This window comes from Gopherus evgoodei, chromosome 24, assembly GCF_007399415.2.
Source record: "Gopherus evgoodei ecotype Sinaloan lineage chromosome 24, rGopEvg1_v1.p, whole genome shotgun sequence".
NCBI classification, from domain to species: Eukaryota; Metazoa; Chordata; order Testudines; family Testudinidae; genus Gopherus; species Gopherus evgoodei.
Window position 1 is genome coordinate 7095972 of NC_044345.1, and position 141792 is coordinate 7237763.

A 141792-nucleotide genomic window follows, 5' to 3' on the forward strand; every position below is an offset into this window, starting at 1 on the left:
CTATTTCTGTCGCTCCAGCAAGCAGCTCCTTCATACAGGTCTCACCCCGGAGGTGGCAAACGAGCAGGCGGTCTGACCTTCACTGCAGTTGCATGCACTGGTGTAATTAGACTCTAACCCCTGCGTCCTCATTGCCACGTAATTCACTTTCCCCATTTGTAGCCCCAGACATGTGATGTTGATTCACAAGTGCTTTGAGATCTATAGGTGAACGAGGCCTAGGCCAATATTAAAACTTGGGTGCCTGGAGCCAGACCTCTCCATAAACAACCCACCGCTCCCACTGACAAAACGGACACCTCTGATCACCCTCATTAGGTGCCTCATTTTATGTGAATATTTTCCCAGACCTCCAGCAATTAGACCCAAACACTCAATCAACTTTGTCTCTGCCCAGTTCTCTCCCCACCAAACTGCCCCTGGATCATGGGTCTTGGAGCAAAAATGTCTCCTTCCGGCCTGGATTTGAAAGGCCATTAGCGACTCCCAGTGGCAGGCTGAGAGGTAGCAGCATGTCAGCCCTGTCTCTGCAGGCCGTTAGTTCTGCTCAGGCCTTGAGCGTGTGGGAATAAATCACAATTTAAAAAACACAGGCACAAAGTCTCAGCTGCCGTACGTCCACCAAGCAGCGCTGTCAGCCACGGAGCGGAACTCGCTGACAGCCGCTGAGGAGCTGATCTGGGGTTTTTGTGGCAATGAGACGCTGTTACTAAGTATTGAGTCAATATCAAGTGCCGAGAATTAAGCCCCCAAAGGCATATTTAAGCTCCTAAATTCAGGCGACATAACTGTAGACAACCAAGCTGGACAACCTGGGCCTAAACTCCTAAAAGAGGGAGCACAACTTACTGAGCTGGGTCTCGAGAAACAGGAGATCTAGTCCCACCTCCGCCACCAAACTGCTGGATGACCTTGGGCAAGTCATATCCCCCCTTTTGCTGCCTCAGTTTCCCCACCTGTAAAATGGAGATGATGATACTGACCTCCTTTGGGAAAGCTAACCCAAATTAATGAAAGGGGTGAATTTGAAGTGGACTAGTTAAATTGCTGTGTGTGACTACCCTCATTCCGAATTAAAGTGGCCTTAGTTCAGTTTAGATTCATCCACTTCCAAAGTGAATTAAATGAAACCAAATTCTGGCCGCTGTAATTCCGAACAACAGTGTCCACATAGGGATTTTATGTGATTTAAACTAATCCAAATTCACACCTTTAATTAATTCGGATTAATTTTCCTGGATGGTTGTGTGTAGACAACCCCCTAACTACTGTACCTGGGTACACGGCTGCTCTGACAGGGTTCTGGCAGCTCCAGCAATGGAAGACAGCAAGACCCTTTAGAGGGCTCCCAAACTGTTTAAAGGGATATTACCCAATTTTTCAATACCACAAACGCTATTTTACATGGGGGGGGCAGGAAATGAGACATGGGGCTGAACAGCCACCGTTCCTACTACGGTCAATGGGATTTGTGGGTGGCCAAGGTCAGCCCATAAACCACTAGCCCAGATCATCAGCATGAGGACTCAGATTCTGAGGTCAGAGGGGAATCTGATCATCCAGTCGGACCTCCTGTAGAACAAGTTGGAATCACTGGGTAGAACTGTCTGGCATTTGGTGCCTTTTTGGGGCAGAGACCATCATTTTGTTCTGTGTCTGTACAGCACCTTGCACGGCTGGTGCTCCTAGGTGCTCCGATAATACGAAAATAATAAATACTATTTGGTGCATTGCTGCTGTTCCTCCTTCCGGTGACATCCCAGCCTAGCACCAAAAACAGATAAAGCACAGGCAGCACTACCTTGCCTCTATAGCAAGCTTAACCTGAAGAGAAAACCAGTTCATTCTCCACAGCCAATCCTTGACCTCTCCACTAAGACTAGTTTGAAACCTATCTGGGTGTATCAGCAGCAGAATGTCAGGAACCAGGCTGAGACCCAGCAATCTCATTGCACAACATGCTACCAAACATCACCATCACCAGAGCAAGCCCCTGCTCTGTGAAAAGCGTGAAGGCCAACAGCCAGCACGACACCAAAATGTAAATGGTTTTTATTATTCAAGAGCAGTTTAATCCACAGCAGCTAAACGCTACATCGGAATTACCCCTACGAGTTCCTGGTGCTGCAAAGAAATTTGTTCATAGTCACGAAATAAAAGTGGAACAACAAAGAAGGGGTCGGGGAGAAGCATTAAACTTTGTTTTTCCCCCATAGAATGAGAGTCACTATTACTCCTTCAGAGTGAATCTACGACATACGGAATGATACAATATTGCGGCTGTGTGGGGATAGGGGTCACCCAGAACAGTCCCCAGCCAGATAGGGGGGCCCAGAAGCACCCCGGAAAGCAAGAAGGTGTGGATGTAGATGTTAAACTGAAATCAAGCCTCCTTTACAGTAGAGCAGAATCGGGAACCTACTGTTGCAATGAACCTACAGTTACCGCGTTTCGTAGATGAACGCTCAGCCAAGAGGAAAAGGTTATTTAGGGATGGGGTGTCTTTAAAACGCACAAAGTGGGTCCGATTGGCTTGCCTAATCTATATTCACAGGTTTAGGGGTTGGGATTTTTAAAGTCCCCAGAGTTAGTGTAAGAGTTCAGTCACCCCTGAAAATTTCACCTTCAGGCCCAGAACCTGCTATCAGCTCTTTGGGGGCAGGGCCCAGTTCTTCATTCCGTGTTTATACAGCCCCTAGCACACAGGGTCCTGGTCCATGCCTGCAGCCCTTACCTAGGCACGATCACAGTACAATTAACGATCCCTACCTCTTATCTAGCACTTTTCACCCTAGATCTCACAGCACTTTACAGGTGGGGAAAGTGAGGCACAGCATGTGACTCGCTCAAGGTCACCCAGCAGGCCAGTAGCAGAACGAGAAATAGAACCCCGGTTGCCCAACTCCCAATTTGGTGCTTCACCCACTAGGCCACAGACTTCAAGAGGAACAAAGCTCCATCCATATGGATCCGACTGCAGGTTGGGGGCCTTTGCAACTACACATTTTGATGAAGGCAGCCTGGACTCGACAGTCCTTCCCCTGCATTGGCCGTCCCTCACCAGCTGAAGAGACACCCCACAGCCTAAACACTAAGTTGTTTCAGATCCTTCCCCCTCCTAGTGTAAACTGGGGTTGTTTTGCAATCTCTCTGCTGTTCTGCAAAAGTTTTCTGTCTCTGCTGCGCAAGAGTCCCACATGGGGAAAACAAGGGCCCCGCTCCTGCAATTGGACCTAGGGGGATGGATCTGGGTCGAGCCACATGAGCTCCCTGCAGGATCAGGGCCTGATGGGATGTTTTTCTAACAGAAACCTGCTCTGGGAATTATTTTGGGGCCGTTCTGTGGCCTGTGCTATGCAGAAAGTCAGACTAGAGATCCCAGCAGTGCATTCTGGCTTTAGACCCTATGAATCTACCCCAGGAGAGAAACGGAGCAAGGGACCCAATTGCTGAGAGTAAAACTAACTGGAAACCTGCCCTTCCTGCAACGGCTTTCACAATAGTGATGCTGTCTCTTTTGGGGGAGGGAGGCTATTTCCCAAGGAGGTAGAGTAAGGCGGGTGAGGAGGGAGGAAGTTTCTTTTCCTCTGGGGAGGAGAGACACCATTTGGCGACTGATTCCCCAGCCTCCTGCACTTTAGATGGCGGATTAAACCCAGCAAAAAGCGAGTGCGGCTCACACAACAGCCCCAAGAATCAGAGCAGCAAACAACACAGCCCCCTCCCCCCAGGATCCTCCCTTTCCCAGGGGTGTGAAGAAACGATCACCGTCACCAAAGATCAAGTCAGTTTCCTTTAGGACTATTTACATTGTTGGCACCTGGCATGGGGCCCAGGAGGAAGACAAGCCAGGAAAATGCCCTTCTTGCATAAGGAGCAAATTCCCTCTCCCAGGACTGGCGGGGGCCCTGTAAGGTACCTTTCACCGTGTTAGAGTCACGCTGGATTTTTGCTTCTTTATGATGGCTCAGTGGAGGAATCCTTATCTAGGATCAGCGAGAGAAGGTGCACAGCTGTCTCCTCTGCTACTTGTTTTATTACCTTTGCGATATCACCCGCATCAGGTCTGGCCTTTCCAGGGGCGTACCATGGGAATGATCACTGCAGCTGGGAAGGAAACACTTCCCCCATCATGTGAAAAAGATCATATCCAAAAATCCCACTCACCCTTCCCCGCCCCATCCCAAACTGGGACAAAGAGTCAAAACATCTTAAAAAGTGTTTGCATACTCTGAAAAACATTTTGGTTGGGGTCAAAGGGTTTCGTTTCCATTTTGACCAATTTAAACATTTTTTCCAAAAATTAGAATCAACCTGCATTTCAAAATGGAAATTGGGGAGAAAAAAAAAACAAAACAATTATTTTTGTTCTGAAAATGCCAAAACATTTAGAAATCGCTGCTATGCCCCCACCAAATCTTTTCGAGTTGGAAAGGTTCCCAGGGCGAAAAAGTTGGTTGAGACAAAATTGGCATTTAAAAATAAATAAAAAGCAGTGTGGAAAAGTTTCTGACCCAGCGGCAATGCTCACACCTTCTTTGGAGAGTGTTCGTGTTCTTAACATCTCGGCGCAGTTTTTGTTAGATTTTGGTGTTAAACCGGTGTCAGCAAAAGCCAGAGTGTTTGAAAGAGATGGCCTAAAGTAAATCTTTCTGCTTGCAATTCTTCAGTCTCTTACCATGTCATAATCAGTCATTCTCTATCTGACTTTCATCACCACAGCAAAAACTTCTAAAAGAATTATTTTAATAGGATGCATTCAGGCTTTCTTCATCCATCACTAAACAGCCAAAGAGGACACAATCCCAACTCCCTCCAACTTTGCAGATCACCTTTAACTGCAGGGGCACATCTCCTGGTTGGTGTGCAGTTATCCTAAGGAATTACACCCGGATCCCCTGGGGTCACTATAAACCCAGAGGAAGATGCTCAGGTTCGCAGGGGTGTGGCTGCACGGAAAAACGCCTGGGGGTAAAATACTAAGCAGAGTTTAGGAGGCTATATCAAAAGGAGAAACAAAAATATATACATATGGATTATGCATGTGCTCTGCAAGTCTATGACCCAGCCCATGGTATGGGAGCACAGACCTGAATCTAACCTCTGAATTAGTGGTCCCCAACTTTTTCACCTGGCGATCCACGGAGGACCATGGCAGCGGATGAGCACCCGCCGAAATTCCACCAACAAGCAGCAACGTCAGCAGATGTCGCCACCGACATGCCGCTGACAAATGGTGTCATCCAGAGGCGTCGCCGTTGAAATACTGCCGAAAATCGGGGGCATTTCAGCGGTGACGCCTCTGGATGACACAGCTTGTTGGTGGCATTTCGGCGGATGCTCATCCGCTGGCCAGTACGCGGGCGCACTTAGACGCCCCGTGGGCACCATGGCACCTGCGGGCACCGTGTTGGGGACCCTGCTCTATATAAAGTGAGCTGTGGTCAATCAGGGATATAATTAGCACCTTAAGAGGACAATTACAGGCAGCCATTCTACAGAAGTTTCCGTCCAAGATAGCATAAGCCATACCCACCCAGCGTAGTGTTCTCTCTTCCCTGCTAACGGTGGACAGGACACATACAGAGTTGACGAGCCTGCTACATCGCTGGCTAATAGGGCAGGGGCTTCTAGCTCTGGGTAGGAGGCTCCTGGTTTTAGACACAGAGGTTCCATTCCTGCTGCTGCCAATCCACCCAGGGGTGTGGTTACAATAGCAAAGCACTTCACTGGCAACAGATGCAGCCTCACAGCTCCCCGACAGGGCCGGTACAGTGAGTATTATCATCCCTATATTAGAGGGGAGCGTCACAGATTCTAAGGACACAAGGAACCACTATGATCATCTAGTCTGACCTCCTGTACAACACAGGTCAGAGAACTGCCCCAAAGTCATTCCTGGAGCAGAGCCCTTGAAAAAACATCCAACTTTGATTTAAAAAATGGTCAGCGATGGAGAACCCGCCCCAGCCCTCAGAAAATTGTTCCGATGGCTCATTCTTCCCACCTTACTGCCAGTCAGAATTTGTGTGGCTTCAATCTCCCTTGAACACAATCTAATGGCTGGAAATGCCCTTCGTTAAATATTTGTTCCCTATGTAGCTGCTGAGGGAGTGTAATCAAGTCATCTCTTCCTTCCTCTTTGCTAAGATGACTAGACTGAGCTCTGGAGTCTGTCACAATGAGGCAGGTTTTCTAAACCTTTAATCATTCTCGTGGCTCTTCTCTGAACCCTTTCGAATTCATCCACTTCCTTCTTGAACTAGGCCAACAGAACAAGACTCCACAGTCCAGCGGCCGTCACACCAGTGCCAAATGCAGAAGTAAAATAACCTCTGCTCCTACTCAAGAAAACTGAATCCATGGAGGTTAAGTAGCAACTTACCAAAGTCGCAGACAGGGTTAGAACCTAGGTGTCTGAACTCCCCAGTCCTGCTCTCTAATCTAACCACTAGACCACACAGCTAGTGTCACCCAAAATCATGACCCGTGCCCTCCTCTCCCCAGTCCACATGTCAAAGTTTCTACTAATAGCAAGCTCAGGATACCTGATCCTGTCTGTGCTTTCCCCATTCCGACTTCGCTCTAGTGAATTCGCCCAGCAGAATCTCCTTGTGGGATGGAACGCCGATAGCCCACCACTAATGCAGAAACGCTCTTTGCCTTTCCGAGTCCAAAGTTCGACTCATCACATGCTTTGATGCAAACTTCATCCCCCAGGGGCACAGGCTCTGCTTTCTGTTATGCCCGTGTAAATCCAAGGGGCCAGATTCTTAGCTGGCGTCAACCACTGCTGATGTCAGTGGAGTTACGCTATGCTGAGTTGCCCCAGCTGAGAATCTGACCCATTGACACCAATGGAGACACTCCACACGTAACAGAGCAAACCAAGTCCTGGAGTCTCATACAAGTCAGCTTCACACTGTGCACCCTGCCACGTATCCCCGCAAGGGACCACAAGTTCCAATTAGTGTTATGTCATGCATGTAGGTCAGGTGCAGTTCTCCTCCCCTAGCCCCCCGTGCTGTTCACCTCAAAAGCCTGGCTTAGCTGGGGACATTCTGGCTTGGCGCAGCATGCAATGGGCTAGTAGGATACTGTCCACTCCATTAGCAGAGAACCCCTCCGTGTAAGAGGCTGATTCCTGCACGAGTGTCCTTTCGACACGCCAGTGGCATCCCACTCTGAAAACTCAGACGTCACTGGAAACTCAGCTACAAGAGTAAACACAGATGCAACAGCAGGGGATGGCAGCATAGGATGATGGGGAAGTAAGATACAGGCTAAGCAGAACACCGGTGCCTAGAAATCCTACTGCAATTATTTATTAGCTCTGGGGATGTTCGAAGGAGTCCGGCACCCAATTCCCATTGAAATTCCCAGTGCCTTGGATGACTTTGAAAGCTCCAGTCTAGATTTCTAAAATCTACCTCTCTACAGGGAAAATGTAGATCCTTCTCTTGGGCACAGCGGCTTCTCACGGCCACCTAGAATTCACGCAAGGCCATTAAAAGCTACTTATGTTCTTAAAAAAAAAAAGTCATCTCCCGCTTTTAGACTAGCTGCATTTTGTGCCTTTTCCAGATCCACTGCAAAGACTGAGTCAATTCCGCTCACTGTTAAGGCTGGCTGAAAACTTTCCAACCATGCACCATGGCCAATTGGCCAAAGCACTTCTGATCACGCACAACTTCCCCTCACCAAGGGACGAGACCGCGGTGCATCATGGGAGATGTAGTCCAACTAGGGAGCCTGTAGAAGGGCACATGAGGTGACTGAACTACAACTCCCATGAGGCACCAGACAGTTTAATTTTTGATTGTTTTGCTGGCAAGTTAAAAAAAAAAATCCATGGAAAATGAGGTTTGTTTTGATTTTCCCGAAGCAGTTTACCAGCAGTACAGGCTCCCTTCCACAGGGCGGTCTCTGAAAGCCTGACCTGAGAGCTCAGGCCTGGTCGTTTTCACTCAGAAGTGCAGACCCCCAACGGGCGCTATTCACACGAGTGAGGGCTGCAGGAGTGGCTAGTCGTGTTTACCTTTAAACGGCTCACGCACCCTATTGGCCCACTTCTCCGCTGCCCTGCCACGTGCACCAGTGCAACATTGGTGCAGAAAGACCATGCATGACGCAGGGCAGTGAGAACTGGGCTCTATGCACAGATCATTTCTGGGTCTTTTCCAACACGGCTCAGCCAGTCAAGCACTCTCCCTCCCGCACTGCACTGAAAGGTCACAGCAGGATGGTAGCCAGTTGCCCCATTCACCACAAGCTTTGCTGCAGGGTGACTGTACCAATCTCAGAGGTGTTCTGCCAGGAGTTACGCAGCCGTGGATCGGGCCCTCCCTGTCCCAGCAGAATTGAATGGGAAAGGTTCTGAAGACGTTGTCCAGGCTGCTAAAGGGGCAGCTACATACCCGTGATTCCAGAGGCTGTGATACCGATCTCTCGGACTCCGGCACGTGCCAGGAGCTGCACCCCTGCAGTCAGCAGAATTACACCAGCGCGAGTGCCAGACCAGCCTGATTCTCGGTGACACCCAGGCCCTTTCGCAGTGCTCTGACAGGCACCCCAACAATGGGGAACACTCCCTCACCTGGCTACAGTGGAGTTGGCATCAGGGCTCTGCAATGTTCTTGCCCCCTACGCTGCAGACAAGGAGCATGTCCAGAGTACCCTGCCCACTGGTCACCATGGGGAGCAGAGTATAATTTAGAGCAGTCTGGAGGCTGCTCTACCTTACACTGTAGGGGGGGCCAGGGAAGCCTCAGAACACAGGGAGCACAAAGATGGCTTCAAGCCACCCAGTTCGTCAGTCCCCCAGGTGCAGGAATGGAGCAGACCCCGTCAACTCAAGCTAACCCCGCCACCCCATAAAAATCAATGGAGAGTAAAGAAGAGCAGAATACATCCCGAAGGCAATTTCACGTCTCCGTTCTCCAAAAGGTGATGTGAAACGAGAGAGCCAACTGAGCCGCGAGCCAACCCCCCCCACCGGAGACAAAGACCTTCATTTAGCCGAGTGTTTACAAGAAGAGGACACACAACATCCAGTCGCTCGCTCTACCAGTGCAACAATCTCCAGCCAAGAGAGATAGGTTGGGGCAAGGGTGGACATCAGTCAAACCCAGGTGCCACGTAGAACAGAGTTTGCGCTGGCCTGGCCCAGGGCAGCTCCCCAAGCAAAGGTCCCGTGCTATATCCAACAAGCAAGGCAGTCTGGATTTAGGCTTTGTTAAAGACCGCCAGGACAGCCCAGATCATCTCCGTGGCACTGGCTTTGGTGGCCTCCACGTCGGGATCCAAGTCCAAGAGGTCCTTTGACCTGTTCATGGCCGTGTCATACTTGTCGTCCGCCAGCGGGGTGAAGACGTTCTCCAGAACGTCCGAGGAGTGGGCCAACACCAGCAAGGCCAAGGTCCTCCTGTCCATGCGGTGCGGGTCATTCACCCACCGGTCCAGGACACTCTCCTGCAGCTTCTTGAGCAGGCGCTGCTTCTCGGTGGTGTTGGTGACTGGATGGGTAGTCATGTCGAAGAGCAGGAAGTTCTGCTTCTCCGTGGTCAGGATGCCCTTCTCCACCAGGTTCTTGGCGATGCGCTCCCGCACGTTGCGCAGCTGGTACTGCAGCTTGAAGGGGTTCCAGGTCTCGCCTGCGGGACGGAGAGCCGAGGTTTGCTTTTTAGCGGCAAAAATCAAGGCAATAGTGGGCATCCCCCTACCCTGCCCTGTGCCACGACATCCCAGGGAGAGCTCTGATACTGCACCTCAGCCACCCCTGCAATGCTATTCCAGTCCTGGGACCCTCCACACCGCTCTGCCTATGTACCTCAATCCTCTTCCCGTCTTGCACCCCTGCCCAGTTCCCCCAGGACACCTTCAATCTGACCCATAAGCCCAGACACAACATGTGCCTGCTGACAGTGGGGGGATTGGGTGGGAGGGGAGAGCACCCTTGAACAGCACCAGTCATGCCCACCCCCAGGCAACCTCCCCCATCCCGGAAAGCAGAAGCCCCACCTTGCAGCTCTAAGCTGCTCCTCCTGCCTCTCCCTCTCTCTCTGCCTGGCGCAGCTCGCTGGCTCAGCTGCCCCACAGGGAGGGAAGGGCCTGGCTCCACCAGGTGACCGAGCAATCTGGGGGGGCCACGTGACCCTGCACCCCCACGCGCACACACGTCGCCTCCACCTAAGCCCCTTTGCTATTCCAGGACCAGGCTCCACACAGTTGAGTTGATGCTCCTCAGACCGACCCATAACCCACTGACTAATGCACTAGCTGGAGTCCTGCGAGGGCAAATCTGTCTGCCCGGGCTGGGAGGCTCAGCCCAGATGCAGTGTCTGTAGACTAACCCTTAAAGACTTAAGAGCACGTGTACACTACAGCCACAGCGTAGACGCTACCTAACTTCTGTCCATGTCGTTAATCTGTCTCCCCGAGGGGCTGGGATCCTTCCATCAACCAGGGTGACTTAACTACAGTGCTTGGGGCACAACGGTTCCTGCAGCTCGGAGCCACGGAGCTCGATCCAGCTAATTTTTACGTGTGGCCCAGGCCTAGGTGAGGTGGAGTATTTCGGAAGCGGATCCGCCCGGAAAAAAAAAAATAAATCACAAACGTTGCTCCGTCCAGGCCAGAGATGAGCACAAACCCACCCATGCAACCTGCCAGCCTGGATTCCAGCCCAAACAGGGATGAGATCAGCCCCGAGCAAGATAAGTCTGAATGTGCCGCGAGGCACTGCCCCATGCGAGGTGGAGCACTGGGCCTCTCCAGCACGCTGCACCGCCCTGACCAGTTTAGTCCTTAGGCTGGAGTGGGAAAACTTTTTGGCCTGAGGGCCACATCAGGGAACAGAAATTGTATGGCGGGCCATGAATGCTCACAAAATTGGGGTTGGGGTGTGGTGAGGGCTCCGGTTGGGGGTGCAGGCTCTGGGATGGGGATGAGGAGTTTGGGGTGTAGGAGCGTGCTCTGGGCTGGGACCAAAGGGTTCAGAGGGTGGGAGGGGAATCAGGGCTGGGGCAGGGGGTTGGGGCATGGAAAGAGGTGCAGGCTCCAGCTCGGGCTGTGGGGTGGGCGGATGAAGGGTTTGGGGTGCAGGAGGGTGCTCCGGGCTGGGATTGAGGGGTTGGGAGGGCGGGGGGGGGGGAATCAGGGCTAGGGCAGGGGGTTGGGGCATGGAGAAAGGCTCAGGGGTGCAGGCTCCAGGCAGAAGCTACCTCAAGCAGCTCCCAGAAGCAGCAGCATGTCCCTTCTCGGGCTCCTAAGCGGAAGCGTGGCCAGGTGGCCATGTGCGCTGCCCTGTCCACAGGCACCGCCCCTTCAACTCCTATTGGCTGCAGTTCCTGGCCAATGAGAGCAGCGGGGGCGGCACTTGGGGTGAGGACAGTGTGCAGAGTAGAGCCCCTTGGCTGCCCCTATGCGTAGGAGCTGGAGTGGGGGGGGACATACCACTGCTTCTGGGAGCTGCATGGAGCAGCCCCCGACCCTGCTCCCCGGCTGGCGTGCCGGAGCAGGGCAAGCCCCAGACCCCACTTTACAGCAGGAGCTCGAGGGCCAGATTAAAATGGCTGGTGGGCCAGATTTGGCCCATAGTTTGCCCGCCCCTGCCTTAGGTGATCAAACAAGAACAAGCATCAAGTGGCTCATGGAAGAGCAGGCCACCAGGAAGCAGAGGAGGCTCTGTTCAAGGCCAGGCCGTCGTACCTGTGAGCAGCTCTATCCACGACTGGACCGTCTCTGCAGGCTCTGTGGCTTTGATGTGCTTGAGGGTCTCGTCTAGCAGGACGTCACCGGTTGGGGCGTCTGACTTTAAGAGCACCTAGGAGGACAAAGACAGACACAGAGCTCGAGGCTGGATCCCGGACTGGCTGCCGTCCCTCTATCCCAGAGACGACGTGGCTTAATCCTGTTTTGGCTGGGAGCTTTGAAACTGGTTCCAACAGGAGAAGCCCAGGACGCATCTTTGCCCAAGATCAGTAAGATGCTACGGCACGTGTGACCCACTGTGCTGCACGGGGTACATGCCCCATGCTGGGCCCAATCCACAGAGGATATGGCACTGCTACAGCCCATGTGACGCTACAAGGGATTCTCAAAGCCCACTGAACAACGAGGCATTGTCCAGTGCATAACGCACAGGACGGGGCATCAGGACACCTGGGTTCTATTCTCGGCTCTGTAATGTCCTTGTACGGATTCAGTTAAATCACGTGCAACTCTGAACACAGGCATAGGCTCAAAAAGCAGACGTCAGAGTGACGCCAGAATAATGGAGTTACAGCCGTGAGAGTGAAAAGAACATCAGGCCTATACGCCGAAAGGAAGGCTGGCCCAATGGTTAGAGAACCTGTCTCTGCAAAGCTAGTACAGTTCCCTGCTGTGACATTCTATACCTTGGGGGGAGCGCTCTGTAACCCCCATATCCCTCAGGTGTATATAATTGATCGTGCATATAAAGCAGGCCATGTAAGGTATCAGGGGAAAGGTTATGATCTGGTGAAAGTCACTGTTCTATCTAAATATGTATGTCATTAGTGCATATGAAGTTACGAGATTGTGTTGTATGGTTGTCAGTAAGACGGGCTGTAAGTTGGGGAATCGGCCAGATATTAGCTCCCCAGAGACAACAGCAAGGAAAGTAACCAACACCCGGGTGAGTGTCAAACAACCATCAACAACCATTGTCCAGCAAGGGAGCTACAACGCAATGACTCCCCTGCATGCGACCACGCCAGGGGAATTGCTCAACCTTGCCTGGGGACTCAGCAATGGCCCCCCGGATATGCCTCGACTTGTATTGTCCAATCATGTGGGACTGAGGGTATAAAACAGAACACAGGGGCCCCATGCTGGGCCTCTCTCATCCCCCACCTAAGCTGCAAGCAACAAGGACACTCAGAAGACTCCAAAGGAGGAGACTGGCCCAGATTTAAGGGACAAACCTGTATATTAAGGACTGCGCAGAGAGACAGAGAGAGGTGTGTGTGCGTGCGTGTGCGTGCGGACTTTCTGTCTATCACTTAAAAATCTATCCTTTGTAGTCAATAAATTTGTTTAACTGTTATCTTTGCCAGGCTGTTTGCCTGAAGTGTTTGATAAGGGTGTTTGCTCTGGTTTACAAAGGCTGGGGTATATTCACTCTCCAGTGATGAAGTGTTGAACCACTTAATAAATTACGGCATATTCCTCAGGTACAAAGCCTAGGAGGTTTGGCTGGTGCCTTTTTCTGTGTGATTCATGCACGGTTCTGGGAGCATTCATGCAATCTAGCTGGGTGGGGGGCTCCACATGCTGTTGTGCTGAGTGATCACAGCGCCTGGAGGGGTTTGCTGCTTGTCACTAGCAAGGCATTGTGAGAGACAGCCCAGGCTGGAAAGTTAAGGGGGCACAATGGTCCCATAGTCCCAGGCTGCACCTCGGGGATCTCATCACAACTGCTTTACCACAGACTCCTTGGTCCAGTCACCTAGCCTCTCTGTGCCTCAGTTTCCCCATCTCTGTACTAGGGATGACAGCCCTGCTCCACCTCCCAGAGGCGCCTGAGGATTAAATGCATTAATAACCGAGTGCTCAGGTGTTACAGCACCAGAGGCCACAGAAGTGCCTGAGACATTCATCTGGATGTAAGCTGCCATTGTCCATGCAAACCATCATTATCCCAGAGGCATGAGAAGGAGAGAGATGCCTCCCCACCCACTCCAGACAACCACAGACCTGGCTCACTCCCCACAACTGACCCTGACCGCCTACCTTGTGGTCTCCTCGTCCTGGCCTCTCTGTCGCTTTCTTCCTCCAAGCCCGCAGACCGGATGTGGGGCCCGATCCCTGCAGCGCCCCCCCCCCCATTGTAAATCTAGAGTCACTCCATCGCTTTCCGTTGAGCGACTTTGGATTTACCCCTGCGGCGCTGACCAGAACCAGTGTAAACGGGCCTGATTCTCCATTGTGTAGAACGCTCACAGGTCGGGATGGAGTCGTTCTGTAACCAGGTCACACTGGGCTACCTGACTGCAGGGCAGCAGGGAATCAGGCCCCATGGGTCTGAAAAGGTAGCCTCGGGGGAGATCCCTTCCCCCTAAGGGCCTTGTCCTCCTTGTTGGCCCAACAGGCCCAGAGACCGACCCCTAGGGCAGGTTACCTTTCTGTCCAGAAGCCTCTTCTTCCTCATGGTGAGCGGCTCCAGCTGGATGCGTCCGCGCAGTGCCAGCTCAATGAGAATACCGCCGCGCAGGCCCGAGGAGATGCAGTCGTTCCAGAAGGACGTATAGCCCTGGGGGGGGAGGAACGCCACCAGCATTAGAGACAGAGGAACCCTCGCAGGACTGAGTCGTCAAAAGGTCACTACAGCTCCTTGGTAGCCCACCACCCCTCCGAGGACTGAAGGCAGCTCAAGGCCCTTCACTTCTAACAGCTAGGGACCATCCAGCCCCTCTCTAGCACTTTCCATCAGTAGACCTCAGAGCCCTTTAACACAGGGGTCAGGATCACCCCCCCATTTTACAGATGGGGAAACCAAGGCACAAAGCTGGGAAACGACCTGCCCACAGGTCACCCAGCAGGCCAGAGGCAGAGCCAGTCCAGCTACGGAGTCTCCAGTGGCAAAGGCCTGCCCTTTGGAGCAGTAGGGGCCACGTTCTAACCCCGCTTCCCCTACAGCATCAGACCCACTGCAACGTTCCCCAGGTTGTGCAGCTTCGAGAGCCCTCAGGAGTGCGCGGAGTCGAGAGGAAAAAGACAGAAGAGCCATAGAAGAATCAGCGGTTCTGAAACACCAGGGCCCCTCTCCCAGAAAAAGCCCATTGGCCCCACACGGGCAATTGCCTGAAAGTGGCTTTTTTCGTATGATGGCTCCAGAGCAACACTAGGCACCCCCCCAAAATGGACAACGGGGCCTGATTTTCAGAGATGCCGAGCACCCGCAAACCCAAGCGTATTCACACCCCTGAGCAACGTCACTTACACTGCCGTAAGCTGTAGTGTGTACATAGCCTAGCAAAGGGCAGATCTGCTCAGTGAGACTTGACCAGTACAGCGTTAAAGGGTTGGGCCAGCACCTGTAGTTAGCCTCACGGAGCCGATCCTTCCAATATCAACACTGAGCAGCATATCACATGCCCTTCGCCAGCTGGCTCGGGTTACAGGAGAACCTACTTCCTGCTTAGCAGAGAACGTGCCCACTGCAATGCAGGTTTCTTCAAGCATGTCCAGGTGTTTGGTGTTCGCAGAGCGGACAGGAAGTTTGTGCCAGCTCCGGCCCCTGAAACTTAGCCTAGGAGTTGAGTAAGAGTTTTGAAAACTAATCTGACTGCAGCCCACGCTGGCCTGCCAAACCAGCTGAGAGCAGAGCCCTGCAGCAGTGCTGGACTAGGACTCAGGACTGCCGGGTTCTATTCCCACTCCGCCACTGAGCTATTAGATGACCTTGGGCAAGTCACTTTGCCTCTGTTCCCGTTCCCACCTAGTCTATACATATCAAGGATGGTTTCATACTATGCATACAGGTCCTTGATCTCAGGGGAGCTACTGTAACATAAATAAGAAGTTTCACACTTCTGCAATTCTGGGACTAGTCAACATTTGAGAGAGGGGTTGGTGAGCAAACACCCCACCATGGAAAATATTTGAGAGACAGATGTTAAGGTCTGCATAGGCTCTGGATGTGACCCTATAGAGAATTTTATTCTTCATAATAGGGGTTTATTTGATTTTTTTCCCCACTACAGAGCACAAGTCTCAATGCAGTTCTATAGGTTTGAAAGAGTTCACACCCATGGGAAATTCTACAGGACCTTTTCCCATAAGGGACATTGCTTTCAGCATGGCAGGGGAAGGGGGGAGAAGACAAGAGAGAGACTGAGTATCTGACTGTAATGGTATCATTGCTTGGTCCCGTTTGCCTGCCCGCTGCCAATTCTTCCCCATCAGCATTAAACCTACGGCGAAGCAAGCCAGAAACACACCATGCACCCTTTTTACAATGAACCAGAACTGGGTCAGCGGCTGGCACGAGAACTAACCAAAGGGCAATAACCGTTTACCATCAAACCAGCTTTCTCAGAGCTTACGAGATTTCTGAATAATGAGGCCGCTCAGTTAAACATTAAAGCCCTGACAGCTTCAGACATGCAACTGAACAATTAGCTGTAATCAGAAATTGCTTGTAAGCCCTGTCGTAAGAGCGCTCCTGGCTGTCCGCAGCTTTATCTTTAAGCCCAAGGTGTACATCTTTGACTAGACTTCTATTAAGGTCTAGATAACAGCACTCTCCCCAGTGTCCTGTCCAGAGTGCACTCTGGCTAATTACATTCTGCCTGCTTAAATCCACCAAGTCAATTTCCAGCTAGCGATGGTATTACTTGCTCGCTTGGGATGGGAACCTCTGAAATTGTTGGGTAGCGTGGCTGCGTGCTGTTAAACAGCTGCCGCCTTCCACCCTAGAATTGGCTGCATTTCAAATCACGGGAGGAGAAGCGCTCAACGGCCAGATCCTCCGCTCAAGTAAATTGACGCAGCTCTGTTGAAGTCAGCAGAGCCACACTGATTTGCACCAGCTGAGGATCTGGTTCTGTAGTCTCACACTCAGTTTTCTAATGCACTCCATTACTAACCCTTCATACATTATAGCTGTGAGAGACAGTCACTCAGATCACGGGAAATTCACCCTTCTTAGCACCAGGTTCCATACACCCGCCAGAGCCCTACACAGGGCCTGTAAGTGAAGCAAAGGCCTCCACACCAGGGCACATTTCAACCATTAAGCCTAGCTCAAGGGGTGTTGAATAATGCCCCGTCCCCCCCATTTAATAGCAAACGGCCTGATCCTGAGAAGCGTCAAACATCTGCCACTCATCCTATCTTCAGCATCATAATTAGAGTAGGACCTAGAGTCGCCACCCAGATCATGGCCCTATTGCGGAAGAGTCCTTGCCTGGAACAGCTCAAAAGGGGGCAGGAAGAGGCACAGAGGGACCTTGCCTCCCTGCTCCCAGTCCAGTGTTCTACCCACTAGACGACACCATTACACCAAATCACTCCGGATCAGATCCAGACTGAAGAGTTCAGTGTCAGCTGAGCAGAGGAGTATGGGGAATGCAATACACCATATTGACACTATAACACAGGCACCGGGAAAAGGCCCATGAACAAGACATCCTGAACGCTTATCTTTTGGAAGGCAAGCGACTAAGGATTTGGACGCTGCTCGCAGAGGTCACCAAGGGAGAAGCATTTTCTTTCAGTATCTAGCTGAGCACAATGAGGGGAAATCAAATATTTTAAAACCAGCCAAATCACTGTTTGCTGGGAGACCCATTCAAAGCCCACAAAGTGTGTCAGTTGCAGTCCCCACAAAGACCCTGATCCTGCAGATGGATTCATAGGTTCAAAGGCCAGAAGACACCGCTGTGATCTCTAGTCTGAGCTCCTGCACAGCACAGGCCAGAGAACTGCCCCAAAATAATCCCCAGAGCAGAGCTTTTGGAAAAAACATCCAACCTCAATTTAAAAATTGGCAGATATTTGCGTGCGCACTTCACTTGCGTCAATGAGCCTGATCCTAACCACGGATGTCAACAGGAGCTTTGCTATAGACTTCAACAGAGATTGCACCAGTCCATAAAGCTGAACAAGCACATAAAAGTATTTGCAGAATCGGGGGCAAGGCCTGCAACAGCATCTAACCAGCTTTCAGGCCTCTGAGATCCAAAAAGGATCATTAGGGAAAGATGAATAAGCTCTGCAGATGCCCAGTTTTGAGGATTAGAAATGGAATAATAATTCTTACAAGTCTACAGATTTTTTTAAAAATGCAATATTCGGCAGCCTATAAAGGGTTAATCCATAACTCCAAACATCTATTTATATAGCAAGCTTTGACGCACGCACAGGGTGTTTAGCAGGGCAGAACAATAACACAATACAATAAAAAGCTAACCTTTATTCATTTCCTTGTGGCAAGTGATCAAGCAATGCAGGAATCAAGAGTTCAGAGGATCTGCTGGGTGCTTTCTACAAAAGAAACTCTCCTTTCAATCATTTTTTTTTGCTCTCCAGAAAAGAGTTTTAAGTTCACCCTTTCTTTTTAAAGCAGGATATGCGCAACCTTTGGAATTCTGTCCAGACTTGGCTTCAGATTATAAATGCCAGACTGATTGCCTACCCTCAGCTGGATTGATCTACAACAAAGAGATATAGTGAAGCTGGAAGAAAATGAAATGGCATCATTGGGCTTCCAGACAGAAAACAGACAACATTTTGTTTCTCCTACCACCCCTCCACCTCTTTTTGATCAAAACTTTCCCCTAAACTTTAGGCTGCATCTTTCTCGTCCATCAGTGACTCCATATGAAGCCGGAGCAGTTTACAGGCAGAGAGAAGGTTGTTCTTCCTGCTGGCACATCAGATTCAACTGGGATCTGAGAGTCAAGCTGGGTTCTTTCACTCCGGCCAAAGTGGACCCTCTATACTCTAGCCTAGCATGAGACACACACAAGATATGGTTCAGAAGTATCCTGTGTGCTGAATACACCTCAAAACAAGGGCTGTCTAGAAAACAAGAATTCCATTTCAGGAAATATTTTGTGGTTTTGACATTCGTTTCCATTCTGATGAGGAATAAAACCAAGATCTTGCAAATTTGGCTTTTTGTGTTTTTTTGGAGGGGGGAGGGGGGAGAAGAAAGAACAGAGAGAAATGACAACAGAATAGCCAACTGCCTAGTGATTATAGCACTCACTTAGGATATGAGACACCCAGCTTCAAGTCCCTAGTCCAAATCAAGCAGAGCAGGAATTTAAACCTGCGTCTTCCACATCCCCAGTGTGTCCCCCAACCTCCAGACTACTGGCCATTCTAGTTTCGGTTTTCACAAATGGGCATTTTGTGATGAAAACCATTTTGCTGAAAAGTTCCCGATGGGCTCATCTAGGAGCATTTTAACCAAAAGCGGGAAATTTTTATTCTCTACGTTGTACGAATAGGGAAACTGAGGCACACAACGGGGAAGTGACTTGTCCAATGCCACACAATAAGTTAGTGGCAGAGCATGATATAGAAAACTGGTGTCATAGAACCACAGAACTGGAAGAGGACTCAGAAGGTCATCTAGTCCCCTGCACTCAAGGCAGGGATAAGTATTATCTAGAATCACCATCCCTGACAGGTGTTTGTCCAACCTGCTCTTAAAAATTCCCCATGATGGAGATTCCACCACCTCCCTAGGCAATTTATTCCAGTGCTTAACCACCCTGACAGTTAGGAAGTTTTTCCTTATGTCCAACCTAAACTTGTGACTCTTAGTTGGGTGCCACGGCCGCTGGAGCACTGGATTTCTGCCTTTTCTTTGAGAATGAGGAAAAGAATATCGAGGAGCAACATACAAAACACAGAACATCAGGTTTCTGCTCTGTGGGTCCCCTTTTCATCACATTACAGAAAACTAGTAGCACGAGCTTATCAGCATCGGAGCTACAATACACCCCATCCCACTGGCAACTGGTTTCCAGGAATATTTGTAGGGTGGGGTGAGTGTGAGAAAAAAGTTTGAGAACCACCGGTACCAGCCAATTTAAAAACAAGATGGAGGAAGAATGTCAAAGCAAGATGGGGCCATATCCAACCCCCCCGCCACACACACACCAGGCATTGTTAGCTACCTAGACTTGGCATCTTTCCGATTCATCTTCCAGCCATTTGATAAAACATTAACTCAAGAGACAATGCCACATCCCTACAGAACAGTAGTGTTGCAAGAACCAGTTTGAACCAGCCATTAATTAGGAAAGAACAGCTACATTTTTCAGCCCTGACATCAGAGGAGAGGGTAACAGAGTTTCTTAGGGCTGATCTACATTATAAAATGAGTTCAACCCAGCAACGGGCTTGGGGCTGAGAAAAACCCACACCCTTGAGCGATGCAGCGAAGACAGCTTAGGCCCCCATGGAAGAACAATTCTGTTCACCAAGCTACGCCTCTTGGGGAGATGGATTAACAACAGCTGTGGGAAAAACCATCCTGTCGCTGGAGCGTCTACACTGAAGCGCTGCTGCTGTAGCACCAAGTGCAGACAAAGGTTCAGGCCTGCTCTGTCAGTTGGGGATGTGAAAAATCCTGTGCTCCGTAGCCATGCCAACCTAACCCCGAGTGTAGACGTAGCTAGGCTGACAGGAGACTGCCTCTGTGAATGTAACTACTGTCTTCCGTGTGTGCACGATCCTAAATGGACAGAAAACTCCTTCCGCTGGTGCAGGGTGTATCTACCCCACAGGGTTGATGCCAGCATAGCCACGGCAATGAAGCTATGCCGGTACAACAGTCTCCATAGCGTGGACAAACTCACAGCAGGAACGTGCGGCTGTAATCTCTGCAATCAGAACAGCACATCCCTTCCTGGGCAGTAATCACCGTATCCCTCCCTCGAGGCCACCCTGAGCAGCCTCAGAGATAAAAGGCCAACCCTCTCTTCAGAGAGAAATCATCATTTCGCACACCGACTGCCTAGGGAAAGTCCTCCACAGTTGCCCCTCCGTGGCCAATGCCAAATCATTGCCTACATGGGCTAACGAGCCAAGGGACACAGGCAGTGAGCATCGAGGGGTTAGAGCAGAAGTACTGGGAGTCTCAGGACTCACGAATTTTAGTCCCAGCTCTGAGAAGTGGGGTCACGTGGTAAGAGCAAGGAATAGACAGTCAGGACTCTATTTGCAAGCTCTGCGACCGTGGGTAAGTTGCGTAACCTCTGTGCCTCAGTTTCCCCATCTATTAACCCCCCTCTCAATCTCTCTCTCGCAGGGGCAGCTGTGAGGCTTAATTACATGGCTGCACTAGAGGGCCCATGGGACGCTTCAGCTAAAGCATAAGGGAGAGAAATACGACAGGAATTCTCTGCACTGGTTGATATTTTGCTTCCAGTTGCAAATCAAGATGTTGGTTGATCTCTATAGAGCTCTAACTAGTCTAGAAGCTGATTCTCTAAGAGACCCACCCCCAGATAACAAATTGCAGCTGCTGGAGGGTATTATTATTATTATTATTATTTATTTGCATTATCATAGCATTTTAGGAGCCCCAGTCAAGGCCCAAGAACCCCTGGTGCTAAGCGCTGAACAAAAAGTCAATCCTTGCCCCAAAGAGTTTGGAATTTAAGTCTAAGACAAGAGACAATGTTAGGGGTTGCTTCTCCTATCAGTCTCTAGAAGAGGGTGGCACAGAGCACTTTCATCAAGGTATGCTCAGCTCTGAAGTTCGCTTCTACTGTTGGCTCATCCAAGCCTGGAACTTGCCACTTCCAGAGCACAGCGTGAGTCATAACCCCTCCACTGCGAACACAGATTCTCCCCAAGCATCAGGGACCTGCGCTTTGATATCAGCAGGCGCCCAATTCTATCTTCGCGGTCACCACACAGTTCCAAAGTGGCCTACTGCTGCAGCTCATGCAAAAAAGTATTGCAACAAATCTGTGGGCCCTCTACACCTCCATCACATTAGCTTCTGACCTTCTGTCTCTACCCACTGCCATGGCAGAGACCTCTGTCTGCTTTCTCTATGTGCCTGGGTCCTACAATAGTTCAAAGGACACATGGTTGAAAGCAGAAGTTCTCAACCCTGGGGGGAGGGAGAAATCAAACTTTCTAGGAGGACGTCGTGACCTGGCGCCTGGGTTCAGGAATACAATGCCATTCAGGTTTGGCCTGCCTGCCCCTCCAGCATGCCAGATGGAGGGGCGGCTGGGCTGAATTTGAACAAGCGGCATTGCGACCTGATGCCCAGGATCACAACGCCCAGGAACAGTCATCAGTGCTGAAAGAGATTCTGCCCGGCAAGCGTTGGGGGTGTTAAGGTATGTGCTTTGACAACATTTCCCAGCCTAGGCACAGTTAGACAGCAAGGTCCAAAGACTGATTTATTTAACGTAGAATCCCCAGGTCCAGCTAGATTCCACTGGACAATCCCATTTTGTAAGGGGGGGGGGGAGAAAGAGCGACCCAAGTTAAAAAAAAAAAGGAGGAGGGGTTGCGAGTTCATGATTGAAAAACGGTTCAGAACCTTGGTTTAAAGCAACCTACATCGGGCTGAAGCTAAAAGGTTTGGCACCAAAAGAGTTAAAGGGAATGAAAGGTCACTGCACTGCTCCAATTACATTTGCACTAGAGCGGCTCTCAAATATTTGCTCTCCGAGGTTATCCCCAGCATCCGGCTTATTCCCCTGCTTGCCTAGGACGTCCTACTTAAATTAGCAACCCCGAGATTTTACTGGTGCTTTTGAACCAGAGGCACTGCCACCGTTTGATCGAGCAGGGCCTTATACCAGCACGGCCGGTCACGTACACAGCACAGGCAGGAGGCCCATGTCAGCGAGCCACGTGTAACCGGGATATTGCCAAACCAAGCCCTGCAGAGGCACTGGCTGCTGCTGAAGTTACTGGGAACTGCGGGTGCTCAGCACCTCTGAAGATCATCTCCCTTGTTTTACAGGGGCTCAGTTTGGAGGACCCAGGAGGCAGTATGACCTCGTGGACAGAGGACTGGAGTAGGACTCAGGAGACCTGGATTTTGTTCCTAGCTCTGCCACATCACCTCCCCTCTCTGTGCCCCAGTTTCCCCATCCATAAAATGGGGAGAATGAGCCTGACCTGGGGATGAGAAGCACTATGGAAGAGCTAGGGGTTATTATTATTTCAGTGCTGAAGGTAATGCATTACACCCAACAAACTCTGAAAATATACTCTCTTCAGGCTAGGAGAGGTGAGGATGCTAGCCTGGAATTCAGGAGACCTGGTTTCAATTTCCTGCTCTGCCACACACTCCCTGTGTGACTCTGGTCAAGTCCCTTAGCCACTCTGTACCTCAGTTTCCCCCGCTGTACAATGAGGATAACAGCCCTGCCCTGCCTTGCAGGGGGTGCGTGATGATAAATACATTAAAAACCATGAGGTGCTCAGATAGTACGGCGGTGGGGCCAGATGAGTACCTGAGACATCAAGTAGAATCGATCCAAGGGAGCAGACAACTCAGAGTAACAGAGTTTGCAACCATTCACTTCTAGGTCAGCAGCTTACTCTGGGGAGCATCAAATGGCAAAACTTTTACCAGCTGCTAAGCAGGAACCGAGCTGGCTGTGTCTCAGTCCAGTCCCCGGTTGCCCAGTTGTCCATGTCACATAAAGCCATCTCACAACTGGCCATCTCCGCAGAGGGGCCAAGAACCGACTCCCCAACAGATCAGGCTCAAGACACACGGGCAGGGAAGCTGGTTGTCCACATTGCACTTACCCTTCTAAGAGAAGGACTGTGAAATCAGCACTTTTCACCTCTTGGGGGAACCAATAATACAGGAGCCGAAAGGCCTAAGCGACGGCAGGCTGAAGACAGACGCACCAGTCCAGCAGAACAACCCGCCTGAAATGCAGCCACAACTAGCCACGTGAGAGCAGAGAGACACGTGTCCAGCAGAGGAATCCATGGCTGTTTTACTTAGGGAATGAGAAAACTATGGAAGGACAATGCAGGCACAAGGACAAATGGGAATGAAGGAGTGGCTGCAATGCAACGGTTCTGTGTGTTGAAAAGGCCAGATCATTCCAGATTATGCAAGAACGAAATCTCCGAGCAGGGAACAGGACAGTTGGCAAGCAAACAAGGTCTGTCCCACCTAGAATGGGAAGAGGCTCGGGGCTTGCCCTTCTACACGCACTGACGGCCTGGTATCTGCACAGAACTTGGACCCATCTGGAGAGTAAATGTAGAAGGTTTGTAACCATTAGGAGGAGGTGGTTCTGGAACAGCCTCCCAGAAGGAGCGGAGGGGAGCGGGGGAAAACACCAACAACCTAGCTCGTTCGAAGGCAGAGCTTAGGGTGAGCAGATGGCCCGATTTTATCGGGACTGTCCCGATATTTACTTGTTTATCTCACCTCCTGACCGATGTTGGTCGGGACGTGAATTGTCCTGATATTTTGCACTCCAGCGCACAGGCAGAGGGGGCTCATGCCCCCCACTGCCCCAACCCCGCCCTCTCCCTCCCCAGCTGGATCCCTCCAAATTCCCGCCCTGGCCCTGCCCCTCACTGCCCCATTGGATCCCACCCCAAATCCCCGCCCTGGCCCCACCTCTTCTCCAAGCACGCTGCATTCCTCCTCCTCATCCCTCCCTCCCAGGCTTGCGCTAACCAGCTGTATGGCAGCGCAAGCACTGGAGGGAGGGGGGAGAAGCAGGACGCGGCAGCCAGCTCAGGGGAGGTGGAGGCGCAACAGATGCAAGCTGTTGTGGGGGTGTGGAGCTGCCGGTGGGTGCTCAGCCCCCATCGATTTTTCCTATGCTCCGGCGGCTCTGCTTTTGTTTTTGTTTTTTCCTCTGCTGCCAGCTCTTGGGTTTTTTTTTTTCTCCACTGGCACCCCTCTCCACCGGCACCCCCCCTGCTCTCATCTGGTCACCCTCACGGAGCTTGATAGGTTTACGAGTGGGAACACAGGATGTGGCTGCCTGTGACAGAAGGGATGACAATGACCAGGAAGTCCCTTCCAGCCCTGTATCTCAAATTGAGCAAAGATGCGTGCATCTCCCTCAGCAATGATTTTATAATGAGTCTCACGTAGCTGGTGCTTTTTTTCAGCTTCCTTTCAAGTAATAGGTAAAAAAATATTTTCCAGCCCTTGGGGCTGCACAGAGATGCCTGAAAACATGCCTGCTAAAGGCTACACAGGAAGATTTTTAAGACGATCTTGATTTTGGGTGGGCCTGACTCATGATTTTTGCACACTTAGGGCCGGCAACATTGCACATACTCAACCTTGCCCGCACGAGCAATCCCACTGATTTCAAATGCAAATTTAGGCACAAGTACAGGATCTTGGCCTTGGAGTCTAAGCCCCCCGGGGCGGGGATTGATCTAACTAGAATTCTGTACAGCATGAAGCACAACGGGGACCTGATTTTGATTGGCAGAGCTGGATACGGAACCCAGGAGTCCTGACCCCCAGTCTCTTGCCCTACCCCCTGTGCAAACCGAGAGTCAACCACCGTCGCTGGTTTGAACAATCTCAGACATCTAGTTACCATGTTAGCAGCCGCAAACACAGACAGCCCTTCTCAGGAGCATTGCAGCCAGAGGTGCCAAGGCGTTCCTTTCAAAGACACTGCACCGCCCCATTCCATAGCAAGAAGCCGCTCCCGGCTGTGCTGAACAAAAAGAGTACAGTCTAATTATTTTAAATGGCACCTGACTGCAGGCAGACAGAAGAGATCTGTTGCTTCAGTGAGATGAACTAATAGCAACTACTAAAGTACTGAATGCCTCGTGCTATAATCGCTACGGATCCAGGTTAAGGAGTGCACAAGGGTCACCCTGACCAGTAGATCTCACAGCAAAGAGGAAGCTGTCTTGCAGCCGGCTTTCATTGTCATGATTTCGTTATATTTAAGGCCCTACTTAAATCGCGGGATGATTGTCAAATAATTGTGGCTGAGTTGTGGACGAGACATGGAAAAAAAAATCAGGGAAAAGTAATAATGGACCTTTATTAACTGAGGAAATTTGGATAAGCCAGAGAAGCCCTATGTATTTGAGAAAAATTTGCTGGGACAATATAAACTCTCACGTATTATGTTATGCCTGCTAACCAGACATTTTGCTGCAGCTATATTACAGTAATTAATGCGCGGGGCTGACAGCCTGAGCCCCAGCCACTATACATGGCGTTCTACTGTACTAATGGAGGAAAAAAGTATGTTGCAAACCTCAAAATGTGTGCAAAATCATGGGACTTTGCAAAGTAAGCTAATTAAAATCAAAACTGCTCTGCAAGTCTAATACTGCAGGATCTGCAATACTGCAAATTAAGTAGGACCTTGGTTATATTACAGTAGCAGCTAGAGGCCTCATTCATAGATTCTAGGACTGGAAGGGACCTCGAGAGGTCATTGAGTCCGGTTCCCTGCCTCATGGCAAGATCAAATACTGTCTAGACCATCCCATTGCACGGGCTCTGTACAGTCACACAGTGAGAGACACTCCCTGCCCCAGAAAAGCTTATAATCTAACAATATTTAATCATTTATATATGATAGCACTTAGAGGCCAGAGCCCGGTGTACAAGACAGGCAAAGGGTGGGAGAAAATGCTGTTACCTCTATTTTACAGAGGGGAAATTGCGGCACAGAGAGATTAAGTGATTTACCCAAGGTCACACAGGGAATCTGTGGCAGAGCCAGAGCTCCCGAGTCCCAGCCCAGTGGCTTAACCCCAAGACCAAATTTCCTTTCTGACTTTGGTCTGGTATTGCAAAGATTACAGACAAAATGATGGAAGGAAACTTTCAGGAAGATAGAGCTACCCAATTCCACACAAACAAACAGCACCCCTCCCCGCCCCCCACAGTTTCAAAGGTGTTGGGTTTTTTCTTCACTTATGCGCTAAAAATACACCACCAACAACCTCTGACCACGGTTGCTGTGCGCTGCTAAAGGGACTTTTCGATCAGATAATGGAAATATTTATTTCCTGCAGTTATATGGACATTTTAATCCTGCTGTAGGGCCAGAACTTGCAACCTTTTCTCCCGTCAGGGTCAGGCCTTGTTAGTGTCCTATATTTAAAGGGGTCTTTCCTGTTACATGAAAATAGCCCCCCAGCCCAAGAAAATCCTATACTGTGCAGATTTGCACATTTTCACCTGTGACATAGATTCGATTTTGCTTCTGTCACAACTGACGCGTGTGTCTGTTCTTTATAAGTACTATGGAGTGTTCAACAGCTGCTGGGATCCTGCTTGGCATAGATACAAGGCGTTATAATGCAGGTGGAAAGAAGAACTCCCGTGCACTGGGGCAATGAATTCACTTTTCAGAGACCATTAGGGGAAGCCAAGAATTCTGGGTCCAATTTCCTATTGCCCACGGGTCCCTTTGTACAAACGAGACTGGAACAGAGGGTCCGCAAAGCCAGTATTAACAAACAACCATGGTGCTGGTAGCCGCTGCACCTGGCATGGAGCTAGATGTGCCTCTGAAGCAGTCCAGAGGACAAGGCGGGTTGCTCTGCTGTAGGGTGTGGGCGGACCAGAGACAGAGGGGGCCTGGCTAGGGTGGACTGGTAGGTTGGCAAATCCATGTGCCATTTAGGGCAGCACTAGCCTTCACCAAGGCTGCACGGGCCCCTTAATAGGTGAGGTGTAAATGGCCTCTCCTCTGCCCGTGCGCAGGCATGAATCCGGCCCCTGTACTGGGAGCACGGCCCAGCCCCACTCCTCCCAAAAGGCTCACAGCTTTCTTGCCTATGGACCCTGTCCCAAGGGCCGTGTGCAAAAAAGGCGGAGAGGCACTTTGCTTCTTTATGCCACACCACATTTACTTCCTAAACATAGCACCGATCCAACAGAGTCAGGCAGGAAGCAGGCAAAGAACCAATCACAAAAGCAAAATGCCACAAAATCCTCCCACTGCCAGGCAGTACAGCAGCAGCAGCAGCAGACCTGCCCCGTGGAAGATCATCCATCCAACCTCTGGGGCAGGAGGGAAAAGCTGGGTATCCACCAGCCTCATCACCATGCCCCCTGGCACCGTGCCTTGTTGTGGCGCTGGGCTTGATGCCACTCAGAGGGTGCTTATGCACAGAGGAACTGCACTGGTTCTGCTGCAGGAGGGGCCTTTGGATCCACAAAGGGGGCAGGTATTGCCCCCTACAGCACTTTCCCACAAGCAAAGCCAGGAGCAGTTGCTTCCGTCAATGGCACTGCCCATGTAACAACAACGCTGGCAACCAAAGATCCGTTACCTCCTTATCCTTCAGTCCCAGGAGCAGCACCTCCTCCATGAGGGTCAGGCGGATATCTTTGGAGTCACCAGACTCCTTCTCGTCCAGGTTTCTGTCTTTCGAGTCATCGTCCTCGCCCTCCAGCCTCTTGTCGGCGTTCTTGCCCACGTCAGCACGCCGCCCTCTGTGAATGAGCGTCGTCATCCTCTCCCACAACTAGGAGCTAGCCAGGTTAACCAAAGGAAGTATTGATGGGTGCACCGGTTCCAGAAAGGATGTCTTAAAGGCACTACATTACAGGGAACCGAAGGCAAATATTCTTAGTCCAACACTGCTGGGCAGCATTTACAACACAGGTGTGGCTACACTGCACCGGTGCTGTATGTTGCAAAGGCCAGATCATTCCAGATTATGCAGGAACAAAGTCTCCGGGCAGGGAACAGGACATTTGGCAAGCAGACAAGGTCTGTCCCACCTAGAATGGGAACAGGTTGGGAGCTCGCCCTTCTACATCCACTGATGGCCTGGTATCTGCACAGAACTTGGACCCATCTGGAGACATAGGTTTTCATCCTTCCTAGCCTCATGGAGCCATGCTGTTGTGGCTTCGCTGCTTATGGCTTTCGCTGGAGTCCCCCACTTCTTTAGGGAAGGGATAAATTTAATGAGTAATCCCTGCAGGAGAGGGAGAAATGGAGGTACACTAGAGGGGCTGGTCACCCTGGCCTAATCCTGCAAATACCCCCAATCTCCAGCTCTCACCTCTACAGGTTCTAGGGCCAGGAGGGAAAATGCTCACTCCCTCCCCCGCCCACCTCCATTTCACATAAAAGGGGTTTTGCTTCCCGTGGCTGATGGGATTGTATGGCCTAGTTTCTTAGGCAAGTTAGGGTAGGAAGGAGCTATAGAAAACGAACTGGGTTTCTAAGAGGCAAAGGAGGAGATGTTCCCAGCAGACCCTGTCCATGCTTGGGAGGGTCTAGGGAAGAGACACAGGTACACACACACACTCACCCATACTTCCCACTACCTCTGCCAGGAAAACTTAAATTCCAGCAGGAATAAAAAATAATTTAAGAGGGGGAAAATCCTCCCCGCTGAAATTTACAAATTAAACGAGACAACTGTGAAATTTACAAGTGGATTCCCATTTATTTAGTTAGTGCCTAAGAATTTAACCCTCGTTGGAGATTTTCTCCAGCCTTACCTGTGACTCTGATCTCCTCTTCTGCGAGGCCTCGTCCACCCTCCCTTCCCCTCTGCTTTGCCTGGTATTAAACTTCTGAGCCCAGAGAAAATAGAAACTTTACTTCCTGGTTGAGCTGGAGCAAGGGGGAGGAAACACATCAGCTTCCGTATCCCTGGGTAACCTATCCTGGTGTTTGTTAATACCCAACTCAGAGGCTGTCCCTCCAATAAGGATTGCAAATGGGTGGGTCCCTGCTGGTACAGACAAGCTTGGAGGGTGGCACTGTTTTGTTTCTTTTTCTTTGTCGACAGCTGAAGAAACCAATAAGAAGATGGGGGGATAGTGGTGGGTTGTTCAGCCCCCCAACGCCACCGACCAATGGTAGATGCAGAAATCATCACCTTGAAGACTGGAGTCATAAAGGTGTATTGTTGTGAAGCTTGGTAGGATTGTGTTGTATTGTGTGTACGGCACCTGTGCTATGTTACCTGGCATTGTGTGTGGTGAAATGGTGCAGTATTGCCTCGTATTCTGTACTGTGCAACAGAAGAATTTTGCATGGTGTCTGCCGTGCAGCAGCTTTGCCTGTTGTTCAGCCATGCAACGTTACAGGGTGCAAGTTATGCAGCACCGAATTGTTATCACATAGTTTACCCAGCCATGCAGTGTAGCATTGTGCTGGACAATACAGATACCAGCGAGGCAGTCATGCATTACTTTGTAACATTGTTTTGTGCTATGGTATTGCATCATATGTCACAGCCATGTAGGGTGACCAGACACCAAGTGAAAAAATCAGGACGGGGTGGGCGGCAATAGGCACCTATATAAGAAAAAGCCCCCCAAAATCAAGACTGTCCCTATAAAATCGGGACATGTGGTCACCGTACAGCCATGCAATATTGCACAGTATCTCATGCCAGCATCTGCTAGGCAGCTGTGCAGTACTGTATCATAGTGCATGCTGTGCAATATTTAAGCATATTGTATATTGAACGAGATGTAGTATGTCATGTGGACAGCAGAAGCAGAGACAGAAAGGGGAGTCTTGGCTGTAAAAAATATTTGGGAGATAAATCTTGTTAAAGCCGTCTACAAAATTAGGCCCTGTCCTTGGGCTTTCAGGGTTGGGTTCAGCTTTACCACTGAGTCCGTGACCTGGGGGGTTGCGGGGGAGAGCTGCACAGTTGTTATGCTTATAAGAAGCACGTGGTATTGGCCTGTGTTCCCCAGTGCCATGCTGGAGCCTCCACATTTGACAAAATGTGCAGAATTTTAAAAAATTGTGCACAGAATTTTTAATTTTTTGGCACAGAATGCCCTCAGGAGTAAGTAGCGAACATCTGACTGCCCTGGGATTCAAGAGGCCATCAACACTATAGGAAATGGAACCAGTATCCACACATCTTTGCAACGTGTCAGGAGCCTGTTAGTTACATTTCAGAATTAAACAGAACAGATCTAAAAGATCGGGTTTGTTACTGTCAATGTATTTTATATCAAACAGTTTTAGAGGTGTCTGTTCTGTAGCTTAGGAGGAATTATGGTCAGCCCTTCCAGCTAACTTTATTCCCCTGTTCAAAGTTACTTAGGTTAATTAGTTTCCAGTATTGCAGGGGGATTAATTTGATACTTGCTGTGAAGTTTGAACTCTTCGTTCCTCCTGAGGATTATGGCTGGGAAGCTTTTCCCATTCCCTCTAAAGGAGCCTTGGAAAGTCTGAATTTCCTGATGTGAGCTCCAGATTTTGGCTGCTCCCATAGGGCTGTGTTAAGGTGGCAAATAATACAGAAAGCTTCCACATTTCTATGTATTACCCAGTTGTAGTGCTGGAGGACAGGGACTAGTGAACTAGCAGCAGTGAATGGTCCAGAAAAGGTGTGTCTGGCAGAGATGGGAGGGCTGCCATCCGTAACTTCTGCACAGTGGACACCACTGAGAGGCTGGGTGGAGAAGACAGCATAGAATACACCCAATGGCAACCAGGATCATGTGCAGGCTTTTCACAGACAATGCCTCCAGCCGTCACCTGCACAGATGAACCTCTCTCTCTTTATCCGGCCCACAAATGGCATGCAAAATGGCATTTTGCATTTAGGAACCTTCCTAATTCAACCCTATGCAAGGAACTCTATTGCAGCTCCTGCTATATTATGAATAGAATGTGTTCATTTGTGCATACAGATTACTCTGGTTGAAACAAGCAAGGCTTATAGCAGGTACTATTTATGCCCTAGTATTAAAGCACAAATCTAAGCTGAAGATGGGTAAGCAGGGGTTCTCCTTTAAAACTGCAGCATAGATCTGACCTCCAGAGTGGACAGCAGAATTCCTGAGGTGTGACAGGTAAAGTCTGAACCAGGAAGTATTACACGGGGGGAAATGGGAGAATAGGAAAAGAGACAGGGTGCACTTGTTTGGTTTTGTTTTTTTCAGAATGCAAATAATTGTAGGAATCATATTGCATCAGTCCACATAATTATGCAAAATCTATAAAACAATATTTTTACTAATGTTCTCCGTTAAATTGTTCTCAAATACATTCAGATCCTGTGATTTTCCCCCTTAAAATAAAACAAACAGAACTATGTAGAGAGGCAATTTTTCTTCAACAGTACATATTTTATTTGGTCTGTAAAACCGGCAGACTCTAAAACAAGCAAGACACACCAAGTGAAAGTCCTCAGCCTTTATGAACTTTTTGTTAAAAAAGTCAATCATCTACTCAAATTCAAATGTATGGGTCATTATATGTAACAAAGAGTCACAAATTATTAAACAACATTGTTTTAATTAGGAAATAGTATAAGAAGATATTCTTAGTTTAAAAATTAAAATTCAAGGACAGGAATGTTTAGCTATTCAGATCTAATCCAAATACAGCAGTAGTTGTTACCTGTATTTATAAAGAGCATTATTCCAGTGGATTTAAAGTTATAAAGAGCAAACCAAATGTATTTTTTAAAAAAACATGCAATGGCACTGTTTCTAACAACTGCAATTAATCATTTCACATACATAAAAGCTGAGCTGTCTATATTTCAGATATTTAGTTATTGCCTGTTATAACTGGTACTACTGTAGTTGGCATAGCTGCCTAGCACACACAATATAACACTTAGCTGTTATATATATCTGGCATCAGAGCTGCATATGGATTCCTACATTTCAGTTCAAAATTAGGAACTAAAGACGTGAATGCTGTTTTTTCTTTTTTTAAGCTTAGGTGAAGTACCAATGGGAGAAATGAACACAATCAGGCCACCAGAAGTTTGCTTCTTAGAGATAATAAAAAAAGAGAAGCTATAGTATTATTATAGAATGACTACACAATTTTCTTAACCAAATTTCCTGACATAATTCTACCAAAACTCAAAATTCCAGTTAAGATTTTCGTTTTCATGTTCAGTCCATAAGGCATGTTCTGAACAAAAAATTCTTAAGCTTCTGAGTATGGTCCAGGAAAAGACACCAGTGGAAACTTTGCATTGTATCACTTCCAAGAGTATACACTGTACACTAATAGGATTTCAGCAAAATCTCTAAAGAAAAGGTGTTACTGAAGGCTTCGCTAAAAACCTTCTTGCTTAAAAAGTTTTTCTCAGATCAGATGAATAGTTACGCCCTCTCTATCCTTCTAGACTGGAATACAACCCCCTTTAAAAAATAACTTTCAATTTGCAAGAATTGGGCCCTCTTGACAGAATTTTTCCTGTGTATACATTCTATGTTTGACTGCATATACAAACAAAAAAAGAACATTAAATTATCTCTAATATTAACAATATTCATATTAAAACACCAAATGAAAGCTATATTGAGAAGAATTCTATAAACAAACAGCAGGGAGGTGATATCTAAAACCGCTCCTTTGGTTCACTAAATTTTCTCCTTTTCGGCAGTGCATCTTGACTAGAGGAGAGTTCATACTGATGAACCTACCAAGAGAAAACACAGACTGTATTTCAGTTCCCTGCTTTTCATAAACCATGGCTCTTTCAGTTGTGTTAGGTATCTTAACGTGGAAAAAGAACTTCATAACAAGACTCAACTATATGAAACGTAAAGCGGTGCAAAGAATATCCAATCCTTACAATGACATTTGTGCTCACAATTGTAAAGCTTGAGATAATATTTTGATAATAATCAGTTAAAATACAAGAACTTTCTCATGCACTATTGAAAGGAGGTTAAAAATTATTTATGATCTAAGGGCAAAGGCTTCTTTGTGACGCTGCTTCAAAAGCAAGTAAAATTTTCTCAGAAGTTCCACTTTAACATCTAAAGTTAAGTAGGTAGTGCACGTCATCAACCTGTCAAGACACAGGGTTTGATTCTGATTACACTTACATTAGTTTTCACTCATTTAGCTCCACTGACCTAAGTAAACCAGAAGTAACTCCACTGAAGTATAAAATAAGACCAGAATTTGGCCCTCAGTCTTTACTTAACTTGCTGTGTTCTTTCTTATCTAAAGTTAGGGCCAGCTCCAGACCCCATAGCACCAAGCGCATGCTTGGGGCAGTATGCCATGGGAGGCGGCAAGCGGCTCCGGTGGACCTCCCGCAGGCGTGCCTGCAGATGGTCCGCTGGTCCCACGGCTCTGGTGGAGCATCCGCAGGCACGCCTGCGGGAGGTCCACTGGAGCCACGGGACCGGTGAGCGGCAGAGCGCCCCCCGTGCCATGCCACCGTGCTTGGGGCGGCGAAGTGGTTGGAGCCAGCCCTGTGTAAAGTAATTATGTTTGTATATCTTTAACCTTAAATAGTAACAATAATGAAAGGTTTATTTTTACAGACAAATACAGAAGTAGTAACTACGTTCTTATTTCCATTTATTATTCTGCATACCCCAAAACAAAAATACTGAATGAGGTTTTGGGGTGGGATTAAAGAATGCTCATTTAAAACTGGTATAATGATAAACAGCATCTTGAAAAATCACCAGGCCTTTTTGCTTTATATTATGTATTTTATTTTCCATTTAGAGATATTCAATGCTTGTCACGATTATGTACAAAATATAACAACAAATCCTTTTGCTTTCTGCATGCAGTTTTAAAACTTACAAGTTTTTCAGACTCAGACCAATTTCTCTTCTGGGTTTCTCTAGAACACTTAGCTACTAAACGATTTTTGCAATGTTCCTGAGCCTGATTTTCACCAACCTTTACAGAAAGAAATTAACTATTAGTGTTAGAAGACGATGCAGACAGCTATAAAGCAGCACACTGTGGATGCTATTGCTGTTCCCTAACCTGTGTTAAAAATTAATGAAGAGCTTTTCAGACTTGGGACAGGGAAGGCATGATTTTCCTCTCTCGACTGTGAATGATGAAAGCTATTTCTTTATCTACTGAGACTGACAGCATTTGTCCCAAAACTTTTATGAGGAAAAGTAATCCATATACAAGAGCTATACAGCGGACCAAGGGTGAAGTGGCCATGCAGGCATATGTATGTACCTCCTGTCAATTGTGGAAAGCGTTTCTATACCAGCCCCATAAGGCCCGAGCAAAAGGCTGCAAGGGACTCTGGCCAGTAAAGGGGCCAAATAATCCATGCTTACATGGATCAAGTGTCCCCCTAAACCTTACAAACTGGTGCAGGGGGCTAAGGATACTATTTCAGCCCATAGGCTCATAGCCACTGAGAGAGGAAGGGCACACGGACCACAGAGCAGGTCTGTACTGCCCCTGGGCTGAGGCTGGCTTGAGGTTTTCACCCCCAAAACTCCTCCTGTTCCATTTCTGTAAAGCCCAAATACTCAGGCGCCATGTAGGTAGAGTAGACTTTTAAAAAGTTTAGCTACCACACATAAGCATGAATAAGCAAGTAATAATGGATTTTTCAAGATATGTACAAATCACACATCTGTGATTAGAATTCTCGCCCAGTATTTTATAAGAGATATGAAACAATACACTGGATTAAGTTCTCGTCTACCATAGGTCCACTGCAGTACATGGAATTAGGCTGGCAGAGAACATGGCCAAGCAAAGAATACAAATAAATCCTCATGAATCCCTCTGAAATTATACAATTAAAAACCAAACACGGAAATAATTTTTAGAAATAGACATTAACTTTTTGCCATTAGGAATACAAAAGTGTTGTTCATATTCCTAACATAAAAAGAGCTAAATAAACCCAAACAAACTCTGAAGTGAATCCTGGTCCCAAAGAAGTCAATGGGACCAGAATTTCAATCCTGGACTGTAAATTGTATTTAAGCACGTGATTTCATTCTGTATTTGTAATAGAGAGTTGTTATTTTTCTTTTCTTTTTTTTTCTAAAAGGATACTAACTGTGTTGATCTGAAATATTTTTCCACTTCTTGTCCTGCCCTCTGACACATCAAGTTCAGATGCCTTAACTGCTAACTGATCAACCTAAAATGGAAAATTAGCATTATTTCAAAATAAGAATTCTTTTAGGATTAAGAGGCAAATTAGGACACAAAGGGCGCAATCCTGCAAGATGCCAACTGCCTGTTTGCCCCAATCCATCACAGTACTTAAGCACAAGTAGTCCTATTGAAAGCATGTGCGTAAGTAAGTACCAGTGCCTGAATTAGTGCAATTGTTTTCAGTTATAGTCAGTCACTGGCTATTACCAAGGGGTCAATTTGCATTTGAGCCTCAAGGATCTGTAATAAAAGTACTTCTGTTCTGTTTACATGTTACTACTCTCAGGGCTGGTCCGCACTAGGGGACTGGATCGATCTAAGATACGCAACTTCAGCTACGTGAATAGCGTAGCTGAAGTCGAAGTATCTTAGATCGAGTTACCTACCGTCCTCACGGCGCGGGATCAACGTCCACGGCTCCCCTTGTCGACTCCGCTACCGCCGTTTGCGTTGGAGGAGTTCCGGAGTCAACAGGAGCGCGTTCGGGGATCAATATATCGTGTCTAGATGAGACGCGATATATCGATCCCCGAGAAATCAATTGCTACTCGCCAATACAGCCAGTAGTGAAGACGTACCCTCAGTGTTGTTTTCAGAGAGTATAATAAGAATGGTCATTATACCAATAAGCAGATTTACCTTAGGCTTCCATCAAGATCTAAAAGCAGAGATTTCTACCGAAGCTAAATGACTATTATGGATGTCACAATTTTATTAAATTAAAGCCAAATAAAACAGAAATTTTGCCAGATGGTTCTAAGTGGTTGTTGATGGGAGTTCCCAGCCTGGATATTCCTTTTGGTAGTGTTTCCTTGAGTCCATCTCCTAGTATAAAGAGTTGGAGGGTGTTATATTGATAGTAGAATATCACTAGATTTGTATATGTTTTATAATTAAAATATATACCATCTTTGGAATGTTGCCAGGCTGGACCTTTTGCTTAGCAAGAGAAACTTGAAATCAGCCACAAATACTTTCATATTTAAAGATTTGACTACTGCAATTCTTTACTTGCAAATGCAACCAGTAAATAGGTTTGTCAGTGTTAAAAAAAAGACATTTCTAGAGGGAAGAGTCTTTATTAATGATGCATTATGATGATGGAACTCCATTTCTTTTCTGCTCATATCGCCCAGTGTCAGAAATGTTAAAACTGAAGAAACAGCTGTTTGCTATTGCTTTTAATTGATTTTTTAGAATTTTGAATATTTGAGTCATTTTATTGTTAAACATCTTGTTCAGGACAAAATATACATGCATTTTATTGTTAATTATAGCTATAGCATACAATAACTTTATGTATAGAGTCCCTTGTACAATAATTAATTGCTCAAGAGGCCTCAACATTCAAAATGTTAGTTTGAATAATAAAGAAATTTCACAAACCCCTAGGAAAAAGTATTTTAAGAGTAAGACTGGAAGAGAATATACCTAGCTTTTATACCTGAGAATTAGAAACGGGTTTATTCTGGCTTTCTTCAGACCTCATAAGTTCATTTTCTTCACCACTTAAATTTAATTCTGTGAAAGATTTGTTAAAACAAGTTCTAATATTAAATTAACAGCATTTTTACATTTTCGTTTTCAGACATCAGGGTGATATGCATCTAATAAATGTGACAGCCAGGATAGCCATACACTTGGAAAAGGCTCTATTCTCCCATCTGTGCATGGAAGTAACTATTAACATTAGTGGGAATTCCTGTGCCTTCTGTCTTTAGCTCACTGGGCCTCATTCTCATTTACACGAAAGCCCCTTTACACTGACAGTAAAGGGGCATTAGTATAAATGAGACTCAGGCCCACTATATCCTGTTATTGCAAACAGGAAAATAAAGAGACATTTATTTCTATGCAACACAGATTTATATAAAATGCCCTTAGAATCTGTGGGCTTGATTCTGCAGACTTGTAAGTAGTCCTTACTAACTGTCCCAAAGAATTCACTCACATTAATAAGGACTAACTGAGAGATTACACATTACACATCAGGTACTGGATCTTCTTGCAGTCATACTGTTGAAAACTGATGACCAGAGCTGACTAATTTCTGAACTGATTTTATGATTAAAATAATAGGAGTACTTGTGGCACCTTAGAGACTAACAAATTTATTTCAGCATAAGCTTTCGTGGGCTACAGCTCACTTCTTCAGATGCATAGAATGGAACACACAGACAGGAGATATTTATACATACAGAGAACATGAAAAGGTGGAAGTACGCATACCAACTGTAAGAGTCCAATCAATTGAGATGAGCTATCAGCAGGAGAAAAAAAAACTTTGACGTAGTAATCGAGATGACCCATAGAAGATGTGAGGAGAACTTAACATAGATATATGCCATCATGTGCCAGCAATGCCCCTCTGCCATGTACATTGGTCAAACCGGACAGTGGTCAAACCAATCCTGCTGGAAAGGTATAACAAGTGGGGTTCCGCAGGGGTCTGTTTTGGGACCGGTTCTGTTCAATATCTTCATCAACGATTTAGATGTTGGCATAGAAAGTACACTTATTAAGTTTGCGGACGATACCAAACTGGGAGGGATTGCAACTGCTTTGGAGGACAGGGTCAAAATTCAAAATGATCTGGACAAATTGGAGAAATGGTCTGAGGTAAACAGGATGAAGTTCAATAAAGATAAATGCAAAGTGCTCCACCTAGGAAGGAACAAACAGTTTCACACATACAGAATGGGAAGAGACTGTCTAGGAAAGAGTATGGCAGAAAGAGATCTAGGGGTCATAGTAGACCACAAGCTTAATATGAGTCAACAGTGTGATACTGTTGCAAAAAAAGCAAACATGATTCTGGGATGCATTAACAGGTGTGTTGTAAACAAGACCCGAGAAGTCATTCTTCCGCTTTACTCTGCGCTGGTTAGGCCTCAACTGGAGTATTGTGTCCAGTTCTGGGCACCGCATTTCAAGAAAGATGTGGAGAAATTGGAGAGGGTCCAGAGAAGAGCAACAAGAATGATTAAAGGTCTTGAGAACATGACCTATGAAGGAAGGCTGAAGGAATTGGGTTTGTTTAGTTTGGAAAAGAGAAGACTGAGAGGGGACCTGATAGCAGTTTTCAGTATCTAAAAGGGTGTCATCAGGAGGAGGGAGAAAACTTGTTCACCTTAGCCTCCAATGATAGAACAAGAAGCAATGGGCTTAAACTGCAGCAAGGGAGATTTAGGTTGGACATTAGGAAAAAGTTCCTAACTGTCAGGGTAGTTAAACACTGGAATAAATTGCCTAGGGAGGTTGTGGAATCTCCATCTCTGGAGATATTTAAGAGTAGGTTAGATAAAAGACGGTTACTCACCTTTGTAACTGTTGTTCTTCGAGATGTGTTGCTCATATCCATTCCAGTTAGGTGTGTGCGCCACGCGTGCACATTCGTCTGAAAACTTTTACCCTAGCAACTCAGTGGGCCGGCAGGTCGCCCCCTAGAGCGTCGTCATGGTGCTCGATATATACCCCTGCCGGCCCACCCGCTCCTCAGTTCCTTCTTGCCGGCTACTCCGACAGTGGGGAAGGAGGGCGGGTGTGGAATGGATATGAGCAACACATCTCGAAGAACAATAGTTACAAAGGTGAGTAACCGTCTTTTCTTCTTCGAGTGATTGCTCATATCCATTCCAGTTAGGTGAATCCCAAGCCTTACGTAGGTGGTGGGGTCGGAGTGAAATGTGACAGAATGAAAACTGCTGAGCCAGAGGCTACATCATCTCTTGACTGTTGAACCAGGGCATACTGCGAAGCAAAGGTATGGACCGAGGACCAATGGAGCTGCACGACAGATCTCGTGGGTAAGAACACGAGCCAGCAAGGCGGCAGATGAAGCCTGAGCCCTGGTAGAATGCATGGATGTGGCTTGGGGAAATATGAGCCAAATCATAACAAGTGCGGATGTACGCCATCACCCAAGATGAGATCCTCTGAGAGGAAAACAAGCAAGCCTTCCCTTTGGTCTGCTACCGTGACAGAGCTGGGGCACCTTACGAAATGGTTCTGTCAGCGCAAGATAAATGCGAGCACTCTACAGATGTCCAGGGAGTGCAATTGTTGCGCCCATTGCGTTGAGCTGTGGGTAACATGAAAGGCCGAAACCACCTTAGGGAGGAAAGCCGGGTGTGGTCATAACTGCACCTTGTCTTTGTGAAACCTAGTGTACGGCGGAACCACCGTAAGAGCTCTGAGCTCGGAGACTCGTCTGGCCAATGTAACAGCTACGAGGAAAGTTGTCGTCCAAGACAGGTATAGCAGAGGGCCGGACGCGAACGGCTCGAATGGGGGAGACATAAGTCTGGTTAAAACTAGGTTGAGGTCCCGGGTTGGGGCTGGGCGGCGCACCCAAGAGTGCAAGTGCTCCAAGCCCTTGAGGGACCTCGAACCCATAGAGTGTGAGAACACGGAACGTCCACCTTAGCCTGGCTGGAAGGTAGAGATGGCTGCCAAGTGTACCCGCAGCGATGAAACCGCCAGGTCCTGCCGCTGAAGGCCAGAGGCAGGTCAAATAGAGGGGATCGAGACCTCAGTAGGAGCAAGATCGAGCGTATTGCACCTGTAGAAGAAACGCGTCCACTCAGCCAGGTACGTTGACCAGGTGGAAGGCTTCCTGCCACCCCGGCTCAGTTACGCAGCAGCCACACCGTGAGGCCAAGAGGCTGCAGGTTCGGGTGACGAAGCCTGTCGTGGCCCTGAGTGATGAGGTCTGGGTGGGGTGGCAGGGTAATTGGGTTGGTTATTGACAGGCCGAGCAACGTGGTATATCAGTGCTGCCTGGACCACGCTGGAGTGATCATGATGATGCGCGCTCTGCCCCTGCGGAGTTTGAGTAGGACCTAATGAACCAGTGGGAAGGCATAAAGGAGTTGGCCTTTCCACGGCATCAGGAATGCGTCCAAGATCGATCCTGAGGAGAGACCTTGGAAGGAGCAGAACATCTGGCATTTTCTGCTCTCGCGGTGAGCGAACAGGTCTATGTGAGGAAAAATTTCCACTTCCGGAAAGCAGAACGCCTCACATGGGGCAGAGTGACCACTCGTAAGACAGGAAAGACCTGCTGAGTCAAAGCGCCAAGGCGTTCCGAACGCCTGGGAGAAAGGACGTCACCAGCTCCATCGAGAGGGCCATGCAAGAGTCCCAGAAATGGATGGCCTCCTGACAAAAGGGGGGGAGGATCATGTCCCTCCCTGGTTATTTATGAAGCACATGGCCGTTGTGTTGGCTGTAAACACCGAGATACCACGGCCTTGCAGCTGCCGCTGGAACCCCTGGCACGCCAGGAGGACTACTCTCATTTTTGGGGCACTGATGTGGAATGCCAGCTCCCGAGAAGACCAAAGGCCTTAAGCTTGGAGGTGACCATGAGCACTCGAGCAGAGAGATGATGCGTCCGTCGTCAGGGGCAGTGAGGGCTGGGGCGGATGGAACCGCATCCCTGCCCCCACCAGGGAGGGAGTTAGCCACCACTCTAGGGAGCCTAAGGTGCTCGAGGGAACGGTGACTACCATGACCATTGGTTCCCTGTCCAGGCAGTACGCCGAGGTGAGCCGGACTTGGAGAGGACGGACGCGGAGCTTGTCGTGTTTGGTTACAAACTTGCGGGCAGCCATGGAGCCAGGAGACTGAGACAAGTACGAGCCGAGGTCGTTGGGAAAGTGTGCAGACCTCGGATGATTGTTGCCATCGCCTAAAACCGCGGCTGTGGTAAGCAGCTCCGGCTAGATCGGAGACCAGGATAGCCCCTAGGAAGTCCAACCTCTCCGTGGAAACCAGAGTGGATTGCTCTATAGTAATCATCAGGCCAAGACCTGTGAATAAGACCGTGACGATGACCACGTGCTGAGTGGTTTGTGTCTCGGAGTCTCCTTGGATAAGCGAATCGTCCAGATATGGAAAACGCATATCCAACATCAGCGAAGGTAGGCGGCGACTATGGCCATACACTTCGACAATACCCGTGGGGCTGTAGAAAGGCCAAACAGCAGGACCGTAAACCAGAAGTACTGACGGTTGGCTAGAAAGCGGAGGTATCTCCTGTGCGGAGGGAAGATGGCAATGTGAAAGTATGCGTCCTTCATATCGAGGGCGGCATAGCAGTCCCCAGGAGGCAAGGATGGGATAATGGTTCCCAGGGATACCATGCGGAACTCCAACCTTATCCTAAACTGGTTGAGACTGCGCAGGACTAAGAAGGTCTGAGACCTCCGTTCGAGTGGGGGACTAGGGCATAACGGGAGTAAAACCCCTTGCCCCTTTCATCTGTCGGTGTCTGCACCTCTTGTACAAGGAAATGCTTGTGAGAGGGGTCCCTGAAGGGGGACAGGGTTGGAACAAATTAGAGGTGGTATCCATGCTCCACCGTGCGCAGGACCCAGCGATCTGAAATTAACTGGGGCCATGCCAGGAGAAAGCGGAATTGGGATCCCGGCCTGTGACTGGTACACCGCCCTCAGGTGCACCTTGGAAGGTTCGTCTTTGGTCCCAGTGGTAATTGCGAGGGACCTTGACCTTGGCTCTTTAGGGGTCCTGACGTTTGTCTGCAACCACCTTGGCCTCGCCTTTTGCCAAAGTCCTGTCTCTGGCTAGGCACAGAGTATGGCGGCTGGGGACAGAAAGGCCTGAGTTTGGTCGCTGGCATATTCATGCTGAGAGAGCGCATTAGGACCCTGTTGTCCATCAGGCTTCGCAGCCTAGGGCTGTCTTTGCCGCGAAGAGGCCTTTACCAACAAAGGGAAAGGCCTGAATGGCATACTGCAGCTCCGGCCGGAGGTTTGAAACCTGAAGCCATGAGATGCACCTCATGGCGACACCAAAGCCAGAGTCCTGGCTGCTGAGTCTGCTGCGTCCAACGAGGCCTGGAGGGACGCTCTGGGTACCTTTTTCCCCCGTCCTCCAAGACGGCAGCAAACTCTTGACGGGAGTTTTGAGGGAAAAACTCCATAAACTAAACTACCTTCACCCAGGTGCTATAATTATAGCAGCTAAGCAAGGCTTGTTGCTTTGCTACCCAGAGCTGCAGGGCCTCTGCAGAGCACACCTGGCGGCCAAGTAGGTTCATTCGCCAAGCCTCCTTCGGTTTCGGGGCTGGCGCCCGCTGGCCATACCAATACCTCTCCTTAACAGACTGAAAGACTAGTGAGCAGAGAGGAGAGCGGACAGACGAGTAGTCGTACCCCTTAGAGGGCACCATACCGGGTCCTCTACCTCTGGGACCTTCTCCACCTCAGGTTGTCGGGGGGCGTATCAGAATCGTGGTCCTGAGCATAAGATCTGCGCATGTGGGATGACACGGATGCGTGTCTGGATGGCCATGGAGGTACTAAAAAAAGGCATGGGCAGAGTCTGTGACTCTATCTGACCTTGCCCAACTTGGCACCGGGGACCGGCACCGGTACCTGGAACGAGATCCAGACCTGCAACCAGAACGGTGCTGGGAGGTCGACCAAGATCTCGAGGCTCGGGGAGAGGCTACGGGAGTCACGGTACCTGTCTCGGTGCCGGGAGTCGGAACGGTGCCGATAGTAGCGGGTCGGCGAACAGGATACCGACCGGTGCGGCGAGTGCGACCAGTACCGATGAGGAAAACAGCACCGGGACTGCAAGTGGTATCGGGCATGCCAACAGGACCTGGAGCGTCTGCGGGACCGTGATCATGAACGGTGCCGCTCTGCTGTGCTAACAGAGGACGGTTATATGAAGAGACTGTATTACCCGCACCGGCGGTGCCGGGGTCAGGCAGCATCGACTCTGTCATGGCAATGAGATCCCTCGCCGTTGGTAATGTCTCCGGCGTGGAGGGAACAGCAGGCTCAACCACGGCGCGTGCCGGGGAGCTGTCAGGCACCAGATTCGACGGCCCTTGTGGGACCGGGATCGACGGTGCCGACGTCGTCGGTGCCTCAGCAGGTGTCGGTGCCGGGCGAGCCGACTTAGACGAGCTCTCTGGCTGCGGTGCCGTTGGCACGGAAGCAGCAGGAGCAGGGGGCTCAACCACGGTGCGTGCCGGGGAGCCGTCAGGCACCAGCGGGAATTGTAGGCTTTCTCGAGCTCGGAGGAAGGGAGCGGTGCCGAGTCGACTTTGGTGCCGGCGACGGCCGGTGCCGAAAGGCCTTGGTAGTACCGGCAGGGTCCGGTGCCGAGGAGGCGTGTCTGCCAGCCGCTTGATCATCGCTCGGTGCCAAAGGTGGAGGGGTAAGTGAAAGTCCCGCTCCTTCTTGTTCTCGGCTTAAAAGCCTTGCAAATGGGGCACTTAGCTGTCAAGTGTGATTCCCTGAGGCACTTCAAACAGGAGTCATGTGGATCTCCCGTCGGCATCGGCTTCTGGCATGCCGAGCCCATTTTAAAACCCGGTGAGCCGTGCATGGGCTCCGGCACCGGGTGCAGGGAAGGGGCTACTTCCTGAACCCCGCTAACTATTACTAAACTAACTATGTTAGCAAAGAAAAAACGTATAACTATACAAATATATATATATATAAAAGGATTATAATGTAACTATATACGAGAACTACGAGTAGCTAGGGAAGTGGAGGTCAGCTAAGCCGCGCTCCACTGTTCCAACGACCGACACGGGCGGTAAGAAGGAACTGAGGAGCAGGTGGGCCGGCAGGGGTATATATCGAGCACCATGACGGCGCCACTCTAGGGGGCGACCTGCCGGCCCACTGAGTTGCTAGGGTAAAAGTTTTCCGACAAATGTGCACGCGCGGCGCACACACCTACCTGGAATGGATATGAGCAATCACTCGAAGAAGAAATGTCTATTAGGGATGGTCTAGACAGTATTTGGTCCTGCCATGAGGGCAGGGGACTGGACTCGATGACCTCTCGAGGTCCCTTCCAGTCCTAGAGTCTATGAGTCTCTACGCAAAAGAATAAATGGACACAAATCTGACATCAGGAATCATAACATTCAAAAACCAGTGGGAGAACACTTCAACCTCTCTAACCACTCAGTGACAGACTTTAAGGTGGCAATTTTGCAACAAAAAAACTTCAAAAACAGATTCCAGAGAGAGAGTGTTGAACTTGAATATGCAAATTAGATACAATTAATTTAGGTTTAAACAGAGACTGGGAATGGTTAGGTCATTACACTAATTTAATCTATTTCCCTATGTTAAGTTCTCCTCACACCTTCTATGGCTCATCTCGATTATCACTTCAAAGGTTTTTTTTTTTCTCCTGCTGATGACAGCTCATCTCAATTGATTGGACTCTTACAGTTGGTAGGCGTACTTCCACCTTTTCATGTTCTCTGTATGTATAAATATCTCCTGTCTGTGTGTTCCATTCTATGCATCCGAAGAAGTGAGATGTAGCCCACGAAAGCTTACGCTGAAATAAATGTTAGTCTCTAAACAGAAATCGATTTTAAGACCCCTTAAAATCGATTTTAAGTGCCTTGTAGTGTGGACGGGTACAGCGTTAAATCAATTTAACGCTGTTTAAATCGATTTAACGCTGTAGTGTGGACCTGGCCTAAGGTGCCACAAGTACTCCTATTCTTTTTGCGGATACAGACTAATATGGCTGCTACTCTGAAACCTATGATTAAAATGTTAGAGCTAAACCCTGCTCCTATCGACTGAAAAGGAAGCAAGATTTGGCGCTTATGCTATGTGCCAAGAATTCTGCACTACAAATTTGCAATAACAGGTAGTTGTCTGTTTTACTTCTGTAATGTTTCAGGAGAAAGTATTTTTTTAGATAAAATCTCAAGTGATGTAGTACTTTTCTATTCTAAATATTAAACCTATTTTAACTGAAAAGATATAAATAGAGCCCAGCAAAAATTCAGAACAGAAAAAATGAAAAGCGTATTTGACAAATAGCATGCAAAAACTTTGTAACATAAACCAGTGACCTAAAAGAAAGGCATAGCAAATATATTACCAGTATTGTTGTGGGTTGAGCTAAACCTTGTTATAATCAGGGCATAACCACCAACTTTAGTCCAGGTGGCTGAAACAACAGCAGTAACACCCAAAACACAGGCAAATGGAAAACAATTGAGTAGAAGCTGAATCACGTGGCCTAAGGCGTTTCAAATGTAAGGACTCAGGTTTTGATTGGTGGAACTCTTTTTCCTCGAGAGACAGACACCCAAAAGTAGCAAGAAAGTCAAGCAGACAGTACAGAAGTGCTGGTAATGTGGCCCTAAGAGAAAGCTATGAGAAAAATCTTTTGGCGCAGAGTGCTGGCTGGAAAGGCAAGCTTTGAACAGAAAGAAAAGGAATTGTCTCCTGCTGTTTAATTCCTACTGAGTTCAGAGAAACAGGACTTTATGTATAATGTTTGTAAATAAACAAGATTGTATAAAGAAAATCTGGGGCTCTATAATCAATTTCTTCTCCTAATGGAAACAACATATAGGGCTCTGAACTTTGGCTATCTTGTGGATCAAAAGGGATAACAGTGTGTGTAAAACTGAGTGTAGTACTATATGTTACATAGTCTACTTCTCATTTCAGCAACATAGGAACCAGGTGGCAAGAGCTGAGCTGTCCTGAACTGTATACTTATTACCTCCAACTTTTACAGATGTATTTGCATTTTTCTGAACTTTCATTTTATTATCTGCCACAAAATCTTCCTATATAAAAAAAGAAAAAGAAAGAAGATACAATATAAAATGTAAAAGTATTCTCAATGGAATAAAAATAATCATATAAAAACATTAAACTGAACTAATTAGATTTTGCCCTAAACTGCTAGGACGATGACCCGGGTCTTCAATCATGGCATTGTGTAATTATTAACACAAAACCTTAGCTTAGTGATCAGGACACCCACCATCCACCCAAAATCCTAAAACGTGTAAATAGGAAGTTAAGGAACATTCTCTTATATTCCTTGCCACTTTTATATTACCTACAAAACTGCCAACAACATACTCCATGAGATAGTCACTTTCATCTCCAACTGATACCAAAAACCAATCAGTACTCAGCTTAAAACTTTAACGGCAACCTCTTACACTCAAGTATCAACAGTTGGGCACAGGTGACTGTCATACATTCCATGCCTGTGGGAAGTTAATCTGCCTTGGTTTTTGCCAAGATTGTGTCAAATAAAAATTTCGCTGCAACTTTAAATATGGCACAACTGTTTTCCCACAAAAAATAGTTTAGTCTGTGCTCAGGATTACAAATAATAATTCCTCACGTTTAGGACCCAATCTTGCAAATGGTTATGCATGCAAGTAACATTATTAATGCGACTAGTCCATTAAGTTCACATATGTTAATCATATGCATAAGTGTTTGCAGGATGAATGCCCTATATAGCAAGGAAATCCAAAGTTAGACACTTAATCTCCCACCTACTACTACGATGCTGCACAAGATTTACCAATGCTAGTAACACTATATATCAGTTTAGGATATAAAATGAAGAGTAACTGTTCAATTAAAATAACTGGGGAGATGAATTATAGACATAATATAACTGAGCTGGAATTTATCCAGGATACCATGACTATCATGTACTCTCTTCCATTTTATGAAAAATTGCATAGGATTTCATACTAAAGATACTGCAGCCCATCAGCACCATCATGTCGCACTAGTTCAATGTAGGTCTCTGTTATGAAAATAAAAATGAACTGATTGCTCCAGTTTGAACAGTAAAATTAAGAAAAGAAAAGATCTACATGACTATATGTAATTTTATTTGAATATCTTTGGCACCTGAATTTTTTATTAAAACTTTGCATAGTGGACAATATAAATGGTTACTGACCCTTTACAAGAGAGTTCAAATTGTAAACATTTTGAATATAAATAGCATGTAGCAATGTCTGATCCCTTACATTTATTTGCTGGTCCTGTTCTTCTGGATCATCTTTGTCCAGTCTTATTAACTGCGTAGGCACCTTACAGTCTCCTTGCTTTAGCATGTTTTTATCAAGATTTTCCATTCGTTCTCTCTCAGTTGTCACTTTAACTTTCAGCATATGAAAAGGGGTTGGCACCTCGCCCACATTTAGGTAAATAGGCTCCCCCTCAAATATCATTGTGTCACAATCACCCTCTTTAAAACCAGGAGGCTGGTAATCAGGTGGTGTAACTGCGGAAAATAATTAACAAAATACGCTGTTATATGATGAAGTGTGTTCTTACTCTTGGGAAAAAAAGTTTTATACATATCTGAATGAAACAGATTTTTTTCCTTTGAACAAACAGTATTACTCCAGCAAAGAATCCTGTGGCACCTTATAGACTAACAGACGTTTTGGAGCATGAGCTTTCGTGGGTGAATACCCACTTCGTCGGATGCATGACGACGAAGTGGGTATTCACCCACGAAAGCTCATGCTCCAAAACGTCTGTTAGTCTATAAGGTGCCACAGGATTCTTTGCTGCTTTTACAGATCCAGACTAACACGGCTACCCCTCTGATACAGTGTTACTCCAAACCACAGTCTTTTTATTTATTTTTGTTCCATTTTTTATATTCCATATTCAGTTTGTACTAAAAAAACCTATTTTTCAGAAAAAAATCTGATTAGAACATTTAATATACACAAAAAGATAACCTTGAAAAAACAATGACTGATATAAAACTGTGATTTTTTAAAAAAAAATTAAGTTACAAAAGCCATTTAAGTGGTATACAAAACTAGGTCTAACTTTCCCATCAAGAGTTTGGTCCTTGTTTAAACCTTTTAAATACACTCCTGCGTTTTCCTTAATAAAAATGCATCGTGTTCAGAATGCTTCTGAAAATTGCATGCAGTCAAATTTCTCACAGTTTTAATTCCAAATGAACATACTGAGTTGCAGGTTTTAAATATCTAAGGTGAAATCTTGACACCACTAAAGTCATTGGCAAATCTCCCAATGATTTCAATATGACCAGGATTTTACACCAAGAACTCTGAAAATTCAGGACTATGCAGAGGTAAACACACATGAGAAAGCTAATATCTGTTTAGCTTTTACATAATTTTTATGAATGTTAAATGCTGTTTCAATCATTTTAAAGTATTTATTTATACACTAGATAAATCAAGATAATGTGGAAATAGTACCTTCATCATAATAAAAAAGCTTCATAGTCAAGCAGATATCGTTAGGTAATGGGCCCAGATTCTGCATCAGAACATAAATCTTACGAATGAGGAGGATACTTGCTTTCTTGGTGTCTGTACATGTAATGTTGGAATCATTTCCTTTATTCTTACTAGGGATGAACAAAGTATTCAGCTCTTTTATGGGAAAAAAATTGTTTCTAAATGTTATAAATATACCGTTACTTATAAATTACTACAAATATTTCAGGCAAGTGACTATCACACTATTAGCTATGTAAATCCTCGTAAAGTAAATTAGACTTGTGCATTCTCAGCACATTTTAGGATCAAGTCCTAAATCGGGCTTCAACTAGTTATGAAACCAACTACTGTACTTTATTAGAGAGAAAAGGCAGGTGAAAGAATATCTTTTATTGGACCAACTTCTGTTGGAGAGACAAGCTTTCGAGCCACACAGAGCTCTTCTTCAGTTCAGGAAAAGGTACTCTGAATCAGGGCTTGTCTACATCAGAAAGTTGCAGCGCTGGTGAGGGAGTTACAGCGCTGCAACTTTGAAGGTGTACACATCTGCAGGGCATCACCAGCGCTGCAACTCCCTGTTTGCAGCGCTGGCCGTACTCCCGTTTTGTCTCGGGTGTAGAGGATCCAGCGCTGGTGATCCAGCGCTGGTAATCCAATGTAGACACTTACCAGCGCTTTTCTTGACCTCCGTGGAACGAGGAAGCCTCTGGTAATCAAGCTGGTCTCCTTTCCCGGTTTGCTCTCTCGTTCCCGGAACCCCGAGCAAGCAGGTCTCCTTCCCTGCGGTTTGCAGGGTGGCTCCGGGAACGCGAGAGCAAACCGCGGCGAAGCTGGTCTCCTTTCCCGGTTTGCTCTCTCGTTCCCGGAGCCACCCTGCAAACCGCAGGGAAGGAGAACCGCTTGCTCGGGGTTCCGGGAACGAGAGAGCAAGCCGGGGAAGGAGACCAGCTTCGCCGCGGTTTGCTCTCTCCTTCCCGGAACCCCGAGCAAGCAGGTCTCCTTCCCTGCGGTTTGCAGGGTGGCTCCGGGAACGCGAGAGCAAGCCGCGGCGAAGCTGGTCTCCTTTCCCGGTTTGCTCTCTCGTTCCCGGAGCCACCCTGCAAACCGCAGGGAAGGAGAACCGCTTGCTCGGCGGTTCGGGGAACGAGAGTGCAAACCGGGAAAGGAGACCAGCTTCGCCGCGGTTTGCTCTCGCGTTCCCGGAGCCACCCTGCAAACCGCAGGGAAGGAGACCTGCTTGCTCGGGGTTCCGGGAACGAGAGAGCAAACCGCGGCGAAGCTGGTCTCCTTCCCCGGCTTGCTCTCTCGTTCCCGGAACCCCGAGCAAGCAGGTCTCCTTCCCTGCGGTTTGCAGGGTGGCTCCGGGAACGCGAGAGCAAACCGCGGCGAAGCTGGTCTCCTTCCCCGGTTTGCTCTCGCGTTCCCCCAACCCCCGAGCAAGCAGGTCTCCTTCCCTGCGGTTTGCAGGGTAGTTCGGGGAACGCGAGAGCAAACCGCGGCGAAGCTGGTCTCCTTTCCCGGTTTGCTCTCGCGTTCCCAGAACCCCCCTTGAAGCCGCCCAACAGCGCTGCAGTGTGGCCACATCTAACACCACTTGCAGCGCTGGTTGCTGTAAGTGTGGCCACTCTGCAGCGCTGGCCCTATACAGCTGTACTAATACAGCTGTAACAACCAGCGCTGCAAAATTTTAGATGTAGACATGGCCTCAGTGTCACAGCAAAATGCAAGGTGGGACAAATTGCTGAGCATGAGTAGTTAGCACATATTCTAAGAGACCAAAGTGGAGTGACCTGTTAACACCTCTACAGTCATAGGACAAAAATGGTGATGTTAGTGGGTTACAGACTGTTGTAATAAGCCATAAATCCAGTGTGTCTGTTCAGTCCATAATTTTCAGCAGAGTTATGAATTTAAGCTCCCAGGCTCATCTTTTGAAACAGTTGTGCAGGTTTCCTTTGAGGATTAGGACAGATAGGTCAGAAAGCACTTATTTAACACAAATCTCCCAGTGCTCTCCCCTCAGAACACAAGCTGCTCACTCATTTAACATATTTGGTCCCTGGTCCTCCAAAGACTTCACATATGCTCAACTTTACGAACTATGAGTAGTCCCATTCAAATCATTAGCACTATTCACAGTGCATAAGGTTAAGTACCGTATGTGTGTACATATCTGCAGGAATGGAATCTTGAAACGTACCAGTTTCTCTCTCTTTAATATTTCAGGGTAAGAGTTTTTCAAATAATGTGTATAGTACAGTATGAGTGTAATTGTAGCCATGTCAGTCCCAGGTTATGAGGCTGATAAGGTGGGTGAGGTAATATCTTTTATTGGACCAACTTCTGTGGATTAAAGAGACATCAAGCCACAGAGAGCTCTGGAGAAACCTGGACAGTATTACATAACACCTGGACTTCATCAGTTTACCAAAACCACCCCTCACTGAAGCTGAATTTGCTGTACTCTCCAAGGGACTGAACTTCTGCCCCACCATAGCACCTGATACAATACTAACATGTGGAAAATTAGAAGAATTCTTCCACCTTCGTTTCAAAGAATTCTTTCACAACAGTGATGACACCACTCACAATTACCACGTCCCCACTGACAATCAGTCATATGACTAGACAATACAGCAGATGAAATCACCCTCTTGATCATTAAATTGATTGCTTTAGGAAAAAAAATTGACTATGAAATCTTTAACAAACATCACATCCACCAGAATCTCTCCACAGCCAAGAGGAAAACTATAGAGTCCCTGAAATCTAACAACCAGATACTGATCAAGCCAGCAGACAAAGCCCCCCCCCCCACCATCATAGTCCTCAACCATGATGAATACATTAACGAGGCCAGCCGACAACTCTCCAACACCATCTACTATGAAGAAATTAGAGAGGACCTTACACTACAATTTACCCAGAAACTTTAAGGATATAATCGAATCAAATGAGAAACTCATCCCCCACAAACCCAGTCCAGGGACCTTCTGCATGCTTCCCAAGATACACACACAAGGGACTCCAGGCAGACGATAATAAAGACCCATAGAAACCATCCTCAAACTGGGAACAGCCATGGGTACTAGGATGGCTTCTCAAAATTCCAGCTTCTTTATGGGCCATCCTGAAGAATTATTTCTGGACAGATTCACCACAAAACCAATGATATACCAATGATATATGGATCAATCATATTTTCATCCTCTGGTTAGATGGCTTAAACTCCACCACAACTCCAGAAACCACCACCCATCCATTAAATCAGGGGCAGGCAAACTTTTTTGCCTGAGGGCTGCATCAAGTTTCGTAAGTTGTATGGAGGGCCGGTTAGGGGAGGGGATTGTGGCCCAGTCCCCACCTCCTATCTTCCCCCCCCCCCCCACCGGGACTCCTGCCCCATCCAACCTCCCCGTTCCCTGTCCACTCATTCTATATCTGACTAGGGCTGTCAAGCGATTGAAAAAATTAATCGTGATTAATCACGTGATTAATGACACTGTTAAACAATAGAATACAATTCATTTAAAGATTTTTGGATTTTTTCTACATTTTCAAATATTTGATTTCAATTACAAAAGAATATAGTGTACAGTGCTCATTTAATATTTATTTTTGATTACAAGTATTTACACCGTAAAAAAACAAAAGAAATAGTATTTTGCAATTCACCTAATACAAGTAGTGCAATCTCTTGAACTTACAAATGTAAAATTATGTACAAAATAAACTGCATTCAACAATAAAACAATATAAAATTTTAGTCTGCAAGTCCATTCAGTCCTACTTCTTGGTAAGCCAACTGCTCAAAGAAGTTTGTTTACATTTGCAGGAGTTAATGCTGCCCGTTTCTTGTTTACAGTGTCACCTGAAAGTGACAATAGACATTCTCATGGCACTGTCATAGCCGGCATCACAAGATATTTATGTGCCAGATGTTCTAAAGATTCATATGTCCCTTCATGCTTCAATCACCATTCCAGGGCACACGCGTCCATGATGACGATGGGTTCTACTCAATAACAATCCAAAGCAGTGTGGACCAACGTATGTTCATTTTATTATCTGAGTCAGATGCCACAAGCAGAAGGTTGATTTCTTTTTTTGGTGGCTCGGGTTCTGTAGTTTCTACCTCAGAGTGTTGCTCTTTTAAAACTTCTAAAAGCATGCTCTACAACCTGTCCTGATCAGATTTTGGAAGGCACTTAAGATTCTTAAATCTTAGGTCGAGTGTTGTAGCTATCTTTAGATATCACATTGGTACCTTCTTTGCGTTTTGTCAAAACGGCAGTCAAAGTGTTCTTAAAATGAACCACGTGTGCTGGGTCATCATCCAAGACTGCTATAACATGAAATATATGGCACTGGTGAGGCCACATCTGGAGTAGTGTGTTTAGCTTTGGGGCCCCCACTACAGAAAGGATGTGGACAAATTAGAGAGTCCAGCCCAGGGCAACAAAAATAATTAGGGGGCTGAAGCACATGACTTATGAGAGGCTGAGGGAACTGAGCTTTATTTAGTCTTCAGAAGAGAAGAGTGAGGGGGGATTTGATAGCAGCCTTCAGCTACCTAAAGTGGGGGTTCCAAAGAGGATGGAGCTCGGGTGTTCAGTGGTGGCAGATGACAGAACAAGGAGCAATGGTCTCAAATTGCAGTAGGGGAGGTTTACGTTGGATATTAGGAAAAACTTTTCCACTAGAGGTTTTTAAGGCCTGGTTTGACAAAGCCCTGGCTGGGATGATTTAGTTGGGGTTGGTCCTGCTTTGAGCAGGGAGCTGGACTAGATAACCTCCTCAGATCTCTTCCAGCCCCAGTCTTCTGTGATTCTAATAAGAGGGCAGCATTATCTCCTATAAATGTAAATAAACTTATTTGTCTTAGCGACTGGCTGAACAAGAAGGACTGAGTGGACCTGTAGGCTCTGATGTTTTACATTGTTTTGTTTTTGTACACTTATTGATTTCAGTTACAACACAGAATATATATGAAAATGTAGAAAAACATCCAAAACATTTATAAAATTTAAATTGATATTCTATTGTTTAACAGTGTGATTAAAACTGCAATTAATTGTGATTAATTTTTTTAAAATCTCAATTAATTTTTGGAGTTAACTGCAATTGACAGCCCTACTTTCTACGTTTAATTATTTGTCTTTATATATGCAAATTCCTAAATCTAGATAGCACTTTTTAAAAAGTACTAACCCCAAACCATCTCTGTGTGTGCACACTTGTGCAGGGGAAACCAGAAAGGGCAGACAGAGAGCACTGTGAAATCTGTACATTAACTAGAGTACTAAGTAACATATCCTGCTAAAATGATAATGTACCTTCAAGATTGGTACAGCTGGAAAGTATGTTTCCTTGCTGAACTCCATCTTAAGATTCAGCTTCCAAAATCAAACAAAAGATAAGAAATTACACCAACATGTTAGCTCAACCTATTATAGAAATATATTGTTAATTGCATAGCAGAGAGAAACCAGGAAGACAATACCTGGTGAAATCCATTACCGGCCCATTGTTGGTGTATTTGAATTTGAACTGATAACATTCTGTAACTGTCTAAACACAAAACACAGTAATTATGGATCTAACACATACAATATTTTTTCCTATTTTTGGAAATATACTAGCCTTGCATGCTTTTTAAACTGGTGTCTACATGTCAAGACAAAGTTATAATCCCTCATTACAATGACATTTCCATGGATCATAGCACTGGTTCTCAATCTATTTATCATTGTGGGCCACAGTCAGAGGTGAAAGTAAGCTGGTATGCGCCAGCACGGAGGACGGGTAAGAAAAGGAAACTGACTGAGGGAGGGAAAGAGAAGCCTGCTCCCTGGGTAAGAATAGTTTAAACTCAGCTGTTCCCTTATGGTTCAGCCGCCAGGGCTAGGTTTCTGGCCTCCTTGTTAATTTCACTCAGGGTAGCTGGGGGGAGGGGATCAAGGGGAGGGTGTGTTTGACCATGGCAAGGGCAGTCCCTGACTGCCCCCGGGGATGAGGGGATCTCTCCTAGTAATATACACAACAAATACAAGCATTTGGCTGCACAGCTTAAATCCTGAATTAATAAAAGCAGGTGGAAGGGGAAAACACTGTCACATTGGTTTCTCGTCTCCTCCCTCCCCCTTCTCCAGCCAGGCTGCAGACAAGGCTCTGAATTCCTCCCCATTCCCCCCCAGCAGGGGTTTTCCTCTAGGCTCTAGCTTACAGTAGACTGGCTGAGATGCCTGCTATTGCTGCCTGCAAAAGAACAGTTTAAACTCAGCTGTTCCCTGTGCAGTTCAGTGCCCAGAGTTAGGAGCCGTTTCTGGCATCCTTGTTAATTTCACTCCCAGTTGTTGTTGGGTGCGTGTGACCATGGCAGGGGCAGTTCTTTTCTGCCCCCGGGATGAGGGGATATCCTAAACACAATCAAAATCAGGAACCATTTCCAAGTTCAAATCTATCCCATTCCCTCCCCAGCAGAGGATCATGGTTGTGATGTCCAAACTGCTTGTAGATCCTCTTTGAAATGTTATTGTTTAAAAAAAAAAAAAACTCAAAAAACATGGAGAACATGGTTGAAAGATGTGTCATTATGATTAGGGTTTATTTTGAGTAAAGCAATTTTGCTAAAGCAACTAAAGATTTACAGGGAAAGCAAACAGCCCCCATAGACAAAACTACAAAGGGATTGGAGGGGAAAACAATATTCAGTGAAATTATTGTGCCTCCTTTGAAAGAAATAGGTTTTCATTCCAATCCACCCTCTTTCTATATTGATTTAAACACCTGAAATGTCCTTAGGACAGCGGGTGCAATCTCAGATCTCTGTTTTGTCCTGCCTGCAGAGTGCAGAGGCTGAAATTGATAAAACTTTCTTTAAATATCTTGTATATTTCATGAAGGCTATTCCAGTTGTCCTTCATTCACGCCTGACTTTCCCTTCCTCTCCCCCTCCACCCCCCGGCTCCCTCCCTGGCTGGCTGGCTGTGGTTTTTGCCCTGGTTACTTACTCCTTGGCAGACCCAGCCCCAGTGGCACCTGCTGGCTCTCTGCAGGCAGCAGCCCACAGGGGCCGGTTGCTGGGGTCACTGCTGGTCAGCAGCAGGCTGCAGCTGCATTGTTTGTGACACATTCATACACATACACACAATATATATGTGTATATATGAATGTGTGTGTCACAAACAATGCAGCTGCAGCCTGCCGCCGACTGCCCCGACCCCAGCAACCGGCCCCTACTACTGTATTTCAGTAGTATTGGAGATCCCCTCATCCAGGGGGCAGAAAAGAACTGCCCCTGCCATGGTCACACACAGCTTACCCGCGCCTCCTCCCCCCAACAACTGGGAGTGAAATTAACAAAAATGCCAGAAACCATTCTTAACCCTAGGGGCTGAACTATCAGGGAACAACTGAGTTTAAACTGTTCTTATGCAGAAGGCAGTCTCCCTGCTGCAAGCTAGAGGGAAGCCTCTGCAGCAGCTGCTGAGTGCCAGGCAGGGAGAAAGCACAGAGCCTAGCATCGGCAGCCTGGCTGGAGGAGGAGAAGACAAGACACAGAAAAATGTGACAGTGAGTTTTCGCTTTTTCAGGCTTATTCCAATAGTAAAGTTTTATTACAGACAGTACTGGTAGTAGTAATAGTAGCTTTATTTTCTCTATCTATGTCATGCAATGGGAGGGATCCATGAAGTACGTAGGAGAGGTGGGTGGGTTGCTTGTGATTGGACCATATGGGTAAGAAATGTAAATTACTTTCACCCCTGCCCAAACCCCAAGGCTCCCAGCCGCCTCTGCAGCTGGTAGCTCCGGGGTTAATTTAAAGGGCCTGGCTCCTAGCTTCAGCCGAATCCCTGAGCCCTTTAAAACCTGATTTAAAAGCCTCAGGATTTAAAGGCCCCACGTCTTCCGATAGAGGCCATGCCTCTTCCAGTTGAGGCCCCTCCCCCTCCGCAGGACTCTGGAGTACCAGTAAGCCTTTAAGTTACTTTCACCCCTGGCTGCAGTGTTACCTGGGCTGCAGATTGAGAACCAAAGCACCCCCCTCCCCTCCAGCAGATCCCTATACCCAACACCCCAGCTGCCTACAGACCCCTCCACAGAGTGAGACCAGCAGCAGATCCCAGGCATGGGGCCGCAGGGCAGACCCAACCCCCTGACCCCACCACACGGCAGCCCGGAGCCCAGACCTTGCTGGGCAGCCGGACAGCCCCAAGTCTGGATCCCGCCAGGCGGGGCCAGGCAGCTCTGAAACCTGGACTCCACTATGCAAGGCAGAGCAGCTAGGCCCCAAGGCAGGGGGTCAGGACCCCAGGCTCAGCCAGGCAGCCTTCGCCTTGAACCCCACAGCGCCAGATGATGGGGCAGCCTGCACCCCTGACACCACAGGCCAAGCAGCCTTTAGCACACAGCTGTGGCCCAGCTTTGTGCTAACAGGGCCACATGCGGCACACAGGTTGAATACCACTGGATTATAGCTTTCTAATGTCAATGTTTCATTCTGACTTTTTTTATGCACAGCTTATTTATACAATTGTTGTTGCCATCAAATAAAATTAATGGCAGCAGTCTCTACCAGCTGCCATATATTATAAGAAAAAAAACACAAGTTTGAGTTAAAGTTTTTTAAAGAAAATTTTCAGTTCAAATTAGTCATGGTCCAAAAATGTCATATACACCATACAGAGCTAGGGTGACACCTAGTGGCTCATAAAATTATGTCTGGCTTGAAAGAATTCATGGAATTTACTATATAGAATTAGAAAGAAACTCCTCTTATAGGCAGTTCATTACATAATTTGTTCCCCATGAGATTTTTTCAACTTTCCTTTGAAGTGTCTGGTGCTGGTTACTGTCAGACACAAGATACTAGACTAAATATCAGCTATGGCAATTCTTGTGTTACGATATAACTTATTTAGATAAATAGTGTGAATTTGGACCAAATGTGAAATATTCTATATGCCTGTATATGCAAATTTCAATGTGAATATTACTATCAGCAGTCAACCTTAAATATTATATTAAATTTACCTGAGGGTCTTCTGCATGAGTGTAGACCTATATTTTAAAAATAAATAATATAAATGAGAATAAATAAAATAAATACACTTATTTTGAAAGCTGTGTAAATATTTTAAAGATACTTACTGCTAGGACAACCATTCTTAGCTGTTTAAAATGTAATTAAGGAAAGAAAAACAATAAATTAAATGTAACCTATAAAATAATCCTGTATACCAATTTATAGTGCAGATTCAAAAAAACAAAACAACAAGTGGAAATTAGGGCCCTGGTTTAGGAAAGCATGTTTACATCCATCTCTATGTAACAAAGGATATACGCATGTGCTTAACTTTAAGCAAACACCGTTGACTTCAGTGCTTTGCTGAATCAGGACATCAGAAATTTTTCCAAAGTCATATCTCAGACATGTAGTGCCAAATCCTCAGATGGTATACACAGGGCAGAAGTCTTTACCATCAAGACTTATGGGCCACAGTCTGTGAGATGCTGAGTACCTGGAATTGCCTTTAATTTTCACATCTGGCTAAACTGCAGTTATTTTGTAAACAGTAGCCCCAAAACCACAAGAGGCAGCTATTAGCAGTATACAAATGCATAATGTTACAGTATATTAAAATATAACAAAATTATGCTGGCAGACTTACATATTTTTTCTGCAAAGCATCATAGCATCCTAACATCCTGTAAAAATAAAATAATATTATTACTAATTACCATTTTGATTTGCGTCTGATTACATAAAAATTCCTACAAAACAAAACAAAAACCAAAAAATCATGTCAATCCAACCTGGTAGCTTTCTCTGACAGCGTAATAAGCCTTGTGGATGGAGGGAAGCAGCGGATGTGGTATATCTTGACCTTCTCATGAACTAGGGAAATGCAACCTAGATGGAGGTACTATAAGGTGGGTGCAAAACTGGTTGGAAAACTGTTCCCAGAGAGTAGTTATCAGTGGTTCAGTGTCAGGCTGGAAGGCCATAACGAGTGGGGTCCCACAGGGATCAGTTTGGGTCCAGTTCTGTTCAATATCTTCATCAATGATTTAGATAATGGCATACAGAGTATACTTATAAAGTTTGTGGATGACACCAAGCTGGGAGGGGTTGCAAGTGCTTTGGAGGACAGGATTAAAATTCAAAATGATCTGGACAAACTGGAGAAATGGTCTGAAGTAAATAGGATGAAATTCAATAAGGACAAATGAAAAGTACTCCATTTAGAAGGAACAAACAGTTGCACACATACAAAATGGGAAATGACTGCCTCGGAAGGAATAATGTGGAAAGGGATCTGGGGGTCATAATGGATCACAAGCTAAATATGAGTCAACAGTGTAACACTGTTGCAAAAAAAGCAAACATCACTCGGGGATGTATTAGCAGGAGTGCTGTAAGCAAGACACAAGAAGTAATTCTTCTGCTCTACTCTGCTCTGATTAGTCCTCAACTGGAGTACTGTGTCCAATTCTGGGCACCACATTTCAGGAAGGATGTGGGTAAATTGGAGAGAGTCCAGAGAAGAGCAACAAAAATGATTAAAAGGTCTAGAAAACATGAACTAGGAGGGAAGATTGAAAAAAAATTGGGTTTGTTTAGTCTGGAAAAGAGAAGACTGAGAGGGGACATGATTACAGTTTTCAAGTATGTAAAAAACAAGTTGTTACAAGAAAGAGGAACAAAAATTGTTTTTCTTAACCTCTGAGGATAGGACATGAAACAATTGGCTTAAATTGCAGCAAGGGAGGTTTAGGTTGGACATTAGGAAAAACTTCCTAACTGGAAGGGTGGTTAAACACTGGAATAAATTGCCTAGGGAGGTTGTGGAATCTCCATCATTGGACATTTTTAAGGGCAGGTTAGACAAACACCTGTCAGGAGTGATCTAGATAATTAGTCCTGCCATGAGTGCAGGGGACTGGACTACATGACCCCTCGCGGTCTCTTCCAGTTCTATGATTCTATGAAAATGAAATTCTTGTGTTTATACTTCTTAATTTTATACAATTTTATATAATGAAATACAGAAGTAATAAACAATGCTTATTCCATTAGTTTTGTCTTTTTATTTGTATTAATAGACAAAATTAACTATAATGTTTGCAACATCCAAAAACATACCAGGCTCTTTACAGAACAAGTATAAATTTAATTAAATTGTATGCCTGCCATTATCAAACACTAACATGTTTTCATAAATCAGCTGACGAGTTTAACTATTTCACTTAAGTCTATGCATCTTTTAAGCACAAAAACCAATATAATTTTTAGGGCTTGTCTACATCAGAAAGTTGCAGCGCTGGTGAGGGAGTTACAGCGCTGCAACTTTGAGAGTGTCCACATCTGCAGGGCATCACCAGCGCTGCAACTCCCTGTTTGCAGCGCTGGCCGTACTCCCGTTTTGTCTCGGGTGTAGAGGATCCAGCGCTGGTGATCCAGCGCTGGTAATGCAATGTAGACACTCACCAGCGCTTTTCTTGACCTCCGTGGAAGGAGGAAGCCTCTGGTAATCAAGCTGGTTTCCTTTCCCGGTTTGCTCTCTCGGTCCCGGAGCCAGCCAGCAAACCGCGGGGAAGGAGACCTGCTTGCTCGGGGTTCCGGGACCGAGAGAGCAAACCGGGAACGCCGCGGTTTGCTCTCTCGGTCCCGGAGCCAGCCAGCAAACCGCGGGGAAGGAGACCTGCTTGCTCGGGGTTCCGGGACCGAGAGAGCAAACCGGGAACGCCGCGGTTTGCTCTCTCGGTCCCGGAGCCAGCCAGCAAACCGCGGGGAAGGAGACCTGCTTGCTCGGGGTTCCGGGACCGAGAGAGCAAACCGGGAACGCCGCGGTTTGCTCTCTCGGTCCCGGAGCCAGCCCGCAAACCGCGGGGAAGGAGACCTGCTTGCTCGGGGTCTCCTTCCCCGCGGTTTGCTGGCTGGCTCCGGGACCGAGAGAGCAAACCGCGGCGTTCCCGGTTTGCTCTCTCGGTCCCGGAACCCCGAGCAAGCAGGTCTCCTTCCCCGCGGTTTGCTGGCTGGCTCCGGGACCGAGAGAGCAAACCGCGGCGTTCCCGGTTTGCTCTCTCGGTCCCGGAACCCCGAGCAAGCAGGTCTCCTTCCCCGCGGTTTGCTGGCTGGCTCCGGGACCGAGAGAGCAAACCGCGGCGTTCCCGGTTTGCTCTCTCGGTCCCGGAACCCCGAGCAAGCAGGTCTCCTTCCCCGCGGTTTGCTGGCTGGCTCCGGGACCGAGAGAGCAAACCGCGGCGTTCCCGGTTTGCTCTCTCGGTCCCGGAACCCCGAGCAAGCAGGTCTCCTTCCCCGCGGTTTGCTGGCTGGCTCCGGGACCGAGAGAGCAAACCGCGGCGTTCCCGGTTTGCTCTCTCGGTCCCGGAACCCCGAGCAAGCAGGTCTCCTTCCCCGCGGTTTGCTGGCTGGCTCCGGGACCGAGAGAGCAAACCGCGGCGTTCCCGGTATGCTCTCTCGGTCCCGGAACCCCGAGCAAGCAGGTCTCCTTCCCCGCGGTTTGCTGGCTGGCTCCGGGACCGAGAGAGCAAACCGCGGCGTTCCCGGTTTGCTCTCTCGGTCCCGGAACCCCGAGCAAGCAGGTCTCCTTCCCTGCGGTTTCCTGGCTGGCTCCGGGACCGAGAGAGCAAACCGCGGCGAAGCTGGTTTCCTTTCCCGGTTTGCTCTCTCGGTCCCGGAACCCCCCTTGAAGCCGCCCAACAGCGCTGCAGTGTGGCCACATCTAACACCACTTGCAGCGCTGGTTGCTGTAAGTGTGGCCACTCTGCAGCGCTGGCCCTATACAGCTGTACTAATACAGCTGTAACAACCAGCGCTGCAAAATTTTAGATGTAGACATGGCCTTAGTCTTGGTATGTTTATTTAAAAAAACTTTAATTGCATTTTACGTAAAAAATATGCAAAAGAGATACCAAAATATATAAATAGCCAAAAACTCGTCAATAATTTACCATAACCCAATAGAACATTAGAAGAAAAGAATAAGAACCAGTCTTACACAATATATACAAGATACTTACTAATATATATTCAGCTACAGATTTTTAAAAACTAAACTCTTATTTTTTGTCAAGCTTGAGAACATAATCCTCATGTTTAAAAGTTACAGAAATACAATAGATGTAATGTTAATGAAAATATTGTATCCCAACCTCGACCACTAAAAAATGAGGGCACTTTGGGAAGTCATTTATAACAGTGAAAAGTGAGCATAAAACACTACTATTCTGATTTGGTAGCATTTTACATCCACACTGTACTGGAGAAAATGACTACAACACAGAGCAACAAAGAATCAGGTCCTGAGAGAACCGCGAGAACAGGCAACAGTGGATATAGGGACACACATTCTTGGCATGAAAATAATTTTTGCAACAATTTGTTTTTACCCCAGTTCAGCAGGATGCTTCAGGATGTGCATAACTTAAAATGTTAGTCATCCCATTGGCTTCAAAAAGACTACTCACATGTTTCAGGTCACAAATATGCTTAAATACCTTGCTAATATGAATCCCAAGATCGTAAATCTTTCCATAAAACCAAATGTGAAAGTTAAGCTCATCACATGGTACTGAAATGTATAAATTCTGATTTTTCAATGTGTAAAGTCTGTATACCAAAACAGTAAATACTAAGCATTAAATACATCAAATGACCAGTACACACTAACAGTGAATGAACAATTTTTCTTTTACTAGAGAGCTAATTTTCAGACTTGACATGTTATAATAATATTATGAATGCTATAAAATCAACATACCATTTCACCAACTGAGTGGATCCAGGGCAGTTTTTGTCTTCCCTCAAAATCTTGACACAGAGGTCTGAAACAAACAAATAAACTTTAGTTAGAAAAGTAGAGCTACATTACTAAATTACAACACTAAAGTACAGATACAACACTAACTTAAGTTAGCTCAAATAAACTCTCTAAAATTCTTTGTCACAAGAACAGAGAAATATTTTATATCAAAGGAATCTCAGAAACAGCATGTTACCATCTAGATATCTTGTTCCATAGGCACATTCTGGAAAAATTCCTCTTAGGTAAGTAATGCAGGATACTGCTACTGCTAGGAGTCTCTTCACCAATATCAAAGACTGCTGTTCAGTACATATTTTATTAGGAAATATTACTGCACTCTAAAATTAAAAGAGAGAGAGGAATTAATCTCCAGTATACAGGGGAGTTTATTTTCATTCATTTGCCTTTCAAATACTGAAAACAAATAAAATGCCTCATCCTACTAGCCAAATGTACACAGGTCTACCAATTTTATTTTAACGTTAAAGGAACTAACGAAGCATTTTTCAACAAATAATCTCCATCCTTCTCTTGTTCACTTCCCTTGTTGAACATCATCACTATCACGTTATGATAGCTTCCAATCATGTAAAGAGTAACACTAACTTTTTGCACTATAAATAATTCTACTGACTTGAATGTGAAGTTTCACTGTGCATAAAGCAGTATCAGGACCTTACTGTTTAATTGAACCCTGTGATCTTTTACAACTGTGCATAGCTCAATGAGACTACTTAGGCAATAAGAACTACTCCTGAGTAACATCTTCTGTTTATAAAGGAATAAATTATGAATTTGAAATACTCTTTTCAAGTGTAATTAGCTGCAGGGGTAATTTTGGGCAATAAAATAGTCCTGAAAGTAATTAGTTTGTACACCTGACTACTGCAATCAAGTGTGCCAAAAATATACTGAAATAAATGGAACCATACCATAGAATTTCTTTGCATCTGGGCAGTTGCCATATTGTCAGTCTTTTCCTATCTGTTAATAAAATTGGGATATTAGCATGGTTAGTTTGCACTCTGATGAAATATACACATGTCGATCCTGTCCATTCAGTTTTCAGAACACTGGCCCAGATCTACCAAGGTATTTAGGCTCCTAGGTTCTATGGAAACCAACGCAAGTCAGAAGCCTAAATGCAAACCTTTACTCACACGAACAATTTTTATTCATGTATGTAATCCCATTGATTTAAGTGTGACTACCTATGTGAATGAGGATCACTCATGGGAGGAAAGGTCTACAGTCTTTAGCCTGGTTTACAGTACACACTTCTGCTGACACGACTATGTCACCCAGGGGTGCAATGAATGCAGGCAGAATTCCCTACTGTAGACGCAGATATGCTGACAAAATGCACTTTTCCTAATATAACTTGTTTTGCTCAGGTGAGATGATTTTACTAATGGTACAAAACACAGCTGTGCCAGTATAACTGCATCCACACCAGGTGCTGTCTACACTACAAAATTAGATCAACTCAGCTACATCACTCTGGAGTTTGAAACATCCACACCTGAACAACATAATTAAGCCAATCTAGGTCTCTGTGTAGACAGTACTAGGTTGATAGAAGAATTCTTCAGTGGACCCAGCTATTGTTTCTCAGAGGGGCACATTACCTATGCCAACAGGAGAACCCCATCCATCAGCATAAGTAGCATCTATGCCAGTGTTTCTCAACCCATGTCTTGCTTGCAGCCCGATCAGCACAAAGCTGTGGACCATGGGACATCCTCAGGGCCACACAGGTAGTATATAGTATGGATGCAACCCATATAACATACAGATAGCTGCATATACGGCCCACAACGATAAACAGGTTGAGAACCACTGATCTACGCTGTAATGTTTTAAGTGTGGCCCAGCCCTAGAGTTGCTTCGCCAGCATAGTAAGCCAGTAACCAGGCTCCCAGTGTAGTTGTGGCCTTAGGTCTGGTCTACTCTTAAAAATTAACCGTCCTAGCTACGTCGCTGAGGCCCGGGAAACATTCCACACCCAAAGCGCTCTAGTTAGATCAACAGAACCATCCCTGCCCAGCCCCAGGCAGGTTGGCAGAATTCTTCCAGGCGCCTCGTCACCGCCCCTCAGGGAGGTAGATTACCCCCACCGATACAGACAGCCCATTCCCAACACAGGGCACGGCCACACTATGGTGCTACCCGTGACTGTGCCGCTCCAGGGCGGACGTGCCCTGACAACCTGTGAGTCTGCTTTAAAGGGCTCCTTTGGCGTCAGACGCTGCCCTAGACAAAATGGATGGGGGGGGTTGCAGCTGGGCAAGGGAAAGAGACTCACTGGGCAAAGGCAGTACAGCTGCCCTGCCCCCCACCCCAGCTGGGCCTCTGCAGCGCTCAAGCAGCTGGGGTGAAGCAAGGGGGGGGCTGAAACCCGCGGACTTGGGGCCAGTGGGGAAACTGAGACCCACGGGTGCGCGGGGGGGGGTGGGGCCGAGGAAACAGGCGTCGCAACTCATTGGAAGAGGGGGATAATCCTAGCGCCTCATGGGGCGCAACCCACCGCGTCCCCCGGCCCCGGAAAAGACCCCGTCCCCCCGCGCCTTGCCCGGCCCGGTCCGCCCCGCCTTAGTGAGGGCCGGCCGCCGCCGCCGCCTGAGCCCCCCCGCCCCGCTCCTTTGTCCGCGCGCCGACAGCTTTCCCGCCCTTTCCTCTCGCGCTGTTGACGCGCGCGCCTTCCCTGGAACGGGGGCCGTGTGCAGCGTAACCGCCTTTCTCCCCTCTCTTTCCTTGCTCCCATCAGGGGGCCGTGTGCAAAGGCCTTTCCCGCCTTTTCGCCTTGCCGCCCAACTGACGTTAGCGCCCTTGAGCCCTCCACGAAGGGCCGCGTGCAAAGAGCCCGCGCTGCCTGCCACAGCCTCTCCCAAGGCTTCCTTCTCACCCCGCCCTGGGGCTAGCGTGCAAAGCTGCTGCCCGTCCCTGTGGTACCCTGGTTCCCCCACCTCTGCCTTGTGTGGGGCCACGTGCAAAGGCTGTTAGCATCTTCTTCTCCTCACAGCTCCAGTCACTATGAAGGCCTGGTCTACACTAAAAATTAGATTGCCCGAGCTGCATGGCTCCTGGCAGTGAAAAATGTTGCACCCTGTGCTTTGTTGTAAGGTTGCCCTAACCCTCTGGTGCAGCCAGATTAGCCACAGTGGTAGGAGAAGCCCTTCCATGTTGGAAGTGCCTGCGCTATGGTGCTCCAGGGCACTGCTGTGGTGCACTCAGAGCCAAAGGCTCTTCATTGTTTTTCTTCTCCCACTATTGCCTCCATCAGCCCTGTCATGCCACATGCAATGGCTCTTCCTCGTGCCCTATTGCCTCCCACCCAGCGCCATTTGCAAACACTCTTGCCTCCTCTCTGCTCATTGCTTCCCGCACCGCTCCCAGGGCCATGTCCAAAGACTCCACACCTTTCACCTTCCCGCTGTTAGCCTAGACGTCACAGCGGCTCGCCTGGGGAAGGAAAATGGAGGTTGCAGTTCGTTGGAAGAGTGGGAATCTGAGCCCATCATGGGGACTTGTGTAAAGCACAGAGCCATTTGAAACACCCACACTTGTGTAACAGTGTTAAGAGTCGTATTCTGCAATAGTTACAGACTGTAGGAGGACAGGACCATAAAAACATTAGCTCATATTGGATAGTCCATCTCATAGAGGGGAATAGAGCGTATAACACAATACAAATATCACCTAATATATATGGCAATTTCTGAGGGAAAGTATTAAGAGAGAAATATAGTCTCTGTTACTTTTTCATCATTCTTCATTTCTTTGCCAGAAATGGAATTGGGTTTTTTTAAACTATTTTTGTTAACTATTTTGAAAAAGATGTATTGTGCAATATTTAAAAACATCTAAGTTAAAAATTAAACTAGCCAAATATCAAGCTGTATCTTTCAGGTTTTGCTTTTATTTAATAAAAAAGGACAAAATTATCAAACATTTCAGCTAATAAGCACGATAATTAAGTGTCCTGGTGCTATCTACAAAATACTGTACAGACAGTGATCACCACATTCTAAAGCTTCTGTGGGAAGTAATGCATGCAAAATCTTACAATCAGCAAGTTTTGAGAAAGCATCTGATTGTCATTTAACAATACATAATTTAAAATTAATAAAAACTGCATACTGAAAGATTATATTGGCTATTATCCCAGTACAATTATTGAGAAATTAGCATACTAAGACATTAATTACCAAGAAACCCAGGAAGCAGGACAAGGGCAGTAGAACAGCTAATATAGGTTCTGAATTATCATGCATGCAGCTTTCTGTAATACATTATAACATGAGTATTGCCAACCCCAAGCATTCAAAAATTATGAGTCCTGACCCTCCACCCCCAAAATCACGAGAATGGTTTAATAATCATTAAATTAAAAATACATTTAGGGTGCTTTTTATTTGCCTTCTGGTCTTTGAGCCTGTATGGTTCACTTGGATCACATTTTCAACCTTTTATCCACAACCATCAGCACTAGAAACACATTTTAAAAAATAAAAAAAAAGGCTGGGATTTTCACATAATCACAAAAATCCAAGATCTTTGAGAAAAAACACCAACTATTGTGATTCGTGGGATAAAATTTTGAGATGATTTACTGTCAGTAAATCTCGCATTTAACATTGACTTTGGTGCCATAGTACATAGTATCATTAGGATTGCCAACCCTCCAGGATTGTACTGGAGTCTGCAGGAATTAAAGATTATGTCATGTGGCGAAATCTCCAGGAATTCATCCAACCCTACTTATCATACATGTTCAACTGTTTTCAGGTGTGTTTTGAGGTTCTTAAAAACCTGAGCATTAAAAAAGGGCATTTTTGGCAAATTAAAAAGCAACGGTTTCACCTGCAAAACCATTGAGAAACTTGATTATAGAAAGCTTCTCAAACTTTCTGAACAATCTAGGTAGTTATAGGGCCTCCATCATTACAAGAATTAGCATCTATTCATAGAGTGGACCATAACATAAAGACAGGGCTGGCTCCAGGCCCCAGTGCGCCAAGCGCGTGCTTGGGGCGCATGCCGCGGGGAGCGCTCTGCCGGTTCCCGGGAGGGTGGCAGGCGGCTCTGGTGGACCTCCCGCAGGCGTGCCTGCGGAGGGTCCGCTGGTCCCGCGGCTCCGGTGGACCTCCGGGACCGGCAAGCGGCAGAGCGTCCCCCACGGCGTGCCGCCGTGCTTGGGGCGGCAAAATGGCTAGAGCCGGCCCTGCATAAAGAGATTGTTTTGAGGACACATCTCCTTAAATTTGTGAACACATGCACCACCTCCACTCCTGTTTGTGACACTAATAGCAATTGCCCACATAGGAAAGTAATATTAGATGCTTTCCTAATAGGTTTTTAACTTCTTTTAATGAGACAAGGAGAACCAATATCATGCGACTGGTTGGTTGAAGTAGTTGGTGTAGATGATTTTCTTTACGCTGCTCCAGGCTGGTTAGGAAACATGGAAGCAATATACCAAGAGGGCTAGCACTCATGAAGTTTTATAGCAAGCAGTGATTCTTACAGTAGTTTTTTTTGTTCTTGCATTTAACAGATCGTTTGGGGTCCATCAAATTTGTATGATTCAAGACAGGACTTATTGAAGACTACAGTTTTTTGGGGAACTCAGAACAAAATTAATTTTAAAGCATGTTTGACTCTTCATTTCTGCCAGCCAGGATTAAGTCTATTTTTCACATCACTGGGTAGTTGGCAAATGAAGCTATTCCACAAAGGTTGCCTCTGTTTTTTGCCATCCGGATATAACCGTGATCACCCCATCTGGTTCCCCAGCTGCAGAAGAGAAACAAACAATATATTTGTTTTTATATATAATATATATATAATGTTAAATCTTAACGCAGGTTCCGTTTCAGTTGTGGCTAAATGGGAGGTAGAGATGCAGAGCACTTTTACAGCTCAGAGTCTGAATGTTTTATAAAAGGATAGGTCTCCATGAAAAAAAAGATTTTAAATTAAGCATAAGCCTTAGCGCAAAAAAAACAAAACAAAAGTGTGCTCCTAGAGCTCAGAATGCAGCACTTCTCTGAAACCATTGCACACTGGAAGTACATTATAAATAATAAGAAATACAAATAACCATACCCAAAATTCCACTTTGCAGACAGGGATGTATCAACAAACACACAACTGTTATCTTTGTCAGAACACAGATACCCTCTTAAAGCTCAATAGTTGGGCAATTGTAATAAGCTCAAATCAAAGAAAAGCTAAAAATGGGGAAAAGACTTCCACAAACTTCTTGAAAAGAGAGTACTGGGCATGCCCATGAGTTTCATATTTATTATCTGTTTGTTTCGCATTTGAGAATTTTGGAGAATTAATCTCATATTTTACTTCAGATACACACAATGTATTTATTTCCTCTTTGCAGGCCACTAGTCCAATTAGATATCAAATTATTACACATTGGAAATCATTTAAAAACACAATGTCAGAGTTCAGGGCCAAAATCTAGGTCTATAGTAAATCATATGAATACACGTTTTTGTAATTGAAAAAAGTTCAGTGAAATTGCAGGTTCAAATGAATGTGTACACTTGTCTTCTGGAATGAACTATTCCTCTCTGTTTTTGAAACTCCAAGTCTTTAACCTTGTGCAGGACCATGAGAATCAGAAAGCAAAATTGGCTAGAAAAAGAAAATTAAATTAACTAAACTAGTTTGTGTCCAGCTGCCTGTCATGTGCAAAACCTAAACAGAATTAATAGTGAAAAGTAAATTAGAATTTTAAAATATACTTTCATATTTAATAATCAGAGATATAGTTAACAGAACAGTTAAAGACTTTTAAAACATATTTTATTTATTTTGATGCTGTCCTTGTAAAGTATTAAACCAGTTCTTTATGATGAAATTATATTTTAAAGAATTTTTAGGAAAGGTATTTTAATTAAAGAAAACTCATCCTTACCTGTTTTTGACGAGCCAATATGGCACACCTTTGTCCACACAATATCCCACAACAAGAACGGCATGGTTTATATGTGAAGAACTGCATTTTGAGTCATAGTACACACCTGAAAATATTTTATTTATTTATTTATGAAACAGCAGTGCCCAGAAGCCTCAGTCAGGAGCACTGTGCTCCTGTGATAGGCACTGTATTAAGACAAAGTCTCTATCCCAAAGAGGTTACAGTCTAAAGCCCCAATTCTTTAATGAGTTCCACACAAATACAAAGGCACGCCCATGTGCAGCTCATTGCAGGACTGTGGCCTAATTTAAGACAAGAGCTAATGAGTGAGTGAATAACTGTAGGACAGAAGTGGGGAGGGAGGACAAGGGTGACAATACAAAAAAACCTATGGTTGCATAGGTTAACTGTATATACCACTTACGGTTTCTAAATCATTTAAAAGAGAGAGAGATAAAAATGATATAACAGAATAAAGATATAATTGGCAAATCTGCATTTGATTTTGAAACCGTTTTCCTAAAACAGATAGGTCAATGAGTTGTTGTTTTGGAAACCTGAACCTCTCAGATACAGAATATACTGTTTTGCCAGGTACAGAATATACTGTAAATGGAGGTAGCCTCATCGCTTACTCTAATCAAAAACAATTTGGGAATCTGACCCTGTAAGCCTTCCTTATGTGAAGTTGATGGATCTATTTCTAAATCAGCTTTGCAGGACCAGATGTTAAGATAAATTTTTTTAAGTTCCCAAGCTTCTCACTTTTGGAGCATACACAGCAAGATGATCGGTTTCCTTCCATCTTTTCCTAAAGTCAGAGAGCCTCTAGTATATTAGCAGAATTATTTCTAAATAGGATGTTTCTCTACCCCCAATAATTTAATAGAGTCATAGATTCCAATGCCAGAAGGAATCATTGTGATCTTCTAGTCTGACTTCTTGTATAACACAGGCTGTAGAACTTCTTAAGAATAATTCCTAGGGCATATCTTTTTAAAAAAAAATTCCAATCTTGATTTTAAAATGGTCCATGATGGAGAATCCACCATGACCCTTGGTAAGTTGTTTCAATGGTTAATTACACTCACTTAAAAATGCATGTCTTCTTTCCAGTTTGAATCTGTCTAGCTTCATCTTCTAGCCATTGAATCTTGTTATACCTTTTTCGCTTAGTTTGAAAAGCCCATTATTAAATGTTTGTTCCCCATGTAGATATTTACCGAATGTAATCAACTCATCCCTTACATTTTCCAGGGCTGCTCTTCGACCCTGAATCAGCAAACCACTTACTAGAATGTACTTTACTTTAGGCATGTGAGCAGTGTGACAGAGTGACATGTACAAACTTTATTGAATTAAGTTAAACCCTACTGAATTATTGTATTAAAAAGGCAAATATGTATGCACTCTTGTGGGATTGTATGGAACTTCAAAATGCTTTTTGGAACACTACCTGTAAAGTGAATTTCCTAGACAGTACTTGAGGGAAATGCAAATTATCCCCTCCTGAGCTTGCCTATTGAAGCCACACTCTGGGGTGAGACCAGTTACCTACTCTTGGAAACTCCAGAAGAAGGACACTGCACCTTATAAAAAGTGGACCAAACACATTGTGAGCGCGCTTGTTCTGAGCTGAAGCTGTGATGAACTTGTAACCAGAAGGAATTCCCTTAGGTCAGAATCTGAATGACGGCTTCTGCCAGAATCTATGTTAGGGTTGTTGGGATGAATTCTGGTGAGCTTTATTAAGATACATGTAGGTTCTTTTATTGTTTTTATATGGGTACGTCTTCACTACCCGCCGTATCGGTGGGTAGCAATCGATTGCTCGGGGATCAACATATCGCGTCTCATCTAGACGCGATATATCTATCCCCAAACACGCTTATATCAATTCTGTAACTCCACCAACCCGAACGGAGTTGCGGAATCGACAGGGGGAGCCGCGGATATTGATCCCGCGCCGTGACGACGGTGAGTAATTCGACCTTAGATACTTCGACTTCAGCTACGTTATTCACGTAGCTGAAGTTGCGTATCTAAGATCGATTTTCCCCCGTAGTGTAGACCAGCCCTGTGTTTTCTTGTAATGCTTTTTATTGCAAGAATAAAATAGGAAGAACTGTGCGGCACTTATAACTTTTGACAATCACTCTGTTATCAGTCTCTGAAAAGAAAGCAAGCAGGTGTGATTGGGGAGCCTATTTCTTCTGGGAATAATAAAGTGAAGGCAGGGAACTGTGCATCCTGGAAATAACTCAGTAAGAAGGGAGAGAGACGTGTCTGCACTCAAGAGAGGCAATGGCTGGGGAGCTGGAAGCCTGAGAACGATGCCCTTGTTGTACCATTGAGGAAAAATATAGGTGGAGTTGTCCTGAATTGTGACAATTAGTTCTGTTGATTTCAGTGGAGCTGCTCACAGGCTTGAAGTCAGGTTTGTGTTTTGTTGATTCAGGGCCTTTGTCTCTAATTTTGTTAAGAACTAGTCAGGTCTCAGAAGATACAGGGAAAGAGAAAACTGCTTACCACTATGGTAATGTTGGAAGGATCTCAAACTTGCATCTATAGCAATCGATATTGGTCCCACTGAAGCCACTGTTCTTTCAAGATAAGTTTCACTTCCTTTAGGTATTTTTTTATAGCTGACACAGGTGGCAGCCCGTCCAGAAGTTTTATAACGGCAATGATTGTCCTGTAGAAGATGGCAGACAGAGATATAAGGGCACAATAAGTATGGCAAGTAAGTTAGTGCTAAGTTTTATCATCTTAATTAATTAACAGAATCCTGTAACAGTCCTGAGGTATATAACATACTGGTTTATTCAGGTCTGTTTATGTGTTTTAGTTCCTTTCCAGTAACTTAGCTCTTCCCAGAAAATAGAACTTACTCTTTCACTGTACAAGGTGAGTGAGGTAATAATATCCTTAATTGGACCAACTTCTGTTGGTGAAAGAAACAAACTTTTGAGCCTCACAGAGCTCTTCTCCAGGTCTGGGAAAGGTAATTAGTGTGTCACAGCTAAATACACAGTGAAAGAGATTGTTAAGGATAGGGAATTAACACATGAAGTTGAAGTGGTCAATTAACAATTTATTGTGGGACCAACAAAGCTACAACAACACTGCAAACAACTTGTTCACTGTACACACATGTACTAGCGTGACACATTCCATCCAATAAATGCCAGTACAGTATACCTTATATGTATTAGCTAATATATTACAGTATTATCGACTCTGTGGTATGCTGATATATGAAATGGCACCATTATTTTCAGGGCCCCATGTACAGCAAGATGGGTATAAATTCTGATTCAGTGGCATGGTTTCCTACTTTCTGTGATACTTACTCTGAAAATGTTGCCACAAAGACAGCTAAAAGTCAAAATGTGGGGTTTGATTCAATTTAATTAAATGAACAATGTCAACTTCAAAACAATCACTCTTCTGTCTGAATTGTTTTAAACCTATTGTTACAGAAGCTAACACCTACAATTACTATAATTGAAAAAGATTGCAGGAAAAAAGATTTTTTTCTGTTTTGCTTTGCAAATTTGTCAGCCCTTTATGTATAATCTGTTTCACAGTTTCCCCTGTATAGTCAGTTACTCCTGTTGTTTGTGTGAATCTTTCACATAGCAACAAGACTGAGAAAAGCATTTTTAAAAAATAGGAAAATGGTTGCAAAACCACAAAAATTGGTAGGTGGCCTCCTGCAACTAGCTTATCTGATCTTATCTTATTAAACTGAATAGAATTCAGGTAAATGGTGCTCCTTTAAATATGAAAATATACTATACAATAGTACAATATCCCTGGTGGTTTGTTAAATACTAAATTCAATCTTACTGATTTTCCAGTGCTTTGCACCAAGCTTGTTTCTGCTCTCACATGAGTTTTAAACAAGAGTAAACTTTCCTGACTTCAGTGAATTTACTGTTTATTTACACCAGGGCAACATAGAGCAGTATCAGGCCCGTCTTCTGTAGTCATCTATACTGTGCAAAGTCAGTATTAAGTTGGCATAAAATTCTACCAGATCAAAAGCACATCATTGTACACCGAGTTTGCACTGACTTTGAACAGTTGCAAATGACTACACAAGGTGCAAAGCAGTGGAAAATGAGGTTCTGTTTATTTGACTCCCCCACTGCATTTTCAGTTTTCAGTATGCAACAGTGTTTTTTTCTTTTAATTAAGAACACATAACTGCACGGCAGAAGTTGTCAATAGGAAGCTGGAGGTGTTGGCAGCTGGCTAGTGAACATCTTGGGTCTTTGGACACTCCAAAAGTTGTGGGAGGCAGTTGAAGATTGTGAGAAAAGCATATTAGCTACATATGTTTGCTAAAATAATCAACAGTGAAATAGTTAATATTTATTTAAATTGCTGTAATTCACACTTCTCTGAGAGCTGTTCTTTCAAGCACTCTGCAGACTCGGGAAGACAATATGGTATTAGGATTACACTTGGGTCCCATTTGGAAAGTTTTCATAAACATATAGGATTTGAGTTAAAATATGCAGCAATCAAGAAGAAAAAACCCCAAAATCTATTAAAATGTTAATATAACCATTGTATAAGGTAGAGATTTGAGTCCTCTCCCTGATTTGTCTTTTAGATAAAACACTTTATAGTAAAATATAGACTTTTCCAACCTTTTTCCTCCCCAAAGAAACACCTCTGGACCAAGTGATACTCACCCGACCTTCATATGGGTACGACGTTTCTGAGTCAATGCCATGGTTGTTTATAACATATCTGAAGGCACTAGTCATAAAGCCTCCGTGGCAACCATGGTTGCCATATTTCCAGGAGCAGTCTACTAGGTTCTGGGGACTAAGTGACACCAAACGCCCTGTTTTCTTCTTCAGTTGTCCTTCCAAGGCCCCCACGGCACTGAAAGCCCAACAAGAACCACAAGATCCCTGTGGCACATTGCAAGGTTCAACAGCAACAGAAAGGAGAGATGTTATGGCAGGTGTCATTAATGGCTTAATTATACATTTAAGATAGCAACACTGGTGTAAAGCCACTGGCATTACTCCTGACTTACAGCAGCACAAGTGAGAGAAGAGTGAGGGACACAATGCAGTTGTGAGACAGGTATCTTTAACTATCCGAGAAGTAAATATAGCTAGTCTACCTGCAATTCTTGGAGACATATAGCTTCCATAAAATGAGTTTGATAACAATTTTTGCTAACCCAACCCATGAAGCTGTATGAATTGGATACATTAAGTAGTGGAATGATAAGTCTTAATTGAAAATGGGTTATGCAGTCTTTCAGTGACAGTTAAAATCCAATGACAGTTAAAATCTGTGCAATGGCTATTGAGTGTCTTATGGGAATTGGGCCAGATTCCCCGGGTTCTTCTGCAGCACAAAGTGGCCTTAAACCAGCCAGAGATTTTCAACAAAGAATTCTCCTTGTGTAGGAGGAATGTCTGCTGATGCAGAGCTGGTGGAGGTGGTATAGTTGCCTTCCCAACCCCATGAAAGACGGCAAGAGGCAGCCTAGTGGAGTTGAACTCCAGTATGACTGATGATCCTATGCTAGCATAAAGGGTCTATTCCTTCAGTGCCATTCTTTACACAGCAACATAAATTAGAGTAGGATCCAGCAGTCCTGATTCAAGGTAGCACAACTATCTCCCTGCAGTCACCACTCTTCGTTACATTCAAGCACTGTTCAGGTGTAGTGCAAATCAATGCCATTGGGCTTAGTGTCCTTGGTCCAGTTCCTAGCTGATAGGTATCCACGTCACAAAAAACACTTCCATGTTTGATACTAAGATCAACCATCCCCTCTCCTTTCAGATCAGGGCTGATGCATGTTAGTAGGAGGTCAGTGGGGGAGAAGCTTGCATTGCCACTGCCTATGCTGTACTCTGCCTTCTCTGTATAAGAGCAAAGAATTTAATTCTCTGCTTTTGTTAATGACCCTTTTCACCTACATTAATGCTAAAGTTGTTTTAAAAATAAATTAAATTGAATGAACAACATCAAAGAAAGAGGCATATTTTTTGCATAAAATAAATTACATGTTGACATGGATAATGCAGATATATAGATATTTGCATAGAATGTCGTTTACAAACATTATATTGGTGTGACCATGCAGTTCTTCCTCAGTAATGTGAAGAAGGGGATGGGAGATTTGCACTATTCTGCAAGTATGTGGCTTGCAATATTCATTCTCCACCTACTATAATTTCCACCTCTGAGTTCGCACCTGGTTCTTTACATTGGTGACATAACCGCTCTTCCTCCAATCTATGCAGTCTGGGGCCTGATCCTGAATACTTTCTTGAGGCCAGTCAGCTGTGAGGTTATCCATTTCTGAGTCGGATACCCTGAGCCCTGTCATTGTAGCCGTTACTTCCTCAGATGTCTGTTAAAATAAAAATTAAAAAAGAAATAGAGTATATTAAATCAGTAACTGGTCATACTGCTATTAACTTTGTAGCAGTTGGCAAATACATGGCAGAAAATGTCTAAGATTTAAACTGTAGATTTACTATAAAAGGTGGCTGTGTAAAATGGCACCTTCTTATTCGGTGGGGCTTGATCCAAAGCCCACTCCTTTAATAATTCTCTGCTCCTTTTACTTGAGGATCTCAAAGCACAGTGCAAATGAATGTAAGTATTATCCTCATTTTACAGATGTCTAAGGCTGCACAGCTATTCAGTGGCAGGACTGTTAACAGAATCTAGATCTCTTGATTCCCAATCCAGTGTCCTAGCCTTTGAACTATGTTAACTACCCTCTGCTCCCATGCACCTCCTCAGGATCATATTACTTTTGATCATTTACTTTTAAAAGTAATTGGAATACAGGTAACTAGTTAGTGTAATTAATTATACTAGCAATCCTGACCAAGGTGAGGGAAAAATCTTTTTACAATTATTATTACTTCTTTTTTAAAAGGAGCTTGAAACAATAATGCCTAGATTAAAATAGCACTATATAATTTTAAAACAAAGTAGCACGAAGAAATTTACCATGTCTGCAAAGCCATTCATGGCCATTGTGTATGAATGCTTTCCCATTGACTCTTCCAAGTTATGAACTGTAACTATTTTCAGGGTTTTTTCCCAGATCAAGCGCCTGGAAAGCTCTTCCTCCTGAAATAATGAAAGAAATGAGAACATTTTTGGCCACAAAAATTGGGTTAATAAAAATTATATATTTTTTGGCAGGATAAGGTTGTTTTTGTGATTTTTTTCCAATGGGAAATTTCCCAATGAAACTACATTTTTTGTTTCATTTTAAATTGAAATTTAATTTTGTTTTTCTTCTAAAATTTTCACTTTCTTTTCTTTTTTCCCTTTTTGCCGTAATAAGATGAATAATATATAGTTTGGGAGGAAAGAAAACTCCCAATTTTTCATTTTTTTTTCTTTTTCTCTTTTCTACTTTAACTTTTTAAACATCTTCCATTTTGCAAGAGATACATAATGGCAAAAGGAAAAATGAAATATGCCACTCTAGCTTTTCCAAAGTTAGAGAAGTTTTGCCAAGTTACACAGTAGAGAAAGGAAAAAATGAAAGAGTAAAAAGATGTCTTTCATTATAAAACAAAAACAAAAAACCAGTGAGAGAAAAGGGAAAAAACTAAAATCAGACATTTAAAAAATTTAACTAATTTTTATTTTTTTAAAACCACAACAAATATCTCAAAATGAATCTGAAACAATGAACATTTTTTGTTTCAAAATTTTCAGGTGACAAATTGAAAAATTTCAAATGAATAATTTTTAATAAAAAATCTTCATGAGGCAAAACATGGGTTTTTCAACCAGTTCTCATTAAATTATCGAGCATGGACAATGTAATTACAATTTTTAAATATTGAGGAGCACTCTGCTTCTTTCTGGTAATTTCCATGGGTCAGAGATATACACCAGATTGAGAGTGAGCAAAGTTATTCTTTTCCTTTCAGGAATTTGAGGAAATCCCCAGATCAAAACATAATAGCTTTGGATGAAAAATATTAAGAATGTTTCTCTCCACTTATGGTATAGTCCAAGAATGTAAATTAACTTATTAGAAACACAAACTCTTGAGCTGCACTTTGTAGGCACATTGAAGCAACCTTCAGCTGGAAGTGTAAGTGACCCTTACCACAGTGCAGATCTCACTAATAAATAGTTGTGGAGCTGCTCATGATAATATTTAATCCAGATATACCATGATGTTGAACATTTCAGTCTCCAGAACTCTATTCAGTTCTTCTGTTTGTCTTCGCCACTAAATTATTAACCAGTAAAAAGAATCAACCAGGTAGTAGTGGGTATGGTTCTGCCTATGAATATTTAGTGCAATACACCATAAAAATAAATATTTAGAATGCAAAGATAATTACTTCACTGCTGTACTGCTTTTGGTAGATTGTCTTCCAGCGTTCCCAGTCTGAATCAAGGGTAGGATCCTTGCCTATGCTGGCAACAGATGCTGCTACCATAAGCAGTAAAACACTGCCCAGTGTCAGCATCTTAAACTGCAAAAGATGTAAAATGGATGTTATATAACACAATGTATTAATTCCTTCCCATCACAGTCCAGGATCTTTGAAGAGCTCAGGGGAATGGCACAGGCACACAGCAGGTGCGGGAATCCCAACCGCGACACGCTGACTGTGCCTCAGGTAGAGCTGTAGCCAGACTAAGGTTGGCTGTCCACTTCCTCCCATTGGGGTGTACCTAGAGTAGCGGGTGTTGTCTGCCTCCTCTGAATAGGTGGCCCACGACAGTCCTGGCAGGTCCGTGGCAGTAGTAAATTCCCTGGAAGACAGGGCATCATTGGGCTTAACTGCAGGGTCGGTGGCGAGGAGCGAACTGGGTCCATCTGTCTCCTCAGGTGTCTCAGCTCCAACTGAGCAGGAGGGAGGCCACACAGCCTCACTACACAAATATTTTCATCAATATTTGAAATATTCCTCCAAATAGTCACAAATAATATTACCATAAATACTGGGCAGTTAAGTTTGCCCAGTATTTATGAATCTGCTTTCCAATCATTTCCCACTTTTAGTCCTAGATCTTTAAAAGAGAAGAGCAGCTATCATACTCACCACTGGACCCCCTTATTGGTTGAGACCAAGCACAGAATAAGCCATAGAAATTTAACCTCCAGCTTATCCCATGAGGTGCTTCCTCTGGGATAGCGTGGAGTCCCATTTAACAAGGCAATATGAAAGAAGCTCACTGAGTCATTTTATCTATTTTGTTATGGACAGGTGATGTCACTTCTGTTTTTGGGACTGTTGACTGTGCACCCTTCACTGTATTAAATGTATGAGGGGGCAGAAATAGAGAAAAACAGAGAAAGAAAGATGATAAGTCAATACATGTAGCATATATGCAATTTACCTGTTAAATTGCTGTGATCCTGAGACAGTACTCCTTCTTTGAACTTAAGGAACAGACTGAGGACCACAGAGCACAGATGAGGCTTCCCAAGTCTGGATGTAGCAAAGGTTCCTGGGTGCTTTATAAAGTCAGGGATCCAGCAGTCAACTGGAGAAATTCCCTATGCAGAGGTTTCATTTTAAAAAAAATGCTTTCTATCATGAGAATAGACCATTTCTTGCTCAAGACTTGTTTTGTAATGATTAAGCAGGCACAAAACTCAAGCAGAAGGGAACAAAAGCAGAACTCTGGAACTGAAAGCAAATATCTTGTTGCATCTTTTGCATACAACATAGGTGAAAGCACTAGTCAGATGGTATAACTTGCTTCCATAAAAAGGTTTTGTAACATTTGGCTAGCTTGACGCATGCAGTTATATGAATGGGACATATTCTCAGTCTGTATAATTGAAAGATAAACCTAAAAACAAAGTTTCCAAGAGGACTGACTGCTTAATGGAAATGGAATATGAAGCCCTTCCACTCTCAATGACCGTTCAAATTCAGCCCATGGCGAAATCGTTACTTTGCAATGGCTATTCAGTGTTCAATGTGAATTGAGTTTGGCGGTTTCCATGTATTTCCTAATGGACCTGTGTCCACATCACAAAACTTGGTGAAAGTTGGAACTTTCCTGGCAGCCTCAATAAGCCAAAGCTATAATGTGCCATGGGGACTGAACTCAACCTCTCACATCAGGACTGAGGCACTTTGCTTGGGGCCGCAGTGAGAGATGCTTACAATGCCACTGCTTTGTCTCTCTCACCAACAGAAGTTGGTCCAATAAAAGATACTACCTCACCCACTTTGTCTCTCTAATTCTATACTTCAGTTTTTCTGCACTAAACCAAGAACTTCACCCTCCAAGTTGTGCATCTGACACTTTTCAACTACGTTATCACTAGATTTGCTGAAAAACACATTAAATAAAAGAATTCTTGGTGAAGAGGCATTTTTAAATGAAATCAACTAATCTATATTTTGAGGTGATTAATGCAGATAAGATAATTTCATAGATTTCCATTTGCAAGTTTTTTACTGGAGTGGGTAGACGATCCTTAATGCAAGGACAGGGGTAGGAGATTTGCATAGCTCAGTAAACATGGTCATTTCAGTTTTTATTTTCCACCTGCTTTAATTTCCAACTTTGCATTCACAGCATGTATTTTACTTTGGTTACATAACCTTTCCTCTTTTGTTCCAGGCTGGGTACTGAATAGTTTCTTCAGATCAATGGACTAAGGTTATTCATTTCTGAGTCAGAGATCTTGAGCCTGATGATCATAGAAGCTACTTCCTCCAAAGTCTACTTAAAGAAAAAGAAAAAAAGAGAAGAAAATACAGAAAAAAATTACCAGTAATTACCAGTGTGTGAGGGCACCATGAGTCAATGGATCTGCTTTCTGTCAGTATCCGGTGTTAGATGTGCTGATTTTAGTGACAAAATGAAAGTGCTTTATGCTCCTATTGGTCCTGAAGATCAAACACAGCTAAGTGAGCCAGATTGTTTTGGTTTGTATCAACAGAACTGTTAACTAAGTTCCAGTCACAGGAACTAAGTTACATCTGTGCAATTCCATTAGAGACATGGAGTCAGACTGGGGTAGCTGGGGCATAACTTTAAGACAAAGAGGTTGCAGAGATGTGGGTAAGGGCAGAGTTTGGTGAGCAAGTTCTTTATTCCTGGTGATGATGCAATCAAGAAGTACCCAGCTTGAATTTCAGATCTGAAGTCCAGTGTGCAATGGCAGCTAGGGGGAAAAAATCTGTTTATTTGTAAACTGGTCAGATTTGCTCTGTAGTTAACATGGAGAGGCACAATGCCATTTTTACCGTGACTTATCAACCACACTTCAAGCCCTTAATCCTGCAACCAAGGTTGTGATGTTCCACTGCAAGTCTGAATGGAGGCTATGCATGGGCACAAAGAGTAACCCTGTACTCCCTGAGGCCAGGTGTACACCACAGACCTACACTGGTATAACTACATTGCTCAGGGTGTGAAAAATCCATCCTCCTGAGCAACATAGTTATACCAACCTTAACCTCCCAAAGCAGACAGCACTATGTCAGTGGGAGAGCTTCTCCAATCAACATAGCTACCGCCTCTTACAAAGGTGGATTAACTATGCCAACGGGAGCCAGCTCTTCACTTAAGCACTATAGCAGTGCACTGATGCAGCATTTTTAGCATAGACCTGCCCTTACTCTGAAGAGCGCAATCTTGAATGAGATTTTAGGCCCTTTTTCGTGGTTACATTAAGGCTCACTTACATTGCTCTGGCAGCCTAAAGTGCCTTAAAGTGGGTACAAATGTAATTTATACCTACAGTGAACCCTCTTTCAGCTGCCAAAGTGGTGCAAAAGGAACTTAGCAAAACTGAGAATTAGACCCATGGTCTTTTGTTGTCTGATCATAAAAGAAAATGCTCTTGACAAACAGGAGAAATGGTTTGAACTAAATAGAATGAAATTCAAAAATGACAAATGCAAAGTGCTATACTTAGGAAGGAATAATCAATTGCACAAATAAAAATGGAAAATGACTGCATAGGAAGGAGTTCTGCAGAAAAGGATTTGGGTGTTATAGTGGATCACAAACTAAATATGAGTCAACAATGTAACACTCTTGCAAAAAAAGCAAGCATCATTCTGGGATGTATTAGCAGCAGTGTTGTAAGCAAAAGCACAAAAAGTAATTCTGTTATACTAATTATATTAGACCAGTAAAAACCAGCAGGATCTTATTAAAGGGGACAAGGCAAAGATGCCACATTTATTATGATGATAATTTGATTTATGACTAATAACTAATATCTTAATTCTTATACACACACATTATACCTAATACCTATACACACATACACACACACACACACACACACACACACATCTATCAGATGTTCTGCAGCTGCTGCATAGTTACCAGTCCTGAAGATAGCTTAAGTTCATAGCTTGATTTTGTAGCTTGGGTTCGTAGCTTGTGGCGGCTAACTGGCCAGGAAAGCCAGGCACAAGGACAAGCTGGTTCTCTGTTGGGCAGGCACTGATGTCCTTCCATGTTGGCAGCAGAATGTTACCCAGAGTCTCTCATCTCACCCTTCTTTTTTATAGGCTTTTAGCTTGGATTCAAAGTCTATAGGTCTTGCTGTGTCACGCTGCCTCTGGGTTTAGATTGATCACCCATCAATTGCAGGCGTGACTTTCAGCCTTGAACCTGGCTTTGATCTTCCTTCTGTTGTTCTGTTGTCCTTTTCTTTTTAGGGTGGATGCTTCTTACTTTGTTTAGGGCTGTTGTCTAGGTCTTCAGCCGTTGGTATTTGAACTTTATCTCATCAGGACAGGCTGGGGCTGGAGGTTGATTCCATCATCCACACATACCTCATTCACACATCTAAACTAAACTAATAAGATTACAGCAGGGTTTGCAAAAATGAAGGTTGGAGGAAGCTTTTACAAAATGGAGTGAGTGTTTTAAAATGGGGCTTGAATTACAATATGGAACAGAAGTTACAGTGTAGGCAAGTGTAGTGAATGGTGAACAGAAGTTACATTAATAAAGTGAACAATTAAAAACAAATTCATTTATCAGTTCTACAATTCTTCTATTCTACTCAGCACTAAACCCTCAACTGAAGGATTGTGCGCAGTTCTAGGCACCAGACTTTGGGAAAGATGTGAGCAAATTGGGGAAAGTCGAGCAACAAAAATGATTAAAGATCTAGAAAACATGACCTATGAGGAAAGATTGGAAAAACTGGGTATGTTTAGTTGAGAGAAGACCCACAGCAAGGCCATGGCTGGCCTGAGTTGTCTGACTCAGGCTCATGGGGCTTGGGCTGCGGGGCTATAAAATTGCAGTGTAGACATTCAGACTCAGGCTGGAACCCGGGCTTGGAGACTCGGTGCAGTGTGTCTTTTATCACAGTGTAGACATACCCTTCGGCACTGCTTCAGCTCTTGCTCACAACTCTGCTAGCACAGGAAGGTGAAGGTGCAGACACTATTATCCACGTCTGCCTACTCCGCTGACTTTATCACTGATTTAGGGCTACTACATTTTCCTATCTGTCCTGCAGGATAAACTAATCCCATTGTGACGATGCCTTAATGTGATTTCACCGAACGTTGCAATGTTTTCACTCCCCAGTTGCACTGATGGGTTGGTGGGAGTGTTACGTTGTAATGGAGAGTTGCATTTTGGCACATACTAATCCCATTGTGATGATGCCTTTCACAATGGAGGGTTACATTTTGGCACCTCAGTACCCTGTATGGAAATCACACAAGCCAGTGGGTGGCTGCTGTCTCATGACATAACATCACATCATGATGCCAAAAGGACACTAGTGACTCAAACTGCCTGCGAATGACAGGGCATCATAAGGACCCATGAAAGAAAAATAGGGCCAAATAGGGCCAAACCATTGGATAATGGATAATTATGAAAATTCAGCACGTATGACTTTCAGATCGGCCCCAACTTTCCAAAAATGTATTCTTATCATCCCTACTGTTGTTTCATTGTCAGACAAGAGGAAAGAAGTTCTGTTATTCCATATAATTTTGGTGTAGGCTACAGTAAATTTAACTAGAAGAGAGCATGATTATTAAATTTTCAGTTCTCATCCCTTTAAGTTATTTCTAAGCATATTGTTTCCTTCGGATTTAGCAACGATCAAAACAAAACAATGCTCTGCCCAAACTTGCATTTTGCTTATTACTTTCCAGTCATTGCCCCACTACTATCCGACTTTGGCTTACCTCACCTGGTACTGTATCGGATAGACTGCCAAAGTAGGCGTCAGGATCTTTGGGTTCTATTCCCACCTCTGACGGTAGCCTGCTGGGTGAGCCTGGACAAGTCACTTCCCTGTTCTGTGCCTCAGTTCCCCCAGCTATAAAATAGGGTTAATGATACTGACCTTTTCAAAGTGCTTTGAGATCTACTGACGAAAAGCAATAAATAAGAGCTCGGGGTTATTAGTATTCCCCAATTACTTTACTCAGAAAAGGCCTAGTCGGCATGAGTCCACTTACCTACCAACTTCAGTAATAAGTCATAATACCCAGTACAATAGTAATAATTCGTAGTATACTAATAATGCATAGTATTTATACAGTGCCATCCATCCAAATACTTCGAAGCCCTTTACAAAATTGAGTCGATAGCATTGTCATCATTTTAGATATGAGGAAACTATGAAGGAAGGCTGAAAGAATTGGGTTTGTTTAGTTCGGAAAAGAGAAGACTGAGAGGGGACATGATAGCAGTTTTCAGGTATCTAAAAGGGTGTCATAAGGAGGTGGGAGAAAACTTGTTCATCTTAGCCTCTAAGGATAGAACAAGAAGCAGTGGGCTTAAACTGCAGCAAGGGAGGTTTAGGTTGGACATTAGGAAAAAGTTCCTAACTGTCAGGGTGGTTAAACACTGGAATAAACTGCCTAGGGAGGTTGTGGAATCTCCATCTCTGGAGATATTTAAGAGTAGGTTAGATAAATGTCCATCAGGGATGGTCTAGACAGTATTTGGTCCTGCCATGAGAGCAGGGGACTGGACTCGATGACTTCTCGAGGTCCCTTCCAGTCCTAGAGTCTATGAATCTATGAAACTGAGGCACAGAGCGTAACCAATTTATCTAAAGTCAGTACAGGCAGGCCTTTTTCTCACTGACGTTAAAGCCATTATAATTATTTCAAAAGCATAAAAAAGACGCGCGGCTCAGCGCCCGAGTCCGAATGTCTACTCCGCTATTTCTAACCCCAGAGCACAAAGCTCTGCAAGCCTGACTCAGCTGACCTGGGCTCTGAGACTTGCCACCGTGGGTTTGTTTGGGTTTTTGTTTCCTGTGTAGGTGGACCCTGAGATCCACAGATGAAAGGTTCTATAGCAGTGCAAAGGCTAATCAGGCCAGATCTTCAGCTGCTATAAATCAGCATAGCTCATATTATGAATAACCCTTGAAACACAGACTGCACAGCAATGAAATGCTTGCAAGGATGAATATATTTGCCTGCTGCAGCCTCTAAAGGGTTACATATCAGCTTCCTACATTTTTGTGCCTGCTTATTCGCCACAAAACAGTGACCAAGGAAGTTGGGGAGTTCAGAGAAATAACTCATGCTCTTATGGTAAAGGACTGAAGAAATGAAAAGGAAACTTCTGCATTGGGAATTTCACCAGCTGGATTCCTGACTTGATAGAGCACCCGGGTTACCCTTGCTACATCCAGACACTGTACGCCCAGCATGTGCTCTGTACGCCTGCTGTCCTCAGCCTTAGGTAAAGGAAAGAAGTTTCTTGTAGTGCAGCGATAGACAGTTGTGTCTGGGGATTACAGCATTGGAAAAGACAATTTTCATCCAGGCTGCTTGGAAATGTGTTTCATCTGATTTTGTCTGCTTCTCTCATTCTCCCTCTACCTGCTTTTGCTGAATGCAGTGCATGTGGAAGGTGCACAAGTCACTGGATAGCCCAGGTTGCTAGTGTTTGCTTTGCAGCATTTGAGTTAAAAAAATCTACACACATGGACAGGGCAGACACATGTTGATCCATGGACACGGCCCTTGCCAACATGTAGCTGCACCAAGGGAGTGAAGTGTCTTTCCCATCATAGGCATCGACTCTGTAGGTGCTTTGGGGCTCAAGCATCTGTAGAAAAAAATAGTAGGTGCTCAGCACCCACCAGCCACAGCTGTTTGGCAGCGCTCCCGATGAGCTGTTCTAGGGCACCTCCGATTGGCTGTTTGGTGGCCAGAGACGGCTCTGGGCACCAGCAAAGCAAGCAGGTCCTTGGGGCAGCACATTTGCAGGGGCGACAGCCAGCAGGGATCCAGCCTGAGAGCTGAGAACCAACAGGGGGTCCTGGGAGCTGTAGTTCCTTGGTTAGCTCCCTGCTTGCAGAGCCAGCCCTGGAGCAGGGAAAGAACTACATTTCCCAGCATTCCCTTGGCCACTATCAACAGGAAAGGGAGGGGGAGGGAGTATGGTAGCTGAAACCTCATGCTGCAGATTGCTGTGAATGGAGAGCTCACTGCTAGAGTGGGGTGGCTCTGTGAATGCCGAGCAAGTGTGCCGAAGGAGTAGAAGGCTTTGGCCCAGATATCCCCTTCAGAAGACATCCCCAGACTGGATTAGGGACACTGGTGCGACCTCACCTGGCAGCCCCCAAAGAAGGAATTGGGTAGACTAAATGGGCAGTGCCCCTCTCTATCTGAAGTCTAGCAAGGGAGGTATGTGGATCCACTAGGATTTAAAATGAAAAGTAAGGGAGAGGAGGCTCTACTGGACCTGGGCAGCTTTACCTACAGTACCAAGTACAAAGGAGGATTTCCGCTTCTGAGCCTTGGAAGCAGAAATTGACTTTTCCTTTCCAGATTTAGCTAATATTCATAAAGGGAATCTAGCACCTGCCTTCCAGATTTGAAGGCCTCAAAATTCAGGAGTGCTCAAGCTCAATTTGGTCAGCTGCTACTTCATTTCTCCCAAATCAAATATACTGATCCACTGTAATTTGCTGTAGAAAAAGTAGGATAAAATTGCACAAGAAATGCTTCCCAATGGTTTTTAGGACTGGAATTGCTATTTTCAACAGTCAATGCCTTTTTTGTTTGTTTGTTTGTTTAAAAGGAAGACAGTAATATTGCATTGGCAAATTCCCCATAGAAACAAAGAGTGGAACAAAAGAATAATAAAGGTACCTCAACTTTACCTCATTTATGGAGGACAGTCTTATAATACGCATCCAGATATCCTCCAATCACACAAGCTGAAAATTGTTCCACTTTACGGCAGTTCTGTAACAATATGGGAACCAATCCTGTCTGTTTTCTGTGCACATCCAAAATTCCTGCTGAATGACCCGCCTTGGTAGCAAGTTACCAGTGACCCAGGGCTGGAGTGGAAGGAGGGTGCAGATGTGTGTGTGGGGGGGTAGAGTCCGGGGCTGGGGTGGCAGGGGGCACGGGTGCAGGGGGAGAACCCAGGGCTCAGACAGCAGGGGGGTGCAGGTTGGGGGGAGGGAGAACCCAGGGCTGGGGCACCAAGGAAAGTTCGGGGGGGAGCCCAGGGCTGGGGTGGAGGCAGCCAAAATTTTTTTGCTTGGGGTGGCAAAAAACCTAGAGCCAGCACTGGTGGTGGCTGGGGGAGGGTGGAGAGCAGCGAGCATGCAGGGGCCTTGAGGGGTTGGAGCTGGGGGGTGGGAAGAGGCGGAGCAAGGGTGGGGCCTCAGGGCCAGGCCGGAATGCGGGCGGGGCTTTAGGGCAGAGCGTGTATGAAGCACCCCTGGAGAAAATTAAAAGTCAGCGCCTATGTTTCACACCTGACACAGCCTTCGTTCCAACCCAATCTGAGACACCAACAATGCCGATGAGCGCCATGTTCAAAGCAGTGTAGACAGAAAGCAATTAAGGCTCACAACATCCTGGGGAGGCTTGTGGAGAGCGAACTAAAAATACCCTCCTCCTTGGTGAGGCCTGCTGCAATAAGATCTAATTTCTGAGGCTTCTCTCAGATCCACCAGATAGATCGGTTGGGGGGATTTTCCCCTTAGAGACTATACAACATTCTTACACAAAGCAACTAGATTAAAACATGCCTAAGGTTGGCATCTTGTGTAGGGCTAGGGTAGAATCCCTTTAAATAGACCAGCGAGTGCCGCTCGAGGGGTCGCAAACTATTTAAAGGCTTGCACAGCTGTTGGTATTTTAACAGGCCACATTTCCAGTTCTCAAGAGACCATTTTGGAGTACAAAGATCTATATTTGTGGCTGGCAATGCTGCAGTGGTTCTCTTGTTCTCATTATGCACATACACCCTTGGTCACTGAAATATGCACTCCAGGTGTGGAAGGAGAAAGAACCAAGAATTAGTCTTAAGAAAAATAAAACATTAATTATCTTCTGATTTTTACATGAACTTCCAGGGTTCCTGGGGCTCTAGACTGGTGCCTTTGGAGGCAGAAGTCTTCAGAGACCAGCAATGAAAGAAGTAAAATAAAATATCTGTGGTAGGCCTGATTCTCCATTGCCTGCCCTTTCTGTGGCCATTTACAACACCTCAAAGTGGGCAGAAAGTGCTACCAGAACATTGCTCCTGCAGGATTTTTCATCCCCTTTGTACTGGTGCAAATGACTGCACAATCACAGAATCCTCCCTTTGCCCCTCAGATCAGAAAGGACGCTGATGCAGCTATAGCTGGATTATCCCTCTCAGGCCCCCAGTCCTGGTCTCTTTCCTCACAATTCTCCCTGTGCTGTGGCCACAGCACCCACTAAAAGGGCCAGGGGCTGCCATATGCTGAGCTGTGTGCCAGCCCCCTCACTTCCCAGCTCAGTCATCAGCTGGGCTGGTGTCCATCCAGGGCTCGACTTTCCCCAAGTGACAGACTGATCCTCATTTGCACTGAGGGCCCTGTACACTGCTGTACCCTATGCAAGGAGGCCATAGTGCAGACGGGAGCCAGGCCCATACTGTGACTGGGTCCATCCTATAGAGGGCTGCATGTGTGCGAGTGAGAGAGAGAACCCAGCAACCTGCCAGCAAAACCATGAGATGGCAGCTCTGAGGGCCCCTTCAGCACCTCGGCCAGAGGGCCATCAGGAATCCCTGCTGCAACAACATGCTGGTGACTACTGTACGCGCCTCGCTGGCACCTCTTTCCAGGGGGTGGCATTCCTCCCCGGAGGACCCCTGCTCTCAGCGGGTGGGCATAGCCCACCCCACCATTCAATAGTTGATGGAACAGAAGCTTAAAATCTATGAGCACAGCCCCTACTCTCCCAGGCCTCCCCCTTGCTCGACCCACCTCCCCATTCCGTCTACCCCATCATCCATTTATTTCCTCTGCTTTATTCCTGCCTTCCAGCCCCCCTTCCACCACTCCCCTTCACCCTGGAAGGCAAAGGAGAGAGGGAACTGGTGAGATGGAGAAGTAGGGGGGATCCCATCATGGGTAGTGGGAGCTAGGGCACCCCATCTTTTTTGAGGGCTTAGGTGGGATGTGAGTAGAGTTGCCAACTTGGTAATATTTAAAAACTGGACACTCCAGCAGGAGTGCCAGAACCTCCCCGCCCCGCCCCGCCCATTCCCCTGAGGCCTCGCCCCATCCACTCCTCTTCCCCCCTTCCCCTGTCGCTCGCTGCTTTTCCCCTTACATCCCCCACCACCTGGGTCAGGAGGGACTTGCCTGTGGAGCTGGGGCTGGGAGCTGCAGCCGCCCAACATAGGTAGGAGGTGGCCCCATCTGAGTAGACGCTGGTGGAGGTGATGACCTGGCGCCTCCCCACCTCTCTCGCCCACAGTAACCGGACTTTGAGTGTCCAGTCAGTAGATCTGACTGGACACTGTCTTGTCCCATTTCCAACCAGACTTTCCAGTCGAAAACTGGGCATGTGATCACCTTAGAGTGGTGTCTAGACCTTGTGCTGATCCTCTGCACAGGGTGAATTTCACCCTAAAAGTTCAAGTAACAAACAGTACAGAGTCAGACATTGCCTAGCAAGGGGGGCTGCCCAAGATCCATCAATCACTCACCTGGCGCTCCCTCCAAACGAGGGGAAGCAGTGACACAAGACAGCCTCGTCGAACCACCCAAGTAAAACAGCAAATTTAGCCAGGGCAAGAAATGCTTTGGTGGTTGTTGCAAATCTTATGAAATTTCACCATGAGGTGATGTTGCTCAGTTGTTCCAAATTAATCCATTGGTGGGGTTCTTTGTGGGTTTTTAGGGTTGGGGTTCTTTGCAATTAACAGATTATATTTTGCTAGAACCAGCCACAAAGGTAAAGAAATAACTGGGGACAAGCTCCCCAAATGGTTACATTTTCACAAAGATGTGATTTCTCACTCCTGTCCCACAAGTGTTCGTTTTTCCACCCGGTTCTGCAACACACTGATGGATCCCACATTTTTGCCGGCTTCCCTTTGATTAACTGAAGCTCTGATCTTATAACCTGATTAATTCAAGTGGACACCTGTGCCCATATGGAGCCTTGTTGGGGCTTTGCAGAGATTCGGGGCTCCACCCTCATGAATCAGATTTTGAAGCATCAGGGCCTGAGAGTTTGTTTCCTCTGTAATCAGGGTAGCTTTGAATTTCTGTTGCTCGCTAAGTTTCCCACACCTTGCCCTGCTGAACAGGCTGAGCCTAAACTTTTCAAACAATTGAATATATTATTTTCCTTTTGGAAGAGGATGTGTAATTTCTATTACATGCATTGTTTACAAATGAGATTAGATCCAGATTTTCATAACCTCACTGCTGAATTGGAGAGACGAGAATCCATTTCATGTGCTGTAGAGATGCGTGACCTCACTCTGAAACTGTATCCTGCAAGGATTCGGTCAATAGGTGTCTGCAAATCATATTCCGAATTAGGGCAAAGTAGGTCAGATTCAGAATCGGGGCTCCCCACGGCCTGTGGAGTAGAGCAGGGCAGCAGATGTGATTCCCAATGCTGAGCTGGCATTTGCAGCTGGGGATGTGGATTCCAGGTTCATTCCTGCATTCTTGCTCATGCAATCGCTCGTCCCTTACCTGCAGCTAGATTTACAGCCTTTGGGCCTGACTCCCTGCTACTGTGCATCATGTGCAGTCATGTATACCTCTGCTGAAAACTGCTGCTATTCTGATTCAGCAACATTATACACCTACTTTGCACAGGTGTAAATGGCTGTGCAGTGGAAGAGAGAATCAGACTTTTCATCTCTGCACCGTGTCCTTGGTCCAAGTGCTGCAGGTGGCAAAGGCTGACCTCACTCTGTCGGTCACAATTCATAACAGCAGCAGTACTCCATGGCTGGGCTTCTCCGTGGCACAAGGTGATCTCAGGTAATTTCTGACTGCTGGCGTAAGCAACGTGGTTGATGATGTCTTTGCATAAGACTTATGGGAGCAGCATTGCAAGATACCAACCCAATTTTGTGTAGCCTTGGAAAACACATTCTCCCCTCCAAGGAATGTCTATAGTTTGCTTGTTCTCCCCCAGTTGCTAATGATTGCTATGTAACCTGTATCATGGAAAATCGATAAATGTGGCTAGAATGTGTTGCTCCATCAACTTCACCTTTCCACCTCTGACATAGCTTCGGCAACTCTATCGCATGGACTAGCTTTATCTGTGTGACACAGCCTTCACTCCAACACATTTTGAGACAGCAGCAGTGACAATGCTTAGCACTGAAACAGTGCTTCACATGCACAAAGCAATGCATAGACATTAATCAATTACAAACACCGCTGTGGGATAGGGAGAGTGAGCTAAAAGTGCCCAAATTCTGGACCAGACCAATCATGATCATTCATCATTTCAGCTGCTTGTCTCAGATCCGTCAGACGGATCTGATGAGAGGATTTTGCCATTAGAGCCCATACATTGTTCTCAAAAAGAGCAGTTAGATTACAACAAGGCTAAGATAAGCAGTTTGAGAGACCACATCTCCAGAGTGCATTCTGAAGTAGAGAATCCCTTTATATTTGTGGATAAGAACCGTAGCTGGCAATCCCACAGTGGTTTCCTTTGTTCCTGGACATTCGAATGTACCCTTTGTCACCAAAATGTTCACCCCAGCTGTTGGAAGGAGAAAAAACACAGAATTAAACAGTAAGAGGCATTTATAGGCAGGGTTCCCCTCCCTCATTTTCTCATGTGTTTCAAGCTGTTTAACAAAGTGCAGTTCAATTCACACTAGTACAGACACATACATGCACAGCTCTACACAGCTTACTCATGCCACATGCATATCCCAGGAGCACATTAGTCTATAGATAAATACGGCTCAGATTGATTTTCCTTTTACCTGTTTTTCACAAGCCAAAAGTCCTTCCCATCCAGAGAGCCATAGCCAATAACTAGAACCCCATGATTCACATCATCAGTGCAACGTGGATCATCGTAGACTCCTGGAAGGAAAGAACGTGCGATCACAAGGGAGTGAACAGGGACTTCTCTGCTCAGTAAAGCTGTTGTGAGCAACAGCACCCACATGGTACCAACATGCCTCTAACCTGGTCCCCTGTAAGGGGGGTAATAACAACAACAATCCCTCACTCTTTTCATCAGTAAATCACAAAGCAGGTCAGTCTCATTATCTCCACTATGCAGATGGTGAAACAGAGGCACAGAGCAGGCAGTTAGTTACCCTTGGAATAGAACCCAGCTCTCCACTCAGCTGTTTGGAGGTACCACAGATCAGCTATTCGGCAGCTAGGGGAAGCGCTTGGGGAGGGCAGAGAACAGTGAGAGGGGCGGGGACAAACAGCAAAACGTGCTTTCAGTTGCCTGTGGCTTTTGTTTTATAATTACTGTAATTTATTGAGGGATCAAAAGATTCCAGGAAATAAGAAAACAAAAGCCAGGTCTCCATGGGAAGAGCGCGATGTGTGCGTCTCCTCAGTAACATGCTGCAGAACAAATAGAAACTTCCTCCACATTCCCCTTTAAATATAAAGAGACAGGCCACAGAAAGCAAACTACATACAGCACCAGGCGCAAGGTGTTCTAGCTTAGAGAAAGTACCTGATCTGTACAGGAAAAACGAAGGCTGTTTCGCATCTATGGCAACAGACACAGGTCCGATATTGGCGACGGCATCCTTCAGGGCTGCTTCATTGGCATATGGGAGCTCAATGAACTTGGAACAGGTGGTGGCTCGCGTGGCAGGGTTATAGTGACACGTTCCGTTCTGGCAGTGGCAAATAGAAAATTAGACTAAAGCCTAAAAAAACCCGCTGGTTTGTTTCAAACCAAAATTCCATTTTTTCAGGGTATTTTTCCTGAAACGAAAAATTAAACAATTTTTCATTTTGTTCAAATGAAACATTTCAAATTGACCTTTCATTTCTGAATGAGCTCTCAAAATGGTTACTTTTGACTTTTCCGTGAGGAAAAAATCAGTGGGGTTTTTGGCCAAAAATGTTTGCCAAATTTAGGTCAAATTCACAAATAGTTTTGGCGCCCTGAAAAGAGCATTTTTAGCCAATTTAATGTTTGTCAAATATTTTTTTCCCAGCTCTAATTGAGATGCGCCAGTGTTAATATCTCTCCTTTCCCATCACTCAAGTAAGAAGAAATAGGAGGAGTCAGCCATCAATGAGAGCAATGAAAATTTGCAGGACATATTTCCTCTATGGATTTATAAGCCTCCATGCCTCTATGATAGGAGGTATCATTAGCTGGGTTTCACAGAGAAGACTGAGGAAAAACAGAGCTAAGATTACAACCCAAGTGACCTGAGTACAAGTCCTCTGCTCTAGCCACTAGGTTCCACTCTCCACGCAACACTGGGATTACACGCCAGGAATCCTGACTCCAAGGTCTACTGCTCTAACCACTAAAGAACACTGCCTGCAGACCTCTTCTCTTGTTCTTTGTGCTGATACAAATAGCACAGGAAGACCCAGTAAAACAAGCCACAAAGAACAGAACGCTACACATTTGCAAGAAAAGATGCCAGCAACAGACTAAGAAAAGGACTATGGAGTCTGTGTTTTTGGGGATTTCTACACTGCATTGCAAACCTGGGTTTGTGAGATCTGGGCTTTTGGACTCAGTGTTTCCAAGCCCACTCTTGAGCATCCACACTGCACTGTAAACCTGGGTTTACAATTGCTGGGCCCAGATCTCACAGCTGTGCTAATGTGTCCATACTGCCCTGCACAGATCTTCTGACTCAGGTCTGCAGCTTTTGCTGCACCCACTCTGCAAAATGACAAGATGTGGACTCAACTCAGCAGGACTCTGACTCGGACTCCAACCCACCACCCAGATCATAGGACCTGGGGCCTGAGCGCTTGCTGACCTGAGTCAGGCTGATGTGTGTGTGGATGGAAGGGGAGCCTGGGCTCAAATCGGAGTCAGAACCCAGGCTTAGTATGCAGTGTAGACAGACCGTCTATGTGTCTTAAACCTGGATACCAACCTGAGCGGTGTATGGATAGGCAGAGTCAGAATCAATGCCGTCATTATCGATGATGTACTGGAAGGCTTGGGTCATAAGTCCGCCGCTGCAGCCATGGTTCCCGTACATAATGGAACAGTCGACTAGGTTCTGTGCGCTGAGAGATACAAGGTTTCCAGTTTTCAGTTTCACCTGGGCTTCTAGGGCACCGACAGCACTGAAAGCCCAGCAGGCCCCACAGGCCAGCTAAAAAAAACCAGAGAGATGCGTTCAGCCAGTGCTGTGATGGGCACCCATGTCAAGAGGGGAACAGATTGAGCTTCCCACCTGATTTTTCACATCCGTAACACATCCCTTGTCCCTCCAGTCCATGGAGTCAGGCACTTTGCTGCCAGGGCGAGGCCTGTAGGTAGAATTCCGGTCAGGTCGGTGGGGAATTTTCACTCCAGTTAACAAAGCAGCCACTTCTTCACTGGTCTAGTTAAAAGAACACACACACCCCTTCAGACTGACATCCCCTTCGATGTACAGACTGGCCGCGAACACTAGGGACATTCAGATACAAACTCTGTGGTTCAGGTTCAACTCTTGTTCATTGATACAGTGTTTTCCTTGATATAGTGAAAAATATGAGCATGCCTGAATGCTGGGGATCATCCGGGCTGACACAATAGCACATGCTGTAGCTTTGTTTGCTGGAACTCTGGATTCTGTGATTCTTCACATGCTAATCCTCCTCCCCCAGGACATTGCTGGGGATAAAACCCAGGACTAGCACTGTTAAAAAGTTTTCAAACAAAACCCTTTTTTTTTTTTGGCTTAAAAAATGCCTATTGGGTCAACTGAAACATTGCATGAACTCACCTTGGATTTGAAAAATTGTTTCAGCCAGGAAAAAAAAATTCAAAATTATTCAAAATGTTTGGGTTCAAAATGACTTTTCAGTTCAAATTTTACTTCCATTTCATTTATTTTTTTTTTAAAAAGGTAAAATAATCTAGAAAACTAAATGTGTTGTCTGACTCTAAATGAATTGTTTTAATCTTTTTTTCATTTCACTGCTATTTCGGATCCACCTGGAGCTAACTTTTGATTGATTGATTTTTTTGGCCACCAACCCAAAAAAATCTATTCTTCACATAGCTCTACCCAGGAGCACCAGCATTGCCAAGTCTCTTCATTTTATTGAAAGTGTCACAATATCTGGTGTTTTTCTTAAAGCACCAGTGTGGAGGGGAGGCGGTTGTGAGATTGCACAAGAATTTCAGCTTTTTTTTTTAAGTTTCCATCTCTCATATAGCTGTGGAGAATTGCAGGAAAACCTCTCTCTTAAAAGCGCAAAATCCAGAGGCAAATAAAAAGAACCCCCAGACTTAGACATTCTTCAAATCCCAGGATTTTTCAGCCCCCCATAATTTTAGGGGCCTGACTCCTAAATTCTGAATGCTTGGTGCTGGCAGTAACAGGATCTGAGGCACAAGCCCCTGCAATTTCAATTAAAGGAGCAACTTCTTTCACCAGCAACAGCCTAGCAGACAGGTTGTGTGTTATTCCACACATGACATTTCTCATGGGGGTAAGGGCGGGTGGCAGACACAGTAAGGTAGAGAAGCAGGAACCTGCGGGAATGGGATTCCCACCCTTTTGACCTCACATGCACTGTATGTGCAAGGTCACACTGCTTGGAGGATGCCATTTGATACAGAAACACGCTGGGAGGAGTGGGTCACTCCAGCAGCAGGCGGATTACCTGCACTTAAAAAATTAAGGACTACCCCCCCGATGGCAGATTTCCCATACACACCCCTGACCCAAGCAAGTAGAACAAAGATTTGCACAGCTTTCTTGGGAACAGTGACGGGGGCAGGTTCCTGCTGGAGGACGCATAGGGTTGCTGTGGTTTGTGGGCCTGCCTCTGCATGGCTCATACTGACCCTGGATTGGCTGGAGCTTATTCTGCCCCTGATTCAGTTACATTCTCTGGCCACAGCACGCCCAGAGGAGCAAAGATAATTCCCATGTAACCCCTTTGGGGTTTAGAGAGCATTAGATCTTTTTCCCAGGAGGGAGGGAGAGAGTGAGAAAAAAGGAGGGAAACTCCAGGGGGGCAGCACAGGAGATCCAGGGAGAGAGGCAGTCGGCAGGCCCTGGAAAAGTGAAGCAGGGAGAACCTGCCTGAGAAGGACAGGCCCGACCGAGGACAGCCCAGGACAGGAGCCAGGAGGAGCCCGGTGCCAGGGAAGGACAGGCCAGTGTCACTGCTGCCCAGAGCTGCGTGGGGCTGTGAGTACTGGGGCTTGTGACTCTGCATGGGGAACAAAGAGGGGGGTTGCTAGATAGTTCAGTGGCGAGGTGGGCGCTCTGTGTGGCTTTGCAGAGAGCGGCGGAAGAGGGCACCGGAGGGGTTTGTTGGGGGGAAAGTTCACTGGCGCTGAAGACGACCAGGAGCACCAAAGACTCAGCACTGGACTGGTACTTTGCTCAGGCCTCCTGAACAACGTGTGCAGACACACTGCTTAGTATCTGCCCTTCCAGACTGTGCTACCACTGAGCCCGTGAGGCCTTAGTTTGAATGCAGCCCTGTTTTACCCTCCGCTATATTTCCCCTTGTTGTTTTTCTCCTCTCATCCCTCTGTAAATAAATATTTTCCTTGTTATATCCATTGTCCTTTTCCTGTGGGTGTGTGTGTTCACTCTGGGGGGTTTGGAACAGGTGCCCCTGGGGTCAAAGGGATTTCTCCTGCTGTATTCCTGCGCACGCCTTCTCTTGGCCAGAGCTGCCTGCAGAGCAGACTCCATCTTGGCCACGAGGGTGCTAAAGTTACACTTGGTGGCCCATGCGGGGACTTTGCAGTACACACATACACACACCCCTACGTTGCACACCCTGGGCTCTTCTTCACAGAGCAAAGAAACTCCTGAGTGACTTTCATCTCAGTTTAAAAAAAAAAATGGAGAGAGGATTATTAGAGGACCTGTGCCGAGGGGCACGAATCCCAGTAACTAAAGTTGTGCTGGTGGTGGGGTTCCCAGAAGAAGTGGAACCAAATGAAATTGAGGAGAGAACTGAAATACTGGGGAGGGTAAGGGTCCACACCCATATTTACAACTGCAAAGTGAAGGGCATGGTAGCACTATGTACTCACTCCAAGGAAGCAGATCTTGATCAAATGCCCAAAGAGGTGCAAGTAGAAGGTATCCCCTGGACAATTCTGGGGGCAGAGCAGTCCCCTCCTAGTGTGCCCATGTCACTTGAGGTGGATTCTTTAGCGCAGAAATTGCAAGCTCTGATGGTGGATGAAAAGCGGACAAGAGAAGAATTAATTTTGGCATCAGGCGAGGCTCCAACACCTGCAGCATCCAGTCTGGTGGAATGGACCAAAGAGTTGTGAAATGCTCTCAAAGGTGCATTGAAGCCAGTATATGACAGTGCTCCATACAAGTGGTTACGTTCTCTCCCAGGGGTGTCACCAGTACCTTCAGGGGAGGATGATTACTAGACCTGGAGGGATTTTACGGTGCCACTTATCCAAGAATGGAAATGCTCTGATGCTGAGAAGCGGAAACGTGTGCTTGAGAGTCTGAGGAGACCTGCCATGTGAATTATCCGAGCCCTGAAAGACTCACAGAGAGCTGCCACAGTGCAAGACTATTTAACCGCTCTTGAGAGTGTCTGCGGTGCTACTGATAGCAGTGAAGACCTGTATTATTGTTTCCGCCATACCTATCAGGAGCCCTACGAACGATTGTCGGATTTCATCAGGAGACTAGAGGATTTGCTACAACGGGTAGTGTGGAAGGAGGGCATCCCCACCAAGCGCATTGATTCCACTAGGTCGGACCAAATCCTTCGGCGCACCCGAGAAGATGGGTTGATGTTCTGGCGACTGCAGCTGATGGAGCGGGCCCCAAACCCGCCCCCATTTCACAAGCTCATTCGAGAGATACGTGAAGAGGAAGAGTGATTGTTGCAAGCGGATGCAGTGGTGCAGCCGAAGATGGCAGGGAGTCACACCACCACAGTGTTTGGAGAGATGGAAGACGCCCCATGGCAGTGGCAGCATCACTGAGAGATTTGACCCGAGAAGCGGCCATGATGAAGGCTCAGGGACATACTGTGCCGTCCTCAAAAGGGGAGAGTAGCAGGAGGGATGATAGCCAGCGAGAAGGTTTCTGTTACAACTGTGGAAGAGATGGTCACTATGCCTTGGACTGCCAAAACAAGACAGATCGTGCTACTTGGTCTGTAGCGATATTTTTTTTAACTTACCATGTCTGCCAGGTGGTTCGTGCCCAGCTCATAGGAATGCAGCCCCAGTGAGTGCTCGAGGTTATGCAGCATAACGAGCTTGAGGTTCTTTTCCCAGGTCACGCGCCGTTCCCCTTCCTCTTTCTGGAACCAAAGCACAGCCCCCAGCTTACTATGCAGTAGCCAGGAGGAAACCATCTGCAGTATAAATGAGTTATAGTTCTACTGCGCTTTTTTATCCCCCAGGAATTTTTGCTTTGCAAAAATGTTGCTCAAATCCTGCAACACTCACTCAAGCAAAACTGCCTAGTAAATAAAGGGGAGTCTTAACAAGCTAAGCGTGGCAAGATTGAGTCCTTCCCCGACCCCAAATGCAGCTAGTTCTGGAGTGGTGTGCAGGAGCTTTTTTAATAGCACACAGCAACACTACACAAAAGGGTTCATTTATTAAATGCTGAAATGAACCATTTTTCCCACCTTCCCGTCTCATTTTTTTTAATTCAATTGAAACAATTTGCCAAAATCAAGCCGAATTCCCCATTTTTTTCTGTCAACCCAAATCTGCATTTTTCCACCCAAAAACCAGAAAAGAGTTGCATGAAAAATTTCACCTGGCTCTAATATATCCCAAACAAAACACGCTTTAAAAAAATCAGGTAACCCCGTGATGGTTTAGGCAAGGTGGAGGGTACATACAAGGCCCAATGTTCATTAAAACTGAATACACTTCTGAAAGCAGAGAGAGCTTTGCAATCTCCAGAAGAGCAGGAGGCAGCGTTCTCAGTGAGAGCTGGCTTAGGGCTGGCATGCTAAGATCCCGGATACGTGCTGAAATGAGGGGAGATGGTGATGGAAATTCCTCTCCCCCGCATTAACCCCACAGCTGCACAGAGCCCACCTTGTGGCTGTATTGCTTGCCATAGGTTTTCTTCCAGAGCCCCCAGTGGTTATCCAGCATCGGGTCTGTATGTAGATGAGCAGTAGCAGCAGCAGCAAGAGAGGCCAAGAAGATACAAACCAACAACTTCATACTGCTCAGCTGGTGGAGAGAGAAAAAAAAAGAGCAGGCTGGTGAAAGATAATATCTGCGTGGTTAAGTCAAGTGTCTCCATTTCCTCCACTCAGTGATGGTGCAAAAGATCCAGCACTGACTTGCTGAGATTTCTCCACTCTCTCTGCCACGAGCAAAGTATCAAGAAGGAAACAGTGATCCTGCAGCAGCTCTCACACTGAGCCATCCCGCGGCTTGTACCTCTTGGGGGCAAGGGGGCAGGTGAAGGGGCTTCCTGGAACCCCATACGACAACAACAGACTTGAAAGGAAAAGAGAGCTGGGTCAATGGATAATATCACCCGGCTACTTCTACAGCTCCTGAACTGGATCTTGGACCTGACATGGGCATCAGAGCCTGGGATAAGTGATCCAGCGGGGAGGGAGGAATAGAGCTAGTGAAAGTCAGAGACATTCCTAGCTGGAGTGGGAATTGATGTAGCTTCACTGGGGTTAATGAGCTTGATCTCTAGGTGGTGTAAACTGGTGTCGCTGCATTGTGATCACTGGAGCGAAGCTGAATTACACCAGCTGAGGAGCTGGCCCAGAGAGATTTAAGTGAAGAGGATTTGGATTTTCAAAGGAGAGCAAGCGATTTTGAAAGGAGTTCGGCACCCAAATCCCATTAACTCTCACCTAACTCCCCTAGGTTCCTCTGAACACACCAGCCTAGAAAGGAAGATGGAGGGGTGTATGGGGCTATAAAGAGAGATAGAGAGAGACAGAGACAGTGTATGAGAATAGATGCATAGAGAGGGTGTATGGAGAGTGAGAGAGAGGATGTTGAATAGATAGACAGAAGGGGTTATTGGAAGAGAGAGAGATTTATATGTGGATAGAAAGACAAGACTGATACCTGCGGGTGTCTGCAGATGCAAACTCTCTACAAGCAAAATACTAAATACCATTTTTTGATTTTACTTCCTCAAACACATTGTTCCAAACACGACAAAGAGGACATTTAAAGTACGAGGGCAAAAAGAAAAAGCCAAACATACCTGACGGGAGTTCGCCTGGTGGAGATTTCTAGGCAGGAATCCTGAACTGATCAGCAGGCAGCAAGAATTCCCCTAAATTCTACCCCCAAGATTGGTTCCTGAGCGAACCCTAACACCCTTCCTGCTCTAACTGCATGCTGAGAAGAAAGAGTTCGGTTTGGCCTACCAGGCTCGTCACATGGGACTGTGAATGAGGAAATGGCAGGACCTCTGCTTTCACTTTTACTGTGACTGTATCAAACTAGGGATGTTCACTACGGCTGCAGGCTGATTTTCAGTCCCCAGCCCCGGACCACTAAAATCAGGTGTTTTTCCTTCCCTTCCCAGACCCTACAGCACATGATTTGGAGAGTTAAAAAATAAACTAGTTGGGTCAGCATTTTCAAAAGCTCAGACAGGTGCAAACGGTCACTGGGACCTCCCTTTTGGGATTTAAGTAATCATAGGTATTATGGTAAAACCTAGCGATCGGGGCCCTGTTGTGCAGGGTTCTGCATGAATGCACAGGGAAAGACAGAGCCTGCCTCCCTGAGCTAACAAGCTAAATAGACAAGACAAACAAAGGGCAGGGGAAACTGAGCCACAGATCAAGGAAGCAGTTTGCCCAAGATCACACAGCAGGGCAGTGCTAGTGCAGGGATTAGAACCCAAGTCTCCTAAGTCCCAGTCCAGTGCCTGCTTCACTGGCATTTTGGGCACCCAGCATGCTTGCTGAGCCAGTGTCTGGGTTAGCTTCAACTGCCTGAGCACCCAGCCTTGAGTGGGATTGTCAGAGCACCCATGGTCTTTCCTGGGTGCACAGGGCTGAGCAGAAATGCCCTCTAGGTGCATATTAGCATATGGATATTGGCACTTTGAATATGCTAATGAGACCTAGAATCCCAACCACAGCCTCTGATTTTTGTTTTTGCCGCCCTCTCACCCTGTTCAAACTGCAGGCGGGGCCTTGAGAGGGAAGAGGCCAAGTGCGAGTGGGGTCTAGGGTGGGGCATGACCCGGCCTCTGGGGAAGAGGCAGAGCGGGGCAGGGCATCAATATGGAGCAGTGGACAGAGCAGGGAGTGGGGCCTCGGTTCTGGTGCCATGGCCCTCAAAAGATTAATCTGGTCCTGAAGGTGCTGAGATGGACCCTGATATCCACAGATGAAAGGTTCTATAACAGTGCAAAAGCTAATTGGGCTACATCTTCAGTAAATCAGCATCGCTCCTATTTATGAATAACCCTTGGAACACAGACTGCATAGCAATGAACTCTTGGAAGGATGAATATTTGCCTGCTGCAGCCTCTAAAGGGTTACAGATGTAATCAGAGTCTGAATGAACTGAATGAATGTAGAGGGGAGACTTCAGGAGCAAACTGTGTTTACATGAACAAACCCTACTCTGCTTAGATATCCAGCAGATAGAACAGTGTTTCTCAAAATAATCAACTTTGGCTGGTGTTGGGTTACAAATCACTTTAGTACTGAATGCAGGGTGGGGAAATGCTGTTATCAGTGTGTTGTCATTATGGTATGAATGAAGGGGAGCAGAACTGCGGTTCACCCTGTCCCAAATGAGGGGGTCACCCCCAGCTGAAAGGACCTCGTTAAGCCAGGGGCTCAAATGCCAGAGCCCTGTGAAAGTAGGAGGACAGGCGTCCCAGCCAGGAGGTGTGGACTCTCCCTAGGGGTCCCAGGACTGGTTTAACCTGTTACTCCCCACTGTTCAAAGAAAGAGCTAAATAGGTTTCATTAGGAGCCTTTTTGTTATTTTAAGCACTCAATCAGAGCTGAAATCATATATGGTTGGACTGTGTTTCTACCCAGCCTGCTAAGAGCTAAAATTCACTGAGAGCTGAAATCACTTGAGGTGGGGCCGTGTTTCTATCTCAGCCTGCAAAGAGCTGAAAATTACTAAGGCTATATCTACACTACACAGCTTTTAGCAACACTCCCGTGTTGATACAGCCGTGTCGATAATGGTCGGGTAGTGTAGCTACTGTGTGTTGGCATTTTTGCTGACAAAATACTTCCATCCCCAACAAGCGGCGTTCGCATTGTCGACAGGAGACACCCTACCATTCAATAGTTGACGGAAATGAAGATTAATATCTGTGAGCACAGTCCCCATTCATCCAGGCCTCCCGCATCTTGCTCTTCACCTCCCCTATTCCATCTACCCCATCATCCATGTATTTCCTCTGCTTCCTTCCTGCCTTCCAGCCCCCCTCTCCACCACTCCCTTTCACCCCTTCAATCTGGAAGGCAAACAGAGAGTGAACTGATGAGATGGTGCAGTGGAGGAGATCCCATACTGGGGTAGTGGGAGCTGGGGCACGCCATCTTTTTTGAGGGCTTAGATGGGATGTGAGTAGGGTTGCCAACTAGATAATATTTAAAAACCAGACACTCCATCAGAAGTGCCAGAACCTCCCCTGCCCCACCTGTTTTCCCCAAAACTCCCACCTCTGCCCTCTCTCTTCTCCTGACACCCCACTCCATTCACTCCTCTTCCCCCCTCCCCCTGTTGCTCGCTGCTTTTCCCCTTCCATCCTCTGCCATCTGGGTCAGAAGGGACTCGCCTGTGGAGCCGGAGCTGGGAGCTCCAACCACAGAACGAAGGTAGGAGGCGGCCCCACCTGAGTAGAGGCTGGTGGGGGTAATGACCCGGTGCCTCCCCACCTCCCTCACCCGCAGTAACCGGACTTTGAGTGTCTGGTCCCCTTTTCATCTGGACTTTCCAGTCAAAAATTGGGCACCTGATCACCCTAGAGTGGCGTCTAGACCTTGTGCTGGCCCTCTGCACAGGGTGAATTTCACCCTAAAAGTTCAGGTAACAAACAGTAGAAAGTCAGACTTTGCCTAGCAATGGGGGCTGCCCACGATCCATCAATCATTCACCTGGCGCTCCCCTCAAACGAGGGGAAGCAGTGACACAAGACAGTCACATGGCACCTCCCAAGTAAAAGTGCAAATTTAGCCTAGGGCAAGAAATGCTTTGGTGCTGGTTGCAAATCTCATGATATTTCACTGAGTCGATGTTGCTCAGTTGTTCCAAATTCATCCATTGGTGGGTTTTTTTGTGGGTTTGTTGGGTTGTTGGTTTTTTTTTGCAACTGACGGATTATATTTGCTAAAACCAGCCACAAAGATTAAAAAATAACTGGGGACAAGCTCCCCAAATGGTTACATTTTCACAAAGATGTGATTTCTCACTCCTGTCCCACAAGTGTTCGTTTTTCCACCTGGTTCTGCAACACACTGATGGATCCCACATTTTTGCCGGCTTCCCTTTGATTAACTGAAGCCCTGATCTTATAACCTGATTAATTCAAGTGGACACCTGTGCCCATATGGAGCTCTCTTGAGGCTTTGCAGAGATTCAGGGCTCCAGCCTCACGAATCAGATTTTGCAGTAACAGAGCCTGAGAGTTTGTTTCATCTGTAATCAGGGTGGCTTTGAATTTCTGTTGCTGGCTAAGTATCCCACACCTGGTCCAGCTGAACAGACTGAGCCTAAACCTCTTAGACAATTGAATATATATTTTTTCTTTTTGGAAGAGGATGTGTAATTTCTATTACATGCATTGTTTACAGATGAGAATAGATCTGGATCATCACAGGAACCTCACTGCTGAATTGGAGAGAGGAGAATCCATTTCCTGTGCTGTAGAGATGTGTGACCTCACTCTGAAACTGTATCCTGCAAGGATTCGGTCAATAGGTGTCTGCAAATCCTATTCCAAAGTAGAGCAAAGTAGGTCAGATCCAGAATCAGGGCTCCCCCATGGCCTGTGGAGTAGAGCAGGGCAGCAGATGTGATTCCCAGTGCTGTGCTGGCACTGGCAGCTGGGGATGTGGATTCCAGGTTCACCTTTCCCTGTATTCTTGCTCATGCAATCGCTCGTCCCATACCTGCAGCTACATTTACAGCCTTTAGGCCTGACTCCCTGCTACTGTGCATCATGTGCAGTCACGTATACCTCGGCTGAAAACTGCTATTCTGATTCAGCAACATTATACAGCTACTTTGCACAGGTGTATATGGCTGTGCAGTGAAAGACAGAATCAGGCCTTTCATCTCTGCACTGTGTCCTTGGTCCAAGCACTTCAGGTGGCAAAGGCTGATCTCACTCTGTAGGTCACATTTTATAACAGCAGCAGCACTTTGTTCCATGGCTGGCCTTCTCCGTGGCTTCTGTCTGCTGACATGCTAAGGTCTTTGCATAAGATACCAACCCAATTTTGTGTATCCTGGAAAACACAGTGCCCTCTGCAAGGAAAGTCCATAGTTTGCTTGATCTCCCAGGTTGCTAATGATTGCTTTGTGACCTGTATTGTGGAAAATTGATATATCCTAGAGATGTGTTGATCCATCTGCTTCTCCTCTTCACTTCTGAAGTGGCTTCGGCAACTCTACTGCTTCACAAATGGCGTGGACTAGCAACACAGCCTTCACTCCAACACATTTTGAGACAGTGGTAGTGACAATACCTGGCACTGAAATAGCAGTTTACATGCGCAAAGCAATGCATAGACATTAATCAATTACAAACACCCCTGTGAAATAGGGAGAGTGAGCTAAAAGTGCCAAAATTCTGGACCAGACCAATCATGATCATTCATCATTTCAGCTGCTTGTCTCAGATCCGTCAGATGGATCTGATGGGAGGATTTTGCCATTAGAGCCCTTACATTGTTCTCAAACAGAGCAGTTAGATTACAGCAAGGCTAAGATTAGCATTCTAAGAGACCACATCTCCAGAGTGCATTCTGAAGCAGAGCGTCCCTCTATATTTGTGGATAAGAACCATAGCTGGCAATCCCACATTGGTTTCCTTTGTTCCTGGACATTCGAATGTACCCTTTGTCACCGAACTTTACGCCCCAGCTGTTGGAAAGAGAAATAACACAGAATTAAACATTAAGAGACTAAAACACCTTTCTTTATAGGCAGGGTTCCCGTCCCCCATTTTCTCATGTGTTTCAAGCTGTTTAACAAAGTGCATCCAATTCACACTAGTACAGACACATACATGCACAGCTCTACACAGCTTACTCATGCCCCATGCATAACCCAGTAGCACGTTATTCTATAGATAAATACAGCTCAGCGATGGATTTTTTTTTACCTGTTTTTCACAAGCCAAAAGTCCTTCCCATCCAGGGCGCCATAGCCAATAACTAGAACCGCATGATTCGTGTCACCAGTGCAACGTGGATCATCGTAGATTCCTGGAAGGAAAGAATGCGCAATCGCATGGGAGGGAGAAAAGCCAGCAGAGACTTCTCTGCTCAGTAAAGTTGTTGTGAGCAACAGCACCCACATGGTACCAATATGCCTCTAATCTGGTCCCCTGTAAGGGGGTAATAATAACACTCCCTCACTCTTTTTGTCAATAGGTCACAAAGCGGGTCCATCTCATTATCTCCATTGTGCAGATGGGGACACTGAGGCACAGAGCAGGCAGTGACTTGCCCTGGGAATAGAACCCAGCTCTCCTAAGCCCCAGTCCAGCACACTGTCCACTGGGAAGTTTAGTTTCCGTGGCCTTATACAATCATTGGCTCTGTTACTGAGGCGGCCAACTTGGCTAGTGTGAGGTGGGCACCTCCCCCAACAACTAGACGCAGACCCTCTATAGGCCACCAAAGAGATGTCAGCTAGGAAAGGACATCTGACCAGTAGAGCTGAACTATCCCCCTAGCAATGAAAGCCTCCATTATCCCATCCATCCCTTGAGCTATTTCAGTACCCCAACTCCCATTAATGCCGGGAAGGAATCTTCCTCCCACTATGGTCCCCTCACAATGTTCCCTTAAAATCCCCAAATCCAGCCAGGGGAGAATTTCCCCAGAACAGGAACCGAGTCAGATGTCCACAAACTGTCTTGGGAGGCCCCCTTCTGGAAGCTCTGGCGCAGGGACATTCCAGTCGGGGTTAGGGTCTACAGCAAGTCTGTGGGGCGCTGCTCCCAATGTAGCTTGACTTGGGCTGCCATATCTTATGCAACACCCGAGGCTGCCTAAATTATCCCACGAGCCGTCTCAACCCCAGAACTGGGCTGAAGGCCATTTTAGAGCTGACCTGAGCTGAGTCTGGTGCAGCATAAAATTGGCCCCACAATGTCTGAGGTGCCATGGGTGCTGGGGACGCTGCTGCACCCCGTGGCTTGAAGTGGTTCCCATCATATACAGGGTTTACAGTTTGGATCAATGGTTCTCAGCACCCGCACTGTACAAATTGTTCCAGCACTTGTGGACGGTGCCCGATAGGACGAAGGTAAATAAAACCCACAAAACACATTTTAAAAAGCACAGGTTAATATAAGCCATGCCCACTCGGTGGGGCATTCTGTCTCCCTCTAGTGGTGCCTGGGCCACAGAAAGGCTGATGAGCCTGCCACAGCCTTGTCTAAAAGAGGTTGGGCCTTTTAGCTCCAGCAAGAAAGGCTCATGGGTTAAGATCCAGAAGTCCAAGTCCTTGCTGCCCACCTCAGTGCATTGGCATTACATTAACATGAGTGAAGGGTCCACACTGGGTTGCTATTTTAATGACACTGTAAGACACCAGGAATTGAACCTGGGGTCATTAGCCCTCGAAGCAACTTTCGAACTAAAGGAGCATTTCCGGTCATTTGTTGTTATTATTAATCTGTGTTACAGTAGCAACCTGCCAGCCCCAGACATAGACCAGACACCATGGTCCTCGGGGCTGTACAAACACAGAACAAAAAGATAGTCCTTGCCCAAAGAGCTTCCAATCTAGGGTGTGTCCACACTGCACACTCCTTATGGCAACGTGTAGACTATATACGCTCCACACAGGTATAAACAGCAGTGTAGACGGCTTAGAGGAGTAAAGACACACCTGAACCGTTAGAGTATATACCCTACATGGCTCTCTACATGCCCAAGTAGGCCTCCCCGGCTACACTGCTATTTTTAGCAATGTCATATGCTGCCACCTCCCCGCTGCTGTGGCATTTTTCTGCCATAGGGAAAGTCTCCAGCAGCAGGAGGTAGTGGCAGGGCCGGCTCCAGGCACAAGCAAATGAAGCAGGTGCTTGGGGCGGTGAATGGACAGGGGCGGTGAATGGAAAGCGGCGGCACGCTGGGTCTTCGGCAGCAATTCGGCGGCGGGTGTCTCAGTCCCTCTCGGAGCGAAGGACCCGCTGCCGAATTGCCACCAAAGAATGAAGCCGATCGCGGCTTTATCTGTTTTTTTTTTTCCGCTTGGCCACTTGGGGTGGCAAAAAAGCTGAAGCCTGCTCTGGCTAGTTGCGAAAAACTCTGACAGCTCCCACTGCCTCCAGTGCCAGAACCTTCCACTGCTGTGCATAGCTACACAGCGCAGTGCGGACACAGGCTGCTTTTCGCTGCCGTGTGTAGCTACACCTGCCCTGCACGCCACCAGCTGTGATGTGCAGTATAGACATACCGTACTATAGACATATAGACATTGTTTGTATAGAACAAAAGAGATTAGCTTCCAGCAGTACTAGGCTCTTATCCTCTAGCCAGCTGCCAGAGGGGGACATGTAACACACATTGAACCAAGCGGTCACATGATTGAGCCACTCACAAAATGCAAAATGTGCTTTCACCCGCCTGGAGCTTCTGTTTTATAATTACTGCAATTTATTGAGGGTTCAAAGGATTCCAGGAAATAACAAGAAAACAAGCCAGGTCTCCATGGGAAGAGCACGAAGTGCGCGTCTCCTCAGTAACATGCTGCAGAACAAATAGCAACTTCCTCCACATTCCCCTTTAAATATAAAGAGACAGTCCACAGAAAGCAAAGGCATCACTGCTTCAAACTACGTACTGCACTGGGCAGGAGGCGTTCTAGCTTACAGAACATACCTGACTTATACAGGAAAAATGAAGGCTGTCTAGCATCTATGATGACAGACACAGGTCCGATATTGGCGACGGCATCCTTCAGGGCTGCTTCATTGGCATACGGGAGCTCAACAAACTTGGAGCAGGTGGCGGCTTGCGTGACAGGGTTATAGTGACACGTTCCATTCTGGCAGATGAAGAAGGGACATTTTGGTCTCTGGCTTGAACATCTGACCCACTCACACCATTTTTATTTTATCTCCCTTCTATTCCCCTCCGTTGTCTGAATCCCTCTCATTTCTTAGACCACTGCTGCTCCCTTTGGGGCATTCCTTCTGCCTCTGGCCATCGAGATCAGAGCTGAGGGACTAATCGATTTTTCGGTTCAGTGACTTACACAGAAAAGTAAAATTTAAAAAATCTGTTTCCAATCGAAGTAGAATTTTTTCATTATTATTTCTTCACTGAAACAAAAAATAAATAAATAAAAAAATCATTCAGGTCAAATGAAACCTTTTGAATGTCATTTCAGAATGAGCTGTCAAAATGATAGACTCAAGCTTGGACCTTCCTGGATCCGAGCCATTGATTAGCACAATTTGTGTGTAGATGGAAGGGGGTTGAGGCTTGAGCCTGAGTTCAAACCCTGCGCTTACATTGCAGTGTAGACATACCCGGTGTTTCCAAGCCCAGGCTTGAGCATCCACACTGCATTGTAAACCTGAGTTTACAGTTGCTGGATCCAGGTGTCACAGCTATGCTAACTGCACCATGCCGACTTTCTGACTTTGGTCTGCAGCTTGAGGTGCGTCCACACTGCAAAATGACATGGTTTGGACCCAAGTCAGCAGGACTCAGACTCTGACCCACCCCTCTAGCACTGTCACAGGACCTGGGGCCTGAGTGCTTGCTGACCTGAGTCAGGCTAATTTGTGTGTGAATGGAAGGGGAGCCTGGGCTCAAATCGGAGTCAGAACTCAGGCTTAGTGTGCAGTGTAGACAGACCCTCTCTGTGTCTGTTTGAAACTTGGATACCCACCCGAGCTGTGTACGGATAGGAAGCGTCCGAATCAATGCCGTTATTATCGATGATGTACTGGAAGGCGTTCGTCATATATCCACCGCTGCAGCCATAGTTCCCGTACGTAATGGTACAGTCGACCAGATTCTGTGCACTGAGAGACACCAAGTTTCCAGTTTTCAGTTTCACCTGGGCTTCTAGGGCACCGACAGCACTGAAAGCCCAGCAGGCACCACAGGCCCCCTGAAAAAGCCAGAAAGATGCACTCAGCCACTGCTGTGATGGGCATCCATGTCAGGAGGGGAACAGATATGAGCCTCCCACCTGATATTTCACATCGGTAACACATCCTTTGTCCCTCCAGTCCATGGAGTCAGGCACTTTGCTGCCAGGGCGTGGCCTGTAGGTGGAATTCCAGTCAGGTCGGTGGGGAATTTTCACTCCAGTTAACAAAGCAGCCACTTCCTCACTGGTCTAGTTAAAAGAACACACACACACCCCTTCAACTGACATCCCCTTCGATGTACAGACTGGCCCCGAACACTGGGGACATTCAGATACAAACTCTGTGGCTCACGTTCAACTTTTGTAAAAGCAGACTAACACGGCTACCCCTCTGATACGTTCAACTTTTGTTCATTGATACAGTGTTTTCCTTGATGCAGTGAAAAATATGAGCACGCCTGAATGCTGGGGATCGCCGGACTGACTCAATAGCACATGTTGTAACTTGGTTTGCCGGGAACTCTGGATTCTGTGATTCTCCACATGCTAATCCTCCTCCCACCACACATTGCTGGAGATCATAGAACCCAGGACTAGCGCTGTCAGACAATTTGGGGTGAGGGGTGCCAAAAAATGCTTATTTGGGTCTACTGAAATATTGCGTGAATTCACCTTGAATTTGTAAAATTATTTCAGCCGTGAAAAAAAAATTCAAAACTAGTCCAAATGTTTGGATTCAAAATGACTTTTCAGTTCAAATTTTACTGCCAGTTCATTTATTTTTTTTTAAAAGATAAAACAATCTCGAAAACTAAACAAAATGTGTTGTCTGACCCTAAATTAATTGTTTTAAACTTTTTTTCATTTCACCATTGTCATTTCAGGTCCATCTGAAACAACTTTTGATTGATTGATTGATTTTTCAGCCACCAAACCAAAAAAATCTCTTATTCACAAAGCTCTACCCAGGAGCACCAGCATTGCCAAGACTCTTGATTTTATTGAGAGTGTCACAATATCTGGTGTTTTCCTTAAAGCACCAATGTGGGGGGAGGGGATCAGATTGCACAAGAAATTCAGCTTTAAAAAAAAAAAAAAAAAAGTTTCCATCTCTCGTATAGCTGTGGAGAACTGCATGAAAACATCTCTCTTACAAGGGCAAAGCCCAGAGGCAAATAAAAAGAGTCCCCAGACTTAGACTTTTTTTTAAATCCCAGGATTTTTAAGCCCCCCATGGTTTTAGGGGCCTGACTCCTACATTCTGAATGCTTGGTGCTGGCAGTAACAGGATCTGAGACACAAGCCCCTGCAATTTCAGTTAAAGGAGCAACTTCTTTAACCAGCAACGGCCCAGCAGACAGGTCGTGTGTTATTCCACACGGGACATTTCTCATGGGGGTAGGGAGGGTGGCAGACAGAGTAAGGTAGAGAAGCAGGAACCTGCCGAAATGGGATTCCCACATCTTTGGCCTCACATACACTGTATGTGCAAGGTCACGCTGCTTGGAGGATGCCATTTATACAGAAATATGCTGCAGGGAGGGGGTCACTCCAGCAGCGGGCTAGCAGGGGATGGAGTACCTGCATGTAAAAAAATCAGGAATACTCCCCTGAGGGCAGATTTCCCACACAAACCCCTGACCCAAGCAAGTAGAACAAAGATTTCACAGCTCTCAGGAGCAGTGGGCAAGTTGCTGCTGGAGGACGCACAGGGGTGCTATGGTTTGTGGGCCTACCTCTGCATGGCTCATACTGACCCTGGACTGACTGGAGCTTATTCTGCCCCTGATTCAGTTACATTCTCTGGTCACGCCACCCCCAGGGAAATACAGATAATTCCCAGATGCCCAGTCACTTGGTCTGTAGCGATATTTTTTTTAACTTACCATGTCTGCCAGGTGGTTCATGCCCAGCTCATAGGAATGCAGCCCCAGTGAGTGCTCGAGGTTATGCAGCATAACGAGCTTGAGGTTCTTTTCCCAGGTCACGCGCCGTTCCCCTTCCTCTTTCTGGAACCAAAGCACAGCCCCCAGCTTACTATGCAGTAGCCAGGAGGAAACCATCTGCAGTATAAATGAGTTATAGTTCTACTGCGCTTTTTTATCCCTCAGGAACCCACAGTATTCTTGCCAGCAAGTTAAAGAAGTATGGGCTGGATGAACGGACTATAAGGTGGATAGAAAGCTGGCTAGATCATCGGGCTCAACGGGTGGTGATCCATGACTCCATGTCTAGTTGGCAGCTGGTATCAAGCAGAATGCTGCAAGGGTCAGTCCTGGGGCTGGTTTTGTTCAGTATCTTCATGAATGATCTGGATGATGGCATGGACTGCACCCTCAGCAAGTTTGCAGATGACACTAAACTGGGAGGAGTGGTAGATACACTGGAGGGAAGGGATAGGATACAGAGGGACCTAGACAAATTAAAGGATTTGGCCAAAAGAAATCTGATGAGGTTCAACCAGAACAAGTGCAGAGTCCTGCAATTAGGATGGAAGAATCCCACTCACTGTTACAGACTAGGGACTGAGCGGCTAGGCAGCAGTTCTGCAGAAAAGGACCTAGGGGTTACAGTGGACGAGAAGCAGGGCCACTCAGAGGATTCAGAGGGCCTGGGGCAAATTGCCCACCCTCTGGGCGGCCCTGATGAGAAACTGGATATGGGTCAATAGCGTGCCCTTGCTGCCAAAGTGGCTAACGGCATTTTGGGCTGTATAAGTAGGGGCATTGCCAGCAGATAGAGGGACATGATCATTCCCCTCTATTTGACATTGGTGAGGCCTCATCTGGAGTCCTGTGTCCAGTTTTGGGCGCCACACTACAAGGAGGATGTGGAAAAATTGGAAAGAGTCCAGCGGAGGGCAACAAAAATGATTGATGAGGAGAGGCTGAGGGAACTGGGATTGTTTAGTCTGCAGAAGAGAAGAACGAGGGGGGATTTGACAGCTGCTTTCAACTACCTGAAAGGGGGTTCCAAAGAGGATGGATCTAGGCTGTTGTCAGTGGTGGCAGATGACAGAACAAGGAGCAATGGTCTCAAGTTGCAGTGGGGGAGGTGTAGGTTGGATATTAGGAAAAACTTTTTCACTAGGAGGGTGGTGAAGCACTGGAATGGGTTACCTAGGGAGGTGGTGGAATCTCCTTCCTTAGGAGTTTTTAAGGCCCAGCTTGACAAAGCCCTGGCTGGGATGATTTAGTTGGAGATTGGTCCTGCTTTGAGCAGGGGGTTGGACTAGATATGTCCTGAGGTCTCTTCCAACCCTGATATTCCATGATTCTATGATACAGACTGGGCAATGGGGGGTCAGGGAAGGAATGAGATAACACTGGGTCAGTATGATCAGCAGTGGTCCCAACGCACCAGGGAGCTATCCAGCAAGTTTTTGTAGGCTTCACAGTACAAAGGAGAGTTTTGAGGAGGGATCTGAAGGTGGGTAATGACTTGAAGGAGCTTTACTGATTGGTCCCAGAGCTCCTCCCAAGCATGCAGGGGGAAAGCAGAAAGGGTCTTGTTTGAAAATGTAACGCTTGGGTGAGCAGTACGGCATTACGCTTTGTCGTAGGGGGTTGCAAAAATGTTGCCCGCTCAACACTCACTGAAGCAAAACTTCCTGGGAAATCAAGGGGAGTCTTAAAACATTAAGCATGGCAAGACTGAGTCTTTCCCCAACCTCAAAATGCGGCCAGTTCTGGGGTGGTATGCAGCAACTTTTTGACAGCACACAGCAACACTACACAACAGGGTAGGACAAAAAGAGAAGAATCACACTGAATCCAGTTAAATCATATGGGGGAATTATAGCCTGGCAGAATGTAATTGCCACCAGGACAGCAATGACACCTTGTAACCAAACCAAACAATGTTTTGAAAATGAGTTGAAGATTTTTGGATTTGGGTCAAACATTTTGTTTCAATTTGAGGCTTTTAAAACCTTTTTATTTCGTTATTGTTAATAGAATGGAGGGAAATGCCAACACAAAATGGCTTTCCAAAAGGAAAGTCAAAACAGTTCATTTATTAAATGCTATAATGAACCATTTTTTCCCACCCTTCCATCTTTTTTTTTTATTTGATCGAAAAAAATTGCCAAAATTGAGCCAAATTCCCCAATTGTTTCTGTCAACCAGAGTCTGTGTTTTTCCACAATAAATAAATAAATAAATAAAATAAGAGTTTTATGAACAATGTCACCTGGCTCTAATATATCCCAAACAAAACACGCTTTAAGAAATCAGCTAAACCCCGTGATGGTTTAGGCAAGTTGGAGGTACATACAAGGCCCAATGTTCATTAAAACTGAATACACTTCTGAAAGCAGAGAGAGCTTTGCAATCTCCAGGAGAAGAGCAGGAGGCTGCGTTCTCAGTGAGAGCTGGCATAGGGCTGGCATGCTAAGATCCCAGATACCTGCTGACCTGAGGGGAGATGGTGACAGAAATCCCTCTCCTCCACTTTAACCCCACAGCCACACGGAGCCCACCTTGTGGCTGTATTGCTTGCCATAGGTTTTCTTCCAGAGCCCCCAGTGGTTATCCAGCATCGGGTCTGTGTGTAGATGTGCAGTAGCAGCAGCAGCAAGAGAGGCCAAGAAGATACAAACCAACAACTTCATTCTGCTCAGCTGGTGGAGAGAAAAAAAAAAAAAAGAGCAGGCTGGTGAAAGATAATATCTGCGTGGTTAAGTCAAGTGTCTCCATTTCCTCCACTCAGTGATGGTGCAAAAGATCCAGCACTGACTTGCTGAGATTTCTCCCCTCTCTCTGCCACGAGCAAAGTGTCAAGAAGGAAACAGTGATCCTGCAGCAGCTCTCACACTGAGCCATCCCGCGGCTTGTACCTCTTGGGAGCCAGGGGGCAGGGGAAGGGGCTTCCTGGAACCCCATACGACAACAACAGACTTGAAAGGAAAAGAGAGCTGGGTCAATGGATAATATCACCCGGCTACTTCTACAGCTCCTGAACTGGATCTTGGACCTGACATGGGCATCAGAGCCTGGGATAAGTGATCCAGCGCGGAGGGAGGGATAGAGCTAGTGAAAGTCAGAGACATTCCCAGATGGGGTGGGAATTGATGTAGCTTCACTGGGGTTAATGAGCTTGATCTCTAGGTGGTGTAAACTGGTGTCACTGCATTGTGATCACTAGAGCAAAGCTGATTTACACCAGCTGAGGATCTGGCACAGAGAGATGTAGGTGAAGGGGACTTGGATTTTCAAAGGAGACCAATCAAGACTGATACACGTGGGTGTCCACTAATGGAAACTCTCTACAAGCAAAATTCCTCAAATACATTGTTCCAAATACGACAAAGGGGAGATTTAAAGTACAAGGGGAAAAAGAAAAAGTCAAACATACCTGATGGGAGTTCACTTGGTGGAGATTTCTAGGCAGGAATCCTGAACTGATCAGTAGGCAGCAAGAATTCCCCCAAATTCTTCTCCCAAGGTTGGTTACTGAGTGAACCCTAACACCTTTCCTGCTCTGACTGCATGCTGAGAAGGAGTTCTGTTTATTGGTGGGTGTTTGATCCCTGGAACACCCACCGAGTCAGCCCCAATGGCCAGCTGCATTAGGCTGGTGTAGTGGTAGCAGCCATGTGGTTAGAGCCAGTTAGAAAATTCTCTGTGGAACAACTGGCCGTTGGAAAAGTTTGTTTGGTTGAAATTGAAACATTTTGCTGGACCCCCTGACAATTTCTAAGAAATTTTCAATGGAAGAGTTCCAAAACATTTTGGTTTGACTTCCTCATTTCTAAATATAAATATAATATAATATCAAAACTCAACATTGCGTATCCTGGGCTGACACAGCTAGAACAACATAGTCATTTTGAGTTTTCCAAAGCAGAATATTTCTTACCACACCAAATTTAGCTATTTTAACTTTTTGTCCCAATTTGGGATAACAACATTTCAATTTCAAATTTCAAATCCCATTGGACTGAAAATCCCCTTTTTGGCCTGCTTCACCCAGCGTCAGAGCTGCATCATTACGTTCAGCTTAACAGGAGTTTGAAACTTTTCTTTTCTAAAATATCTCATTGAGACGGCAAAAACCAAAGCGTAGAATGGGCATGATTTGAAGTTTTTTCATAGCACTTTAATGGAAAACAAATTGATATGGAGAAAAGAAAAAAAAGAGAGTTAAAAAAAATCACCCCTTTCAGGAATTTTTGCACAAAATCACAAAGAGCTGAGACCTCTCCTCTGGTCACATTCTTGCGCCTCATGTGTCCATCCCAGAATGTTGGTTATAGATCAGGAGGGTTTGTCTATAGGGTATTTTATAATATTTTAGTCATAACAACAACAACAACAACAAAACGTGTGCACCATGCCAAAGCTGCTGAACTTGAAGACAAATCTGCCACTGTTGACCATTTCTGTTACTAAATACCCTCTTAAGCCTACAGTTCCCTGAACTGCAAAAGAGACCAGAAAGTCAAATCTCACCTCTTTTTAGTGCTGTTTAAATTCCTATACAATTTCATTGAATCATAGAATATCAGGGTTGGCAGGGACCTCAGGAGGTATCTAGTCCAACCCCCTGCTCAAAGCAAGATCAATCCCCAACCTAATCACCCCAGCCAGGGCTTTATCAAGCCTGACCTTAAAAACCTCTAAGGAAGGAGATTCCACCACCTCCCTGGGTAACCCATTCCAGTGCTTCACCACCCTCCTAGGGAAATAGTGTTTCCTAATATCCAACCTAAAACTCCCCCCCCCCACTGCAACTTGAGACCATTACTCCTTGTTCTATCATTGGGTACCACTGAGAACAGTCTAGATCCATCCTCTTTGGAACCCCCTTTCAGGTAGTTGAAAGCAGCTATCATATTTCCCCTTCATTCTTCTCTTCTGCAGACAAAATAATCCCAGTTCCCTCAGCCTCTCCTCATAAGTCATGCGTTCCAGCCCCATAATCATTTTGTTTTGGGGGTCCAAAACTGGACACAGTACTCCCGATGAGGCCTCACCAATGTCGAATAAAGGGGAATGATCGTGTCCCTCGATCTGCTGACAACGCTCCTACTTATACAGCCCAAAATGTCGTTAGCCTTCTTGGCAACAAGGGCACACTGTTGACTCATATCCAGCTTCTCGTCCCCTGTAACCCCTAGGTCCTTTTCTGCAGAACTGCTTCCTAACCATTCGGTTCCTAGTCTGTAGCAGTGCATGGGATTCTTCCGTCCTAAGTGCAGGACTCTGCACTTGTCCTTGTTGAACCTCATCAGATTTCTTTTGGCCCAGTCCTCTAATTTGTCTAGGTCCCTCTTTATCCTATCCCTACCCTCCAGCATATCTACCATTCCTCTCAGTTTAGTGTCATCTGCAAACTTGCTGAGGGTGCAATCCACGTCATCCTCCAGATCATTAATGAAGATATTGAACAAAGTCGGCCCCAGGACTGACCTTGGGGTATGTAGTCATCTGTTCCCTCGTCTTATGTTTAGGTTGGGGCAGGGCCCAGCATTGTGTCTGTACAAAGCCTAGCACAGTGCAGACCTGGGGGCTCCCAGGCACTACTGTAATACACCTAATAAATAAGGTACAGTACCTAGCACAATGCGGTCTTGGTCTACAGCTGGGGCATCTAGGCGCTACTGTAATCCACCTAATACAGAGTGCCTAGCACAATGAAGTCTTGGTCTGAGGTCAGCGCACCTAGGTGCTACTGTATTACACACTATAGCAATAAACAAACACTATGAGGTCCTAGGTCGGTGATACTCAGACCTCAGTGGTTCAGGAGCCAAATTAGCGATCGCCATTACCCAGGAGAGCCAAAGCCGTGTGAATTCATTGTGTCATTGACTATAGTATTATAGTGTCATATTTAAACAGCACGATGGGAAATGTTTAGTATATCTATTACGCGCACAGCAAAACCACTGACCAGGTATTATTATTTTATCAACTACAATTGGTTAACAACACGGTAAAAGCCTCTTGATTGGTTACTAATTAAATCACCCAGGGTTTTAATATCAGTGCAAAGAGCCACTTGCAACTCACGAGCCTCAGTCTGAGCATCACTGTCCTAGGGGCTGCTAGGCAGATAAGAAAGAGCAGCAGCTGGGAAGAGCACGGCAGGAGCAGGCCATGGTGGGAGGCACAAGGGGAAACACTTTCAAGAGGATCAAAATGGCTTGGCAGCCTAAGTCCCATTTTCAGAAGTGGTGTAATTACAAAGGAACTTAACTTGCATTTTTGTAAGTGAGTGAGGGGCAAATTAAAAGGCATCTGGGATGACTTTCAATGGGAATCAAGCTCCCAACCTGCTCAGGCATCTTTCACTAGATACTGATCTGCATCCATAGGCGCCTAAATGCCTTGGAAAATCTGGCCCTTCAGTTCTTCTGAAAATCCTACCCTCACCTGATCAGATCCATGCTCAGGCTTTGTCTACACTGGGAATTTCAGCCACTGGTTGCCAGTTACTGCAGTTGTTGTGTGACCCACACACCTCCTGGGTGTGGCGTTCTGTCCCATTTAGTGGCACCGAGACAGAGAGAGAGACATATTAATGAGTTTGCTCTATAGCCTTAACTAACAGCCAGTTGGCTTTTGGCTCATGAACTCAGAGGCGGCTCCAGGCACCTGTGCTCCAAGAGCGTGCCTGGGGCGGCAAGCCACGGGGGATGCTCTGCCGGTCGCCGCTAGGGCGGCAGGCAGGATGCCTTTGGCGGCTTGCCTGCGGAAGGTCCGCCGGTCCCGCGGCTTCTGAACTAAGCTCCAGAGGTCCCAAGTTCGATCCCACCCACCGCTGACCAGGGTCTGTCGATGTTACAGTTGCACCAGAGCAAATGACAGCTTTGCCTAGCTACAATACGGGTTTGCAGCTGTCTAGCTTCCTTGGCCCTGAGAGTTATAACAGGGTCCAATCCCCAATCTAGACAAGATCTTAGGCTGAACACTCCTCAGTGGGGACGCCCTGTTAATTTTGTCCGGTAAGCGCCAGGCACCCTTGAGGTGCTTTCTAAACACCAGAGTCAGCAGTTGTTAGCCACTTCCCCAAATTGCACAAGACCAGCTGGGAAACAGAGCAGAAATGAGCTCGAATGCTGAGAACTCTCAGTTTGAAAAAGTCAAAGACAAGCAGCTGGAACTGAAACCTGCTCATCTGCAAAAGAACACTGAGTCATGCCCCCCAGTAACCAAACTTGACCCAAATTGCTCAACAAACCACCTACTTCTCTCTCCTTGGAGCTCCAGCACCCATCCCCTTTGGAGAGCGCTGCCAGCTAGGAGGTGAAGGCGGGGGCACGGGAAAAGTTTTGGCTAAGAGAACCAGTTGGAACTTTTTGTCTGAAACTTTCTTTTTTTAAAAAACATAAAATGGCTTTTTAAAAAAATCAAAAATGTTGAAAGAGAATCCAAGCTGAGCTCCACTGTGGAGAATTTTGCCTTGTGTGATGGGGTAATGACCCCGTGAGCCCTCCAGGACAACATAGGAGCAAAGACTGAACCTTAATCTTCCTGCTTTGAAAGCACCAGACCCGGCAAATCAGGACACCTGGCTTCTATTCCTGGCTCTATCAGTGACCTTCTGGACAAGTCCCATCCCTTCTTTGTTCCTCAGTTTCCCCTTCCATCCTTTGTGGGGCCGGAGCTGTTTCTCACCATGTGGCGAATTTTCTTTTTTGTTTTGTTTTTTCCTCACCAGAAAGAACAGAGACCAAACCCTTTTCAGTTTGGGATGTTTTTCACCTCCCCCATCCACCTTAGTCAGTTTGCAATAGGCAAAAAGGACAGCTGGTGGAGACGGGAAATACACTTTTTTTTTAATTCAGAAAACTCAAAACATTTCTAAGTGTTCTGGAACAAAATTAGAGAAAACAATTTTTTCGTTAACTGCTCTAACCATTTTTTCTAACCTGCTCTGGCAACTTGTCAGCTCATAACAGTGGGATCTCCTCTTCTCTGCTCTAGAGGAACAAGAACCAGAAAATATGCCTTGAGACTTAAGAAGCTCTGTCTAGTCAGTTTATCCAAGAGAAGGTTAAGAGATCACGGCTTGATCATGACCTACAAGTACTTACATGGGGAAAAGAATTCTGGTAGTAGATCGCTCGTTAATCGGGTAGCACAAAAGCATAACCAGATCCAATGGCTGGATGCTGAAGCTAAACAAATTAGGCCTGGAAAAAAGAAGGCATGTCCTGCCTTGAGTGCAGGGACAGGACTAGAATCTGTGTTTCTCAACCTCGCTGATACTAGGGACTGGCTTGCTGCCTTCCTAAACTGTGTCAGGGAAATCTCAAGGACCAGCCCGGTTGTTGAGAAACACTGGATTCTTGAGGTCCCTTCCAGTCCTACTCTTCTACGATTCTACGATTAGATGTTTCAGGGCTGGCTTTAGGAACTGCAGGGCCCGATTTGAATACCCGACAGCGGTCTGGGTCTTCAGAGGCACTTTGGTGACGGGTCCTTCACTCGCTCCAGGTCTTCTGTGGCACTGAAGGACCCACCGCCAAATTGCCGCTGAAGACCCGGACCGCTGCCGGGTGAGTAAAAATTAAAAAGTTAGGTGCTCTTCCGTAGGACATGGGGCCCCCTTAGGCATGGGCACAGGACCCTCTTAGGCACGGGGCCCGATTCAGGGGAATTGACCTAAACCGGTCCTGAGATGTTTATTGGTAAATGCTACTAAATGCCAATTTCACCGTGCACACACAAATGGTTTTAAAAAAAATATTGCCATCCATAATATTTACAGACAGGCAAAGTAATACGTTTGTTAGTCTATAAGGTGCCACAGGACTCTTTGCTGCTTTTACAGATCCAGACTAACACGGCTACCCTCTGATACTTGACACATTTTGACTGAAGATTTACTTTATATATTTTGACATTGGATGTTGAAAATTTGTGTTTTAACCATTATAAACCTTCAACTTCCTGAATCTCAACATTGACTGTCATTAAATAATTTCTGTCTGAGCCTCCCATCATGTCTTGCAACTGGGAACATGTAAATCCATTTTAAAAAATACTTACACCTCTTAATTTTGCACAGCTGTGAAAAATTAACTGATAAAAATAGAAAAAAAGAAAAATAAACTTTGATAGCATCCATCCAAATTAAAATAAAAATCAAGTTCTGCCAAGCCTAGAAATAAGGCACAATTTTTTTTTAGCAGCCAGAGGAATTAACTGTTCGAACAACTCAATTTGAGATGTGGCAGATTCTCTAGCACCTGCGATCTTTAAATCCAGACTGGATGTAAGACGTACTCTAGCTCCACCAGAAGTTATGGGCTTGATGCAACAATGAATTTCTGCCAGATCTCACGATTTCCATCACCATTCACGGGATTTTGGCTGGTGCCAGTCTCAAGATGACACGAGAAACTCCAACACTTTCATGAATTTCAGCCCTGCTTTGGAGAAGAGAGTGAGACCCCCTCCTTCTGATTGGCTGCCTTTCCTGGCTGCTCCACCTCCAGCGGAAGAGCAGCCAATCAGCGCTGCTGCGGGAGGCAGGCAGAGTTCTCATCCCACCTCTCCAGAGCTTTTGGAGAGGCGACGCGGAGATGGAGCAGAATGAGCCCAGCAATGCAGATATCTCCGCTCCCTCCGACCCACTCCCCACCTGTGAATCAGTCTGATCCCCGCTACACCCCTTGCAACACCAGCCCTGGGAAGAGGGAGATGGGGGATGATGAGCCTCTGAAGCTCCCACTCCCCTCTTAGGATGGGGGAAAGGAGACCCCCCTCAATGCAGGCCTGAGAAGGAGGGTGTGGCGAAGAATCCTGGAGGTGCAGTGACAGGCAAGGGGGAAATGAAATACTTTATGAATACCGTATGTGACCTGGTCACTGAAACATTTGCCATAGGCACGGGCAGGTACTGAATTGATGCATTAACTGTATGATTAGGAAAGACAGGCAGACTGTAGCCCAGATACCAGCCGCTCATAAACACCCAGGATGACTAACACTAATGTTGCTACCCTGACTCAGTGTAACCCAGCTCAGAAAACACAACAAACGAACTTTGGCTCGATTTAAAAGGCATCTCAAGGACAGGAGGAGTGGAACCCAGAGAGTTCGGGGTGACTGGGAAGTTGGAGCAGTACAGAGTTTTGTATAGGTGTCTGTTTGCCCAGGTGCCCCCTTATGACCACAGCCATTTCTGCAGGGCCCTCCCTCCTCTCCCTCTCTTTGAGGGGTCTCAGGAGCAGAGTCGGACTAAGGCAGGGGCTTTCGGGGCTGCAGCCCAGGGCCCCAGCTCAAGGGGAGCCCTGCAAAAATAAATCACAGGCAGCGATCTCCAACTCCGAGCCTCTAAAAGTCCCACGGCGCAGCGGGTGACTCAGGCAGGCTGCCTGCATGCCGTGGCCCCATGCCGCTCCCAGGCGTGGCCAGCGGCTAGCACATCTCTGTGGCCCCTGGCATGCCTGGAATCCTTTGGCTGGATTTAAATCCTGCTCTTTTTACACTCTGCTTTGTTCCTATTGTGAACATTAGCCAACACTTCATTATTTACATGACAGCTCCCGCTGGGAAGAACCACTCGACCCCGACCCCAGTTGGACTTGCTGGGGTGAGCACAGTCGACATACAGAGTGCTGCAGCACAGGGTCTGGTCTAAGAGTGGGAAAACTGCAGGATTCCATCCCCAAAAAAGTCTGGGTGCGGGTAAGACGCTCTCAGAAAGGCCAGAGGAGGGGTCAGAGGTGCAGCTAGCCCTCAATCACAACATGAAGCTCCCCCTTTTCTAATACAGCTGGAAATGAGGTCAGAAGATCTCCTGGGAAAGTTCTGCTGACATTTCAGGAGCTGAAAAAATGGGCTCTGGGTTTGCAAGTATATCGTGTGATGTAGCACCCTCTGCTGGGCCCTGCAAGTCCCTAAATCACTTCTAAATCGGCACTGCTGCATCAACACGGCCACACCAGTGTAGCGCATCTGGTAACGGTAGAGGTAATTACTCCCCCTCAAAGAGAGGTGGAAGTTATGTCGGCCAGAGAGCGTCTCCCGTGGTGTAGACACCGCTTTAAGGGGGACGCGTTTCTTTCAGACCCCTGAGCAACATAACTTACATCAATTTAAGCGGTAGCGTAGACAAGCCCTAAGAGAAAGTAGGACCTGAAGACAGATGTGGCAGCTGGGGTTTTGCAGACACGGAATTCCAGTTTCATCCATTATGTTGTTGATGTAACTATGAAATTAAAGTATTTCATTAGGCCCTGTGGCTTCCATAGTGTGCTTGGGAAGAGATCAAACTGCCTTTCCTGGAGTTTGCCCCAAAGGATGAGTCTTTGCATCAAGACATGGCAGCGGGAACATGTCCAACGCAGTGGCACCAACTCTCATGGTTTTTTGTCACAGGTCTCGCAATATTTGGTGCTTTTAAGCCCAGCTTCTGGAGACATGGGATTCCCACAAGACGCTCAGCTCTCATTTAACAAGCCAAAAAAAAAACAGTTTCAAGCCCTTTGTGGTTGCAGCGAAAAGCTTGAAGGTATGGCCCCTTAACGATACAAAAACAGGAAAGCAAGTTTTAAAAGTGTCCAAAACGTGAGGTATTTAAAAAAAAATCAAGATTTATTTTTTTAATGCAACCATTATTTGTGGGTGGGGGCCCGTCACGATTTTTAAATGCTTGCAGTTGACAATCCTGGGAACATGAGTGTGCAAGGCACAAATTAAGCAGTGGGGGCTGAGCCGCACGTTGCTCAGCAGGAAATGCAGGTCACAGTAAAACCAGCGATGACAGACCACTGGACAACCAGAGCCTGAGCTCTGTTCGGACCTGGTGTACTGGGCACCTAGTTCTGCTTCTGCCAAAACTTCTCTCCTTCCCCACCGCCATCTGCTCTCAACCTCATTTCACACAAAGTGCAAAAATACACACAGCTGTTCCGCACCCAACCAGAAAGAGGAACCAAAAACAATGCACATGCCAGGCTCAGTTTACCGGGTCTGATTATCACTTCCCCCTGCCAGCTGGGCGCATGCAGCCTGCGACGTACGCCCTGTATGCTTCCTAGAAATAGTGTTATAATATTATAGCATAACTGTGATATATGTTGTACAGGATAAGGCATGTGAGGGATCATTGGAAAGGTTATGATTTGCTGAATAGGATTATCCTATTTGCAGACATGTATTGTTTCTGTATCTGAAGTTAGGAATATTGACTATGTATCAATTACAAATGGATTTACACCTGGGAAACACCGACCAGACAGAATTCAGTCAGTCCGGATGGGCCATGAGGAAAGACAATAGGTCTTTGAAGATGCTGATCTCCCACCTTCATGAAAAGCCTTCCTGTGGATGCTGCAAATAGACTGAGTTATGGCTGCAGGGTCACATGATCACGTCATCCATTATAGAATACCAGTATTTTTCCTCTGGGTGGGGGTGGGGGGAGACAACCACACTGGAAAACAAAGGATTCATGCCATATGCAAAACCTATTTAATGCAGGGGTGTGACTTTAAATCAGTGTTCATTCTTCACTGAATCCCCAGCCAGGATGACTGCTGAAAACAACTAAGAAACAAAGGACAAAGACACAGTCAACCTGTGGAACTCCTTGCCAGAGGATGGTGTGAAGGCCAAGCCCATAACAGGGTTCAAAAAAGAACTAGATAAATTCATGGAGGACAGGTCCATCAATGGCTATTAGCCAGGATGGGCAGGGATGCTGTCCCTAGCCTCTGCCAGAAGCTGGGAATGGGCGACAGGGGATGGATCACATGATGATTACCTGTTCTGTTCATTCCCTCTGGGGCACCTGGCACTGACCACTGTCGGAAGACAGGAAACTGGGCTAGATGGACCTTTGGTCTGACCCAGTAGGGCCAATCTTACATTCTTATGTTGGGAAGAGACTGAAACCAGGCAAGAGGGTGTCTGGGCTGTGAAAGAAATACCTGGAGTTTCAAGCTGCAAGCAAGAACCTCTGCAATCTGCCTAACACAACATTTAGGGTGAGAAATTGCTCGTTATAACCAGTTTCTTTAATATATTAAGTTTAGCTTGTGCGTTGATTTCATTTGCTAGGTAAACTGCTTTGATATGTTTGCTACCCCTTATAATCACTTAACACTTTGTAGCTAATAAACTTGCTTGTTTTCTCTAAGAACAGTCTGTGGAATCCTATAACTGGGAAGCACAAAGCTGTGACTATCTTTCTCCACACTGAGGGAGGATGCGAATTTCCATGAGCTTACGCTGTATAGTTCTCTGTACAGCGCAAGCCAGTACCATTTTGGGTTTACACTCCAGCGGGGGTGTGCACTTAAGTGCTGGGCATTTCCCTGGCTGAGTCTTCCCACACAGAGCTGGCTTCAGTGTCTGTGTCTTTCTGCAGCTGGGTGCGTCCCTATCTGTGTGTGTACTGAAGGAAGCTTGAGGGCCTGGCTCAACACGACAGTGTAAGGGAGCCCAAGGTGGTGGAACAGACAGGCTCAGTGGTACCCGAGTACATCAGGTGGCACGCTGGGGCGGGGGGCAACCCATCACACAGCATTACAAGATAGAATCATAGAAGTGTAGGACTGGAAGGTACCTCGAGAGGTCATCTAGTCCTGTCCCCTGCACGCATGGCAGAACTAAGTATTATCTAGACCATCCCTGACAGGTGTTTGTCTAACCTGCTCTTAAAAATCTCCAGTGACAGAGCTTCCCCAACCTCCCTAGGCAATTTGTTCCAGTGCCTAACTACCCTGACAGTTAGGGAGTTTTTCCTAATGTCCAACCTAAACTGCCCTTGCTGCAATTTAAGCCCATTGTTTCTTGTGTGTCCTCAGAGGTTACCAAGAACAATTGTTCACCCTCCTCTTTGGAAGAACCTTTAATGTACTTGAAAACTGTTCTCATGTCCCCTCTCAGTTATCTCTTTTCCAGACTAGACAAACCCAATTTTTTCCAAGCTTTCCTCCTAGGTCAGGTGTTCTTGACCTTCAATCATTTTTGTTGCTTTCCTCTAGACTTTCTCCAGTTTGTCCACATCTTTCCCAAAGTGTGGTGCCCAGAACTGTGCGCACTTCTCCAGTGGAGGCCATAGCAGGGCGGCATAGAGAAGAATTACTTCTCATGTCTTGCTTACAATGGAGTTTTAGCTGCTTACTTGTAAGTGTGAAGAGTCGGGGAAGGGGTTGCATTTGGTGCAATGGTCTGATTCTCTCTCTGTTGCCCTGGGCTGTCTGGATTGCCCCTTCTCTCATCAGTGGGGCCCTGGTCTGCAGCTTTGTCAGTGAAACAACCCAATGCAAACCCGTTTGCTAGAGCTGTAGCCCTCTCGCCTTGTGATCAGCCCTCGGATGCTACCAAAGGGTCACCCCACAGGTGGCTGCATTGCACCAATGGGTGAAGCAAGCCCAGTAGACGTGTCCCACACGGAAGAGAGTGGCCTGTCACGAGCACGAAGGGACTTGTTATGGAGGCTGCTGGCTGCAGCCTGACCCTGTGGTTCTCTCCAGCTCTCATGCTGGGCTGCTCAGTGTTATCACATCTGGCTCTTCTGTGTCTGTAACATTGGGATAATGTTTACCCACTAGAGCTGATGAGAAAATGGTTTCTCCCCTCCCCATGGACAATTTGAACAGTTTCACTGAAAAAAAATCAAAAGGCAAAATAGTTCAATTTGGAAATGCTTCCATGGAGCCTCATGGGAGTTGTAGCTCAGATGCCTCCTGCAGCCACTCTCCTCTATAGGCTGACCCCTTGCTCAGACTACATATCCCATAATGCATCATAATCCCCCCTCTTGGAGTGGTGAGGCTGGGTATTGTAGGAGTCCCATGGCCAAGGTGCATCATGGGAGATGCAGTCCAGTTAGGGAGCCGGCCCCACAGAGGAGAGAGGGCACATGTGGGAGTTGTAGTTCCTTGAGGCAGGCAGCAGTGGTCAGAATCTATATTGTTCCATTTTTAGGCATTTGTTTTTGCTTGATGAAAAACATCAAAGCTTTCCGTGGGAAGCAGGCAGAGACTCTGCAAAATATTTCATTTTGTCAAACACCCAATTTTCCACGTGCAGTTTGGATGCAAAGTTTTTGAGCAGCTGTTTTAGCCGCCTCATCGGGCGAAAGGGACTACCATGTATTCGTAATGCTTTCAAAGAGCGTTGAGCTCCTCCAACGAGAGGCCCAAGGGAATCCTGGTAGAGGCTTAACAACAGGACAGGGAAGCAACGAACAGGGCCGGGGTGTCTCCTCGCGCCGCCCAACCTGACACCAGACCAGGAGGAGGTCTGTGTTTGTAGATGCTATTGGCAACGTTGAATCAGTGCCCCAGTGACCATTCAGCCGGAATACAGAGCAAACCACCAAGCAAGGGACGGGTTATTCCCAACTGGGTTTATTTAAAAATAAAATCACGTCAGTCTCACCAGAACCTGTCACACCGGAGTAGGGCTGCAAGTGTGCACGGGATACGGAGTGGGCACAGGTGCTGCCATATTGCCAGAACACAGGCAAAGCATCCTCCCCTTCCAGCCCCAGAGAGGCAACGTCTCCAGCAGTGCAAGGACAGGGCGAACATGAAGCCACCTGCAGAACCCCACCAGGAGGTGGAATCCAGGCCACTTCCCTCCTTTTGCTGCTGCATCCCAAGGTTTCAGAATCTGGGTTACTCAATTCCCCTCTCAGCCGTGCGTCTGTCTGTCCCTACAGTGGGGGCGTGGGACAGGACAGAACTCAGCAGCAGGGCGTGCATCACACAGGCTGTAACGGACTGGTGCATATGAATGAGGGACGCTGGGGCCATGGAGCAGATTCAGGATTTTGGAGACACGGTGGCTAGAGTTCCACAGCTCATATGGGTAGAGACCTGCTCCTCCAGAGCTGTGGGACAAGAGTTCTAATCCCCACAACGGCGTCTGTTGTCTGCAGATGCTGATTCTTTCACCCACACATCCCAGGGGGAGGGAGATGCCTATGTTTGTTTGCTGCTGTTTTTTGGGGGGGAGAGAAGCTCCTAGAATAGGGACAAGCCCACGTCTGACTTTGCAAATCAAAAGAGGAGAAGGGCAGAGTATAAAAAATGGCAAGCACGAAAGGCTAGTACAGAAGCTGAGGAGGAGACAGCCGCAGACGCCAAGTCAGAGATGCAGATATTCCACGATGCCAGCTCAGGAATCCAGCTGCTTCTTTGGAACAGTGCTCGGGGCGGCGAGCTCACATCTTGGGGAAGCTGGCCAGGTTGGCGATGCCGCAGGCGTTGTTCATGTTCCGGGCCATCAGGATATAACCCTTGTTGCCCCATTCCTCTCCCCAGCTGCGGAGAGAAAGGAGAGGGAGTGAAAAGCTCTGCCGGGATTCACTGGCTCTTCCCCAGCTCTGTAAGATCACCCTGGCCCAGTGCCACCTTTCCTCACCATGGGGCTCCTGGCAGAGGCTGCGGCTGCATTCGGAGACAGGCGCCCTTAGAAGGCACTGGCTGGCATTGGATTACCTGTTCTTGATGATCCAGTGCTTGCTGCCCTTCTGCGTGCCGTATCCCACAGCCAGCACCGCGTGGTTGATGTTCTCCGCATTGCAGCTTTCATCGTAGTACACACCTGGGGGATGGAAGGCGGGAGTCACTCACGGGTATAACAGCACTTTAGGACAGAGGAATCACCAGACTGGACCAGCCCCACGACCCAGCTAGTCCAGAATTTCATCTCCGATAGCGCATCTGAGGAAAGCGCAAGAACCCACAGCAGGCAGATGTGGGATAATCTTCCTGTCATGTTAGATCTCATCCTGGCCTCTAAAAGCTAGAGCTAGGCTTAAACCCATCCCCCTCTCTGTGCCTCAGTTTCCCCATCTATACAATAAGGATAATGATACTGACCTCCTTGGCAAAGCACTTTGAGATCTACCCTAGCTCTTAGCTAGTGCCTGTTGTTATTATTATTATTAAATCCTGAAGCACGAGGTTTAATATCCCTTCCAAAAACGGTGTGAGTGAATGGTGACAACTCTGGCTGTGCGTGTTATCTACATAAAAGGTCTCATCTCCTTTTGGATCTTGTTAAGTTCTTGGTCTCAATGCCTTCCTGTGGCAATGAGTCCCGCAGCCCAATTACACTCGGTGTGGAAAAGACTGGAAATGAAGTGCAAGTTGTTAACAGTGAGGGTAATTAACCACTGAAACAATTTACCGAGGTGCACGGGGGATTCCCTCTCACAAGCAATTTTACAGTCAAGATTGAGCTAGACGGCCTGTCTTAGTGAAACAGCCCAGCAGGAGTTAATTCAGGGAAGTCCCATGGCTTGTGTTATACAGGAGGTCAGACTATCAGAGGCAATCAGTTATTGTTTTGCCAAAGTCTGAATGTCTTGATCAAGGTGGTAGTTAAAGGTCCAGACTCCACAGAAAACAGTAAATCAGTAAATAAAAAGATTTGAGGGTCCATTCAAAAGTGTCCAGCAGTCCAGATTTGGCCCACAATCTGCCTGTCGACTACCCTTGTTGGATAATCACCATGGTCCTTTCTGGCCTTGGAAGCTAGGAATTTATTTCCTTTTAATCAGTTTCAAATTTGGCCATCTTTTAAATTTCATGAGCTGTTCATGAAAAGCATGACAATCAATGCAAAGTGTCCTTAGTTGTTAAGGCTGATTGTTACGAGTCAGCCCATTGTAAATCAGGATCCTCACCCTGCAGGCAGCTTGGCCATGCAAGCCTTCAAACACACACCCTATCCAGGGAATCATCATTAGCATAAAAGGTGGCACAATACACACAACTCACTGTGTGGGAGAAGGTATCCCAGAACCCAGCTCCTGTCTGTGCGTTAAAGATCTGCTGGCACTTCGCATTAGATCAAGGGAAGCCCTTGGTCAAAATTTCTCCTCCTCCTCTGTCTGCTCAGCGGCTGCCTTCCACCCCAGAGGTGGCTGCATTTCTGTGGCGTTACACAGCAGAGGGTGGAAGGTGTGATGATGATTGAGTGGGATGAAATGCAAAGAGTGGGGTCTGACCCTCCCCTCGATGCCCAACGTACCCGAGATCCCCTTCCACCAGCAAAAGCCAAGGTGGAGGAGACCCCCACCCTATGGGCAATGCCCAGGCCATCACCTGGGGCTCATAAGGTTCCACTCTTCCTACCTCTGCTGTAGAATTGGAAGGAGGACAGGCTGGCATCAATGCCCACAGATACAGGCCCCACCCTGGCCACAGCTCTCTTCAAGGCCTTCTCATTCCCTTCTGGGATTTCCTTGTACCCGCGGCACTTGGCAGCTTTTCCAGTAGGGCTGTACATGCAGCTTTCATCCTGTAGGGGGCAGAGAGAGCAGCAGACAGAGCAGGTTGCAATTCCACTCAAAGGAGGTTTTGTGGGGGGGTGGGAGGGGATGGAAACTGGCTGTTTTGTCGACTTGGAAATTTCCAGGGGATTCTGATGATTTTTTTCTAAGTTTTATAGAAAAAAAAACTTTCCCTCCCCCAGTTTTTGGCAACCAAAACTGAAAAGGTCTGGCCAGTTTGAGAGAACCAACCGACATTTTTCTGTTTCTGACTGCAAAAAAAAAAAAAACGAAAAAAAACAAAACACCCAACATGTTAAAATTTTGGTTTCCAATAAAAACTCAGAAAACTTTGTGGAAAACAAAAACGTTTTCAATTTCATCCAAATTTTGTGCTGGGGAAAAATAAATAGAATTTCCCAGCCTGCTCTTTTGATTAGAGCCGGGCAAGGGCAAAATACCGGGGGGAGGAGGGTTGCTTTATGCCCCTGATATCCCAGGAAAACATCCTTCTCCGTCATCCTGGTGAGGAGTTTGGAACAACTGTCCCAGGGAGACAAGGATACCTGCAGAACCCATCCCGGGTTTTACGTGAGAACTGCCCTGCTGGGGCATGGAGACTGGGTCACTGCGCAGCAGCTGGGCGCACTGGAGAAAGTTGCTAGCTCTGTAACGAAGCTGCTGGCTCATTCCTGGGCACTGTGTGAACTGTAAGTGCAACATCCAGCCCACAATCTCTCCAGCACAGAAAAGGGTAATGTGACCAGAGGGGGCCTGCCCAGGAGGAAGCAGCAGCAGTAGTCTGGGAGCTGGCTGCAAAGGAACCGCCAGGTAGCGTGGGAATTAGGAGTGACAGGTTGAGAACCAGGGTGGGGAACAGCTGGGCCACAGGGGGATTAGTATCAGGGCTGCTGGATATCCAGGAGGCTCAGTTGTGAGTCGAGCTGGGCAAATAACTGATTATTCATGTCAGGTTGAACCAAATTGATATTTTTCTGGTGTTTTTGATGCATGAAAGCAATCAGGGCTGGGTCTGTTCAGGGGAGCCGAACCTGGAACCAGGGGCTCCCGCCTGCCAAGGAAGTGCCCTGGCAGGGCTAGAAGTTATAAAGGGACAACCATCCCCACCGTCGCCTCTTCTTGGTGACTGGCTGAAAGGATTCGTGTCAAAATCGGGGCTCATTTCGCCTCAACCAAAACTGCATTTTTCCTGGAGTAAACTAGGTGTCCTGGAAGTTCTGCCCCAGTCTGGTGAGGAGCCCTGCCCCGTCTCAGGAGCTCTTATATCATGGCACAGTTCCCTGCATCAGGTGTCTGCAGGAGACACAGAGCAGATGGGCAGTTACACAAACGGGCAGGGAGCGGGAGACATCTCAACAGGGCAGAGCTGGCTCAGATTACTTCCCCAGCAGCAGCAAGGGGGCAGCAGGAAATCAACGGTCACTAGAGTCACCATCTAGTGACTACCCCGTATCTGGGCTGGATCAAGCCAGCTCCACTCACTGCCATCCTCTGGGCAAGAAGGTGCGAGTCCCTCTCACCCAGCCTTGCAAAATTCTACTCCGAGGTGTTAGCGGCTGCACTGCCCTCGGTGTCATGGGGAGCAGACCTCACACCTGGGCTGGTGCATCACTATAATCCCCCGCTCCGCCCCTAGCTGCTCTCATCTCTGTCCCCAGGTTCATAGGCACCGACCTGGCCGATGTAGGGGTAAGAGTCCTCCGAGTCGATGCCCCTGTTCTCCTTCACATACTCGAAGGCGTTGGTCATATAGCCGCCCCCGCAGCCGTCGTTGTTGGTCACGCAGTCGACCAGGTTCTGTGGGCTGAGACCCTGCAGCTTTCCTGTCTGCCGCTTGAGCTGCCCCTCCAAGGCCCCGACGGAGCTGAAAGCCCAGCAGGAGCCGCACTGACCCTGATGCACAGGAGGGGAGATGGTCAGAAGTGAGAGGCTGTTCCTAGCCCGAGGAGCAGGAGCAGCAGAGAGGGAGAGCAGAAAGCAGCCAGCGTTTGTGGTTATTCCCCCACTGAAATGTAAGGATCTCACAGGAGTCAGAGTCAGATCTTGGTCACCCTGGCGTAAATCCGGAGCCACTCCACCTCCGTGGAACCAAGCCCAGACTCCAGCCACTGGCTCTCCGAGCTGGCCCAGCCAACAAGTGCAGTGCAATGTAGGGCAGCCATACGGTTCAACCAGAGTCGACAAGGAAGTGCCGAACCCTGAGAACAGCACCGCTTACCTGGTTCTTCACGGGCGTCACGTAGCCCTTCTTCCTCCAGTCCACCGAGTCCGGCACCTTCTCCTCCCAGTCGGGAACGTAGACCGTGTCATTGCTGGGCCCACGTGACGGAGGGACCTTCAGCCCCGTCATCTTCTGCACCACCTCCTCACTGATCTAGGGAGGGAGAGGCGGACGTTAGGAAAGCCAGGCACTGGTGGACATTTTGTAGTTGCCGTTGGGCCAGAGCTGCCGTGCATGGCCCAGGGCGGGAGGGGCAGTGACCCAAAGGCACTGCCTGGGGAATTGCATGGTAGAGGAGAACTTTAGCGTGGCTAAACCTGCCGGGCTGGCACCCGCCCTGGGTGGAGAGGAAAACGAGCTTCTGCCAAGAGAGAGAATTTCCCTCTCTTGCCCAGCCATGAACAGAGAGTGTTTAAGCTGGTGCGGCATGGACCCAGGAGGCAAAGCATTCAGGCGTGGAAGCAGGTTGTGCCACTAGGGTCTGGCAGCCAGACTCGGTGAACAGACAGACCAGGATAGGAACAAAGACCTGCGCTCGGACGCCTTCCCCACTGTTAGCGTGTGTACCACCGCAGCACCTTCACTGGGCTGGAGCAGGGGGGAGAGCTGTAAGTGGGGGTGCTGGCTCTGGGGTGGAGCCAGAGATGAGGGGATCAGGGTGTGGGAGGGGGCTGGGGCGGGCAGTTGGGATCTGGGAGAGGGTACAGGCTTGGGGTGAGGGCAGTGTGCAGAGCCCTGTGTCGTCTCCCACAGGAGCTGGACCTGTTGGCCGCTTCTGGGATGCGGCACGGTGCCTTAGATCCCGCAGCACCACTGACCAGACTTAACGGCCCAGTCATTGACCAGAGCCGCCAGGGTCCCTTTTCAATCAGGCGTTCCAGTCGGAAACCAGACGCCTGGTCACCCTAAACCGAACACCCCGGCGATGATCGTGGGACAGAGGGTAACATTACTGCAGCGCCTGGGGATAATTCACAGAGGATCTGGAAATACCCTGGCATGTCATCCACCTACCATGTCCCCCAGGTGGTTCATGGCCAGTTCATAGGTGTGGGTGCCCAGAGAGAACTCCAGGTTGTGGGTGGTGATGTACTTGAGGTTCTTCTCCCAGATCAGCCGGCGTGAGAGCTCGTCCATCTGCGAGGCAAGGAGGATTCAGGAATGGAAACACACCGGGCGATTGGACACCAAGGGCCGGACCCTGCTTGGGCTCCCACCGGCGCTAGCTTGGGAGCTGCAGCAGAGTCTGGAGCCCACGCGGTGGGGGTGAGAGTTACTGCTGTCCCAATGCAACACAGAGATCGAGAGCACTGGAATAGGGCCTCCCATATTGCCCTGGGATGGGCAAGGTGATGTCCCGGGTCTTGAACCCAGGCCTGGGAGTTCCCAGACACCTGCCACCCAATGGCTACTGAAGCCCACTGGGCTGAGAAGCCATCAGGGCTATAGCCCCAATCCAGACACCACCCCCAGGAGCTGTGATTGGAGGATCACCCCACTCCACCGATTGGTCCAGCTATGCTATTTAAGGAGGAGAAATAGGAAGTTTGTCTGAGGAACCAGGTGGTTTCCTGTTGTGGCTGCGTCTGACCCTGTTTGTGCCTGGCCCCCGCCCCCAGTCCTGTTCCTGCTCTGCTCCTGCCTCACCCCCAGCTTCACTGCTCCTGTTCCCACTGTGCTGCTGGCCTCCAGTGACCAGTCCTGGCTCCAACCCTGGCCAGGACTTCTACACCTGACTGGCGTGACCCTTGGCACCTGACCTCGGCTCTGACCCTCAGCTTCTATTGCTGGTTCTCCCTCTGGCTTGATCCCTGGCTCTGGGAACTGGCAGTTGACTCTGGTGCCGACCCTTGGCTTCGCTCCCCAACCTGTACCCCTGCTCCACCCACTAGACCTGACCACCTCTATCCCAGTCCGTAAGAGCCAGTCAACATCCATACAACACCCTGGCAGCACATGATTCTTTAAAGCTTCATTAGAATTCCCCAGGCTGGCCAAAGCAATAACGGGGTCCCTTTTCCCTGGAGCAGGGGACAGCTCAGTGGTTTGAGCACTGGCCTCCTAAACCCAGGGTTGTGAGTTCAATCCTTGAGGGGGCCATTTAGGGATCTGGGGCAAAAATCTGTCAGGGGATTGGTCCTGCTTTGAGCAGGGGGTTGGACTAGAACCTCCTGAGGTCCCTTCCAACCCTGATATTCTATGATTCTAATAAGTGGCTGGGGGGTGCCGCGGACAGCCCTTGCCTTCTGTGCCAGCAGGCCAAGGTTCAAATCCTGGACGTGCCTCATGCAGGGGATAACTGGGGACCTCTTATGCAGGAGGTCAGGCTTAGTGAGTCTTGTCTAGCCTTAAGCTCTAGTCCTCCAGGGTCATACAGCTGCTCGGCCTTTCCCCATTGCTAGGTCCTGCCCTCCTTCAGGGGTCTCCCATAGCCCCTCTGCCACTGAACTTCTAGCCCCACAAGACCTGCTCTGCCCATAACACTAATTCTTCCACTCCCTACACCTCTGGGGAAGTGGAGTTTCATTGCCAGTGCTAGGTGCCTTTCCAGCCCCAAAGCACTCGATCAGCCACTCGAAAACCAGCTGCCTCGTTTTCAATAAACCTCAGTGCTCTGGCTGCAGGGGACTCTCCACACCCATTGACGCTGGGGCAGAGTGGGGGTAAAGTGCTACCGGTCCCCCTGACATGGCAGGTCTCCGCAGCGACCACAGGAGGGTGAACAAGACCCACGATCTTTAGCAGAGACAGACAGACCTTGGCTCTGTGTGCGCTAGTAGTATGGCTGCTGCTTTTGGGCCCCGCCTGCCGAGCGTTCAGCCCCACAGCTGTGCTGAAGCCCAGTCCCCAAAGCGTCCTGTCCCACATGGAGCTGCCAGACTCCCTGCCCGGGTACCTTGCCGTTGTATTGTTTGTGGTAGGTTTTCTTCCATAGCTCCCACTGGGAATCCAGTGCCTCCTCTGGGTACATGCTGGCCTTCACTGCCGGCAGCAGCAGGGCTAGGAGGCTCATCCACCACATCCTGCGAGGGTGGAGGGGAAAGCCATGAGCAGGACAATGTAGGAGGGCAGCACTGGAGAGGTTAAAGCGATACAAGACACACACCCCACCCGGACAACCTCTAACCGTACTGGGTCACTACAGATCCCCCTGGCACTGTACGGATTGCACACTCTGCATGCACGACACATGGCAAAATGTGGGCCAGGTCCCCCTCTAGTGGTCAGTCCGTATAGAGGACAACAACCTACTACAGCTGCCAGAGCTGCCCTTTTAGCTCCAGTGGTGGAAGTCGGGGCTGCGGTGCTGAAAGTTTGGGTTTGCACCCAGCGGATGACCCACAGAGGAGGGGGCGTCATTCCACCGGCAGGCGTTACTGCCCTGTTCTATCCCAGCTGCAGCTCAAGCGATTCCCTCCCGTGCGTTACCCCTGCGGCTGCAGGTAGCTGGGGCCTAGTGTTGCTGCGGGGCGGGAGATGGGCTCCAGCCCTGCCCCATCCCGCACCGCGCCTGCTCTGAGACTAGAGCGAGGACTTTGCTCCTGAATTCTGGTGACATGGAGCCCTCAGCAGCACTCTGCTCCCCTGACCACAAACGCAAAGCTAGGCCAGGGGGAGGGTTTTACACGGGGCCGGTCAGTGAAAATCTCCGCGTGAGCCAGGCTTTTCTTTACCAGCCGGATCCCAGGCCCTGGACTGCCCCGTCGTCACATGAGCCTCAACAGCTGGTTCCCATTAGGGCCTTTTGGCAGATGCCTGGGAGATTTTGGAGGAATGCAGAGTGAGCCGGCTGGGCTCGTTAACTCTGCTTCACGACTGCGCAGCCTGGTGAAGGCTGGCCCGGGATAAAACCCACCCCGGCTCATTGCTGCCTCAGCTGCCCCTGCTTCAAGGCATTTCCCACAGGTGGATAGCGTTCTTGCCACCTTACAGATGGGGAAACTGAGGCACAGACTGGCCTGAGGTCTTGCAGCAAGTCAGCGGCCTTGCTGGAAACAGAACCCAGGTGTCCTTGCTGCCGAGCCAGTTGCTCTAACCTCTGGGCCGCCCGGGATCCCCTTAAGCCTGCTATCCCTGTTTCCCAGCCTAGGAAACTCAGGACAGCGTAGGGAAGGGATGTGTCCCAGGGAATGCAGGTCCCCCAACGGTCACTCCTGCCCTTGGCAGCTCCCAGGATCAAGCCCTGAGCTCCCATGTCACAGCCAGCATTACCACCGCTTTCACGCTCGCCTGAGCTCCCTCTGCCCACGTCCACCCTCCAGCCCGCCTGGCACCCAGTGTGCAAGTGACCAGGGATGAACGGATGGCTCCCCCCACTCTGCCACCACCCATCTTCCCCATGCTGGGATCAGCCTGCTAAACTCCTCTTCAGAAATCAGGGACCACCAGGGCGGTCTAATGGCTGGAGCACTGGACTGGATGCTGAGCATCTGGGCTCTGTCTCTAGCATAACCCTAGGGGAAGTATGTGCCTCAGTTTCCCTTCTCTCATCTTTTGTCTGCCTGGTGAATTCTGAGTGGAAGCCCTTGAGGGCAGGGGCTGTTTCTCACTCCAAGTATGCACCGGACCTAACCCAGTGGAAGCCCTGGCTCTCCAGGAAGGCCTCCAAGCGCTCCCATAAAACTAACAACAAGCCAGACACCCCATTCGGTTTACAAGCCGGGCTACCAACCCGGGATTCCAAACTGCTTCCGTTCCCCTGGGCCTGGGGGAAGTTCAGCCCCAGCAGCAAACTTCTGAAACTGCCCCAGGCCTCTGCTGGGGCTGAACTGCTGGCTGGTCCTGATGCTTGGGGGAGAAGGAAACGAAAGCGAACAAAGAACTGCTACTGTCAGAGGCTATGAAACCCCTTCTGCCCCCCAGGGAAAGCTCTGTAATCTGCACCGCAGGGCACAGGCAGGAGAATTTCTGCATCGTACCCCACAGACATGGGATGCTTGCTCCAGCTTTGGAGCGAGCAGACCCAGCAGCCCTAGTGGCTATGTCTGGAAAGCTGTCAGATCCCCCTTTGCTGTTAAGGAGGAAAGCGGGGCTCACCTGTACATTGTGGCTGCTCTCGGATACCAAAGTTAGCGACCGCTTCGCCGTGCCCCGAAGAGACCCCGAGCAGAGATGAGAGCCGGGATGCTGCCGCTCTGCTCGCCTGCTAGTTCTTTTTATGCTGGCTGGATTGAGGAAGTCGGGCAGGCGACTGGAAAATATGGGCTGCCAGTTTCATGCAGGGTTTCTCAGATTTGCATATGGGCCTGGCCAGAGAGTGGGGGGGGAGGGGGGCGGAGGGAGCAGTGCTGGCTGGGTGTTCGGTTTCACATGATTTGCAGCTGCCTGCAGAACTTAGTCACCTCGGTATTCGCAGGCCCAGGCCTCACCCAGCCTTGCCCCCTGGGGGGTCATTTGCACCTGGACAAAGCAGGTGCAGGGGAGAACTTTGGGGGGGGAGTCTGTGTCTATCCCTCCCTCAAAGCTCCAGTAGGACACAGATTTCCTGAGCACACACCCCATCCCAGTGTGCACAATCCTCACCCTGCCCCAGATTGGGAGGGCGCTTAACATTGCCTGGGAAGCCCAAAGGGCACTTCGCTTTTAATGCCACCCCGTAGAGTCACAGGTACCGCCCCTACCGAGTCCATCAGCAACGCATGAAAGGTGCGAGCCAAGGAGGTCCTGAACACCCTGCATTTCCTCTGGCTTTGGGACAGGTCACCCCGGCAGGATTAGTCCCAGAAGGGCCTAATCCTCAGCCCTGAGTGCCCCTTGTTCCAGCCGCTGATTGGAGCTGTGGGCACTTGGCCCCTGGGCAATTTAACCCCGTAACTAGCTGCAGGAGTCACTTGGGTCAACACAAGGCTGGGCCTTGCCCCCCTGGGTCAGCACACAACAGGCTGCTTGCGTGATGCGCCTCTTAGAGGAGGCACCGGGGCATTGATCCAGTGACCTCCAGAGCTCAGAGAGCAGGAGTGGCTACAGCTTAAGCTGAAGCTAAAGCAACACACACACACACCCCTCTCCCCCCAGCCACATATCCACCCAGCCCAGGCACAGGCCTGGGAACTGAACCCACGAATTGCAGCCACGGAGGAGCGTGCGAGGCGTTACACATCCCACACTGTGCCTGATCCGCTGAGGCTGCTCCAGGCCAGGCTCTTTAGCTCAAGCTGTAAAGCAGCATTTCTCAAATGTGGCCACCAGGGGCTTTTCTTGCAGCCACACAGGCTCCTGGGCTGTGACTGGGGGAGCGGGGAGGGCAGCAATGCACCCCCTTGGTGTTGGTTGCTGGGGCCGCCAGCAGGGGTTGGGCCCTGCCCCCATCTGGAGACCACGGAGCATAAAGCTAAAGCTAATCAAGTATTTTAGGAACAAGTTGGTGGCCGCACTCTGAGGCCACCAAATAATTTGTCCAGAGAACCCCCGGAGACTCATGTGCTTAGCTAGGCAGGGCCCAGGTTCAATCCCCAGGGCCAGCCAAGAGGTTGTTCAGCGATGGATTTAGATAATGTAGCTTGCCGCAGAGCAGGGCTTAAGCAGTCACGGCTGCAGGGGGCGGAGGGGAGATTGGATTCAGGGCCAAGTGGGATTTGACCCTATGTGCCTCTAAGGGCAGGACTCGGGTTTCCATAAGCCTCTGAATTCTTGGTCTCTGCACAACACAACAGCTGATGCCATTTGGGCTGGCTGTAGCAAGGGAAGGAACCAGAGAGATCCAGCAAAGGTGTTCCACTTTTCTACAGTAACCCCTAGGATCCCTGGTCATGGAGCAGGGCCCCGGAGTGCTAGGCGCTGCACATAGAATAGACTGTCCTTCCCCCAAAGAGCTTCCCGTCTAAGTAAAGGCATTGGCTAGAAAATCAGTGCCTGGGAATTTCAAAGCTGCCCCAAGGACTGGATTAAATTTAACAGGAACCTGGGCACCAGCTCATCAGCTGCTTTGCGCATCATCCCAGCCTGAATGACTCTGATCCATGCATCCTGTGGCTTCCCCTTCAAACTGGTCAGAAAACTTTCCTCTTATTCATACCAAAGTATGGCGTTCCATACAGACATGAGCCGCTCAAGGTGACCCCAATGGCATCTGTCCAGCTAATCTGATCTAGCACTTTTCATCCATAGGTCTCAAGGGGCTTCACAGTGGAGGTCAATATCATTATCCCCATTGTGCGAATGGGGAAACTGAGGCACAGAGCTGGGACACGACTCACCCAGCAGGTCAGTGGCAGAGCCGGGTTATAGAACCCAGGTCTTTTGAGTCGCAGCCCAGTGCCCTTCCCAATAAGTCGCACTGCCTCTGGCCTAGCTTCCTCAGACAGACCTGATCTTTCATTGCTCTATAACCTGTGGAAGCATTTGGACTAGTGCAAAAAACGTTGCCGTATTAAGTTGGCGACATTTGACCTTGGTTTTGCGCTGCTGTAAATGACCATGTGAGCGACGGAGAATTGCGCCATCTTACCTAGTTCTGTTAGGCTGCTTTACAATACAGGGGTTTAACCTGTGGGGGGTGACAAAAGGTGTCAGGGAGCTCCACTCCCATAGTGCTGGATGGGAGGGGCACCCGGGGCTGGTTGAGAAGCCCAGCTCTGCCCTGAGTGTTACGACAACTTCTAGTGTAGAAAGGCAGAACAAAGCCCAGTGGCCAGCGGTTAAAGCCAAACAAATTCAGATTAGGAATCAGGCACGAACTTTGACCAGCGAGAGTGATTAAGTTGCTTCCCCCCACCTCATCTTCTAACACAATCTGGCTGCCTTTCTGGAAGGGACATGTTAGTCAGATACAGGCTCTTGGCCTCTAGCCAGCAGGAACTGGGTGAAGTTCTCTAGCTTGTGCTATACAGGAGGTCAGACGAGATGATCTAACAGCCCCTTCTGGCCTTCCCGTCTACTGATCTCTGAATAAGCAGGAGGGAACAGCTGTCTTTTTCCAGAGAGCAAAATAATTCCATGTCACCCTCAGTTGGACAAAATACCATTAGAGACCACGCTGACAAGACTCAACAAGCCACAAAACCAGAGCCACGACGGTAAAGACAGAGTAGGTGGGTCATACCCAGCCATCAGATCTGAAGGCACAGAGCAAATAATAAATGCATACTCTCCATTTGGATGACTGAGTGTAGGTCGGCCCTGCAACCGATGGGGGACTGCAGCTCGGGTAGGCACACCAGGGCTAGATTTAATATAGTTGAGTGGCTAACGGTAGCTGCAAAGATCCAGCCAGCATGGAGCCTGGTGCAGGCCAGCAATGTGAGTACATACCCAGGCATATCTTCGCAGCAGACACGCAGGGAAGTTAGATAAAATACATAATTCCTCTCGCTGGAAGGTTGCAACTTAACACAACTTTCTTGCGTAGAATTCAGAACGAGAACACACACAACCCCCCCCAAAAACAGACGCAAACGCAGGCCTGAATTGACTGCGGCTAGATCCAGATTGCACGTTTCCCGATGGAGTCCCATAACCTGCCCATAGCAGCTGGAAAAACCTTGAAATCTCAAGTGACAGCCTACAATTTTTGACACAGTTTTAATACACTGTCCTAATACACTGTCCTTAGCTGCCGCTGCATCTTCGCTGCTATCTTTAGCCATGCTAGCAGGGATGAAAACTAGGTGGAGATGCCAACCCAGGCTGCAATCATACCTCCTATAACACCTTGGAACACTAAATCAAGGAGGGGCCCCGTCCAAATCCCACTGAAGTCCAAGGAAAGAAAAGGAGTTGGATTGGGCTCTAAAGGCCAAGCACAAATCCAGGGCAGAGTTAAGGTTATTTGGATGCTGATCACTGCAAAAAATGGTCTGTGTGCCAGAGCTGTTGATTAGAACATTAAATTGATGGATTTACAGTTTTTAATGCTTTGGTGGGGAGGGGTGTCATAAACAGATAGCTAAGGGTTAATGTCTCTTTCACCTGAAGCACCTGACCAGAGGACCAATCAGGAAACTGGATTTTTTCAACTTTGGGTGGAGGGAATTTTGTGTCTGAGTCTTTGTTTTCTGTCTGCCTGCTTTCTCTGAGCTTTGGAGAAGTAGTTCTGTTTTCTAATCTTCTGTTTCTAAGTGTAAAGACAAAGAGATCAGATAGTAAGTTATATGGTTTCTTTTCTTTGGTATTTGCATGAATATAAGTGCTGGAGTGCTTTGATTTGTATTCTTTTTGAATAAGGCTGTTTATTCAATATTCTTTTAAGCAATCGACCCTGTGTTGTGTCACCTTAATACAGAGAGACCATTTGTATGTATTTTTTCTTTCTTTTTATATAAAGCTTTCTTTTAAGACCTGTTGGAGTTTTTCTTTACTTCAGGGAAATTGAGTCTGTACTCACCAGGGAATTGGTGGGAGGAAGAAATCAGGGGAAGGGGGGAAGGATGTGTTTCATCCAGTGTCTTTTTGAACTGCACTTATTAACTGCATCTCAACCAAATCTTTGTTGTTGGGGGCGTTACAATCACAAGGCCAGGATATGGGAGCAGAGGAGTAAAGCCCCTGCAGTATGGGAACGTGCTCACTAGCAGACAAAGGGTTCCTCTCCCTGCTTGTAGCAGTGGCTCAGGGAAGAGGATGGCATTCAGCAGACCAGAAAGGTTGACTCCTGCTCTCTGAGTAAAGGTGCTTTCTGGCCTGATGCACATGCAGGATCAGCAGTTCATGAAGCAGCTCTTCCCTTGGCAAGGCATGGGGGAAAGCAGGTGACTTGCAACAAGGAAGCAGCCTTGGCTATTAACAGACAAAAAAACAGGCAGGGAGAAAGAGTCGAAAAGGGCTGCCTCCTGCAGCCAACCAGGGGATGCTGTGCTTGGCACGACTGATCAAAGGAGAAAGCAAGTGGCTTTTTACCCCAGGTCTGTCTCTTGTCTCTCCCCTTCCATGCCTGCAATCAGAGCCCAGTTCTTACACACCAGGTCATTACAGGTTCTGCCTAACAAGCATCCCCATCAACCCTGTTCAGATTCGCTCCCTTCTTGTCCAGCACAATACAATGATCCAGGGACCGATTCTGCTGGTCCCTCAAGAGCCGGGGTGGGGGAGAGAATAACCACACAAATTTGGTTTCATTCTTATTTTATTCCTAGTGCAGCTAGTGCTCAAAGGCCTCAATTAACACACAGGGAGATCTGGGACCCTGCCCCAAAGGACTTATATTGTAAAAACAGAGCAGGGACATAGTTCCAGGTGACCGGGGCATGTTTTGGAGACAAGCCAACCAGAGCCCTGCATTAGCCATTCCCATTAACATAGGGCCTGCTGGGACTCTTCACAAGGACATGCTAGGAAGCAGGGTATTTTGATTTAAATCCCCACCATCAGTTTTCATCTCCCTGCCCTGAGATACGTAACTTCAATCCCTGTCAACAGGAGGCATTGTTTAAAGGAACACAACCACGCACACAAGCAAACAAGCTTCCGCACAGCTTACGTTCCAACTTTATCTCCCTGGTTTGCCAGGGACCCACAACTTGCCTGGAGCTCTGTGCTGCAGATGGAGAC

General features: G+C 47.0%; 6 protein-coding genes across 7 annotated transcripts; all 6 read right to left on the minus strand.

Moving 5' to 3' along the window:
* Positions 1-7303: 7303 nt before the first annotated feature.
* Positions 7304-29116, minus strand: GOLPH3L (golgi phosphoprotein 3 like). Of its 2 annotated transcripts, none has more exons than XM_030541898.1 (5): positions 28958-29116; positions 27772-27973; positions 14144-14275; positions 11710-11824; positions 7304-9653 (listed from the first exon to the last, which is right to left on the minus strand). In XM_030541898.1, the coding sequence occupies exons 2-5, from the start codon at positions 27952-27954 to the stop codon at positions 9226-9228; spliced, it is 858 nt and encodes a 285-aa protein (XP_030397758.1). In that variant the 5' UTR covers positions 27955-27973; positions 28958-29116; the 3' UTR covers positions 7304-9225. The 2 variants fall into 2 exon arrangements, with proteins under 2 accessions (XP_030397758.1, XP_030397760.1); XM_030541900.1 differs by having other exon boundaries at positions 27772-28039.
* A 3665-nt stretch (positions 29117-32781) lies between these two features.
* HORMAD1 (HORMA domain containing 1) lies at positions 32782-63390 on the minus strand. The gene is made up of 14 exons (XM_030542076.1): positions 63179-63390; positions 62440-62584; positions 62202-62265; positions 58086-58122; positions 57565-57585; positions 57448-57474; positions 53915-53982; positions 48388-48539; positions 47167-47423; positions 45882-45948; positions 36793-36869; positions 35248-35331; positions 34008-34106; positions 32782-32877 (listed from the first exon to the last, which is right to left on the minus strand). Exons 1-14 carry the CDS (start codon positions 63209-63211, stop codon positions 32797-32799), a joined length of 1212 nt encoding a protein of 403 aa, XP_030397936.1. The 5' UTR covers positions 63212-63390; the 3' UTR covers positions 32782-32796.
* A 4552-nt stretch (positions 63391-67942) lies between these two features.
* LOC115639342 (cathepsin K-like) lies at positions 67943-78008 on the minus strand. Its single transcript, XM_030541992.1, has 8 exons — positions 77896-78008; positions 77559-77693; positions 76195-76317; positions 75425-75583; positions 73893-74117; positions 71716-71881; positions 69184-69289; positions 67943-68042 (listed from the first exon to the last, which is right to left on the minus strand). Exons 2-8 carry the CDS (start codon positions 77685-77687, stop codon positions 67943-67945), a joined length of 1008 nt encoding a protein of 335 aa, XP_030397852.1. The 5' UTR covers positions 77688-77693; positions 77896-78008.
* An 11747-nt stretch (positions 78009-89755) lies between these two features.
* On the minus strand, positions 89756-100223 carry LOC115639343 (cathepsin S-like). The gene is made up of 8 exons (XM_030541993.1): positions 99799-100223; positions 98649-98789; positions 97772-97894; positions 93829-93978; positions 93523-93747; positions 92121-92286; positions 91402-91504; positions 89756-91172 (listed from the first exon to the last, which is right to left on the minus strand). Exons 2-8 carry the CDS (start codon positions 98778-98780, stop codon positions 91073-91075), a joined length of 999 nt encoding a protein of 332 aa, XP_030397853.1. The 5' UTR covers positions 98781-98789; positions 99799-100223; the 3' UTR covers positions 89756-91072.
* On the minus strand, positions 89756-114369 carry LOC115639344 (cathepsin S-like). The gene is made up of 9 exons (XM_030541994.1): positions 114225-114369; positions 113350-113490; positions 110756-110878; positions 108969-109118; positions 108663-108887; positions 107645-107810; positions 104911-105013; positions 103463-104669; positions 89756-89913 (listed from the first exon to the last, which is right to left on the minus strand). Exons 2-8 carry the CDS (start codon positions 113479-113481, stop codon positions 104570-104572), a joined length of 999 nt encoding a protein of 332 aa, XP_030397854.1. The 5' UTR covers positions 113482-113490; positions 114225-114369; the 3' UTR covers positions 89756-89913; positions 103463-104569.
* An 11799-nt stretch (positions 114370-126168) lies between these two features.
* LOC115639551 (cathepsin K) lies at positions 126169-136501 on the minus strand. The gene is made up of 8 exons (XM_030542492.1): positions 136345-136501; positions 134204-134330; positions 132322-132444; positions 131305-131460; positions 130761-130979; positions 128929-129094; positions 127285-127390; positions 126169-127107 (listed from the first exon to the last, which is right to left on the minus strand). The coding sequence occupies exons 1-8, from the start codon at positions 136350-136352 to the stop codon at positions 127008-127010; spliced, it is 1005 nt and encodes a 334-aa protein (XP_030398352.1). The 5' UTR covers positions 136353-136501; the 3' UTR covers positions 126169-127007.
* Positions 136502-141792: the final 5291 nt, after the last annotated feature.

What these genes read in the sequence shown, in the direction of transcription:
- LOC115639343 (XM_030541993.1), bottom strand. Translation starts at nt 98,780, where the DNA reads ATGAAGTTGTTGGTTTGTATCTTCTTGGCCTCTCTTGCTGCTGCTGCT. An exon ending in CGAACCACCTGGCAGACATG is followed by an intron (nt 93,979 to 97,771) that starts GTAAGTTAAAAA and finishes TCTTTTAACTAG; the next exon opens with ACCAGTGAAGAAGTGGCTGC. An exon ending in TTTTGGCTTGTGAAAAACAG is followed by an intron (nt 91,173 to 91,401) that starts GTAAAAGGAAAA and finishes TCCTTCCAACAG; the next exon opens with CTGGGGTGAACATTTTGGTG.
- HORMAD1 (XM_030542076.1), bottom strand. Translation starts at nt 63,211, where the DNA reads ATGGCAACTGCCCAGATGCAAAGAAATTCTATG. An exon ending in CTCATGCAGAAGACCCTCAG is followed by an intron (nt 53,983 to 57,447) that starts GTAAATTTAATA and finishes TTTTGTGTTTAG; the next exon opens with ACAGTTACAGAATGTTATCA. An exon ending in GCTTTTTTATTATGATGAAG is followed by an intron (nt 47,424 to 48,387) that starts GTACTATTTCCA and finishes TATTTTCCGCAG; the next exon opens with TTACACCACCTGATTACCAG.
- GOLPH3L (XM_030541898.1), bottom strand. Translation starts at nt 27,954, where the DNA reads ATGACGACGCTCATTCACAGAGGGCGGCGTGCTGACGTGGGCAAGAAC. An exon ending in AGAGGCTTCTGGACAGAAAG is followed by an intron (nt 11,825 to 14,143) that starts GTAACCTGCCCT and finishes TTGTCCTCCTAG; the next exon opens with GTGCTCTTAAAGTCAGACGC. An exon ending in GTGGATAGAGCTGCTCACAG is followed by an intron (nt 9,654 to 11,709) that starts GTACGACGGCCT and finishes TCCGTCCCGCAG; the next exon opens with GCGAGACCTGGAACCCCTTC.
- LOC115639344 (XM_030541994.1), bottom strand. Translation starts at nt 113,481, where the DNA reads ATGAAGTTGTTGGTTTGTATCTTCTTGGCCTCTCTTGCTGCTGCTGCT. An exon ending in TGAACCACCTGGCAGACATG is followed by an intron (nt 109,119 to 110,755) that starts GTAAGTTAAAAA and finishes TCTTTTAACTAG; the next exon opens with ACCAGTGAGGAAGTGGCTGC. An exon ending in TTTTGGCTTGTGAAAAACAG is followed by an intron (nt 104,670 to 104,910) that starts GTAAAAAAAAAT and finishes TCTTTCCAACAG; the next exon opens with CTGGGGCGTAAAGTTCGGTG.
- LOC115639551 (XM_030542492.1), bottom strand. An exon ending in ACAAACAATACAACGGCAAG is followed by an intron (nt 132,445 to 134,203) that starts GTACCCGGGCAG and finishes CTTGCCTCGCAG; the next exon opens with ATGGACGAGCTCTCACGCCG. An exon ending in CTTCCAATTCTACAGCAGAG is followed by an intron (nt 127,391 to 128,928) that starts GTAGGAAGAGTG and finishes TCCATCCCCCAG; the next exon opens with GTGTGTACTACGATGAAAGC.
- LOC115639342 (XM_030541992.1), bottom strand. Translation starts at nt 77,687, where the DNA reads ATGCTGACACTGGGCAGTGTTTTACTGCTTATGGTAGCAGCATCTGTT. An exon ending in AAAAGCAGTACAGCAGTGAA is followed by an intron (nt 76,318 to 77,558) that starts GTAATTATCTTT and finishes TCATTATTTCAG; the next exon opens with GAGGAAGAGCTTTCCAGGCG. An exon ending in TGAATGGCTTTGCAGACATG is followed by an intron (nt 75,584 to 76,194) that starts GTAAATTTCTTC and finishes TTATTTTAACAG; the next exon opens with ACATCTGAGGAAGTAACGGC.